We start from the raw sequence: 111,765 nt of genomic DNA on the forward strand, positions 1-111,765 counted from the left end.
AGGACATGGAAACAACCCAAATGTCCATCGACAGATGATTGGATTCGGAAGATGTGGTATATATACACAATGGAATACTACTCAGCCATAAAAAAGAATGACATCATGCCATTTGCAGCAACATGGATGGAACTAGAGAATCTCATACTGAGTGAAATCAGCCAGAAAGACAAAGACAAATACCATATGATATCACTTATAACTGGAATCTAATATCCAGCACAAATGAACATCTCCTCAGAAAAGAAAATCATGGACTTGGAGAAGACTTGTGGCTGCCTGATGGGAGGGGAAGGGAGTGGGAGGGATCGGGAGCTTGGGCTTATCAGACACAACTTAGAATAGATTTACAAGGAGATCCTGCTGAATAGCATTGAGAACTTTGTCTAGATACTCATGTTGCAACAGAACAAAGGGTGGGGAAAAAAATGTAATGTATACATGTAAGGATAACTTGATCCCTTTGCTGTACAGTGGGAAAATAAAAAAAAAATGGATAAGCAATGAGGTTCCACTGTACAGCACAGGGAACCATATCCAGTCTCTTGGGATAGACCATGATGGAAGATAAATATTTGGGGTTTTTTTTATTATTTTTTTTTTCAGGGCAGCACCTGAGGCATATGGAGGTTCCCAGGCTTGGGCTCGAATGGGAGCCACAGCTGCCGGCCTACACCACAGCCACAGCAACACCAGGTCTGAGTCACCTCTGCCACCCACACCACAGCTCACCCCAATGCCGGATCCTTAACCCACTAAGCGAGGCCAGAGATCAAATCTGCAACGTTATGGTTACTAGTCGGATTCATTACCACTGAGCCACTAAGGGAGCTCCCGGAAGAAAGGTAATGTGGGGGTTCCTGCCGTGGCACAGCGGAAATGAATCCGACTAGTAACCATAACGTTGCGGATTTGATCTCTGGCCTCGCTCAGTGGGTTAAGGATCCGGCATTGGGGTGAGCTGTGGTGTGGGTGGCAGAGGTGGCTCAGACCTGGTGTTGCTGTGACTGTGGCGTAGGCTGGCAGCTGTGGCTCTGATTCGACCCCAAGTCTGGGAACCTCCATATGGCCCGGTGTAGCCCCCAAAAGACCAACCCCCCCCAAAACACAAAAAACAAAAAGAACGGTAATGTGTATACATACACACAACAATATATATATGGTTGGGTCACTGTGCTGTACAGCAGAAATTAGCACAACACTATAAATCAGCTATAATAAAAACAATAATTTTGTAATACTTAATACAATTCATAGATAAATTCCAAAAGTCAGTTCCACATATCTCCTCCTTCCTTGTCCTTCTCATTAAACTATTATGACTTGGGACAAAAAATCAAAACCAAACCCCTTACTTTCTTCTAATAACTGAATGCTCAGCATCTTTCAAAATTCCTACTCCAGAAATAAACCATAGGCTCCATTTTGGTCAGGGAATGGAATTCAGTTTGTCTGACTGCATCTTCCACCGCCATCATCAGATGTCGCTATGCATGTGTGCAAATGTGAAGCAACAAACAGAGAAACACTACATCAAAATGGCTTTAATACACCATTTGTATCACTAGATCAATCATCCACTGTTTCACTGAAATTTCCCAAATGATTTTAATGATAATTTTCACAACGGATTTTTAACAACTGCCAGGTTAATTCCATCGTATTAGTGTTTGAAATTGTTTCCTCCAGTTATTAAAAAATTTGCTACACATTTAAATATACAATATATTTTCACAGCAGATTATATCATCTTGCCACTGAAAACAACTAAACTCTTTTCTCTAGTGATTTCCTTTGTGCAAGAATGTAGAATATAGAATATGCTTAAACAGGATCTAAAGAGACAGAAGAAAACCTTCTTTCTCAAAACATATTAAGCCTCATTTTTTAAATTCCAGTTAAAAGGGAAACACAAACCCAAATTTATCTTGAGAGTTACAATGGCAATTAACATAGGCTTATTTCTCTGTGATGTTCTTAATGTGCACAAACCAAAACAGGACATAGCATTAAATGAGAATTTCCAGGTAAAATCCAAAAACAAATCCAAAAGTTAAAATAGACAAAAAGGGGGAAATTCACATACACATGAAAAATATTCCTTTTATTCTGCATCTTAGAGTTTATAGATCTGAACAATAATTTATGAGCTTCTCAGTGACTATTTAATAAAGCTGAAATTTGTAAAGAACATCAGAGAAATAAGATTATAAATTTTCTGATGCATACAAACTGGAATCTGCATCAGCTGTCTTATACAAACTAAGTTTTTGAATTAATTTTCCACAGAATCACTCTGAAACATTTATACAAATCACGTTATTTTAAATAAAAAGTATCAGAGGCATTATGATAGCTATGTACAAAACATATATTTGTTCGCTTTGCTTAATGTTTGAAGTAAAAGTATCTTTGAAACTTTTTTGCTATTATCCAGTATTCGTCCTGCACTATATAATGAGTACAGAAGGAATGCGAGAGCTCTTCTGCTCAGTACATTACAAAATCATGTTCAAATGCTATATACATTTTGCCCAGAAGGATTCGAAAATGCTACTTAATGACTTAAGTCACTGGGCTGACTTTTTTTAGAGTTTTTAAAAAAGATACTCTTTAAAGATATGGCTCATTTAGCAAACAACCCAATTAGCAAACAGACAAACATGTCACTGGAGGATAAACAGATGGCAAAAGAGCCCATGAAAAGATCAGCATCATTATTAATTAAGAAAAGCGAACTAAATCCTCAATGAGAAAGCCATACATTTATCACAGTGGCCAAAGTGAAAAATGAGGATAACATCAATGCTGGTGAGAATGCAGAGAAACTGGATCATTCATATGTTGCTGGTGGGAATGTAAAATGGTACAGCTACTCTAGAAAACAGTTTGGCAGTTTCTTGTAAAGATATGGCTCATTTAAATTGGAAACCTTATTTATTTTCTAAATAATAGAGATATCTCTACAGATATAGCTATTTCATTTCAATAAGCCAAATTTAATGCAAAGTGGAAGGAAAGACATTAGAAATAGAATTAACAGAGAATTTCAGAAACATCTGATTCTGCAGGTTCCTGCCTCTATGGTTTGTATTCCCAAGATCATTCCTGCATCATTCTAGGGACAAGAGTCCCATGGGAATATGGTGACAAAATAGCCAGTGACTCAGAATAGATGCTGATGCCAAAATATTTATAGCTATGAGGATCCAAACCTGGAGAAAAAAAAACCCAACATGATTCTTGATAGTCTATTGACTTTCCTGGGGTTATGCATTTAGGCTAGTTTGAACCAGGTGATCTGGCTTTGGGCACTCAAGATGATGACTCTGGGATCAGATAGGTCCAGGGTGTGTCTAGGGCTTTTAATTTTAATGGAGAAACATGATATAAAATTTCCAAAAGGATTCAGAATCCTCTAGGGGTAGACTCAAACCTTCTAGGCTATCTCTGGGATGATCTAGAATCACTGGAAGTTAAGGAACCTCAGGGTCCAGCTATGTCTCCCCTCAAAGAATTTTAAAATTCTTGCCAAACTCCTGAGCTAGATTATTCATTTATTTATTTATTTTCATTTTTGGCCACCCGGTATATAGAGTTCTCTGGCCAAGGATCAGATGTGAACTGTACTCGAGACCTAAGCCACAGCTGCAGCAATGCTGGATCCTTAACCCACTGTTCCAGGCGGGGGATCAAACTCCCGTCCCAGCACTTCCAGGACGCTGCTGATCCCACAGCAGGATCGCCTAGATTATTTTTAATTTAAGACTGGTCCTTAGAATAATTGCCTAGCAGAAGGGGCTACTTCTGAAGTCTCCTCCCTCTACCCTGAGAGTGTTTGGTGTTGAGATTCAATCTGTTAGCCATATCTGTTAGCCATCTGTGGTCCAAAACACAAAACCTCTGAAGAGAAGGGTTTTGGTTAAACTGTAGTTAACATGTGTGTTTATGGATGTGTATCTTTACACAAACAGATATGCAAATATACAAATATACAAAGAATTTTAAAATAAATAGTGTGAGAATTCTCTGATAACAAAGCTGTCCTTCTAAATCCAGCAAAACCTATTTTACTGCAACAAATATAAGCTGCCCTCTATCAATAAACATAAATAACATCCAGGAAAAAATGTATATCCAAAAAAAGTTGCACTTATATAAACACAAAGTAAAAATTCATCCCATAAATATGAAGGCACAGAGTTAAGTTCTGTGGAGACATGGTTTCTGCTTTCGGGGAACTTCTAGTTTGGTGGAAGCTTGCACAGAGGCAGATATAAGAATGATCAGCTCCTTTGTTCAGAGACGAAAAGGAAACAAAGAAGATCAAATCCAAGATGATCTGCAGGCTGCATTAATCCTATACAGAAGTCATGAACCTGCTCATTAAGACCACAGAGGATGCAGACATGGGGATGGGGGTGAGTAGATAAAAATAACAGAAGATAATTACAACATGAGATTTTTTTTAATCCTCATTAACCAGCAAAGTAGAAACTCTATTTATTTTAAGATACCACCACCACTTCTTTTTGCTAACAACCATTTCCTAAGGTGAAAATGAGGCAGACAGAAAAGGAGTATGACAGACACTCTATATTCATTGAGTCTTTAATTTTCTTCCAACAGCCTGTATCGGTGGTCTCTACTGGGGGCGATTTTACCTCCCAGGGGACATTTGGCAATGTTTGGAGACTTTTTTCCCATGCTGGTTTATTACAGGATATTGAATATAGTTCCCTGTGTTATACAGTAGGTCCTTGTTGTTGGAGACATTTTCGACCACCGTAAGTTGAAGGATGCTAGTGAGCAGAGGTCAGGGATCTGCTAAACATTCTATAACACAGAGTACCTCAAAACAAAGAGTTATCTGTTCTCAAGTGTCAATGACGCTGAGGCTGAGAAACCATGTCATGTCTGGATGTAAAAAAATTTAAAAATCAGGAAGTCCATAGTATAAAATCATTTAGTACCACTTAAGAAGGATTGTGCAGGAAGACTCTCCTCCTTGATAACCTATCTACGGACCTCTTAAAGATACTTGATAGATATACAGTGAGAAAATAAAACATGCTGAGAAATATTAGCACAAAGTTTTTTTAAACTTCAATTATTAGCATACACATGAACAATAAACTTGAAAGACAGGACAATTTTTTGTTTTTTTGCTCAAATGATTTCGATAATCAACCGTTTCTACAACCACAAAGTAAATGTGGTCACATTTCTGATTTAGGTCAAAATTGACAAAAGATTTAATAAACTGTGTTACTTTAAAAAATCCAGAAATATTAAAAATAAAACATTAACTTCTTGACTAACAGAAGAAAATAGCCACTGACTTCTGAGGAGATGCAAAATTCCAGTGAAAGATATTCAAAGTTATTTTCCCACATTAGCTAAAAGATATTTCTCTTTTATTTTGTGGTTTTATGATGGGAAAGAAGAATGTGGAAAAATGAATGAACTAATAAACTTTTAGGTATTAATATTACCATTTAGTATATCCTAATACAACAAGACAGTTATTTCCTATAGAAATTATACCCACTGAGGAGCAGAATCTATAAGAAATAGTAAAACAGAGCAGCTTTCATAGGATTTATTTTATTTTATTTTATTTTTTCTTCCTCCTGTCTTTTTAGGGCCACACCTGTGGCATGTGGAGGTTCCCAGGCTAGGGGTCCAATTGGAGCTGCAGCCGCCAGCCTACGCCAGAGCCACAGCAAGGTCAGATCTGAGCCACGTCTGCGACCTACACCACAGCCCATGGCAATGCCGGATCCTTAACCCACTGAACAAGACCAAAAATTGAACCCACAACCTCATGGTTCCTAGTCGGATTCGTTTCCGCTGAGCTACAATGAGAACTCTGCTTTCATATGATTTAGATAAGAAAGCTTTTAATTGGCCACTAAGCTTTGTAAAAAGGGCATGAAAAACAGAAAGAATGAAAAGAATAAGATATTATCCAAATAAGGTGGTCTGACATCTGACAGTAAACCAAACACCTCCACTTAACAAAAATATTTCCAAATCTAATATCTATTATTTTATCTGTCCCTGAAATGACCATATACGATAGCAACAGCAAAACTCCCTCTAACAGCTAATTACATTATTATTTAACAGCTAGGTCTATAACAGTAGGACTTTATGTGATAAAGCCAGACCAAGAGGGAAATAAATACATTACTGCTGCAAATCTAAAAGATAACTAGCCCACAAGTAGGGCTGGGACAAATAACATGAGAACAGGTTGGGAGGTGGTCAACTTGTCTTAGGACAGTTTCACCCCTGGCCTGAAGCTACTCACGACTCTTACTCCTCGTGTCTTGTTTCCAGGAAGAGGGTCTGAAAATGTAGACCTCTCTGAGCTCCTCTCTGTGGGTCTCTGGCTCAGTAGCCAAGGAGTGGTCACCAGCATGAACACACACTCATTGCCTCCATCAGGTATCCCCTCTGCATGAATCTCAGAGAGAGGAGGAGATTGGACCAAAGTAAGAAAGATACCTGAGGAGTTCCCATCATGGCTCAGTGGAAACAAATCTGACTAGCATCCATAAGGATGCAGGTTCAATCCCTGGCCTCGCTCACATGGTTAAGGATCCAGCGTTGCCATGAGCTATGGTGTAGGTCGCAGACACAGCTTGGATCTGGCGTTGCTGTGGCTGCAGTGTGGGCCGGTGGCTACAGCTCTGATGTGACCCCTTGCCTGGGAACTTCCATGTGTCACAAGAGCAGCCCTAAAAAGCAAAAAGAAAGAAAAAAGAAAAATACCTGGACAAGGAAAATACCCCAGTGAAGGCAATGCTTAAGTCACTGATAATGTTGGGCACTTTCTTCAAATTAAGCTGTCAGTTAGGCACTTAAATAAAAACAAAAGATGTTTACACTAGCATCTCAACAAACAAAAAAGATTTGTTTGTTGACCCCTAGCCTGGGAACTTCCATGTGCCACGGGTGTGGCCCTAAGAAGACCAAAAAAAAAAAAAAAAGCTCAGACTTTGGTTAAACAAGGAAAATTTTTTTGTGTGTGTGTGTGTCTTTTTGCTATTTCTTTGGGTCGCTCCCGCAGCATATGGAGGTGCCACGACAGGAACTCCAACCAGGAAAAATTAAGGCAGCATCCTTAAGCCCAATAAAGGAAAGAAGTGACTACCAAATGGGCCTATTTGAGAAGAGACACTGAGCTCATATTTGGATAGAACATTGAACAAGTATGGCTTTAAATATAAAACATTAATGTTTCAAAATCCCACATTTCCTCAGTTATTCCTTCTTTTTTAGTTATATGCATTTTGAATAGCCCACCTAATTTTAAAGAATTAAGGAAACACTTATCACATAATTTTGGAATAAAACACAAATGGTGCCTGACCTGGAACTATTAACTCAGACAGTAAACAATGTCCCAGTATAAAAAGGAGGAGGACCCGTGACTGTTAAAACAGGATTGGAAATGGCTAAGGTCCTTTGGAATTTGTTACAAAACAGAAGATAAAAAAGTTCTGAGGTATCGTTGCCTTACAATCTTACCAAGGTTTAGCTGTTTTTTAAATGAGGGGTTTTTTGTTTTGTTGTGTTTTCAAAAAAGCAGTGCTTTTTCTCTCAGGTTGCAAAGCTCAGTTTAAATCTGCTCTCAGTCATCGTCGTTATTGTCGTCCCTGAGCTTTGTCTCATCTGTACATCACAGCAACCTGCCATCCGTGGTTTCCATCCTTCCATTAGTGTTATGTCTTGTTATACCAATTCATGGAGCGTTTTACTGCTTTGACCCAGTTTCCCATGCTCATTTCATATTCTTGGCATTTCTTCTGTGGCGTGAAAACAATATCACTTTGCCTCAGTTTCTTTAGTTCCTCCTTGTCAGTCCAAAACCCTACAGATGAAAAAATTTACTCTCAAGTTTTAAAGCAAATAATAAGTCCATAAAGTTTATTTACAAAATCTATATGAACCGGTGCAAAGGTAAACAGTTATGACTTTAAAACAATTCAAAATATATTGTTGCTTCTGAATTTTGTTACATTGACTATCCCTGGGAATAAATACATTAGGTATTTAAAAACCTTTTGGTTTCTACCTATCAGCTTTATGTCTGTGTGCAGGGGCACCAAATCATTTCTAGAACAAGTATATCCTGTCATTTAATTTCATGAATTGCTATTAAGAAAAACCAACCAACCAACCAAGTAACAAATAGTATCTCTTCTTTTTATATAATTTAAAAAAAAAAGGTAAATTAAGATTTTTGTCATGTATCTTAGAGGTAAGAAGCAACTCCCTAGGATATGCATAAAATTCAAAGTTGGGAATTAATGTAATAAATAGTTATTTTTCAAACTATTGCATTTCATACAAGGCTTTTAAATTCCAGTTTGAGGTAATATTGTAGTTCTGGCATATATTATTCTTTACAAAGGGGATCATGTAGGAGTTCCCGTCGTGGCGCAGCAGAAGCGAATCCGACTAGGAACCATGAGGTTGCGGGTTTGATCCCTGGCCTCCCTCAGTGGGTTGGGGATCTGGCATTGCTGTGAGCTGTGGTATAGGTCACAGACCCAGCTCAGATCTGGTGTGGCTATGGCGCAGGCCAGCAGCTGTAGCTCCGATTGGACCCCCAGCCTGGGAACCTCCATAGGCCTTGGGTTTGGGCTTAAAAAGGGGGAAGGGAGGGAATCATGTAATTTGTGGTGAAGAAGAGCAAGAAAACACATTTATTACCGTGATCCTATGATATGCAGTCTGAAATTGTAGCAATGTCTTTTTAATAAACTTAGTACATCTCATCTACTTTGAGGCATTAACATATTTGACAAGTCTTCAAAAAGCACATTTTCTCTTACTAATAAAGCTGACAATTTCTTCTAAAATTTTATGTCAGGTCACATACTTTCTACTTTCAAAGTCAGCATTTTAGACTGACTATATTTAAAAATACTAATTTATAGAAATTATTAAAAGATAAAAATAGTTTTTGATAGTATATTACAATTAGATAAATCTAGTCATGAAAATAAATACCTTCTTAAATTCTTATTTCCAGAATTCATTATCTACACTTAAAAGCATATATACATTTAAAAGTCAGTTTATTAAATATGTATTGAATAGACCCAGTTTCTGAGTGAATTTTGAAAATACAGAGGATTTGCATAGTTTTCAGGTCTCAAATTTCTGAGAGAGAAGCAATCCAATCAGAAATTTCAGATTTTCTGAGAAGGTAAAACCCCTCTCTATAGTTAGTGAAGTGTCTTTGTGTGGAAAAGTTTTGAAATTAAATACAGATATAATGAAGTAGATACAACTCAAGCTACGGTGGCATGTGTAAGAATAACTTGCATGTGTTTGTTATTGAAAGTATATTAAATGTTTAAGAGAATCTGACATATTTAGTTTTATAAGGTGATAAGTGTAGAAGAATTTGATAATCTTACAAACAATATTAGAGTGTGTATGAGCATTTAGCTTACTATAATTTTAAGTTAATCTTTTTTTTTTTTTTCATTTTTGGCCACCCCTCATCATATGGAGTTCCCAGGCCAGGGATTAGATTCTAGCCATAGCTGTGACCTAAGCCACAGCTGAGGCAATGCCAGATCCTTAACCCACTGTCCTGGGCCAGGGATCAAATCTGTGACCCAGCACTCCCAAGACTGCCGATCCTGTTGCGCCACAGCAGGAACTCCAAGTTTAATTTATTCATTTTTCAAGAGTTGTTTAAGTACTTGAAAACATTTTCCTTGTTACAGTTCTAAGTTTGCTCGATTAGGCATGTGTCATTATTAAAAATAAAAGCAGCTATGTTAAAGTTAAAAGAGTTGAAATATACAAAGAAATTTAAATTTGTAAATGGGAAGGATTATTTAAGGGCAAGTTACTGAATGAATCAAACATCAATCAATGAACAAATGAAAGTGATTGCTTCAATTTTATTCAAAGTTAATGGATTTTTAGTAGAATAAAGTTTGTTGCACTTACCGAGATCTGATGCTTTTTGGATCTGTAACATTAATTTGCTAAATAATATCTCAAGAGTAAGATATCCTGTTTTGTACAAATACTCCTCCCTTACATAAGGGAACACACAAAAATACTCCCAGTGTCCCAAGCATCGTGCTGCTTCCTAGGGAGCTAGATAATTGGTCTCCTCACATCCATTCGTTACCCCTCCCAAGTAATGAGTGAAAACATTAATTGCCAAAGTGACCTGTTCAAAAGGAGATCTATCCATGTCCCTCTCCTGCTTCAAATCCTTCAGTGGCTCTCCAATGTATTTAAGATCAGGTCTAGACTCCTCTTCATGAGAGGTCACCACAGCTGGACCTCTCTGTACCTCTCCAGCCTCCCATCCTGCTCCCACCCTCTCAGCACCATAATGGGCCAGCACCTCTACACCAGCTGCATCTCTATCAGACAGCTCAGATCTATGCTCTCCTCACCTGCTTCTCTGCTAATCCCTGCAAAACTGAACTCTGGAGTTCCCGTTATGACTCAGTGGGTTAAGAACTGGACCAGTATCCACGAGGATGTGGGTTCAATCACTGGCCTCACTTATCGGGTTAACGGATCTGGTGCTGCTGTGAGCTGTGGTGTAGGTCGCAGCTGTGTCTGGGAGCTGACATTGCTATGGCTGTGGCACAGGCCAGCAGTGGCAGCTCCAATTTGACCCCTAGCCCGGGAACTTCCATAAACTGTGGATGGGGCTCTAAAAAGAAGGAAAAAACAAAAACAAAAACACCCTGAACTCTATGTTGTGTCCCCTGTGAAAGTCTTGACAGTAATTGGTTGACTTGTCTGACTGCTCCCACTGGAGACTCCCCTAGCAGGGACTATGTCATTTAACTCTACTCCCAGCAGTGACTGTCATGTCGCAGGGACTCAGCAAATGTTCAATAAACAAAATAATGGAGTGACTTCTAACGCTAGAGGGAAGCTTACCTAATCAGAAAGTTTACCCAGAGACTTTCCCTTGCTAAAGATCAGAGCAGCTGAGAATTAATTTTCCTGGCCTCATATTTGTGACTAAAGAAGAGCAGCAAGGATGGAAGAGGAACCAGACCCCCCAAGAGAAGAGGTTCCCAGGAGTACTTTGTGAGCCATATGCATATGTGTATGGAGTGCAATGGACACCAAGGCTTTCTAGACCCTCTCTATAATTTTGTGATTTGGGAGGAGCCATACTATCCGTAAGAAATGGTTTTGCAAGACAGCTCTAGTTTTTATAAAATCCACACATACCAACCGCAAGGCCCGCTAGAGAAGCTGCACCAATGCACGACATATCAACATGAACAGGTCTGTCTATAGTCTCATTGATCAGGTCTGAAGTCATCTGCATGACAAAACTGTTCTTACAAACTCCTCCATCTGCCCTGTGGGGAGCAAGATACTGGAGATAAATTACTGCAACAAAAGCATAACACCATTATTAATTCTTTTTAAAAGAGCCACACATTTTCAAATTTTTAATCGCAAAATTATATCGCTTAGCATTGATTTGAAGATAGAGAACCTTACTAGGTAATTTGTAAACATTTTTCCTTATTCCTGCCATCAAGTTTCCCACCTGCCCTGCTTGTCCTGGGATTAATTCAAAATAGGTCAATTGAACTAATCTAATATAACAATTAATTTGGACATTCCAGCAATGAAAAATTTGATGCTCCCATTTAAATGATAGCCACATACCCAAAAAAGAGACATTAAAGTTTGTTTTTTTTGTTTGTTTTGCTTTTTTTGCCATACCCACAGCATGTGGGAATTCCTGGGCCAGGGATCAAACCCACACCACAGCACTGACAATGCCAGACCCTTAACCTGCTGAGCCACCAGGGAACTCTCAAGAGATAGTAAAGATTTTTATACAATACATGTGGGAGCTAAGATCCTCCCACAAGTGCAATATTAGCTTTCCTTCCTCTCCAAATTCCTATGACCATGAATTTTGTTGCAAAGAAGGTAAGCATACGTTTCTTTTTCAAATCCTGAATAATCATAATGATGAAAACACTAGTAGCATTACTACTTATGTCTAATTTCTAATTTAATCTATTTGAAACAAAGTTTACATACCGGATTTTTGTTATAGGAATATGGATCTCTTTCTGCATCACCTCATATAACTGCTTGTTTCTAGGTAAAAAAAAAAAGATAACTATCGAGAGGCAATTCATATCATAATAGTTCTCTATTTTTGCCAATTTAGAATAATAACTGTGCTTTTATTTATATGATATTTACTTATAAAATATTCAAAAGATATTAAAGAAACACATTATGCTAATTGGAAGTCAATAACAGATGGTCAAATAAACAAGAGGCTCAGGGCTCTATGCTTTTCATCCTGATACAAAAGAAAATGACTAAATTTAATCTATTACCATTCCTGCAAATAAAAATTTAAAGCACATATCCATTCCTAGGTAGCTATTAAGATGATATACCATAAATTGCAATTGAAGGAAATCATGATTTTGTAATCATAGAATATGTTGTTTTAAACATTACAAATGTTCCAGTTTTTCCATTCATGACAGCTTCATTCTTTTTTTTTGTTGTTGTTGTTGTTGTTGTTGCTATTTCTTGGGCCGCTCCCGCGGCATGTGGAGGTTCCCAGGCTAGGAGTTGAATCGGAACTGTAGCCCCCCCCGCCTATGCCAGAGCCACAGCAACATGGGATCCGAGCCGCGTCTGCAACCTACACCACAGCTCACGGCAACGCCGGATCGTTAACCCACTGAGCAAGGGCAGGGACCGAACCCGCAACCTCATGGTTCCTAGTTGGATTCGTTAACCACTGCGCCACGACGGGAACTCCAAACAGCTTCATTCTTAATTTGAATAAGCTACATCTGCCCCATAATAAAAAGACCACCACAGGAAACATGGATAAAGAATAATTTTGATGTATTAATCTTAGAGTATAATAGAAGCAGTATTAGCTAGAATCCTCTTTCATGAATAAGAATACAAAAACTTTGTATTTTTTGGCTGTGCCTGTGGCACATAGAAGTTCCCAGAGCCGTTATAGTAACAACACTGGATCCTTAACTCAGATGCTTAACCCACTGCACCACAGGAGAACTCCAAGAATACAAAAACTTCTGAAGCCCAAATTTTGAATATATTTTTTAAAATTTTTATTTTTTGTCTCTTTAGGGCCGCACCCACAGCATCTGGAAGTTACTAGGCTAGGGGTCGAATTGGAGCTGTAGCCACCAGCCTACGCCACAGACATAGCAATGCAGGATCTGAACCGCATCTGTGACCGACACCACAGCTCATGCCAATGCCATATCCTCAACCCAATGCGTAAGGCCAGGGATCGAACCCACAACCTTGCGGTTCCTAGTCGGATTTGTTAACCACTGAGCCACGAAAGGAACTCCTGAATCTTTTATTCTTTTTTTTTTTTTTTTTTTTTTTTGTCTTTCTGCCATTGCTTGGGCCGCTCCCTCGGCATATGGAGTTCCCAGGCTAGAGGTCGAATTGGAGGTGTAGCCGCCAGCCTACACCAGAACCACAGCAATGCATATCCAAGCTGCGTCTGCAACCTACACCACAGCTCACGGCAAAGCCGGATCCTTAACCCGCTGAGCAAGGCCAGGAATCGAACCAGAAACCTCATGGTTCCTAGTTGGATTCGTTAACCACTGAGCCACGACGGGAACTCCTGAATCTTTTATTCTTAAGAAATTGGCTATTTTAGGAGTTCCCATTGTGGCTCAGTGGCTAACGAACCTGACTGGCATCCATGAGGACTCAGGTTCAATCCCTGGCCTTGCTTGCTGGGTCAAGGATCTGGTGTTGCCGTGAGCTGTGGTGTAGGTCACAGACGTGGCTTGGATCCTGCGTTGCTGTGACTCTGGTGTAGGCCAGCAGCTGTAGCTCAGATTGGACCCCTAGCCTGGGAACCTCCATATGCTGCAGGTGCGACCCTGAAAAAAAAAAGAAAGAAATTGGCTATTTTAAAAATCATTCAGTTTGCAGATATCAAAGCTAAGTGGTACTGGTACATTTAAATATGGGGGAAAAGATGTTAAGGAAATTGGCAATATTAACAGATTACATCATATGCAGTATGAATTAAACTAAAGATATAAATAAAATTAAGAAATTTAAATTTTCCCATAGTAGCACAGTGGAAACGAATCTGACTAGGAACCATGGCGTTGAAGGTTTGATTCCTGGCCTTGATCAGCAGGTTAAGGATCCAGCGTTGCTGTGAGCTGTGGTGTAGGTCACAGATGTGGCTTGGATCTGGCATTGCTATGCCTGTGGTGCAGGCTGGCAGCCATAGCTCCGATTCAACCCCTAGCCTGGGAACCTCCATATGCCACAAGGTGGCCCTAAAAAGCAAAAAAAGAGGAGTTCCCGTTGTGTCGCAGTGGTTAACGAATCCGACTAGGAACCATGAGGTTGTGGGTTCCATCCCTGGCCTTGCTCAGTGGGTTAACGATCCGGCGTTGCCGTGAGCTGTAGGTCGCAGACGCAGCTCGGATCCCGCGTTGCTGTGGCTCTAGTGTAGGCTGGCGTCAACAGCTCCGATTTGATCCCTAGCCTGGGAACTTCCATGAGCCGCGGGAGCAGCCCAACAAATGGCAAGAGACAAACAAACAACAACCAAAAAAAAGGCAAAAAAAGAAAAAGAAAAAAATTTAAAATTAGTTTACTATATATTAATAAAAGGACACAGCAATGCTGGATGGAGATGGGGGAGTTTAGGGCAGATTTTGGTACCTGAAAGCTATTGACTCCAATATTGCTCGTACAAGGTGGTATTTAGTGGTGGAAGGCTTCAAACCCATAAAAGAGGCACATGCGCAGGGGTCATTTAATGGAGCCTAAAGTAAGAGATAGTAAGAATATATTGTTATTGCTCCGAATTATATCTATAGACTTGAAGATATGTTACATATAATAAAAACATAACCACGTTTAGAAAAAATGAATGCTTAGAGATAGTTTTCACATAAACGGTAGCCCCTAAATTATGTTAGCTATGCAAATAATTTTTTTTCTTTTTTCGGCCACTCACGTTATATGGAGTTCCCAGGCCAGAGACTGAATCTGAGCCAGAACTGCAACCTCCACCACAACACCAGATCCTTAACTCACTGCCCCATGCCAGGGACTGAACCCTCGTCCCTGCCACTCCAGAGACACTGTCAATCCCGTTGTGCCACGGCAGGAACTCCTGCAAATAACTTTTTGACAAGATTTAAGCAAAGCTGAGTCACAGATATTGGACTGAGGAGTTGGATTTTCTGTACCCACACCAAGAAAAGGGACTGAAGCCCAGAATAACAGATTAGGAAATGCTTAGCTTTATATATGAAGAAAATGAAAAGCAATGCTAATGTTTCTCCTTTTCTTCAACCGTAAGTATTCACAGTGAAACTGTTTGTTATGTAGGGTGACTTTTTGAGGGTACTAGGTTAGACTTAAGGTAAAAAAAAAAAAAAGCTATAATGCAAAAAAAAATGTGTTTTCAGTGCTGTAACTTACACCCAATATGCTGTCAGACTTTCAAACTAAACTCTTTTTCTTAGCTTAAATAGTGTTATTGCCTAATATCAGAAATGACCCAGCCTAATATCTGTGGGGGTTTTTTTTGACCATGCCCATGGCAAGTGGAAATTCCTGGCCAGGAATCTAACCCACGCCACAGCGGCGACAGCGCTGGATCCTTATTGTACCATGAGCAAATTCCTAACATTTGTCTTTAAAAGGCCGTAATTTTGAGCTGGAATTATGTATTCCTGAGATGAAATTTGTATTCATCTCTGCATGCCCAGAAATGCAAGATGACTCTGGGAGATGAAGATGAAACAAAGGTCCCTTGCCATCTCACAAGAAAACAGTTCCAAAACACCTACATCAAAACGATGGTCCCCTGAAGCAGCTTCTAGCTTCAGGCCCTGACACATCACTTCTTTACCTGGAATACTTTCTACCATGCTTCCTCGCACTTAATCCTACTCCCTTTCTCAACCGTGGTTCAGAAGTTCCTGTCATGTTTCAGCAGTTAGTGAACCTGACTAGTATCCATGAGGATGTGGGTTTGATCCCTGGCCTTGCTGCGGGTGAAGGCTCCAGCGTTGCCGTGACCTGTGCTGTAGGTCACAGATGCAGCTCAGATCTGGCATTGCCATGAGCTGTGGCATAGGCTGGCGGCTATAGCTCTGATTAGACCCCCTAGCCTGGGAATCTCCATATGCTGCGGGTGCAGCCCTAGGAAAGTCAAATAAATAAATAAATTGTGTCTCAGCTTCCTCTGGGGAAATTTCTAATGCCAGAGACTAGATCAGGTCCCTTGGTATTCATGTTTATGGAACCCTGTAACTTCCCATCATATCTTGTGCCATAGTTGACAACCACATATATTTGTGTGACTGTTGAAACTCCATCTTTCCTGCTACACGGTTAGCATCACAGGTGAAACTCTCACATGGTCTCCTGGTGTGTCTCCAGGGTCTAGCAGGGCATCTGGCCCCACAGGGGATTGATATGCATGTGTGGAATCCATGAACAAACAATACTTTTCCTAATGTCTTAACCAAGTTCTACATGACATCTTATCTTTATCACAGCCATGATTTTCCTCCTATTGGGTTCATCTTAATAATTTTTTAAATTTATTAACATCTTTTGGAGATTCACTCAGTAAAAGCTGATTTATACAGTAAAGCTGGGGTCTACACTAAGTGGTCTAATATTGTACAATAAAGATGGGTCAGACTTAGCCAGTTTACTTAGTTACTGGTGGTATAGTTTTTTCTGCATAAAAATTACTTTTTCCAATATAACACCTAAAAGCCTGATATAAATGGCCTGAAATCACTTTACAAAGAGCTATAAACACAATTTACCATTAGTAATAGGCCAATCTGAGTGGTTATAAATTGCATAGAAACCTAAGAATTTCTTTACAGGTTACAAAGTCCCTGCATTTGTTAGTCCAAGTGAGTCTGTCTCTCTTTGGGATGACAAAGTAGGAAAAACATGGCAAGGTCCTTTCAAGGGCCTGGTAGCATCTTGCCAGGGCAGAAAGCCTCCAGCCTCACCTCCAATCTATCACTGCAATCCTATCAAGTAAGCGCCCGGAACCATCAACCAACTAGGAACGGCAGGACTCAGGAAAGTTCTGTTTGACAGCCGGAGCAAAGCCCGCAGATTCCTGCCTGGGGCACAGACGACCTGCCTTAGCAGGTCCTTGTCCCACTGGAATCTCAGCCCAATCTACTGAGGACTTGCAGGATGGTTAATGCCACCTACCTCTTGTCCTTGTCAACCTAGAACTTAAGCCAAGTTCCTCTGGCTCCATTTACTTATTCTAGTTGGCAGAAGAGTTTATTCTATTTATTTATTTAGTTAGTTAGTTATTTGTCTTTTTCGGGCCTAACCTGAGGCATATGGAGGTTCCCAGGCTAGGGATCTAACCAGAGTTGTTGCTGCCAGCCTACACCACAGCTCACAGCAACGCCAGATCCTTAAGCCACTGAGCGAGGCCAGGGATCGAACCTGCAACCTCATGGTTCCTAGTTGGATTTGTTTCCGCTGCACCACGACGGGAATTCCAGAGGAGTTTATTCTATACCATGAAACAGTTGGCAGAGCGGTTAAGAACCTGGACTCTGGAGTCCTAAAACCAGCTCAGCTACTCGCTAGCTCTGTGATGCTGCCCGAGTGATGGCCTAATACTGCACTTCATGTTCCTCAGCTTCAGAATGGGATGATTAGAGTACATTCTACCTTGCTGAGTTATTGAGGATTACATGAGATAATGCATGTTAAGAATTTAGGCAGTGGAAACGAATCTGACTAGGAACCATGAGGTTGCAGGTTTGATCCCTGGCCTCGTTCAGTGGCTTAAGGATCCGGCGTTGCCGTGAGCTGTGGTGTAGGTTACAGGCATGGCTCAGATCTGATGTGGTTGTGGCTGTGGTGTAGGCCGGCAGCTGCAGCTCCCACTTGACCCCTGGCTTGGGAACCTCCATAGGTCTTGGGTGTGACCCTAAAAAGCAAAAAAAAAAAAAGAATTTAGGACAGTGCCTGAATTGACATATTGACATGGCACATACTGACAGGTTAGTTGCGGCTACAATTGCTTTTTTTTTCTTTTTTGGTTGCCCTGCGACCTATGGGGTTCCCAGGCCAGGGATCAGATCCGAGCCACAGTTGTGACCTATGCCACAGGTGCTGCAACACTGAATCCTTTAACGCACTGTGCCGGGCTGGGGATCAAACCTGTGTTCTGGCACTGCAGAGACACTGCTGATCCCATTGCACCACAGCAAAAACTCCCAATTTTTACTTTATTGATATTGTTACCCAAACCCTTCCATGACTACTGACTTTCTTCATAACCCTTTCATTATGCCTTCCTAACATTTCCTTCTACTGCAAATAAACCTTCCTAACCCTTAACCAACTCTGAGGCCTTCACTCCACTTATCTTATGGTTGGTTTCTCTAACAAAGCTGGCTCTGTGCCAGCACATGGCTTTCGTGGCAGGTCCTCAGGCTTCCACACCACCAGGACCAGAAGGACACGGTACTAGCCTTCCATGAACACTCTCGGCCTCTGAACATCTACTGCCAGCACGTGTGTCGCTTCCCGCACATTTGCTTAGGTCCACATCAACACCGTGCTTTATCTCCCTTTACCTGTTTATAGCTCAGATGAGCCAGTCACTACGGAACTAGGGGGGAAATTCACAGTATTTGCTGGCCACAGGGGAAGGGGTTCTCAGGGCTTGAGTCGTGGTCTAAAGCAGGGCCTGTCTCACGTCCTGGTCCCACTGCCGCCACTGCAACTGGTGAGGGGTGAGCATAGCTGACTCAAAGTCTGTTGGAAGCTTGAAAAAACAAGGTGACTGAATCAGTTTGCCTCCTTTCCTCCCCTGGAAATCTGAACTAAGAAACACTTCCGAGGGAACTGACAAGGGAACCAAGGGAAAGAAGGTTGTGTTTATCCCCAAGTTGTGAAAAGGCAGAAAGTATAAGGAAAAGAATGACAATTAAATAGAAGTTATGGGAGTTTCTGTTGTGGCTCAATGGTAATGAACTCGACTAGTATCCAGGAGGATGCAGGTTCAATCCCTGGCCTTGCTCAGTGGGTTAAGGATCTAGCATTGTGGTGAGCTGTGGTGTAGGTCGTAGACATGGCTCTGATCCTACGTTGCTGTGGCTGTGGCGTAGGCCGGTGGCTACAGCTCCGATTCAGCCCCTAGCCTGGGAACTTACATAAGCTGCAAAACAAACAAACAAAAAATAGAAGTTATAACAAAGAAAGGGTATTGAAAGAAGCTGCTAAGAAGAGAAAAGCAAAGCCACAGAGAGGTAGAAACCACAGAGCACACTGAGAACTGTCAAGTCAGTTGCCGACTCCTTTCCAATCCTGGTGTTCAGGAATGTGCGAATAACCAGCTCCTGAGTTTCGGGGAGCAGGTGGGTGTGGTGCTTAAGTAAGCCCTTGCAAACCCAAGAACCTTGCCTGGAGCATGACTCCTCATTCTCTGAAGGCTGCCACTTGGCTCAGGGTCCTATTCATCCTATTGCGGCCAACATCACAGTAACTTTAACATCAAGCAGATGACCACTGATTCTTGCTCCCAAAAGATGCTTTACTTTTTATTTTTTCTTTTAGCTGCACCTATGGCATGTGGAAGCTCCTGGGCCAGGGACTGTACTTGTGCCACAGGAGCAACCCAGGCTGTGCCACTCCAAGGATGCTCTACTTTAGTATCCCCCTCCTCAAACCACACACACTGCTAAACAAAGCCACAATGACCACACCAATTGATGCCACCCCATGGACAGGCCCGATGGATGCGCCAATCTGCTCCCTGAGATGGCTATCCCACTTGTTCCCCCATCCTTGAAGCTCCTCCAGTGCCCCTTTCTCAGGTGATACCCTTGAGAAATTGAGGCTATTAGCAGCCTTCCGTATCCTCCCCCCCCCCCCCATTATCCATGGCTGTAAGATCCTATTTTTTTTTTTTTTTTGCTTTTTAGGGTTGCACCTATGGCGTATGGAGGTTCCCAGGCTAGGGGATGAATCGGAGCTACAGCTGTCAGCATACACCACAGCCACAGCAATGCAGGATCCCAGCCGACTCTGTGACCTACACCACAGCTCACAGCAACACTGGATCCTTAACCCACTGAGCGAGGCCAGGGATCGAACCCGCAACCTCATGGTTCCTAGTCGGGTTCGTTTCTGCTGCGCCATGCTGGGAATTCCAAGAAGATCCTAAGATTAAAGGCAGTATCACAGATACCTGACCCTTCCTTCCATTCTCCTTGCCCGCATTTTCTCTAGTTACTGACACTATTACTATTTTCCCAACAGCTTACTATCAACACACTATTGTTGTTGGAATTAACTTTCAGTTTCTAATGAAGAGTTTCATTTTACCTCAGGAAATAACTGGCCTACAGTCCTCCCCCACCACACCCAACCTCAACATTTTGCAAGGTTGCGGTCATGGCAGGACAGGGACATCCTGTTATCAACAAGAAGTTAAAACCCACATCTATAATCATTTTGTCTGATTTTCTGGGCTTTAGCAGTACTTTGGGTTTTTTAATTGTATATTTTACATTATTTTTACAGGCACATGAGTGGGTGGAAAAGTTAAAGGCAGAATTGCCGAGATAAAGTGACTACGAGGTCCCCCAACACACTCTTCAAAAAGGGAAGAATCCACAGTAACCTAATTAAGCCCTACTTTTGCTGATGACAACTATTCATCGAACTTTCCTCCTTAAACCTCAATTAGACAAATCTTCTCCAAGCTCTGTACTATCATGAGGGCTATCCAGTGGCCTCACATCACCCTGCAGAGGATCCAATGCAATCTCTCTACGGAGTCTATAAACTTTTGGTCTTTTAGGACAAAGTATATAGAAGGAAATTACTATAGATGTTAAAATAATGTTCTTTAATCCATTTGGGAAATACAATATTTTTAGAGATTTAAAACATCCTGATCTAATTCTTTTCTATCAGGTTCTATGTTGTATTTTCCAAACTTTTAAATTTTGGGGTTTTTGTATAACTGATTGCCTGAGTATGGAATGGATTAGAAGGAAGAGAAATTTTTATTCTTGGAAAGAAAAAAAATTTTTTTTTTTTTTTTTTTTTGCTTTTTAGGGCTACAACCATGGGGTATATGAAGGTTCCCAGGCTAGGGGTTGAATCAGAGCTACAGCTGCCGGCCTACACCATAGCTCATAGCACCACCAGATCCTTAACCCACTGATCGAGGCCAGGGATCGAACCTGCAATCTCATGGTCCCTAATCGGATTCATTTCCGCTTTGCCAGGATGGGAACTCCAGAAAGAAAAACATATTTGGAGGAGGATTAAAAGGACTAATTCCCAGAGTTCCTGTCATGGCTCAGTGGTTAACGAATCCGACAAGGAACCATGAGGTTGCCGGTTTGATCCCGGCCTTGTTCAGAGGGTTAAGGATCCGGTGTTGCTGTGAGCTGTGGTGTAGGTCACAGAGTCGGCTGGGATCCTGCATTGCTGTGGCTGTGGTGTAGGCCGGCAGCTGCAGCTCTGATTTGACCCCTAGCCTGGGAACTTCCATATGCTGCAGGAGCGGCCCAAAAAATGGCAAAGACAAAAAAAAAAAAAGGACTAATTCCCCACAAAAGGAATTTTGTTTATAATAATATACCTGAATACAGTTTTTAAAAGTCTTTGTAACAATATGCTAAAATTAAAGGCAGCATCACAGATCTTTTAATTAAATACAAGGTTAAATCTTACAAAATCAGGTGTTTTACTGGGTTCACTCTTTATTGAGGAAAGCAACCAATATTCCACACCATAACAGTTCACCCAAAGAAATTCTGATATTTAAAAGTTAATGAAACTTATAAATAACTGCAAAACATACATAAATACATGTGTTATATAGCTTAACATTACTTCTCTAATTCTCAATGGTACACCTCTTCCAAGTAAAGAATGCCAATTTACTAACATATTTTCCCTATTTGGAAATGGCTATTTTTGGTCATATAAAGTAACCATGGGTCTTATATAAAAGTTCTATAATAAACCTCCCACTTTTTAGTTTTCACAGAGATGAAGTTCTGAGCAGAGGCCAGCTGAATTCACTCTGCCCTCTCGTGGAATTCATGCCCGGTCAAAGCACAGTTTCTCAGCTCTAGAAAGTACATTTCACCTTAGCTCTGTTCAGTGCCCACATTTCAGGTAAAGGAATGGTCGATACATAATTTTAGGTGTGAGGATGAAGAGAGAAATGTTTGTAATTGCTGTTAACTATTTGTTTTTTAAAATACCTGCAATCCACTAAAAGATGGGACAAAATAAACTTCAGAATCTTCCAAACTTCTGGCCATTTTTTCAGTTTCAGCAGCATCTGTGAACAGACCTGGAAAAACAAAAACAAACAAACAACAAAAAAAACCACCTTAACATAAAATGAAGGGCTTGGGGAGGGACAGACAGAATTATGTTATACGACTAGTATTTACCTGCATCAACACTTATTGAGAATATAATGTGAAAGGTCGCTTACCTGTAAAAGGGTCAATACAAAGGCCAGTCTGCTGTAGTGCTACCTGGGTTCTCACACTTCAGCAGTTGACAGCCCATGGCAGGGGCGAGGGAGACAGAAGACCCTCTTAGATGGGCTCTGTATGCAGCAGGACTTGCATTCCTCCTTTAATGATATCTAGGCTGTTTTTACAAATTAATTCTGGAGTTTCCAGTGTGGTTGAGCAGTAATGAACCGGACTAGTATCCATGAGGATATAGGTTCAATCCCTGGCCTCGCTCAGTAGGTTAAATATCTGGCACAGCTGTGCTATATAGGTCACAGATGAGCCTTGGATCCAGCGATGCTGTGGCTGCAGTGTAGGTGGGCAGCTGCAGTTCTTTTTTTTTTTTTTTGTCTTTTTGCCATTTCTAGGGCCGCTCCCGCGGCATGTGGAGGTTCCCAGGCTAGGGGTCGAATCGGAGCTGTAACCCCCCCGCCTACACCAGAGCCACAGCAATGCGGGATTCGAGCCGCGTCTGCAACCTACACCACACCTCACGGCAACACCGGATCGTTAACCCACTGAGCAAGGGCAGGGACCGAACCCGCAACCTCATGGTTCCCAGTCGGATTCGTTAACCACTGCGCCACGACGGGAACTCCAGCTGCAGTTCTGATTTGACCCAAGCCCAGGAACCTCCATATGCCGCAGGCTCTAAAAAGACAGGCCCCCCCCAAAAAAAATCAATTCTATGTAGTTTTTGGCATTAAAATATTCATTCTCCTGAAGATAACACACATTCAAGATTTCTTTTTCCCTTCCTTTTTGGCCACGCCCGCAAAACATACATACAAAAACATACAAATGTTCCTTGGCCAGGGATTGAACCCTTCCCACAGCAGTGACCTGAGCCACAGCAGTGACAATGCCAGGTCTTTAATCTGCTGAGCCACCAGAGAATTCCCTCATTCCAGTTTTCTGATGAAAACCACCTAGAACAACCAAGAGAGTCAACTGAAAAATTATTTCATCTAATGAGTTCAATAAAAAGGCCAGTAACAAATAGATATACTAAAAGTCAATCTTTATAAAACAAACAAGAAAATCAAGATCTAGTTCATTTACTACATTTTCGTACTGAAGTATTTTAATATTTACACAGGAAGAAGCACAAAACCCAAGTGTAGGGCTGGATGAGTTTTCACAGTGTGACTGCGCCCATATCAACTAACACCCAGATCAAAGTTCCTTTGTTCAACATCATGCTTGTGAGATGCCTTCATTCTGCTACAAGCAGTTGTACTCCATTCATTCTCATGCCTGTATGGTACTCCCTTCTCACCATACACAATTCATTCAAGTATTCTTTAGCTGAAATGAGTAGTTTCCGGTTTTTGGCTAATAGGCCACTTTGAACACTTGTGCTCCTTCTTTTTGGTAAATATATGCACACATTTCTGGTTGTTACATACCAGGGGATGGAAATGCTGGTCCTAGGATTTTCCCATTTAGGATTAGCTTAAGCAGATACTACCTAATCATTTTCCAAAGTGGTTTTACCAATTTTAAGGCTCCTGCCAGCAAGATGAGAGCTCCAGCTACTCCATATTCTTGCTAATAATTGATACTGTCTATGGTTCTCATTTTTGTTAATTGGTAGTATTTCACAATGGCTTGATTTTGTATTTCCCTGTTGACTAATGAAGTTGAAATCTTTTTTCATTGGCCGTTTGGATACCTTTGTGTGTGAAGTGACTCCTGAATAAGCATGTGTGATTGACAGCAGAGATCAGATGAAAAAGATCAGGAAGTGGTCATAATAAATATTGCTTGCTTTATACAGTAATAATGAATTTTCTTCCTTCCTTCCTTCCTTTCTTCCTTTCTTTCTTCTTTTTAGGGCTACTCTTGTGACACATGGAAGTTCCTAGGCTAGAGGTCTAATTGGAGCTACACCTGCCGGCCCACACCACAGCCACATCAAGGCCAGATTCAAGACACATCTGCAACCTACACCACAGCTCATGGCAATGCAGGATCCTTGACCCATTGAGCAAGGCCAGGGATCAAATCCTCATCCTCTCGGATACTAGTAGGGTTCATTTCTACTGCGCCACAACAGGAACTCCCTGGTTTTATTTTCTTACATGGTTTGTTATTCTTATAAGGAAGAATTAACTAAAGACAAGAAGTTTAAGGAAAACCCATTTAAGATTAAAGTTAGGAGTTTCTGTGGTGGCTCAGCGGTAACAAACCCGACTAGGATCCATGAGGATGTGGGTTTGATCCCTGGCCTTGCTCCATGGGTTAAGGATCCAGCATCGCTGTGAGCTGTGGTGTAGGTCGCAGATGTGGCTTGGATCTGGCCTTGCTGTGGCTGTGGTGTAGGCTGGCAGCTGTAGCTCTGATTCGACTCTTAGCCTGGGAACTTCCATATGCTGCAGGACAAGGCCCTAAAAAAAAGAAAAAAAAAAAGAAAAGAAAAAGAAAAAGACTCAAGTTAATGAGGATAACTCAATAATAATTAGAAATTCTACTCAAAATGACAGTTATCAGATCCATAAGTTACATTCATTTGTTCAAAATGTCCAGATAAAACGTTAAAATATATCTATCACTTTAAAAACGAATATATCGGAGTTCCCGTCGTGGCGCAGTGGTTAACGAATCCGACTAGGAACCATGAGGTTGCGGGTTCGGTCCCTGCCCTTGCTCAGTGGGTTAACGATCCGGCGTTGCCGTGAGCTGTGGTGTAGGTTGCAGACGCGGCTTGGATCTGGCGTTGCTGTGGCTCTGGCGTAGGCCGGTGGCTACAGCTCCGATTCAACCCCTAGCCTGGGAACCTCCATATGCCGCGGGAGCAGCCCAAGAAATAGCAACAACAACAACAACAACAACAAAAATAAATAAATAAATAAAATAAATAAATAAAAACGAATATATCAAAAAGACAACACAGACTTCCCATTGTGGCTCAGTGGTAACAAACCCAACTAGTATCTGTAAGGATGAGGGTTCAATCCCTGGCCTCGCTCAGTGGGTTAAGGATCTGATGTTGCCATGAGCTGCGGCGTAGGTAGCAGATGCAGTTTGGATTTGGCCTTGATGTGGCTGTGGTGTAGGCCTGCAGCTGCAGCTCTGATTTGATCCCTAGCCTGGGAACTTCCATGTGCTGCAGGTTTGGCCCTAAAAAGACAACACAGTTTTTGAAATCTAAACTTAAAAAAAAAAAAATCATGTCCAAATGTCTAAATTTTTAAATCAGGATGTGGAAAATATATTAGATGGCTGGTCTGAAGAGAGCTTTTGATAAAGAAACAGGACAGGGGAGAATGTAGTTGGTTCACATTCTTTACTGGTTGTTCTGTCCTTATTTGAAGAATTTCTCTAAGTAGTCTTCCACTTAAACTGTTCTCCAATGAGCTTACTGAGGGAAAGTCTGGAGTAAGCAGACTTTACACTTCTCATTCACTCAATGCAACTAAGAATCCTCAGAATTTCTATCTGAGGACACAAAAGAAAGAGCTAGAAGGCCAACCAGTGAACTCTGAGTACCACCAAACCAGCAGTGAGTTTCCTGGTTTTTTTACTTTCTCTGATATCTCCTGAACAGCCCCAAATCTAAAACCTGGGTCAGTACACTGGGTGTAAACATGAGGAGCTTCTGAAGAAGCTCCCTCCTTTTCCTCTGAGGAGTAGGCGTCAGGGGGTCTTTAAGGACAGACGGTGGGGAAATTATCCCATTTTCTTGTTTTTTCAGTGTCTTGACAATCTACCAGAATGAGAGAAAAAACATTGTATCTTCATATTTTTGCAAAAACAAATGGGAAGGATAAACCAAAAACTAATGAAGCGATTATCCACAAGAGATAGGGAGATAGGATGAAGGGGAGGGGAGGGAATTAATTGCTCTGAGGGTACTTCTTTATGAATTTGACTTGGAAGTTACGTTAAAATTCCACACTAACAAAACAATGAAATTCTTGGGTGGTGAAGGGTGCAATCCAACAAACAAACAAAAACCCCACAAAACCAAAAATAAAATCCAAACCAAAACCAAACCGTGGTTTTTAAAAGGATTCAGAGGGGGGAAAAAACTAAAAATGAATGATAACAGGAATAAATGAACCCAATTCTTTTCAAATTAATAAACTCACTGAAGAGAGATGAAAAAGAATTAATCCAAGCAATCTGAATGGTACACTTTGACCATATACCCTTGATATATATATGTATGTGTGATATATATATATGTGTATATATAAATAAAATTCAACAAACAATCTTGAACAAACATTGTTTGTTGTAGTGACATGGGCTTAGTACTCAAACTCTTTGGTATAGGTTTTGTTTTGTCTTTTTGTCTTTTTCTAGGGCTGCACCTGCGGCATATGGAGGTTCCCAGGCTAGGGGTCGAATCAGAGCTGTAGCCACCGGCCTACGCCAGAGCCACAGCAACGCGGGATCTGAGCTGCATCTGCAACCCACACCACAGCTCACGGCAATGCCGGATCCTTAACCCACTGAGCAAGGCCAGGGACCGAACCTGCAACCTCATAGTTCCTAGTCGGATTCATTAACCACTGCATCACGATGGGAACTCCCCTGGTATATGTTTTAAGATTGAGCAAAAGAACATGTAACATTAATGTCATTGGGAGACAGGGTTTTCAATGTGGAAAAGGGGGAGATGAAAATATAGCACAGGACCCTACACACACACACACACACACACACACACACACACACACACACACACACTTCTAGCCCTGATACAAGTGCAATGGCACTCTAGTTATCGTTTTTAAATACCATTTCCCACTAAAAGGAGCCTGGGCTCATTGGGAAAGTGGCAAATTCCAGGGCAGGAATAAGAAATGCACAAGATGAGCTTAAAACATCTTGTGTCAGAAACTAAAAAAGTGCTCAAAAAATAATACAGATATATATATATATATATTTTTTTTTTAATTCACCATTTTATTTTTTGTCTTTTGTCTCTTCAGGGCCGCACCCACGGCACATGGAGGTTCCCAGGCTAGGGGTCGAATGGGAGCTGTAGCCACTGGCCTACACCACAGCCACAGCAACACCAGATCGGAGCCACATCTGCGACTCACACCACAGCTCACGGCAATGCCGGATCCTTAACCCACTGAATGAGGCCAAGGATCGAATCTGCAACCTCATGGTTCCTGGTCAGATTCGTTTCCGCTACGCCAAAACGGGAACTCTAGATGTTTAAGAGACTGAGAGAATCTCTGAGGAGATTCTTACTGGCCAAAACTAACAATCTGAGTAGGAAAACAGATAACTATAAAAATTATAACCTACTGAATAAAATAAGAAACCATGAGTTTATACCAATAATAAAGGAGGAGCTCCCACTGTGGGTGCAACAGGATCAGTGGTATCTCTGGAGTGCTGGGACACAGGTTTGATTCACAGCCCGGCACAGTGGGTTAAAGATCCAGCATTGCCGCAGCTGTGGCTCAGATTTGATTCCTGGCCTGGGAACTCCATGTGCTTCAGGGCAGCCAAAAAAGAAAAATGAATAAATAAAAATAAAGGGGAAGAGAGAGCTCATCCTTATACAGTAGAATGTTAACAATAAACAGAGGTAATGATGGAGTTAGAAAATACCAATTTATGGGAGTTCCTATTGTGGCTCAGTGGTAACAAAACCCATTAGTATCTATGAGGATGTGGGTTCAATCCCTGGCCTCACTCACTGGGTTAAGTACCTGGCATTGCTGCAAACTGTAGTGTAGGTCGCAGATGTGGCTTGGATCCTGTGTTGCTGTGGCTGTGTTGTAGGGCAACAGCGGTAGCTCTGATTTGATCCCTAGCCTGGGAACTTCCATATGCCGCGGGTGCAACCCTAAAATGCACACACACACACACACAAAATTAAAAAGAAAATACCATTTTGCAACCAACAGAATGAAGACTGATCCAGCTATGGATCATCAAGGAATGCTAAATTTAGGGTATGTGGGGAATTTGATGATAAATGGGATGTTTAGCTCATCTCAAAGTATCTCTCCACATACAATTTATTACAAAAGGAAAAATGCTAACTGTACAATGGAGAAATCAGAAAATATCTTATGCACATGAACAAAATTAACAGAACCAAAATAGGACTAAGGGACATCTTGCATCTCTAGGTATGTATTCCCAGAAAGAAACGTTATCACGTGTATAATTTCGGCCTAAACTACATAAACTAGATGAGATACCCAGATTGAGGGGCATTTAATAAAATATCTGGTCCAGAGTTCCTGTCATGGTGCAGTGGAAAAGAATCCAACTAGGAAACATGAAGTTGAGGGTTTGATCCCTGGCCTCACTCAGTGGGTTAAGGATTCAGCATTGCTGTGAGCCGTGCTGTAGGCCGGCAGCTGTGGCTCTGATTTGACCCCTAGCCTGGGAATCTCCATGTGCCACGCTTGTGACCCTAAAAAAAAAAAACAAAACTGGTTTGTATGCTTCAAAAATGTCAATGGCATGAAAAACAAAGAAAAGCTGACAAAATTGTTCCAGATTAAGGGAAATTATACAATAAGCAATCCTAGACTGGATCCTGTATTGGAAAAAAATTGTCATAAAGGACAGGACACCTGATAAAACTGGAATATAGATTTTAAATTTGACCAAAGTATTACACCCAGTATTAAATTTTCTGGAGTTAATAACCATGTTTTAGATATGTAAGAGACTATTCTTGTTCTTAGGAAATACACAGTGAAATACTACAAGGAAAGGAGTATGATGCATGCAACCTACTATTAAAGAGCTCAGAATATTATATGAACATTCATCTATACTATAGCGTAGTGGATGGATAGAAGGATGGATGGATAATCAATAGGTACATATACTCAGTGAAACATATATAAGGTAACAGATATGTTTAAAAGAGATTTAGTTTATCAATTTAACTTTTATTATTATTTCTCAATATTACGATTTGTACACCTTTATCATTTTTGGCTTGGTATGATTCTCTTATCTTTATAAATAAACTGCTCTTCTTGTCTTGACTCTCCTCTTTATTCTCAGAATTCAGACAATTCATCTACCTGTGACTGTCTTAGTTTGTGTCTCTTTTTTTCTAACTTGGTAAAACCATTTTGGTCTGAAAACCCAGGTCTTTCTTCGGCTCAGAAAAGTTTATTTTCAATTATCTCAATTTTTACATTTTCATAATTCTATTTTCACATTATAGAAAAGAGACTACAATTCACATATTTATTTTTCCTTTGATCTTTATCAATCTCTTACCTTTCAATTTTATTTTCCATTTTTTTCTCTTTCTGTTTTTTAAAATTCTTTCCAATTCCTACTTGGGTTTTTGGCACTGTCCATACAGGTTACGTTTTATTAATTTCTTTACATTTTATATATCATGATTTTTGTCCTTTGAAGTCCTTTATGTGTTCCCAACACCAACATTCCCCTGCAGTATCTTCTTTTATCCACTTACTGTTTCATTTTTGTTGTTATTTTAATCTTTTGTTTCTTCCACGACAGCAGTCTCTGTGGAGCCACCTGTTATGGATTATTGAACTTGACCTCCCTCTTTCAAGATGCTGTATGTTCTTTTTTTTTTTTTTTTTTTTTTTTTTTGCCACAGCAGTGACAATACTGGATCCTTAACCCCCCAACCACCAGGGAACTCCATGGGTGCTGGATGTTCTTGAGTACTTCGTGCTCTCTTTCAGTTCGGGGTTGGGAGATTGGCAGGCAGTGAGAGGTAAGGGAGTGAACGTCCTGGGCTCTCAGGTTTCTCAAAGTATGAGAAAGATCAGTTCTCTCCCCTCAGCCTGGAAGAGGAGCAATTCAGACCAATCAGTACTGTTGTCCACTGTTTATCAGGCTGTCTCAGGGATGGGCAGCCCCAGCTCTTTCTTCTCTGCATCAGCAGCTTCAGTCCACAGAGAACATCTGCAGGGACCTCACCAGCCTCTAGCATTTTCACCAATAAGACTCAGCAGGTGCTCTCCCAGACCCTGGGTCTGCCCAGTCTCCTTGAGAACTCAAGGCTTCATCCCTGGCTGAGTTCCACTCCAGCTACAGCCATATTTATCTTACTATGTCATCCCAGCAGGAAGCAAGACCATGAACAAAGATCCTACTCACCAGCAGGAACATGTAACTATTCACCACCACCCAATTAGTTCCTGTATGAGAGAATGTTTACCTCATCTCCTCTAACGATGAGATGCTGTATCTCTCTGGGGAAGATACCCAGAGAGAAGAAATTGGTTTCCTTTATTTCTAGTAAACAAGAGGCTGAGTAATTTCAAATGTATATTGGAAACCTGATGGGGTTTGCCTGGAGCAGGCAGATGTGACATGTAGCAATTAAAAGTGGTACTGCAAGAGAAAAGATGTCCCCTGACCCACATTACTGGAGGACAACCGTCTCAGTTGTGGGAAAAAAAAATAGGACATTCTTTCAATTCCTTAAATAGGTCATGTTCCTCTCCATGTGGGGCCTCCTTCACTGGTCTTTGCTGCTTGGACTGCTCCCTGATCAACAGCCTCTCCCACCAGACCAGCCACTCTTGTTCTTCCTTCAGGGCTCAGATGAAACACAGCTTCCTGAAAGAAGCCTTCCAATTGCCCAGACTAGACAAAGCCTTCCCTTTAGAAGAGATCAATGAGCCTCCTTCTTCTTCTTGGTACTTCACACTAATTTTTTTGTTTTCAGTTATTCATTTAATATAAGTCCTTCCTGCTAGACTGTAACCTCCATGAGGGCTGGGAATGTCTGTCTTTCTCACTGGTGACTGCTAGCGTGTACAGTTCCAAGCTCAGACCCAGCACTCAATTACTTGTTAACTGAATAAAAGCTGGAATATGTGAAAACATTTCTTTTTCTTTTTTGTCTTTTTAGGGGTGCACCTGTGGCACCTGGAAGCCCCCAGGCTAGGGGTCAAATTGGAGCCACAGCTGCTGGCCTACACCACAGCCATAGCAAAGCAGCACCCAAGCCGTGTCTGTGACCTACACCACAGCTCACGGCAATGCCAGATCCTTAAGCCACTGAGCGAGGCCAGGGATTGAACCCGCATCCTTATGAATACTAGTGGAGTTTGTTAACACTGAGCCACAACAGAAACTCCTGTAAAAACATTTCTAAGATTGCGATAGCAGAATAGAACAAAGAGCAAAGGGGAGCAGGAATGGACCAGATTGAAAGGAGAAGAGATGATCCTGTAAGGACTCAGATGGGGCAGTTAACATAGAAGGCTAAGGGGAAAAAAAAGAAAGAGAACTGGCCTGAATGAAAAGGATGAAGAAAACAAATCTGAGAAGCAAGATGAAAGTGGTTCAAGAGAGCTTTTATGCCTGAGCTTGAGCTGTTCAACTCAGTAAAGGGGTGGAAGGAAGCCACCATTAGGAGCAGAACAAACCCAGTATACCACACAGAGACATAAAGGCGTAGATTACACGTCTTCAAAGAAATGACAGGGTTACTCAGGCTCTTACACACTGTGTTTTTCCTGAATATATATTCAGTCATTTTTTCAATACATTCATTAAAGTGAATTCTCAGAACAGAAAAAGAACTTTGCGTTCTATAAAAATTCTCAATTTTTTAATATAAATTTCAGAGAGAGGAGTTCCTCTAGTGGCAAAGAGGAAACGAATCTGACTAGGAACCATAAGGTCGCGGGTTCGATCCCTCGCCTCGCTCAGTGGGTTAAGGATCTGGCATTGCCGTGAGCTGTGGTGTAGGTCGCAGACACGGCTCAGATCTGGCGTTGCTGTGGCTGTGGCGTAGGCTGACAGCAACAGCTGTGATTGGACCCCTAGCCTGGGAACCTCCATATGTCATGGGTTTTGCCCTAAAAAGACAAAAGACAAAAAAAAATTTTTTTTTCAGAGAGATATGTACCAGAAAAGTTTAGTTCTGCCAATGACTGGCATCTTATTATTATTATTATTATTATTATTTTGCTTTTTGCTTTTTATGGCCACAACTACAGCATATGGAGGTTCCCAGCCTAGGGATCTAATCGGAGTTGTAGCTGCCAGCCTACACCACAGCTACAACAACTTGGGATCCAAGCCATGTCTTTGACCTACACCACAGTTCACAACCTACACCACAGCTCACAGCAACGCCGGATCCTTAACCCACTGAGTGAGGCCAGATTTCGAACCTGCAACCTCATGGTTCCTAGTTGGATTTGTCTCCACTGCGCCATAACGGGAACTCCTGCCAATGACTGAAATTTTAAAGTAAATAATTCAACTCTGAATTCTCTCCCTCCAGACAGACCAATGGTTCTGCTTTCTGTCAGAGATGGGACTGGCATTCGGGACTGGCTTGCACCCCAGAAATCACACCACTTTTCTAGGTCAGAGCCTTTTAGTTCCATCTCCTAGAAAATAATTTTTGTCATTTGAGAATCAGAGTGAATGAGCCTCAACCCAACAAAGCAGTGGAAATCATTCCCACTGATAATGTTCACATGATGTTATATGGAACTTAGGAATTGTTTTTTTTTTTTTTTTTAGGGCCACACCCAAGGCATATGGAAGTTCCCAGGCTAGGGTTAAATGAGAGCTATAGCTGCTGGCCTATGCCACAGCCACAGCCACAGCCACAGGCACAGCAATGCTGGATCCTTGACACACTCAGTGAGGCCAGGGATCAAACCTGCATCCTCGTGGATACTAATCAGATTCATTTCCACTGCACCACAACAGGAACTCTCAGGAATTTTTTTTTTTTAATGTGAAATTATTTTGCTTTTCCTTTGCATCTTTTGGGAAGGAAGTTAATAGAAAGTATAACTAAAGGAGAAGAAATACATAACTTATATTTTTCTATTTCTGATAATCTGGAGTTAACTGAAGACACATGTCCAAAAATTAAAAGAAGTACATTTAAAGAATAAGAGATTTTAAGTGATAAAAAGCTTTCAAATAAATATTTTTTGTTTACTAGGTAATCTTAAGCTTATAATGCAGGTGCAGGCTTATACAGAGAGAAAGAAAGGAAGAAATAGATTGGCATTTTCCTCCTAGAGTACATATTTTCTGCCAACGGAATTATCTTTGTCTTTAAACAAATCAGCTTAGTTCAAATCAGCAAAGCAGAAACTCAGGCCCTCTTCACAATTTAATCATTAGAGATAACTATTGTTAATATTTTGGTATATAACATTACATACTGGATGCATCAAATAAGGGTATGTTCATTATTCACAACAGCCAAAAAGTGGAAACAACCCAGACGGCCACTGACTGATGAATACATCAGTGGTACATCCATACAATGGAAAATTATCCCACAATAAAAATAAATAATGATACATGCTACAACACAGATGAACCATGAAAATACTACATACTGAATTATATAAGTCAGTTACAAAAGACCATGTATTGTTTGATTCCATTCATATGAGATGTCCAGAACAGGCAAATCCAGAGAGACAGACAGTAAATCAATGGTAACTTAGGGCTGGGAGCGTGGAACAGGGAGTCAGTTACTCTGTCAGTGAGTATCGGGGTTTCTTTTAGAGAGAACAAAAATGTTCCAAAATTAGACTCTGCTGATAACTGCACAACTCTGTGAAAATACTACAAAATACTTAATTGTATATCTTAAGTAAATGAATTATATGGTGTGTGAATTATATCTCAAAAAGCTGTTTGTTTGTTTTTCTGTCTTTTCGCCATTTCTTGGGCCACTCTTGTGGCATATGGAGGTTCCCAGGCTAGGGGTCGAATCAGAGCTGCAGCCGCCGGCCTCTGCCACAGCCACAGCAACGCGGGATCCGAGCCGCGTCTGCAACCTACACCACAGCTCATGGCAACGCCAGATCCTTAACCCACTGAGCAAGGCCAGGGATCGAACCCGCAACCTCATGGTTCCTAGTTGGATTTGTTAACCAATGAGCCACGAAGGGAACTCCCTCAAAAAGCTTTTTTTTTTTTAAAAAAAAAAGGAAAAAATATTTACAGAGGCAGTTCTGCAACTCCTTCATCCCTTTCTTAATGTATCATAGATAAATATTCCATGTCAGTGAGGCATGCTACCACACTGCTACTTGTGACGATCCATCGTTCCACTATATGGCTGTGCTGACATTTATTTATTTAGTGCTTTATTTTTAGACAAGAATTTATTTCCAACTGCCATATGAAACACCCATTATGTACACACATCTTTGCACACCTGTATGATTATTTTCTTAGAAAACAATGAACAGACCTAAGGGTCAAGGGTTTGTACTCTGAAAAATGACACATATTGCCTAACTGCCGTCCAGAAAGTTCATATTAACTGAAATTAATAGATGCAAACTATTGCCTTTGGAGTGGATAAGCAATGAAATACTTCTGTATAGCACAGGGAACTAATTTGGTCACTTGTGATGGAACATGATAGAGCATAAAGTGAGAAAAAGAATATATACACACACACACACACACACATATATATATATACATACATACATACATATATATATATATGTATGACTGGGTCACTTTGCTGTACAGTAGAAATTGACAGAATACTGTAAATCAACTATAATGGAAAAAATTTAAAATAAAATAAAACTAAATTAAAAAATAAAATACATAACCAACAAGGGAAAAAAAACATTCATTCCAATGGGAAACAAGACACTTTTCTCTATGTTCCAACCCGTGCTGAGAATCATTAATTTAATCAGTCTTGGAGTTCTCTTGTGGCACAGTGGATTAAGGATCTGGCATTGTCACTAAAATGGTAAAGGTTTGATCCCTGGCCTGGGAATTTCCATATGCTATGTGTGTGTCGAAAAAACCAAACACTAAAAGAAAACCCCCCAAACTAACTGATCTCTGACAATGATGGGAGATATCCTTTTTTTTTTTTTTTTTTTGTCTTTTTTCGTCTTTTTGCCATTTCTAGGCCTGCTCCTGTGGCATATGGAGGTTCCCAGGCTAGGAGTCGAATCGGAACTTTAGCCGTCAGCCTACGCCAGAGCCACAGCAACATGGAATCTGAGCCGCATCTGTGACCTACACTACAGCTCACGGCAACACCGGATCCTTAACCCACTGAGCAAGGCCAGGGATGGAACCCGCAACCTCATGGTTCCTAGTCAGATTCATTAACCACTGAACCATGACGGGAACTCCCGAGATACCATTTTTCAAATGTGTATTTCTTTGACCACTAAATCTGAACAACATGTATTAATAGTCATTTGATTTCAGAATACCTATTCTTCTGTCCTTTGTCCATTTTGGGGGTCATCTTTATTAGTTTTTCTAACATATGCTACCAACTGTCCTTACAACTTTGTGTTTTAACTTTGCTACGGCATCTCTCTCCTTACACATTCTAATATTTTACATATTTACTTCTATTATTCTTTTCTTTATGGTATCTGGCTTTAATACCTAGCCTTTTACCATCCCAATGTCATAAAAATAACCTCCTGTATTTTCTTATAGCACATGTCATTTTATTTTCTGTTTCATCTAAATGATCTATTTGTGCCCTGATGATTGGTGATCCTGTGGCATTCTTAAGTCTGGCCTATAAAATCCATTTAGAAGACAACTTACCTAACTTTTGAGCCCACTGTATGGCAGTACCAGTATCTCCTGCATTGCCTTCAGCTAAGCATACAACTTCTTGCCCAATCTTCCACCCAATTAATGGATAAAAGCCTAAAAAACAAATAAACAATATAAGTCACATAATAAACAGTGAATTCATTCAGAGACACCTACAATGGCACAATTTGATTATCTCAGAAAACAGCAACATGGCTCTGATGTCTGATTGCCTGTTCAAATCCCAGCCCTCTCTCATTTACTAGCTGTGGTATTACAAGTTTCTAACCTCTTAGCTCCAGGTTCCATGATTGTAAAATGGTCCACCTCAGAGAGCTCCTATGAGAATAAACTGCGTTAACATATAAAAAAAGAACTTAGTGCAGTGCCTGGCATATAATACAAACCATGAACGTTAGTTGTTATTAGCTATAAGCATATCTATGTCTCTAGAAACACAGAAACTATGGTTTTGTGGGCTGCCCCCTCAGCATATGGATGTTCCCAGGCTAGGGATTGAATTGGAGCTGTACCTGCTGGCCTACACCACAGCCATAGCAACATCAGATCTGAGCCCCATCTGTGCCCTACACCACAGCCCATGGCAATGCTGGATCTTAAACCCATTGTGTGAAGCCAGGGATTGAACCTGCATCCTCATGTATGCTAGTCAGATTCATTTCCACTGAACCTCAATGGAAACTCCAGAAGCAATATTTTAATTGAGAAATTAAAGGTAATTATGAGATTGGTTTTCTAGAGAACTAACCATGCTATTGCATTTATCTGTAGTTTCTAAACAAGGTTTCTAATAGAATCAATGACCAACATTTTCCCAGCTAGGGGAAAAGGAAGTTTAGTGGGGATGAAAGGCAGGAAAAGGAGTTTTTATTTTATTTTTCACTTGGCAATAGACATTTTTTTAAATTTATTTTTATCATGATTTTTATTTTTTCCACTATAGCTGATTTACAGTGTTCTGTCAAATTTCTACTGCACAGCAAGGTGATCCAGTCATACAAACATGTATGTATACATTCTTTTCTCACATTATCATGCTCCATCACAAGTGACCAGACATAGTTCCCAGTGCTACACAGCAGGATCTCATTGCTTATACATTCCAAAGGCAATAGTTTGCATCTACTAACCCCAAATTCCCAGTCCCTCCTACTCCCTCTCCCTTCCTCTTGGTAACCACAAGTCTGTTCTCCATGTCCATGATTTGCTTTTCTGTGGAAAGGTCCATTTGTGTCGTATTTTAGATTCCAGATATAAGTGAAATCATATGGTATTTGCCTTTCTCTTTCTGACTTAGTTCACTTAGTATGAGAGTCTCTAGTTCCATCCATGTTGCTGCAAATGGCATTATTTTATTCTTTTTTTATGGCAGGAAATGGAGTTTAAAATCCACTTCTTAGTAACCACAGTAGGGGACCAGAGCTCAGATTAAGAGGCCCTAGTCCTCCTGGGTACCGTTACCCAATCTAGATTTCTTGGTTTGAACATTCCAGGATATTTTCTGTTAAGAAGAACAAATTCTTCAATTGTCATTAAAGCCCTAAGAGTGAATACATCACTAGTTGAGAAGTACCACCCCCAAAAAATTCACAAAAGGAAGAAATTCTAACACATAAAAGACATTTTAGAGGCCTAGAAAGATGTTTAAACAAATATAACAAGTATTATGGGTAAATATTTGGAGAGCTGACCAAAAATACCCTAATCTTTCTCAATTTATCTATAAAATCTTTCTCATTTTTTAAGGATTTTAATTTAAAGAAAAAAGGGAAACAGGGATTAACTGTCTCTAAGAATAATAATGAAAAATGTTAGAGAATATCCTTAATGTAAAATGGGAGGAGTTCCCTGTTGGTGCAGTGGGTTAAGGACCTGGCCTTGTCCTTAACCCACTGGCCTTGACCTGCTATTGCTCAGGTTTCTGCTGCTGTGGTGCGGGTTCAATTCCTGGCCCCGGAATTTCTGCATGCCATAGACATAGCCAAACATCACTGTCATCATCAAATGGGCAAATACTGTCACAAAAATTAAATATGAAAAGAAGAGATATTTGATTAATAAACTGGATGAATTCTAACTACTTACCCCCTACACTCTGGTGAGGGTTATTTCCAGTATTAATATCCAAAAATGTCCCACTTCCCATGGTTAACTTCACATCTCCTGTCTGGAAGCAGCATTCTCCAAACATGGCTGATTGCTGGTCAGCGACCTGCCAAAAACATTCAAATACCAGAACTTTGGGCCCTTTGCAGTGGTCCAGTTCACTGTATCCCATTGTCTCACTTACTGTACTCTCATGGTTCAACATTTTCTTTCTTTTAAAAAAAAAATCTCTAAAAAGAACAGAGAGCAACAACTATATGATAGGAGTCTCTCTAGGACTAATATTATGTGGATGAATAATGTGTCTTGGGAATTTTTAGCAGACAACCTACTTCATGACTTTTAAGTATCAAAGAATAATCTCAAACAAAAGTCAGAATAAAATTTGGGCAGAAAGAACCAATTAAGATTATTTGTTTTCAATTTGCAAGTGCTTTTGTTCATTAGTCAAAATAACGGACGACACAAATTTCTTTTTATAACAGTGACAGATGTATGCTTTACTATAAGGAGATGAAGGTTAAAACCATACATTTCCCAACCATACATTTCTTGTTAAAAAAATTAAAATGGGAGTTCCTATTGTTGCACAGTGGTTTACGAATCTGACTAGGAACCATGAGGTTGCAGGTTCGATCCCTGGCCTTGCTCAGCGGGTTAAGAACCCAGCGTTGCCATGAGCTGTGGTGAAGGTTGCAGATGTGTCTCAGATCCCGTGTTGCTGTGGCTCTGGTGTAGGCTGGTGGCTACAGCACCATTTAGACCCCTAGCCTGGGAACCGCCATAGGCCGCAGGAGTGGCCCAAAAAATGGCAAAAAGACAAAAAAAAAAAAAGGACCAAAACTCTCCTGAAGAATGCTTTCTCACCGATCTATTCTTCCAGCTATAACTTAATCTCAACCTGAGCCTAACCCAAGTTAAGACTGATCCTCTCCAGAAACCTGTAACTTGGGAATTAAATTCCCCTCCCCTCACTTGATTCTTCCACCTAACATGGTGACTGTTCATCTAGAGACAGATGCTCTAAATCTTCTGTTTAAGCTGCTACAGGAAATTAAAGGCAAAGTCTGAGTTTCTACAATGAAGAAAGAAACCTCAAAACCCAGAAGCAGCTAATTTTTCATTCTTCCACAAATTCTTTATTTCTTCGTTTCCCATCTTTTATTTTATTCAAATTATTTACTGGCTAAGTAGACGCTAACTAAGGATTTTATAAAATATAAATACATTTCTTCTTTACCTTAACTTCTCTATCAGAGTTTATGGTCATATTGTAACAGACGTAAATCAAGCACTGGCCCTATCACTGGTTTTTTGTTGTTTCATTTATTTAATAAATATAAACCATATGCTCCTCAGAACACTACATTTTAAAAAAATTTAACAGTCTTCTGGAAAACACTAAAAAGAAAAGTCAGAGAAGGTTATAAAGTATTTCCATGATAGAATATTGGCTCAGTGGGCCCCTTTCCAGGATATAGAGAGTATTTTATATACACATATTTAGTTCATACTATACAAGGAGAAACCTTCAAGTTTTCTACTTACCAAGGCCACTATTGGTATAGGCACACCAAATATCTCTTCATCCACGGATCCATAATTGTGGCTTCAAATAAAATTGATTAAAAAGTAAGTTATAGCTCTAGAAATACTAATTCTGAAATGCAGCAAATATTTTCAGCATAAGTTAAAAAGTTAAGTAATAAACATAGAAGCACCTCAGTCATGTAATAAAATGCTTTCCCCACAAAGGCACAGTGAATTCAGGGACAATTTTGCTGGCTTCTGAGTCTGATTTTTATTATTACCTCGTATCCCTGACGGGAGGCAGGAGAGAGAGCGGTATGGAAAGCAGGGAGGTAATGAGCTTGCTCCAACACATCTGAGCATAAAAACATGTCATCAGAATCCAAGCGAAATTATACAAAAACTGGTGATTCAAAAAGAGGAGAAAGCAGCTTTACCTCATATGGGTCAAAAAGTCCCGTTGTACTGGCATTTGAAAAGTCCGTGGCAAATTCAGAACCTAAATTTACATTAGAAATGATCTATTTATTATCAGATAGTGTAAATCAACACGTATGCCTCCTTTATAATCTCGGCCTTTGTCGGCCCTCAATTTTGCACCAAACTGTGTACTTCCAGAGCAAAGTCTCCAAAGAAATTTTCCACTTAATCTTTTTGAACTTTTAGAGTTTACAAAGGCATTTTCATATCGTGATTCCCATTGTCAGATCATGATTCCTGGTTTAAAGATGAGGAAAGGGGATCAGGGGAAAATGTGATCACCTATAGCTATGCTATAGGTATAGTTGCAAAATGACACACTGGTATTGAACTCAAGTCTTTTGTGTGTGTGTGTGTTTTCTAGGGCCGCTCCCTCGGCATATGGAGGTTCCCAGGCTAGGGATTGAATCAGAGCTGCAGCTGCTGGCCTACACCACAGGCAAGGCAATGCCAGATAAAAGCCACATCTGTGACCTGTCACAGCTTGCAGCAACGCCAGATACGTAAACCACTGAGCAAGGCCAGGGATCAAACCTGCATCCTCATGGGCACTGTGTCAGGTTCTTAACCCACTGAGCCACAATGGGAACTGCAATCCTCCCTTTTTTCCTGAAGATAAATCATTGCTATCAAATTCCAGTTAGCTGAGACAAATCTATCAAATCATCTTACCTTTTGTAAGTTTATGTAACAACCAGGTATCAACAGTCCCAAAGCAGCAATTTTCTTCTTGAATGGCCTTTTGTACCTTGAAAACACAAAATACAAAATCAACTCAAAAAGGTGAAATTATTAAATGCATGATTTAGTGCCAATCACTAAACACAATATAACCCCATTTTTAATGAAAGTTAATATATACATAGAGAAATAATTTCTAGAATTTATCCCCAAAGTTCTAAGCAATTACTATAGGGTATGAAAGGCTTTAGTTTTACATCAAGCATGCTTCCTTTTGTGATGAAAAAATTAAACAAAACGAAACACAGTATATATGTTTTTTTAGTTTAGTCGCAATATAAAAAGTCTGAAATGGGACGGCATACCACAGCTAAGAGGTCAAATTCAACCCAATGCCTGTTTCTGTATTGCAAGTTTAAAATTTTATAATAGTTAAAAGAAAAAAAAAAAGAATTTATTTGTAACACACGAAAAGTATATGAAATTCAAATTTCTGTTTCCTTAAACAACGTTTCACTGGAACACAACCATGCTCATTTGTTTATACATTATTTACGGCTACAATGGGAGACTAGTGTGACACAATCCTCATGGCCTTCAAAGCCTAAAATATTACTTATCTGGCATGTTACAGAAAGTATTTGCCAAAAGAAAATATCAAAACCAGCTGATAGAGAAATTGAAATGTTTGTAAAGATACTATTAACTTACTGGAAAACAATCCCCAAATCATACTTTATCACATCTCCAACTCATTTGTCCCTTAAGACTAGCATTTCGTGGATACACCCAGCCCAGGACCCTGTGGACATCTTCTATGTAGCCATGATCTCACAGCATCATTACTTCCCTAAGCTCCTTAGAAGCAGGAACTAGATTGTTTTTTTAAAAAATACTTGATAAATAAATGAGGTTTTTAAAAAACAGCAAATGAAGACATTTAAGGATGAATTATATTTTAACAATAGGATTAATAAAACAAAAACAGATGACATGAGTTCCAAAAAAAGAAGTCTTTGGTAGATTATTTGTAGCACGTATTTTGAAAATTCAAGTGTTACACCCCTTAAATATGGTATACGTAAAGTAATATGTTTAGGTTTCACTTCCTTCTTAAATTTAGAAATTGTGATTCTGAAATTTGCTCCAAATTAGATAAAGGTTAATTTGTATTACAGCAAGTAGCAATAATGCCTGCCAGGTCATAAGTTCACTTATTCATTCAAAAAATACTTGAGGAGTTCCCTTTGTGGGTCAGTGGTTAACGAACCTGACTAGTAAAAATGAGGTTGGTGGATTTGATCCCTGCCCTCGCTCAGGGGGTTAAGGATTTGGGGTTGCCGTGAGCTGGGGCGTAGGTCGCAGACAAGACTCAGATCCCATGTTGCTGAGTTATAGGCTGGCAGCTGCAGCTCTGATTCGACCCCTAGCCTGGGAACTTCTATATGCCATGGGTGCAGCCCTGAAAAGCAAAATAAATAAATAAATAAATAAATAAATAAATAAATAAATACTTGAAAGCCAGGCCTTCTGATAGCAGGCCCTTATGAGGCTAGAGGGACACAGAGTAGGTATCAGGGCTTGCTAAGGGAGAAGGACCATTGGCAATCCTCACACTGGGTTAAGACTCCAAATGGCCGTACCCTAGGAGTAAGGGTAAACTAAAAAGATTGGACCTTACAAGAACTCTGACTCAGCTTTGAATCACCTCAAACATTAAATTGGATTGAGATAATCCTGGTACCTAGCAGAGTGGAAGAAAATACATAAATCCTACCTAGAGCAAGATATGTTAAGGCTCTCATAATTTCCACACACAATTTCACAAACTAGCTCATACATATACATACACACAAACAATAAGTGACCAGGTTCATCAACCTCATCAAGTTGTATACATTAAATATGTGCAGCTTTTTGTATGCCAATAATCATACCTCCATAAAGTGGCTTCAAAATCTTTTTTAAAACATGAAGTAACCAGGCATATGAGGAAATGAGAACACTATGGGGGGAAAAAAGGAGAGAGACAGTCCAGAGGGGCTACAGCTACTGCAATTAATAGTCATGGGCTTTTAAAATTTCATGCTAATTATGTAAAGGGGGAGAGAAATTCTAGAGCTAAAAAATTAAGAACTTAATGATGGGTTTTAATAATAACACAGTAGAAACAAGGAAATAATAATAGACTTGGAAGACAGGTTAGAAGAAAACGCCCAGAATAAAGTCCATAGAGATGAAAGAACGAACGGAAAAAATAGGTAAGACAGTGAGAGACAAAAAGGATTTAGTAAGAAGGTCTAACATACATGTAATCAGATTTTCAGAAGGAAAGAAGATAAGGAGAATGGAGCTGAAATTACATTTGAAGATAATGGCTGAGAAATTTTTCAAATCAACAACAGATAACAGGCAATGAATTCAAGACACCCTGCAAACCACAAGTAGGTTGTCACTCCTAGACTATAGGTGCACAAAATGTGTTTGTTATAGTCAACATCCACTTATAACAAAGTCTTATTAGCAAACTAGGAAAAGCAGAGAATTTCCTTAATTTGATAAAGGATATCTAAAGAAAATGTACTACAAATTCATACTAAATAGTGAAATGTTGAAAGCTTTTGTTCCAAGATCAAAAATGGAAAAAAAAAAAAAGGTTTGTAGTCATCCCTTCTAGTCAGTATATCCTGGATGTGCTTGTCAATGCAAAGAAAAAGAAATAAAAGTAACATCATACTTCTATATCATATGTGATTAGGAAATGGCAAATTAAACCAATGAGGTATCATTTTAGACCTAGTATAATATCTAAAGTCCAAAACACTGACATCAAATGTTGGTAAGGATGTGAAGCAACTCCCATTCATTGTTGGTAGGAACACAAAATGGTACAACCACTTTAAAGACAATTTGGCGGTTTTTTACAAAGCTGAACACAGTGTTACCTATATGATCCAGCAATTGCATACCTAAGTATTTACCCAAATGAGTTGAAAATTTATGTTCATACAACAGTTTGCACACACATCTATAGCAGCTCTATTCATAACTGCCAAAAATTGAAAACAAGACAGTCTTCAATAGGTGACTGGAAAAACAAACTGTAATACATCCAGACAATGAAATACTAGTCAGTGATAAAAAGTCAGCTATCAAGCCACAAAAAGACATGGGGAAACCTTTAACGCATATTGTTAAGTGAAAGAAACCAGTCTGGAAAGGCTACTTTCTGTATGATTGCAACTACATGACATTCTGGAAAAGGCAAGACCATAAAGTCAGTTAAAAAATAATAATAAATCAGTGGTTGGTTGCCAGGGATTCAGGGATAAGAGGAGAGGGATAAATAAGTGAAGTGCAGGAGATTTTGAGGTAGTGAAACTACTGTGTATGATACTGTAATTATAGACAGGTTACATTAATAATACTTAATAGTGTGTCAACATTGATTCACCAACTGTAACCAATGTAACCTATTAATGCAAAATGCTAATAACAGGAAAACTGTGTTGGGAATACGGAAACTGCTCAATGTCTCTATAAATCTAAAATTCTTCTAAAATTAAGATGTACCAATTTTTTAATAGAAAAAAGACTTTTTCAGCTTGTCTATATTTTCTTGAGTCAGTTTAGGCATTTTGTGCACTTCCAGGAAATTATCCACTTATCTAAGTTCTCTAATTTGTTGGCATATACTTGTTCATAGTATTGTTTGACAATGCCTTTACTTCTGTGAAGTTGGAATTAATGTTCCTCTTTCATTCATAATTTTAGTTATTTGGGTCTTCTCATTTTCTTCCTCTGTCAGTTTAGCTGATCTTTTCAAACCAATTTTTGGTTTTGCTGATTTTTCAACAGTTTTTCTATTCTCTATTTCATTAATTTTCACTCCAGTCTTTATATTTCTTTCCTTCTACTTGCTTTTTTGTTTGTTTGTTTGGTCTTTTTGTTTTTTTAGGGCCACAACAGTGGCACATGAAGGTTCCTAGGCTAGGGGTCCAATCAGAGCTGTAGCTGCCAACCTACGCCAAGCCTCAGTAATGCCAGATCCGAGCTGTGTCTGCGACCTATATCACAGGTCATGGCAATGCCAGATCCTTAACCCACTGAGTGAAGCTAGGGATCGAACCCGCAACCTCTGGTTCCTAGTCAGATTCATTTCCACTGTGCCACAACGGGAACTCTGTCCTTCTACTTGCTTTGGGTTTAGTTTGCTAATTTTTTTCTTTTCTTTTTGTTCATATTTTCCCTATGTCTTAAGGTAGAGTGTTAGGTTTGTTTTAATGCAGACTCTATATGTATTAACAGTCTTCTAAATTTCCCTGTAAACACTACTCTTGCTACATTACCGTGTTTTCATTTTCATTCATCTCAAAGTATTTTCTAATTTCTCTTGGGATTGCATTGTTTACTTTTCACATATTTGAACTTCCCAAATTTATTTCTGTTATTTATTTGTAATTTCATTCATTTTTAGTCACAGAATTACTTGGTATAATGTTGGTCCTTCCGAATTTCTTGAGGCTTGCATTATGATGTGGCATATCATACATCCTGGAGAAGGTCCCATGGCAATTAAGAAGAATGTATATTCTGTTGTTATTAAAGTTTTATACAAATGTCTATTAAGTATAGTTTCTACTATTGTTCAAGCTTTCTATTTCCTTGTTGATCTTCTGCCTAGCTGTTCTATCCATTATTTGAGGTGGGGTATTGATGTCTACCACTGGTGAATTGTCTATTTTCTCTGTCAGTTCTGTCAGTTTTTGCTTTCTGTATTTTGGAGTACTGTTATTAGGTGCATATATGTTTATAATTGTTAAATATTTCTGATGGACTGACATATTATTATTATAAAATGCTCTTCTTTACCTTTAGTAACACTTTTTTTTGTTTTAAAGTCTAGTTTGTCTGATATTAGCATAGCCACTTAGCTTATGGTTGCTGTTTGCATTTTCCATCCATTTTCTTTTAACTGATTTATATTTTTTGAATCTAAAGTATGACTCCTGTAAGACAGCACATACTTCAATTTTTTTTTTTTTTCATCTGTGCCTGCAGCATGTGGAAGTTCCTGGGCCAGGGACTGAAGCCGAGCCACAGCAGTGACCAGAGCCACTGCAGTGACAATGCTGGATCCTTAATCCACTGCATCCCAAGGGAGCTCCTGATTTTTTTTTTTTTTTTTTTTTTTGTCTTTTTGCTATTTCTTGGGCCGCTCCCGCAGTATATTGAGGTTCCCAGGCTAGGGGTCTAATTGGAGCTGTAGCTGCCAGCCTACGCCAGAGCCACAGCAACTCGGGATCCGAGCCGCGTTCTGCAACCTACACCACAGCTCACAGCAACGTCGTATCGTTAACCCACTGAGCAAGGGCAGGGATCGAACCCGCAACCTCATGGTTCCTAGTCGGATTTGTTAACCACAGCGCCACGACGGGAACTCCCCTGATTTTTTTTTTAATCCAGTCTAGAACCACAATGAAACATCACTACCTACCTATCAAAATGGCTAAAATTAAAAAGACTGAGGAGTTCCCATCATGGTGCAATGGAAACAAATCTGACTAGGAACCATGAGGTTTCGGGTTTGATCCCTGGCCTCACTCAGTGGCTTAAGGATCCGGCGTTGCCATGAGCTGTGGTGTAGGTCACAGACGTGGCTCAGTTCCATTGTTGCTATGGCTGTGGGGTAGGCTGGTGGCTACAGCTTAGATTAGACACCTAGCCTGGGAACCTCCATATGCCATGGGTGCAGCCCTATAAAGACAAAAAAAAAAATTGCTAATATCAATTATGATGGCAAATGAAATTATGAGTTCCCTCATTCATTGATGATAGGTAGGTAAAAGGTCAAAAACTGGGAAAATTTTTGATATTATCCACTTAAGATTAAAAAATATATATATATATATACACACACACATTCATCCCCTAAGAATTCCACTCCCATGTATAGATACAACAGAAATGCATTTATATATCTTTATTCATAATGGCCCCAAACTGGAAATAAATCAAATGGATGTGAACAGAAAGGATAAATGGATAAACTATGGTAAAATCATATTCTGAACACTAAATAGCAATGAAAATATAAGGAGATTAATTTACACAATATGGGTATATTTCACAAATATAATGTTTAAGTAAAAGGAATCAGACACAAAAGAATAGACAGTGCATGATTCCATTTATATATTTATTCCATTTATATGTTCAAAAGTATATATTGCATTTATATCCCATGTATATTCCATTATATACATAAGTTCAATACATATATGTGTATATATATATATATATATATATAAGCTCAAAAATATTCAAGCAAAGAAAGCTAAAGTATAGTGTTTAGGAATAAACACATAAATTGTAAAAGTGGAAAGAAAATATAATATATAGTGCCACAGTGTTCTAGTTTTTGATTCAAGTAGTGTTACACAGATGTTTGCTCCAAAAACTATCACTGAATGGTACATTTTTGTTTTGTTCACATTACTGTATGTGCTATGACTCACAATAAAAAGGTTTAAAAAAATAAATTCAGTAAAGAGTCCTTGTCTTCTATCCCAATGTGGTGGAAACTTAATTTTCCCTCAAATAATCAAATTAATTATTCCTTGAATTTTTTTCATGCCCATAGTCTAGATACAGACACACAGAGACAGATAACAAACACACACAATCTTTCCTTACCTCTGTCAAGTTCTGCAAAATCCAGGCCAATCTCAAAGAAACATGCTGGGTTGTGAAAGTGAACAAACTGGCTGCTAAAAATCGTTTACTTCTAGTGAAAAAGTGCAGCACTCGGCAGGAACTGTGTATGAGCTATTTTTTAAAGAAAGACATTTTAGGAAAATGTGTTTAATCGTGTTTGATGTTTCTATATTCATACCATACACATGCAGACAAATCCAACAGCAAACAATTTATTTAACTATGTATAAAGTGTTCTCACTTTTTGAACATAAAGCAAAGCACCCTGAACAGACAGTCTGCATTCTAACATATGAAACGTGACACATCTACTATGAAATTCTTTAGCAAACACTAAAGGCTCAAGTACTTACAAAAGTCTTTTAAAACTACTTTCTGCATCTTTACCCATTTTTAACTATAGAAGTAAAGGGAGAGAGTCAAGGGAGAAGACTATTTTTCTATTGGAAATACATTTTTTTTTTTTGGCTACTCAAAGAAATTTTATTTTATTTTTTTTCATTATTCAATGAATTTTATTTATAGGTGTACAACAATCATCACAACCAAATTTTATAGCAATTCCATCCCAATCAAGTGAGTGTTAACCCAGAAGGGAAATTTCCCTATATATTATGTGCCTAAGTTTTGGTTGAATGATTTTGTTTAATATTACTTATATTTATTTAATGATCAAAGATGAAGCATGCAAAAATCTTTAACTGAAAAAAAAGGGAGTTCCCGTGGTGGCGCAGTGGTTAACGAATCCGACTAGGAACCATGAGGTTGCGGGTTCGGTCCCTGCCCTTGCTCAGAGGGTTAACAATCCGGCGTTGCAGAGAGCTGTGGTGTAGGTTACAGACGTGGCTCGGATTGCTGTGGCTCTGGCATACGCCAGCAGCTACAGCTCCAATTTGACCCCTAGCCTGGGAACCTCCATATGCTGCGGAGCGGCCCAAGAAATAGCAAAAAGACAAAAAAAAAAAAAAAAAAAAAAAAAGCCTCCACACAGAAAACCAGCATTGTGTTTTAAGGTTTGTACGACATACTAAAAAAAAAAAAAAAAAAAACCCAAAAACAACAATAACAAAAACCCTCATCCTGCTACTTAACTACAAGAATGCAGATGGATAACTGAATTTCTGAAACTGATGTTTTACAGAACATTCATTTATGGAGAATTTACCCACTTGCATTTTTTTCTATTATTTCTACCTTCCCCCAAATAAACTGAAAGATTTTGGCTTATTTATTTAAAATAGAAATAAATTTATTTTTCTTTCATTTTTAGCATAATGCATCAGTCAAGAAATGTGGAGACTCAGGTCTCTCTCCTGTTTTTGAACAATAAGCTTGATTTTAATTTTTTCACTTTTTTTTTCTTTTGGTGAGAATATTTAAGTTCTAATTTCTTGGCAAATTTCAGTTATATGATACAGTATTATCAACTGTAGTCATCATATTACACATTAGATCCCCAGACCTCATTAATCATACAACTGAAAGTTTGCACCCTTTTAACTTCCATCTCATTTGTTCAGTACTCAAACGTTCTGCACTTCTTTATATTTTACATTATTTATTAAATATAAAGCTTTTAAAAAGTACTTAAAGTGACCACATGGAATCCTTGTTTTAATGTGTTATACTAAGAAATGTGTCAAACTGAAATGAGTTCTGTCTCTACAAGCAACTATAGTTTTTGCTACAAAAACTTAGATTTAGGATCCTTGAGGGATCTTTTGTTAAAATGGGGGGAACATACAAAAGTATAAAGAGTTCTAATATTCACACTTTTAGTCAACATATGAACAATGAACCCACTTGTTAATATACTTAACAAATATTTATTGAGTACCTTTTGTGTACCATAGACTGTGCTAGGCCCTGATTAAACAGAGTGAACAATAGAGGCAGAATCCCTACTTTCCTGAAATTTATATTTTAATGTGAAGAAACAGACAAGTAATCAAGTCAACAAATGAGATAATCTAAGATACCAGTAGTAAAATGAACCACTGTTGAATGTAACCAAAGAAGAAAAAAAATCCTAATAATTATACTATGATATAATATTAAGGTATAATGGATGGTTAACATGACCAACACCCCCCCCAACTGTAATGATTAAAAATGCTTCTTGGTTAAAAATCATCCTTTTCAAAACTGGAAAAAATACGTATCTTATAACTCATACATTGCTGGTGGGAAGTACAACCACTCTGGAAAAAAGTTATGGCCGTTTAATAATAATACATGCAATTACTGCATGACCTAGCAATTGTACTCTTGGGATATTTATCTCAGAGAAATGAAAACTTACGTTCACATAAAATTTCATACACAAATGACATGTTTCATTGCAATATGACTGTTTCATGACAGTTTCGTTTGTAACAGCCAAAAACTGGAATTAGCACAGATGTCCTTCAAGAGGTGGTATATCTGTACCACAATACAACTCAGCAATAGAGGGAGGAAATAACTACTGAATAACAACTTGGATTCTCTAGGGAATTAAGTGAAAAAAGCAAATCCCAAAAGGTTTTATGTTGCATGATTCCATGTGTATAACATTTTTGAAATGAGAAAAATTTGTAATATAGGACAGAACAGATTAATGTTGAAAGGAACTAGGGATGGGAGAGGGTGGAGAGACTCACAGGAGAGAAGTGGACGTGGTTATAAAAGAGAAATATGAGGTATCCTTGTAGCAATGGAACTGTTCAGCATCTTGACTTCTATATATATGAAAAAAACTGTATAGAAACTAAACACACACACATAAGTTCAAACAAAAATGTGTATAAGTAAAACTGGGGAAATCTGAAATAAGGCCTTTTTTTAATAGATTTATTAGAATAGGATGCTTGTGAGAGGTGCAAGTGGGCAGACAAGGAAGCTCTGCCTGAAATAAGATCTTGGTTGTAACATTATGCTATAGTTTTGTAAAATGTTATCAACAGGATAAACTGCAAAATGTGTAAGGGATCTCTGTATTATTATTTCTTACAATTGCATGTGAACCAATAATTATCTCAATTTAAATTTCAATTAAGAAATATATGGCTCGAAAGGGGATTAAAAAATGTGTTTGAAGAAATTATGGCTGAAACCTTCCCAAACCTAGGAAACAGACATTTAGGTAAGGAAGCACAGAGGGTCCCAAACAAGATGAACCCAAACAGACCTACAAAAAGACATATTATAATTAAAATAGCAAAAGTTAAAGAGAGAATTCTAAAGGCAAGAGAAAAACAAAGAGTTAATTAAAAGGAACCCTCACAAGGCTATTAGCTTATTTCTCTACAAAAACATTGCAGACCAGAAGTGAATGTCAAGATATAATCAAGATCCTGAAAGAGAAACACCTGCAACCTAGGATACTCTACTCAGCAAGATTATCATTTAGAAGAGAAGGACAGATAAAGAATTTCTCAGACAAGCAAAACCTAAAAGAATATATAAATACTAAACCTGCCCTAAAAGAAATATTGAAAAGTCTTCTGTAATAGAAAAGAAGAATATACAGAAAAGAGAAAAACAGTGTTGGAAAGCAGATCACTTAAATAAGCCAGTACACAAATTTAAAAAAAAAAATGGGTGTGAAAGCAATAATAACTACAATGAACAGAAAAAATGATAAATTTAAGATGTAAAAAAAGGACATCAAAATCATGAAATGTGAAAGAGAGTAAGAAAACATAATTTTTTAAAAGCATGTATTTGAGACTATATAACTACCAGTCTAAAGTAAATAGATATAGTAATGGGTTAATAAACTTGAAAAATAGGCTAACTACAAAACAAAAACATACAATTGATGCACAAAAGGCCAAAAGAAGAAAATGCAAGTATAATACAAAACCATCGAACCACACACACAAAAAAAGAAATGCAAAATCAACTGGAAAACAGGTTTAAAATGGCAATAAATTCCTATTTGTCAATAATTACCTTAAATTTCAGTGGACTAAGTGCTCCAATTAAAAGACATAAAGTGGCAGATTAGATAATAAAATAAGAGCCCACATTAGGCTGCCTACTTTAGGGCAAAGGACACATAAATTGAAAGTGAAGAGATGGAAAAAGATTATTTCATGCAAACCAAAATGACAAGAAAGTGGGGTTAGTAATACTCATACCAGACAAAACAGACTTTTTTTTGGCTGTGCCCAGAGCATGTAGAAGTTACCAATCCAGGGATGGAATGAACCTGAGCTATGGCAGCAATCTGAGCCACAGCAGGGACAATGCCAGATCCTTAACATGCTAGGCCAGACACAAACTCCGAAGAAATAGTGTTTTTATCTTTTTTTTTGGCTGTGGTATACAGTGCTTGATGTGGGATCTCAGTTCACAGAATAAGGACTGAACCAAGCCACAGTGGTGAAAGAACTGAGTCTTAACCACCAGACCACCACGGAACTCCCCAAAATAGACTTTAAAACAAAAGTCATAAAGACGTCATACAACAACAAAAGGATCAATACAAGAAGAGGATATTATATTCGTTAACATATATGCACTCAAAATGGGAACGCCTAAACAAAACAAATACTAACAGCATAAAGGGATAAATTGATGAGAATATAATAATGGTAGGAGACTTTAAAACTCCACTGACACCAATGGACAGATCGTCCAGAAAGAAAATCAATAAGGCAACAGAAATTCTAAGTAACACAACAGAACAATTAGACTTTATTGACATTTTCAGAACATTACATCCCCAAATTTAGAATAAACATTCTTTTCAAGTGTACATGGAACACCTTCTAGGATAGACCACATATCAGGACATAAAACAAGCATTAACATATTTAAGACCCTATAAATTATTTCAAGCATCTTTTCTGACCACAAATGGCATGAAATCAACCACATAAAGAGAAAGGAGAAAAAAAAAAAAAAAAACAATTACATGGAGACCAAACAACATGCTATTAAAAAAACTAATGGATCAACAATGAAATCAAAAAAATTCTGTGAGAAAAATGACAATGAAAACACAACCATATAAAATCCATGAGAAACAGTAAAATCAGTCCTTTGAGGGAAATTCATAGTGATACAGAACTTCAAAAAAAAAAAAAAAAAAAAAAACAAGAAAAATCTCAAATAAACAACCTAACCTACCACCTAAAACAGCTATAAAAAGAAAAAACAAAACCTCAGGAGTTCCCGTCGTGGCGCAGTGGTTAACGAATCCGACTAGGAACCATGAGGTTGCGGGTTCGATCTCTGCCCTTGCTCAGTGGGTTAACGATCCAGAGTTGCCGTGAGCTGTGGTGTAGGTTGCAGACGCGGCTCGGATCCCGCGTTGCTGTGGCTCTGGCGTAGGCCGGTGGCTACAGCTCCGATTCAACCCCTAGCCTGGGAACCTCCATATGCCGCGGGAGCGGCCCAAGAAATAGCAACAACAACAACAACAACAACAACAAAAAAAAAAACTTCAAGTCAGCAGAAAAAGGGAAATAATAAAGATCATAAAGGAAATAAATAAAATAGAGATTAAAGAAACAATAGAGGAGTTCTTGCTGTGGTGCAACAGGATAGGTAGCATCTCTGGAGCACTGGGACACAGGTTTGATCCCTGGCCCAGCACAGTGGGTTAAGGATCTGGCATTGCTGAAACTGCGGCGTAGGTGACAATCACAGCTCAGATATGATCCCTGACTCAGGAACTTCATATGCCATTGGGTGGCCAAAAAAATAAAGAAAAAGAAACAGTAGGAAAAAAAAATCAATAAAACCAAGAGCTGGTCCTTTTATACAGTAAACAAAATCAATTAACTTCAGGCCAGGCTCACTAAAAGAAAAAAGATAGGACCCAAAAAAAAACAAAAATAATAAATGGAAGTGGAGGAGTTCCTGTTGTGGCTCAGCAGGTTAAGAACCCAGCTAGTATCCATGAGTATGTAGGTGTGATCCCTGGCCTCATGCAATGAGTTAAAGATCCAGTGTTGCTGCAAGCTGCAGTGTAGGTCATATATGCTGACTGGATCTGGCGTTGCTGTGGCCATGCCACAGGCCAGCAGCTGAAGCTCTGATTCGACCCCTAGCCTGGGAACTTCCATATGCTGCAAGTGCAGCCCTAAAAAGACAAAAGAAAAAAAGAAAGGTAGAAAGGAAGGGAGAAGAAATGGAAGTGGAAAAGTAGTAACTGATACCATAGAAACACAAAAAAATAATAAGAGAATACTATGAACAAGAATATGCCAACAAAGTGGAAGAAATGCATAAGTTGCTAGAAACATAAAGCCCACCAAAAGTGAATCAGGAAGAAACAGACAATCTGAATAGACCAATCATTAGAAGTGAAATAAAATTTGTAATAAAAACAAACAAACAAGCAAAAACAAAACCTCCCTGCAAATAAAAGTCAAGGACCAGATGGCTTCATTGGGGAATTCTGCTAAGCATACAAAGAACTTATACTGATCCTTCTCAAACTCTTCCAAAAGACTGAAGGGGAAGGAACACTTCCAAAGTCTTTTTATGAAGCCACCATCACCCTGATACCAAAACCAGACAAAGACATTACCAAAAAAGAAAATTACAAAGTTCTCCTGTGGTACAGTGAGTTAAGGATCTGGCATTGTCACTATAGTGGCTTGGATCACTGCTGTGGCACTGGTTCAGTCCCTGGCCTGGGAACTTCCACATGCCATAGACATGACCAAGAAAGAAAAAAGAAAGGAAGTTACATGACAATACTTATAATAAACATAGATGTAAGAAGTCTCAAAAAAATATTAGCAAACTGAACTAAAAAACATGTAAAAAAGATCATACATCACTATCAAGTGGGATTCATCCCATGGTCACAAGGATAGTTCAACATATGGAAATCTATCAATGTGATTGGGAGAAAATATTTGTGCACAATACAACCAACAAGGGCTTAATTTCCAAAATATACAAACAACTCATGCAACTCAATAACAAAAAACAACCCAATCAAAAAAAATTGGTCAGAAGATCTAAATAGACTTTTTTCCAAAGACATACAGATGGCCAATAGGCACATGAAAAGATGCTCAACATCACTAGTTATTAGAGAAATGCAAATCAGAAGTACCATAGGTATCACTTCACATCAGTCAGAAAGGCCATTGTTGAAAAGCCTACAAATAATAAATGCTGGAGAGGGTATGAAGAAAAGGGAACCCTCCTACACTGTTGGTGGGAATGTAAATTGGTGCAGTCACCATGGAAAACAGAATGGAGTTTGCTCAAAAAACTAAAAATAGAGTTGTCAAGTGATCCAGCAATTTCACTCTTGGGCATATATCTGGAGAAAACTCTAATTCAAGAAGATATATGAAGGAGTTCCCTGGTAGCCTAGCAGTTAAGGATTCAGAGTTACTACTGTGGCTTGGGTTTGATCCCTGACCAGGGTGCTTCAGCATGCTTCAGGCATTGCCAAGAAAAAAAAAAAAAGATATATGCATGGCTAGAACTAGAGATTATCATACTAAGTCAGAGAAAGACAAATATCATATGATATCACTTAGACGTAAAATCTAAAATATGATACAAATGAACATATTTATGCAACAGGAGACTCACAGACATAGAAAACAAACTTATGGTTACCAAAGGGAAATTGGGGTAGAGGAGGGATAAATTAGGAGTTTGGGATTAGTAGGTACAAATTACTATATATAAAATAGAGGAGTTCCTGTTGTGGCTCAACAGGTTAAGAACACAACTAGTATCCATGAGGATGCAGGTTCGATCCCTGGCCTCACTCAGTGGGTTAAGGATACAGCACTGCCACAAGCTATGGTGTAGGTCACAGATGTGGCTAGGATACCGCATTGCTGTGGCTGTCGATGTGGTATAGGCTGGCAGCTCCAGCTCTGACTCAACTCCTAACCCAAGAACTTCCATATGCAGCAGGTATAGCCCTAAAAAAAAAAAAAAAAAAAATAGGAGTTCTTTGATGACTCAGAGAGTTAAGGATCCATTGTTGTCACTGCTGTGACTCAGGTCACTGCAGTGACTCAGGTTCAATCCCTGGCCTAGGAATTTCCACATGCTGCAGGTGAGGCCAATAACGTAACATATAATGAAATAAACAACAAGGTCCCACAGTATAGCACAGGGTACTATATTCAATTTCCTGTAATAAACCGTAATAGAAAAGAATATGAAAAATATACATAGGAATTCCCATTGTGGCTCAGTGGTTAATGAATCTGACTAGCATCCATAGGGACACAGGTTTGATCCCTGGCCTTGCTCAGTGGGTTAAGGATCCGGTGTTGCTATGAGCTGTGGTGTAGGTAGCAGACGTGGCTGTGGAAGAGAGGCCCAAACTTACATCTTACACATGTTCAATTTCAAGTAAGTTAAAGGCTTTAAAAGCACAGTTTTATGTTTGAAGTCAATTTTACACCATGACTTGAGATTTTGGGCTTATACTCCAGAAATAAAAGTTTTCATGATCACAATTTATTTTCAAAGGAATAAACGTTTTAAACACCTCACTGACTAACTTCAGGAATATCTGATGCCCTGACCTATTAAAAACTAATATTAAACTATAACACTACACATTATAAATAGTATAATTTCATAATGTGATACCATTGAAAGTTCACATTTCCTTATAACCACTTTCAACTCCCTTCATTACTCTTTCTTGTAAACAACCTCTCAGCGTTCAGCCTCACAAGTTACTAAAGCAGATGCATTTTTATATTATTAAACTGAAAAGTCAAAGAAAATCAATGTGGGTACGACTATGGCAAATTTGGTTCACTCATGCATTGCTGTCATATACTTTAACATATTCGGGTTTGTTTTCATACAAAATGAATGTCTGCAAATACTTATCAAGGAAAACTGATGCTCCAGATACTTCCACATACACCACCTGGTAGGAGCATCCTAGCTGTGAGGCATTAGAAGCATTAAAGTAACCAATAGGCAATACTGATTGTAAGATCAAACAGAACTGTCTCACCCTTTGACTCAGTAATCTCACACTTGGGACTGAGATGCTGCTGCTGCGGGGGGGGTCACCGTCATCACCACCATCGTCATTTGCTTACTATGTGCCAGGCATCATGTTGAGAGACTGCAGCAGTCAGCAAGTTAATGATCTCAGGATCCAGTCTCCACTTGTATAACAAAAGTTCATGACACTCGGACATGGCCTGTATCTTTTCTAGACATAGTCTGTATTTTTTTTCCATGTCTCTAGGAATGGAAATGAATTCGCACTAACTTGTGAACCTCTGGCCCACCCCAAACCTCCTCAGGACTCCCTGGAGTACAGTTGTGAAGTACCTCAATCCTGCACACATGCTTTTGGGTGACTGCTATTAAATTTCACTGGTGTGGGAAGTGTGAGTGTACATTCTGTCTCTAATGTCCTAAAATATCATCAGTAGATTATACAACTAAGCCTACAGCCAAAGGACACTGGCAGGAAAAACAGTAACATCCAAATCACAAAACATGGGAGTTCCTGTTGTGGCTCAGCAGTAACAAACCTGACTAGTATCCATAAGGACATAGGTTCGATCCTTGGCCTTGCTCTGTGGGTTAAGGATCTAGCGTTGCCTTGAGCTGTGGTGTAGGTTGCAGATGTGGCTCGGATCTCAGCTCGAGTTGCTGTGGCTGTGGCATAGACCAGCAGCTGCAGCTCCAATTCAACCCCTAGCCTTGAAGCTTCCACAGGCCGAGGGTTTGGCCCTAAAAAGCACAAAACAAACAAACAAACAAATCACAGAACATAAGAAAAAGATTACCTTCATTAAAAGAGAACTATTCCAAGATTTTACAAGTTCAACAGCTCTTAGGTCTTGCCAACTAATGAAGTTGTGGAAATGTTTTCCTGTTTTCCTAAGAAAGATAAAAACATTAGTTTGAGACCCAGTATAAATCAGAGACTATGTGACTTGATAAATCTTCCACAAGAGAAAACAAAATTAGAGGCCCAATCAAAACCTCAAAGTATGATTTGATTAGATGGGGCTTTCTGAACGACTATTCTCTTCGATTGGATAAACTGAACAACACACTACATAACAATTATGATGTGCTATACAGTATGAAATTTTAGACCATATTCTATCCAGAAAGTATTTTTTGGAAGCTTTATGATGTGTACACTCCCAAAAACAGAACAAAACTCATGAAAAGCATTTAAATTCTTGCTTATATGATTTTAAAAGCAAGATAAGGAAGCTCTTTTTTTTTTTTTTTTGTCTTTTTTTATCCCCCTCACCCCAACCAACGGCATAGGGGTTGAGTCAGAGCAATGCGGGATCTGAGCTGCATCTTGAACCTACACAAAAGCTCACTGCAGAATCCTTAACTCACTGAGCGAGGCAAGGGATGGAACCCACATCCTCAAGGATACTAATTGGGTTGTTGGGTGTATTGTCAATGAGCTACGAGGAGAAAGCTTTTGATTGTACTTACCTTGAAAGACACAACCAGATAAAAACTTCTGTACCTACAAGAGAGCTGAAATGTGTAGCCCGGGCCTGTTGAGACCTCTCAACTTTAGCACTGGTTCAACCACTGGCAACCTACCAGGCTTACCAAAATCGGTCCAAGAAAAAGAAATTCAACAAACTCTGGGTCAATACTACAATAGCAATACAGAACTAAGACAAAAGAGTGCAAACAAATCCTTTTTCCTTTGAGACTCCTGCAAATCAACCACTGCCATCCACTCATCTTCAACATGCAGCTCAGGCTGGCCTTCTGTCCTCCCTCCAGGCTTCCCTCCTGTGTGACTCTGACCACATTCATTTCCAAGACTGTCATTTCCCACCCTTCTTAAGCAATTCTCACCTGAGGTCACATCCTCAACTTTATCACCTGGAAATATTCTACCACTGAAATTCTATCACTTTGCTGTACACCTGAAACACTGTAAATCAATTTGATTTCATTTAAAAAAAAAAAAAAACAGTTAAGGACAGGAAAATGCTTACAGTATAATATAAAAAAAAATCAGGGTAAAAATGACATATATTGCAACCCCAATTTTTTAAAAATAAATAAGGCAAATTAACAAAAAAAAAAAGAGAGAAATCCTAACATTCTAATATATCAGTCGATATACATCTTGCTATTATTTCAGTTCTCTCAGTCTCACTCCCTAAACACCTTCCCTTCAAACATACTGCAAACTTTAACCGCTCAAATATTTCCTTTCCTTACTACCAACCCCTCCTAGGCTTACCTTCCTTACCTTCCTACTAGGGTTACTTACATGGCCTATCACTTTTTTTTTTTTTTTTTTTTGTCTTTTTGTCTTTGTTGTTGTTGTTGCTATTTCTTGGGCCGCTCCCGCGGCATATGGAGGTTCCCAGGCTAGGGGTCGAATTGGAGCTGTAGCCACCGGCCTACGCCAGAGCCACAGCAACGCAGGATCCGATCCGCGTCTGCAATCTACACCACAGCTCACGGCAACGCCGGATCGTTAACCCACTGAGCAAGGGCAGGGACCGAACCCGCAACCTCATGGTTCCTAGTCGGATTCGTTAACCACTGCGCCACAACAGGAACTCCTGGCCTATCACTTTAATAACCTGCCTTCATACACTCTCTATTTCTCGACTCTCTCTTTTTCTCTTTTTGTCTTTTTAGGGTTGCACATGTAGCATATGGAAGTTGCCAGGCTAGGGGTCAAATCAGAGCTGTAGCCATTGGCCTATGCCACAGCCACAGTAATGCAGGATCTGAGCTGAGTCTGCTCAGGGCAACACTGGATCCTTAATCCACTGAGCAAGGCCAGGTTCGAACCCGTGTCCTCCTGGATACTAGTCAGGTTCATTTCCACGAAGCCATGATAGGAACTCCTCTTTCTTTTTTTTTAATCATGATAAAATATACATAACATAAAAGTTACAACTTTAGCATAGCACAGGGAAATTTATTCAACACTGTGTAATAACATATGTGGGAAAGAATCTAAAAAGGAATGGGTACAGGTATATGTATAATTGATTTACTTCGCTGTACGCCTGAAACTAACACAGCTTTGTAAGTAACGATATTCCAATAAAACTTTTTAAAAAGTTACCCATTTAACTATTTTTAAGTGCACAATACAATGGCATTGACGCTGTATAACCATCACCACTATTTCCAAACGCTTGAGCTGTTTCCATTTCTTGCTACTGTGAATAATGCTCTTATAAACACTGTGGTACAAGTTATCTGTTTGAGTCCCTATTTTAAATTCCTTTGGGTATATACTAGGATTAGAATTGCTTGGTCACATGGTAATTCCATGTGTACTTTCTGAGGAACTACTAAACTATTTTCCACAGCAGCTTCATCATTTGACATTCCAGCAACCAGTATATAAGAGTTCCAATTTTTGGGAAGTTCCCGTTGTGGCGCAGTGGTTAATGAATCCGACTAGGAACCATGAGGCTGCGGGTTCCATCCCTGGCCTTGCTCAGTGGGTTAAGGATCCGGCATTGCCATGAGCTGTGGTGTAGGTTGCAGACCTGGCTCGGATCCCGCATTGCTGTGGCTCTGGCAGAGGCTGGCAGCTACAGCTCCGATTCGACCCCTAGCCTGGGAACCTCCATATGCTGCAGGAGCGGCTCAAGAAATGGCAAAAAGACAAAAAAAAAAAAAAAGAGTTCCAATTTTTCCATATCCTTACCAACACTTGTTATTTTCCATTTTAAAAATTATATCCAGGAGTTCCCATCGTGGCTCAGTGGTTAACAAATCCGACTAGGAACCATGAGGTTGTAGGTTCCGTCCCTGGCCTTGCTCAGTGGGTTAAGGATCCGGCATTGCCATGAGCTGTGGTGTAGGTTGCAGACCTGGCTCAGATCCCGCATTGCTGTGGCTCTGGTGTAGGCTGGCAGCTGCAGCTCCGATATGACCCCTAGCCTGGGAACCTCCATATGTTGCGGGGGTGGCCCAAGAAATGTCAAAAAGACAAAAAATAAATAAATAAATAAATAAATAAATAAAAATTATAGCCATATGGGGGTTGCGAAGTGGTATCTCGTGGTTTTAATTTGCATTTGCTCAATGGCTAATGATACTGAGCAGCTTTTCATGTGATTATTGACCATCTGAATATTATTCAAGCCCTTTGCCCACTTACAAGTTGGATTTAGGTTTTGTTGCTGTTGTTGAGCTGTAGGAGGTATTTAAATATTCAAATATGTGATTTGCAAATATTTCCTCTCACTTTGTGAGTTTTAGTTCATTTAAAATGTCCCTTTTTTTTTCTTCTGTCTTTCACCTTTATTAACAGGATCACAGCATTCTCTTACATCATGAACATGGTACTTCTCCCTTTAGTGATCCAAATGGTCACCATTATCATTACTACAAAGCAGAGAAGTGATTCTTCTACTATTGTAGTCCTCAACCTTAAATGAAATCACAAACCGAACATACCAAGACACATACCTTCCATATTACATACATACAGTCAGTTTTTAGAAATCTAATTGCAGACTTAAGGTATCAATGGCTATAAATTTTTTAAGACACATTTTTTTTTTTCTTTTTAGGACCACACCTGCAGCATATGGAAGTTCCCAGGCCAGGGGTCAAATCAAAGATGCAGCTGCCAACCTATGCCACAGCACAGGATCCATGTCACATCTGCAACCTACACTATAGCTCATGGCAACACTGGACCCTTAACCCACTGAGCCATGATAGGAAATCCCTTAAGACATTTTTAAAATGCAATTTACACAGCATGTAAAAATAATTTCAACATGACTTTATTATTTTGGATTACATTTAGGGCAATTTTCAGTTTCTACTCTGGAGAGTTCCAATAGTTAAGAAAAGTAAAGGAGTTTTCGTGGTTCAATGGGTTAAGAACCCAACACAGTGTCCATGAGGATGGGGGTTTGATCACTGGTCTTGCTCAGTGGGTTAAGGATCTGGCATTGCTGCAAGCTGTGGTGTAGGCTGGCAACTGCAGTTCCAATTCAACCCCTACCCTGGGAACTTCCATGTTCTACAGGTGTGGCCCTAAAAAAAAAAAAAAAAAAAAAAGTAGCAAAAGCTGCAGTATTTGATCTTATAATCAAAGGCCACACAGTTAAATGCACAATTAAGTTCTCAGGGTGCCCCTACCAGATGGTACATAGGGTAAAGATTTGTAAAACTTTTTCTCCTTTGAAAATAACTATGATAACTCTACAAAACTGACTTCTTTATCCTCAGGGATTGCCAATTCTTCCTAGCTTAAGGCTGGAGCTGTCAGTTTGTGACTTTTCCAAACTACTTTTGCAAAGTGTGTATTCCTTGTTGTGTGTGGTCACTGAAGTTTCTGAAACTTCTATTATGCTTTCCCCGTGATTGGCTAGTGATCTGACTAGTGATTTTCTAAAATGTGTGGCCCTCCCCAAATCCAAAAAGGTATTGGCCCTTTAAATCTTCCAATGGACACTGCCTGAGGAAATCACTGAAGCTGAGAGAGCCAAAATCTAGGTAAATATCTATGTCGGTTCTGTGGGGTATTGCCAAATCCACCAAAGTATATAAGCCCATGTTTTTGTAGGCAAGGCTCCCACAACCTGCCCTGGCACCAGCCCTCACTCCTGCAATGCAGGCTGCTTTCCCTAAAGGAGCAGCAGGGCTGGTGGCCAGTTCATACATACCCACTCTTACCTAAGAACAGTAACCTCTCCCTTCATCCAGCAGTCCCCTACTTGTTATAAGGACCAATCATATTCCAGAGTTCTGAAAGAGCTATTCCAATCTCTCCAAATCAACGGTTGTTTTGGTGGAGGGATCGACCCCCTACAGTGTCTTACTCCTTGACTTTCAAGTTAACTACGTTTTCAATCCCTAAACTGGGATCAATCTGACTTTCTTCTGGGTTCCCTTTCAATGTCAAAACCATTGAGAAGAGCTGGAGGAAAGTCACCTAGCGATGTGAATGTGTGCCAATCCATAACTATGAGATACAAGCTTGTCTGCTGTCTCAAAGTCACCTGAAATGATGAAACTCTTTCTCTTGTCCCTAATTAGTTTCCACTCCATTCTCCACAAATAACACATCTGAATTCTCACCAGACTTCTCAAGCCCTAGGTTACCACTGGCCTCCTGTTTGTCAAAGGAAGTAAGGACACAGGGAATGATCTTCCTCAACTCCTCACTCTTCCACCAGCTATACCTACAGCCATCACGCATCTCTCTCTTGGTTCAAAAGAAAAGCTTTCTCTTTCCAGGTCTAAGGCTGGCATCTCTACCTGTAATTCTCTTTATCCATGACTTTCTGTCTCTTTTATCACCTCATTTCACAAGCATTCCTTCAACTATCTTTTTTTTTTTATTTTTTGCCTTTTGTCTTTTTAGGGCCGCACTCACAGCATATGGAGGTTCCCAGGCTAGGGGTCCAATCGGAGCTATAGCTGCCGGCCTATGCCACAGCCACAGCAACATCAGATCCAAGCTTCCTCTGTGACCTACACCACCACAGCTCACAGCAATGCCAGATCCTTAACCCGCTGAGGGAGGCCAGGGATCGAATCTGCAACCTCATGGTTCCTAGTTAGATTCATTTCCGCTGCACCACATTGGGAACTCCCAGCTGTCTTCTTTAAACATGCTTAAATCTCCTGATCTTTGAAGCAGAACTAAAAGCAAATCTCTTGACCCAGGATGCCTTCCCATACAGCTAAGCCCTCTCAATGTTTCCTCATCACCTCTCATTTCTCAACTAAATGCAATTCAAATGCAATTTGTTTATTTATTACAGCTGCATCTGTGGCATATGGAAGTTCCCAGGCCAGTTGAATAGCTGTAGCTGTGGTCTACATCACAGCTGTGGCAATGCCAGATCCTTAATCCACTGAGCAAGATCAGGGATTAAACCTGCATCTTCAGACATCATCAGGTCCTTAACCCACTGAACCACAATGGAAACTCCTCAAATCAATCCCAATTCCCAATCAATCATGAAAATCACATTCACTATAGTCACCCATGTATTTCTAATTTCCAGATTTATAAGATCCTTTCAATGTGGCTTGACCCTTCTGCAATATTGGCACCACATAATCATGTCCTCCTTACTAGAAATGCCACTTTCCTAGATTTCCATGATATCACTGTACTGTTTCTCCTCCTGTCTCTCTATGCAGGTCTTCTGGATTTATTCTGCAAATTGTTCTTCCTTTGACTGCCAGTTATATGCTAGTGTTTACTGAGGGTTGTGTCCATGGTCCCCTTCTCTTTTCAACTAGCTGCTCTCTCTGAAAAAATTTGACCCCCACCCATAAGGGCAGTCACCAAGGACCTTCAATGATCCTCATCTCTAGGGCCAGCCCCTAACTTAAGTTCCATCCTCTCATAAATAAATAGCTGCTTTCCTCATATCTCCCAAGATTGCCCACACCACCTCAAATGAACACATCTATCCAAACCTGCTGCTCCTCTTCCTCCAGTGTGTCACATCTGAGCTAAGGGTATCCTTCAGCTGCTTCAGCCAAAAACTGAGGGAGAAGGAGTCATCCTACATCCTCAAAGGGTTCCCTTAAAATCCCTGCAGCTTACACTCTAATGGGGGGGGTATAATAAGTGAGTTAATAAAAATACCATTTCATACAATGATTATGCTACGAAAACACCAGCATAGAGTAACCAGAGGTGAGGTGTCTTTTTGATATGAGATCAGAGATCTGAATGAGCAGAAACCTTCAAAGAGACTTCCCACATTGCTGTGGCCGTGGTGTTGGCCAGCAGCTGCAGCTCCAGTTTGACCCCTAGCCTGGCGTTGGCCAGCAGCTGCAGCTCCAGTTTGACCCCTAGCCTGGGAACTTCCATGTGCTGCAGGTGTGGGGCTAAAAAAGAGAGAGAGAGAGACTTCCCAGTCTCAGCCTCATTCCCCTCCAATCCACTATCCATGCTGCTTCAAGAATACCCTTTCTAGGAGTTCCTGCTGTGGCACAAAAGGATTGGTGGTGTCTCTTCAGCACTGGGACGCAGGTTCCATCCCTGGCCCCAGCACAGTGGGTTAAAGGATCCAGCACATCTGTAGCTGCTGCATAGGTTACAACTGCGGCTTGGATCTACTCCCTGGCCTGGGAACTCTATATGCCTCAGGGAAACAAACAAACAAACAAAAAACCAAAACCAAAAAAAAAAAAAAAAAAAGAATACTCTTTCTAAAATACAAGTTTGGTTACATTACTCTCCTGCTGAACTGTTTCTGATAGTTTCCCAACGCTTATAAGGGGCAAACTGTTTACTACAATCAACAGCCTTCTCTGGTCTGGAACCCTGGCTTCCTCTCTAGGTTCATCTCAATCAAAGCCTCATGTACCTAATATGTTGCAGGTACTCTTCTAGGTGTGAAGGCCCCGGTGAGAATGGGGGCATGAAAGTCCTGACATTCACAGAACTTCTAACTTCGATGGGAGAGATGGAATAAAAAAATGGGCAAATAGGTAAATAAAAATTTTCAATAGTGATGAGCACTTTGAAGGAAATAAAATGGTAACGTTATGGGTAAAGGCAATGGTCAGGGAAGGTCCCTTAAGTGAGGTCTGCATAATGAGAAAGGTTAAGATCTTGAGAAAGAGAGCTCCAGGCAGGGCAAGTTGCAGGTACAAAGCCCGAAGGTAGGAACCAGGGGAGAGTGTTCCAGAAACAGGCAGCAGGCTGGTGTGGTTGCACCATAGAGATAGGAGCAGGCTGGTCAGAGATGAGGTCAGAGTCAGGAAAAGAGTCAGAATACTTGGGCGTGGTGCCTTCCGGATGCCACTTGCTTGAATTCCAGATTCCTTTAGATGCTTCAGACACACCACACTCCTGCACCTCTGCCAGTGATTTGCTCTTCCCATGTAGGGAACTCCTCCTCATCCTTTAAAACCTGGTTCATGTGCCTCTGTGAGACCTTCCCTGACCCCCACATCTAGGCTATTCAGTCTCCCCCTCTGGTTCCCTCATGACCAGATATAAAGCAGTTCCGCAGGCCCAGCCATTCACTATCTATCATTACATCTGTTTCTACTATTAGCCTGAGAGCCTCCTGAGGGGACAGTGAGCTTCCTTTCAGGTTCTCACCACATGCTCAGCTCCCAAGAGATAGCTGATCAATGAATAAATGCTGCTCTGCCAGTGAGGACCATCAGATTGTGATTGGCAGAAATGAAATCTATTGATATATGATTCTTTGGAACCAGAGTTCTCGTCGTGGCTCAGCAGAAACAAATCTGACTAGGAACCATGAGGTTGCAGGTTCGATCCCTGGTCTCGCTCAGTGGGTTAAGAATCCGGCGCTGCCATGAGCTGTGGTGTAGATCGCAAAGTGCAGCTCGGATCTGGTGTGGCTGTGGCATAGGCCAGCGGCTATGACCCCTAGCCTGGGGACCTCCACATGCTGCGGGTACAGCCCTAAAAAGACCAAAAAAAAAAGATTCTTTGGAACCATTCTATGACAGTATCTACTTACACACTAAAATTTCATTTTTTTTCCTCACTGATTCATCAAATATTTATATAGCAATTCTTGCCAGAAGCTGGGGACATAGCTGCAAGTAGACACTGCAACTTTGTCCCTACGAATATATTTTCTATCGGGGGTCGAACAAATAATTCATTACTCAGTTGCTTACTTACAAACGGAGTAAGTCCTATGAAAGAGAAATAAGAGGGGCCATGAGTATTTGAACAGGAAGACCCTGCCTAGTCTGGGAGGAGGGGAAAGCCTTTGAAAAGTGACAGTGGAACCTGAGTTCTGAAGGATAAGCACGGACAAACAAGGAGGGTGAACATTCCCAACAAAACGTATTTATGTTCAAAGATGCTGATCTCAAGTAATAGCACATGTTCCAACATTCAATTAGCAGTGATTTAGATTTGCTTTATTTCTGTCAACAATAAAAGGAGACAATTATACTTCAACGAAAAATTAAAAAAAAAAACAATAGAAGGAGAAATGGAGGAAAAACATGAGTGGCAAATTTTACAAATGAATTGTCTTAGACCTCCCTAACACCCTATACCATCCTGTGGCTTTTTTTTTTTTGGTTTGGGGGAGCCGTAGCATGTAGCAGCTGGATGTGGGATCTCAGATCCCAGACCAGGGATCGAGCCCAGGCCGCAGCAGTGAAAGTGCTGAGTGCTAACACCTAAGACCACAAGGGAATTTCCTCCTATGGCTCTTAATATATTGTGTATCATGTATAATCAGCAAGAATCATTAACACAAGGTTCAGGTACTACAATAAAAGATATATTTGGTGCTTAGGGAACACAGGATGCCTTAGATATCTGTATTAAGAGACTGTAAATTTTTGGAGGGCTGCTATTCTGATTCATCTTTATATTCACTTCAGCCACCAGCACAGCGCCTTACTTGCCTTACTAGTGACGAGCCTGCAAACACTTACAGTGTGAATCCCGGTTCTCTGACTCATAGCTTATGTTACTAATTGGCACACACCCTGTGATCTGAGATTAGCTGGCAGAAGCCTCCCTGAGAGGCACAGCGAGAAAAGAAAGAAAACAACTCATGATTTTTTAGAACAAAAGGAATTGAAAACAACCAAAATGGAGAGGTCATTTAGAGCTATTTTAGAACACAGGATAACCACACCACTGATTAAATACATTAAAAAAAATTTTTTTAACCTGAACAATATAAAGAAAACTCAAGGACTGAGAAAATAAAAACTGAGTTTTCTGGCATCTTAAGGGTGGGGGAGAATGAGGAGAAAAACACAAAGTTCCAAGGTTTAGACTTCCTGACAGCAACTGTGAGGAACATAACATTTCTAAGGCTTTGACAACAGAATGCACCACAGACACAGGAGGAAAAAAACAATGAGCTGGAAAGAGGCTGGGAGTAGACTGGACAATAGGGTGTTTCCACAGGGTCCAATCTGTCTCTCATTTTCTCTCACGAATGAGCAAGAAGTACTTCCTGCTGGCTCAGAGATGTGCGCACATCTGTGATTTTTTTCTCAGCTGTTTGTTAGGGAGCCTGTAGAATGTGCCAGCATTATCCACCGCAGTGGCTCACTGGGAACCAGGGAGCAGAATACAACTCCATTGTTTTAAGGTCAAAGATGCATGAGGCCTGTGTGTCTGGTTTATTTTTGAAAACTATCCAGTATTTCAGTTCCCTCAAAGTTTTCTAAACTCAAGAAAGAATACAGACATCTCAAAAAAGGACAACAAAGGAGAAAACTCACAGTTGTTTTAGGAAAAAAAAAATCCAACCTCTACAACAACAGCAATACAAATCTGACTCTTCTATTTCTCCTCTTTTAAGGTCTGATCCTACTGCCACACAGACACACAATACTATGACCTTTCTGCTATGAATGACCTTGTATGCAGGTTCTGATGAAAGCATTCTCTGTGGCCAATGACCTGATCTCCAAATGCAACCAAACATGAAATTTCCAATTAGTCTTTCCCTGGAGATACTCTCCTGGCCCTACTTCCATACCATCCACCTCCCAGATCTGCCTTGGTCCTATTTTGCCAGCATTTTGCATTCTAGGGGGGAGGAGGGGGAAGGGGAGGAAGGGGAGAAACTCTCTGTCCAAATCCTCTGCCTTCCTCTCTTCTATCCATTTAATCTCTACCAGAGGATACAACCGTCATCAGTTCTCAACTGGGAGTTACCTGCTCCTCAGGACACATTTGGCAATGTCTGAAGACATTTTTGGTTGTGAAACTGGGGGAGTGAGATGTTACTGGTAACTAGTGAGGTCAGGGATGCTACTAAACACCCTACTGTGCCCAGGACAGCCCCTAAGAACAAAGTATTACCTGGCCCCAAATGTCAAGAGTGCCACTGTTTAGAAACCCTGAATCTCCTCGGATGACTTTAACTCATTTATTCCTTCATCTGATTAATGTACTACCTAAGGCTTGCTGGGAGTTCCCTTCGTGGCTCAGTGGTTAAGGAACCCAACCAGGATCCATGAGGATGCAGGTTCAATCCCCGGCCTTGTTCAGTGGTTTAAGGATGCAGTGTTACTGTGAGCTATGGTGTAGATCATGGATGTGGCTCAGATCCCAAGTTGCTGTGGCTGTGGTGTAGGCCAGAAGCTGTAGCTCCGATTCAACCCCTGGCCCAGGAATCTCCATATGCTGTGGGTGTGGCCCTAAAAAAAAAAAAAAAAAAAAGAACTTGCTGTGCTCAAGACCCTGGGCAGGGAGTTGGAGGGAGGCACAGGGGGACTGCAGATGCAGGCATCAACATGAGATGCATTATGCCCTGAAAGAAAGAGTACCAATCTGGAGGAAAGGAGCCTCAGTCTAAACCAGACCAATCTTCTAACCACTTTTGGGTTATCTCCACATTCGCAAGTCTCAAACCAAACATTCTACCCACTCTCATCACCAAGTAACTCAGCCCTCCTCTTAACATTCTCTACAATTTCTATCACCTCTTCCTAAACATCAAAATTATTTTTAATATCCTTATTGACCCAATGATTTTTTAATAGCATGTTTTCAGTCTCCACTTGTTTGATTTCTAGTTTTATACCACTATAATCAGAAAAGATGCTGGATATAATTTCAATCTTCTTTTTTTTTTTTTGCTTTTTAGGGCCTCACCTGTGGCATATGGAGGTTCCCAGGCTCTGGGTCGAATCGGAGCTACATCTGCCAGCCTATACTACAGCCACAGCAACTCAGGATCCGAGCCGCGTCTGTGACCTACACCACAGCTCACAGCAACACCAGATCCTTAACCCACTGAGCAAGGCCAGGGATCAAACCTGCATCCTCATGGATGCTAGTCAGATTCATTAACCACTTAGCCATGATGGGAACTCCTCAATCTTCTTAAAATTGATTGAAACTTGCTCTGTGGCTTATCATATGATCTATCCTGTGCACTTGAGAAGAATGGATATTCTGCTGGACTGGGATGGAATGTTCTACAGATATCTATTAAGTCAGTCTGGTCTAATATGTTATTTAACGCCAATGTTTCCATATTGATTTTGTCTGGGTGATCTATTCATTAATGTGCTTGGGGTGTTAAAGTTCTAATATTATTGTATTATTGTCAGTTTCTCCCTTTATATCTGTTAATATTTACTGTATATATTTAGGTGCTCCTGTATTGGATGCATATATATTTACAAGTCTAACATCCCTTTTTTGGATTTACCCATTTATCATTATATAATCAATGTCCTTCTTTTTCTTTTATTATAGATTTTGGTTTAAAGTCTATTTTGTCTGATATGAGTACTGCTACTCCAGCTTTTTGTTTCTATTGGCATAAAACATCTTTTTTTTTTTTTTTTTTTTGTCTTTTTGCCTTTTCTGGGGCCGCTCCCACAGCATATGGAGGTTCCCAGGCTAGGGGTCGAATTGGAGCTGTAGCTGCCGGCCTGCACCAGACCAACAGGATCCAACGCGGGATCCGAGCTGCGTCTGCGACCTACACCACAGCTCATGGCAACGCCGGATCCTTAACCCACTGAGCGAGGGCAGGGACCGAACCCACAACCTCATGGTTCCTGGTGGGATTTTTTAACCACTGCGCCACGACGGGAACTCCAATCTTTGTATTTTTAGGGCTGTACCTGCAGCATATGGAAGTTCCCAGGCTATGGGTCAAACTGAAGCTGCAGCTGTAGCAATGTTGGGTCTGGGCTGCATCCACAACCTACGCCACAGCTTGCAGAAATGCCAGATCCTTAACTCGCTGAGCAAGGCCAGGGATCAAACCCTTGTCCTCATGGGTACTACTCAGGTTCTTAACTCTCTGAGCGACAATGGGAACTCCTGAAATATCTTTTTTAATCCCTTCACTTTCAATGTGTGTATCTTTAGCACTGAAGTGAGTCTTGTAGGTAGCATATAGACGGTCTTGTTGTTTTTATCCAATCAGCTACTCTATGTCTTTTGATTGGAGCATTTAATCTATTTACATTAAAAGTGATGATTAATAGGTCTGTACTTATTGCTTGGGAGTTCCTGTTGTGGCTCAGCAGAAACAAATCTGACTAGTATCCATGAGGATGCCAGTTTGATCCCTGGCCTTGTTCAGTGGGTCGAGGATCCAGCACTGCCATGAGCTGTGGTGCAGGTCGCAGATTCAGCTCAGATCCCAGCTTGGATCCTGTGTTGCCATGGCTGTGGCACAGACTAGCAGCTGTAGCTCTGATTCAACTCCTAGCCTGGGAACTTCCGTATGTTGCAGGTGTGGCCCTAAAAAAAAGTGAAAAAATATATATGTATGTACTTATTGCCATTTTGTTACTAGTTTTTTGGCTGCTTTTGTAGTTGTTTTTTCTTCTCATTTTAATCTCTTCCCTTGTGGTTTGACAATTTTAAAAAATACTATGTTTGGATTCCTTTCTCTTTGTTTTTTGTGCATCTATTGTAGGTTTTTTATTTGTGTTTACCATGAGGCTCATACATATCAATCTGTAAATATATCCACTTGTTTTAGAATAATAGTCATTATAAGTTCCAACACATTCTTAAAACTCTACTTTTTTTACTATCCTCTCAACTTTTTGTTTTGCTGTCATATTTTACACCTTTATGAGTATCCCCTGTTTATTACAGTTGTAGTTGATTTTACAATTTTTGTCTTTAACCTTAATACTAACTTATTTAAGTGGTTGATCGACTGCCTTTCCTATATATTTACATTTATCAGATCTTTTCCTTTAAATATTTTCTCTTCTTTTCTTTTTTTTGTGGGCTGCACCTGTGGCATATGGAAGTTCCCAGAGTAGGAGTCAAATCGGAGCTACAGCTGACAGCCTACACCAAAGCCACAACACAGGATCTACGCCATGTTTGCAACCTACACCACAGCTCATGGCAATGCTAGATCCTTAACCCACTGAGCAAGGCCAGGGATTGAACCTGCATCCTCATGGATACTAGATGGGTTCATAACCCGCTGAGCTGCAATGAAAACTCCCAATATGTTCTTATTTCTTGTTATAGCCCTTTCTTTTTCACTTAAGGAAGACCTTTAACATTTCTTATAAGGCCAGTTTGGTAGTAAAGAATTCTTTCAGTTTTTGCTGGTCTGGGAAACTCTTTGTTTCTCCTTCAATTCTGAAGGAGTAGAGTATCCTACCGTAAGTTTTTCCCTTACAGCACTTTAAATATATCATGCCACTCCCTTTTGGCCTTTAGAGTTTCTACTGAAAAAAATCAGCTGGTAACCTTACAGGTGTTCCCTTGTATGTGACTCTTTTTCTCTTGCTGCCTTTAGAATTCTCTCTTGCACTTTTACCATTTTAATTATAATATGTCTTCAGGTGGGTCTCTTTGGGTTCATCTTGTTTGGGACTCTGTGTGCTTCCTGGACTTGGGAATCTGTTTCCTTTTTCAGTTTAGGGAAGTTTTCAGCCATAATTTCATCAAGTATGTTTTCTACCCCTTTCTCTCTCTTTTCTCCTTCTGGGACCCCTTTAATGTGAATGTTAGCATTCTTTTTTTTAGGGCTACACCCATGACATATGGAAGTTCCCAGGCTAGGGGTCAAATTGGAGCTGCAGCCACAGCAATGCCAGACCTAAGCCACATCTGCAACATACACCGCAGCTCACAGCAACACCAGATCCTTAACACACTCATCTGGGCCAGGGATTAAACCCATGTCCTCATGGATACTAGTCAGGTTTGTTACTGCTGAGCCACAATGGGAATTCCGAATGTTAGCATTCCTGATGATTTCCCACAAATTCCTTAAATTGTCTTCAATTTTTTTTTTTTTTTTTTTTTTTTTTGCCATTTTGATTGGGTGATTTCCACTATTTTGTCTTCCAGGTCACTTATGAATTCTTCTATATTACTTAATCTTCTATTAATTCCTTCTAGTAAATTTTAGTTTCAATTATTGTGTTCTTCTGCTCTGATTCTTTTTTTATATTTTCTAGTTCTTTGTTGAAGTTCTCACTGTGCTCCTATATTCTTTTCCTGAGTTCAGTGAGCATTTTTATTCCTATTAAACTCTTCAATCAGGTAAATAACTTATCTTCATTTTATTAGGTTTTTTTCCTGGGATTTCATCTTATTCTTTCATTTGGAACATATTCCTCTGTCTTCTCATTTTGTTTGAATTTCTCTTTTTGTCCCTATGAAATCAGGTTAAACAGTTACCTATCTTGGTCTTAAAGGTATACTTTTGAGTGGGAGCATTCCTATGCAGTCTGCATGTGCCCAGTGGCTTTGGTGGGAGAGCTAAATCTGAAGTGAGCATTAATCATATCTTGTCTCAGGTGTGCTGGTAGCTGCCACCTTGATGGGATATATGACTAAAGAAGGAGGGGTTAGGGCTGGAGCTAGGAGTAAGCTGGGGCTTTTTCCAGGCTCAGGACAGGGCCAGAGCCAAAGAGGCTGGAGCTGCAGATCTAAGCTAATGCCACTTCTCCCCAGTGTGATGGCAATATCCACTTTGGTCAGAGGCAGGACTGGAGCCTATTGGGCTTAAGCTGCAAATCTTGAGCTAATTCAGCTTCACCCTGGTGCAAGTTTGCAGCTTGTTTAGAAGCAGTACTGGAACAGAAGCCCAGTGTGGGCTGAGGGGCAGTCCTGGTAGGCCAGCCAGAACATGAGATATTTTCAATCTGCTGCTTTTGCACTATAACTGAGAGCAGGCAAGTCTGTGTGTACTCTTCAAGAGAGGAGTCCTGGTTTCTACAGCTTTCTGCTAAACCCTGTTGGTTTTCAAACTAGCCAAGAAAGCTTGTTTTCCCAATGTTGAACCCCAGGGCTAAGGTACCCAAAATTGGACTCAATTCCCTTGTTTCTCAGGAAAGCCACCCCAGCCTATGATATCCCCCTCCTCTTCTGGGTTACCCACTAGGGTTACAGGTCCTGATTAGATTGCTCCTCCTCCCCTCCTACCAGAAACAATATGTTCTCTCTTTAATAACCTTGGTTGTAGAAGAGCCATTCTGCTAGCCCTCAGGTTGTTCTAAGAAGGAGCTGCTCTATATAACTACAACTCTAGTTTTGATGCATTTGTGGAGAGAGGTGAGCTCAGAGTCTTCCTATTCCACTTCTTGATCCCACCCAATCAAATACTGGAAATATTGGAAAATTTCAACTTCTTCCTTTTGCCTAACACTGAATTTTAAGTCCAAGCTCTTTGAATTCACCATTGTTATATTTCTTAGACTTATCCCTACCTCTACATTCTTCACTTTCTTCCCCACTACCCTAAGCTCAAGATGCCCTTTGGAGTGCAAGGCTTGGTAACAAAAAAACATTTTACACTGTTTATGCTGTTATTCTCTTTAATACAAAAAAAACACATGTTGAAGGCAATATGGGAGTAATAGAAAGAGCATATTCTTTGGGATCAAAAAGATAATTTGGAATCTTGGCTCTATTTATTAACTGAATGGCTTTGAATAAGACATAACAACCAAATAACAGGATTGTTTGTAAGGATATCAGAACCTGAAGGAGGTATCACAAGAATCCACTACATAGTAGTCATTATGTTATTATAACTGTGTTTAATCCATACATAACTCATACACTCTAGGTACCTAAATACTAAATTTGGAGTAGACTAAAAATATAAAACATAATTATAGTCTTGTGTTTCTAAAATGGGCCAGGTTTGGAGCTCCCATCATGGCTCAGTGGTAATGAACCCAACTACTATCCATGAGGACAAGGGTTCAATTCCTGGCCTTGCTCACTGGGTTAAGGATCTGGCATTGCTGTGAGCTGTGGTGTAGGTCACAGACGCAGCTTGGATCCCATGTTGCTGTGGCTGTGGTGTAGGCCACAGCTACAGCTCTAATTCGACCCCTAGTTTGGGTACTTCCATATGCCATGGGTGCAGCCCTAAGATGACAAAATAAATAAAATAAAATGGGCCAGGTTTTCCTGGATCTTTTTAGCTATAAGCTAGTTTTTTAGATCTTCAATCCATGCTTATTTGAAAAACTAACTCACATAAACAAGGAAATGGAGAATTTCAATGACAACAACAGTCTTTTTATTACTACTATTTAAGCCAAGGCTAGATGACAAGCAGGGAGCATATTTAATAAGCCAGAAACTAGGCCAACTTTCATCTCTCTTAACCAAGCAAAATTGTTCTAAATTCATATATTTAAAACTCTCCAAACAGGTTTCACTGCAATGGGTTCAGTGTGGTATGAACCCAACAATAGTCCTTAGCACACAATGTACTTACTTGTCCCACGTAAGAAAGGTTCCTCTCTGTGTTGAAATGCCAAGACCGACAATTTGATTCATCTCTATTCCTGCAGCTGAAAATAAAGATGGATAAAACACATGTAACTGCCTGAGGTTTTGTTTTACAATATTAGAATATGGAAAATAAATTGTTCAATATAATATTTAAGAAAAACAACTGGGTTTAGCATTGCATTTTAATAACACAAATGGAACTAATCAATAAAGCATTACTAGAATGATTCTGTAGTATTTATTTTACTTAAAGGGGAAAAAGATCATATTCTAATAATAATAAAATGACCTTTTTGCTTTAAAAGTTAGGAAAAAAACAAACACTACTTTAAGTCAGTCAGGTTGTATTTTCTTCTTGACAATTAAAAAAAATTGGGTCTTAATTTAAGCAATGATCCGTGGTAAGAGAAGCTGGTTGATGGCAACAAGAGAAAGTCCTCAGGGAAAGTAGTATAAACACTAAAGCATAGATCTTATTTTCCTCACAGATGCCAGGTTGCAAAGAAAAACATGGATTTTGGAAGGTCCAAGTTTCTTAAAATATTTAGCAACTTGGGTATTTTTGTGACATTCTTTTTACAAGAGCAATTTATCCACTGAGCAAATGAGAAATTACTACAGTTAGAGCACCAAGGAAGACACATTAGCCCCTGCACCATATTCTTTTCAATAAACAGTTAACCTGAACCTGATCATGAGGAAAGAGACAACCGCCAAATGCAGGAGAGTCTGTTAAACGGGTCTATACCTTTGAAAACTGTCAGTGTCATGAAGAAACTGCTCTAGATTAAAGGAGACGAAACAGGAGTTCCCATTGTGGCACAGCGGAAATGAATCTGAGGTTGTGGTTCAATCCATGGCCTCACTCGGTGTTGCTGTGGCTCTGGCGTAGGCCAGCAGCTGTAGCTCTGATTAGACCCCTAGCCAGGGAACTTCCATAGGCCACACGTGCGGCCCTAAAAAGCAAAAAGAATAAATAAATAAAAATAAAGGAGGCTAAACAGACCGATTGCCAAATGCAATGCCTCATCCTCGGATTCTGGACTGAAAAGTTATTCAAGATTGAGATAAGAGGGGAATATTGAGGACCTACTGTTACTTTTCCTGAGTGATAACTGCATTGTGTTTATGTATAAGAATTCCCCTTTTCTCTGGAGGTAATGCTGAAGTATTTAGGGAAAACAGGTTATTACATCACAACCAACTCTCACATCAATCAGCCAAAAAGATTAAAAGTTTGCAGAGGATGGTAAAGTAAATATCGCAAAAAATGCATGAATCTAGGAGAACATATATAAGTATTCAGTGCAGTATTCTTTCAACATTTTTTAAACAGGTTTTGAAATACTTCAAACCAGAAAAGTGAGAAGGAGAAGCAATTCAGTCATAAAAATGGGAGTTCCCGTCAAGGCTCAGTGGTTAACAAATCTGACTAGCATCCGTGAGGACTTGGGTTTGATCCCTGGCCTCGCACAGTGGGTTAAGAATCCTGCCTTGCTGTGGCTGTGGCTTAGGCCAGCAGCTTCAGCTCTGGTTCGACCCCTAGCTTGGGAAACTCCATATGCTGTGGATGTGTCCCTAAAAAGCAAAAAAAGCAAAAAAAAAAAGAGTCATAAAAATGAAGTAAAAGATCTTTTCGAATGTACATTTACGAGTCATCTTTCATCGTGTTCTTAGAGAAGGTTTGCGCTCAAAACGTTCTTTAAGAGCTAAGCTTTAGACCATGACTGTTTTCCTCTTTAATTTACTTTAATAAATCAAATTACCTTTGACAGATTCTTTTATTACAGCAACAAATTGAAGCCAGAGAACATCAGGATCAATTTCAACCCAGCCAGTTTGAGGATAAAGACTTTCTACCTGTTTAGGAAAAAAAGAAGATTTAGTGAAATCAACATTAGATCAAGTCAGTAGCATCTGGGTCTTACGGTTTTACTAATTAAAATAATTAAAAGCGGAGTTCCCGTCGTGGCGCATGGTTAACGAATCCGACTAGGAACCATGAGGTTGCGGGTTCGGTCCCTGCCCTTGCTCAGTGGGTTAACAATCCGGCGTTGCCGTGAGCTGTGGTGTAGGCCGCAGACCCGGCTCGGATCCCACGTTGCTGTGGCTCTGGCGTAGGCCGGAGGCTACAGCTCCGATCTGACCCCTAGCCTGGGAACCTCCATATGCCGTGGGAGCAGCCCAAGAAATAGCAAAAAGACAAAAAAAAAAAAAAAAAAAAAAAAAAAATTAAAAGCATGATTTTATTTACTATCTAATTCATTTTTATTGTTAGGATGGAAAAAATACATATACGAAATAAAAAGGAATACACCAAAATAACAATTTTCTATAGTTAATGCGTTGCAAAGATTTTAGCTTTATCTTTATTAGGTTTTTTTTTTAGGGGGTGCACCCATCGCCATAGCATATGGAGGTTCCCAGACTAGGGGTGGAATTGGAGCTGCAGCTTCTGGCCTATACCACAGCTCGCAGCAACACCAGATCCTTAACCCACTGAGCGCGGCCAAGGATCAAACCCGCGTCCCTCATAATAGTGGTCTGATTCGTTTCTGCTGAGCCACAACAGTAACTCCTATCAGTTTTTTGGTTTTTTGGTTTTTGGTTTTTTGGTTTTTGGTTTTGTTTTGCTTTCTGTCTTTCTGGCTGTGCCCGTGACATAGTGAAGTTCCTGGGCTAGGGATCAAACCTGTGCTACAGCAGCGAGCCAAGCCATAGCAGTTGACAATGCTGGAGCCTGAAACCACTGAGCCACCAGGGAACTACTATTTAATCTGTATCTTTTTTTTCCAAGCTTATTTTCCAAGTTTTCTATAAGGAGGATGTGTTGGTTTTGTAATAAGAAAAGGTAAAACCAAAAAAAACCCCCAAAATTATCAAAGTACTGAGTTTCAGTTCAGATTATGATGAAGTAAGCACACTCCAGCCTGTTTCTCCCACTGAATGCTGATATAAAACCTAGAGAGAGGATTTTTCCTGTGGCATAGCAGGTTAAGGATCCAGCAATGTCACTACAGCGGCTCAGGTAACCACTGCTGTGGCACAGGTAAGATCCCTAGCCCAGGAACTTCCACAACCAAGGGCAAGGAAAAAAACAAAAAACAAACAAAAAAAACCCTGGCAAGAATGCATGGACTAGGAGTTCCCATCATGGTGCAACGAAATGAATCCAACTAGGAACCATGAGGTTGCAGGTTTGATCCCTGGCCTTGCTCAGTGGGTTAAGGATCTGGCATTGCCGTGACCTGTGGTATAGGTCGCAGATGCGGCTCAGATCCCGAATAGTTGTGACTGTAGTGTAGGCTGGCAGCTGTAGCTCGTTTCACCCTTAGCCTGGGAACCTCCATATCTCCATATGCCATATGTTGCAAAGCAAAAAAAAAAAAAAAAAAAAAAAGAATGCATGGACTAGCTATTTATGGACTCTGAAAAGTATATGGTGGCAGGCAGACAGGGGAAGAAGGTAAGAATTAAAACACCATTGAACTGGTCTTGTGTCCTATTTTTTTCTGGTATGCCTTGGCCTGGATGCAAGACAGCCTGAAAACCAGAAGTGGGTACCAGGGTGCAGTGGAAACTCCAAGAGTTTTCAGTGACACTCAGCAGGAATGGGAGAAATCCTCATTTTTCTTTTTAATCCCCCTTTGCTTCCATACTTTTACATTCAGGCCATCCCCAAGTGGTGCCTGCAGCAGCCACCACAAGCATCTAAAACACTGAGGGAAGTAAAACTTCCTCTCTAATCAGAGAAGCTGTGGGCACCAGAGGGTAAGTGAATCCCCAATGGCTTTCTTCTCTCGGATGCTTCTGATGCCCAGCCCCAGAGAAGCACAAAGGCAGTGCCCAGCAGAATGGAGGAATGAAAGCTCCAGCTTCTGGCAAGAGGACCCAAATGGCGAGGTCCAGGGAGCTGAAAAGTACCAAGAAGATCTGAGAGAGGGAAGAGCTCAGGAAAGCTACTCCAGAAAGTTGTGGATGAAATCCTAGGCTCACCTCCAAGCTGCAGCATATATGTGAAAATAGTCCTAAAAACCACAGCAAAGACATTAAGAGCAGAACTAAGGAACGGACACCACCCAGGTCCCAGACTGCCCTCTAGGTGGCATATACTACACGAGGCAGAACTAAACAGGAGGGCTAAGACCTCTTTTTTATTTTTTGAATGGCCACACCTGTGGCATATGGAGATTCTCAGGCTAGGGGTCGAATTGGAGCCGCAGCTGCTGGCCTACGCCACAGCCACAGCAACATGGGATCCTTAACCCACTAAGTGAGGCCAGGGATTGAACCTGCAGCCTCAAAGACATTATGTCCGATTCTTAACCCACTGAGCCACAATAGGAACTCCACGGCCAAGATCTTGAAAACAGAACTAACATTGAAACCAAGGTGCACAGAAAACTGGTCAGCATTTGCAGTGTGAACACAATTGTATTAATTGCCTGCTAAAAGACAAATATCAACCTTCATCATAGACGTTACACAAGACCCCAAATCTTGTAAGGTGACACTCAAAATGTTCAGGATACAATCCAAAGTTACAGGGTATATGAAGAAGCAAAAAAAATCTCAGCTCACACAGGAAAACATAGAGACACCATCATTATTCTAACACAGATATCTGATAAAGACTTTAAAGTAGCTATTACCAAAATGCTCCAAGAAGTAAGGGCGAATTCTTTTGCAACAAATGCAAAGACAAAGTCTCAGCAAAGAAATAAAAGGCATAAAGAAAAATGAAATGACAATTTCAGAATTTAAAAATACATTAGGGTAGTGGGGGAAATGGAAATATGCTGGTCAAAGGAAACAAACTTTCAGCTATAAGGTGACTAAGTTCTGGAGACATAATACACAGCATGGTGACTATAGCTAATAATAAGCTTTCGTACACCTGAAATTTGCTAAGAGAGTAGTTCTCAAGTTTTCTCAACACGCACATGCACAAACAAATGGTAACCATGTGAGGTGATGAGTATATTAATTAGCTTGATTGTGGTAATCATTTCACAATATATATCAAACCATGAATTTGTACACCTTACATATATACAATTTTTATTGGTCAATCAACCTCAACAAAGCTGGAAAAAAATCAATTAAAAAGGAAAAACACAGTAATAATTAAATTAAAAAATACACTGGAGGAGTTCCCGTCGTGGTTAACAAATCCGACTAGAAACCATGAGGTTGCAGGTTCAGTCCCTGCCCTTGCTCAGTGGGTTAACGATCTGGCGTTGCCGTGAGCTGTGGTGTAGGTTGCAGACACGGCTCGGATCCTGCGTTGCTGTGGCTCTGGCATAGGCCGGTGGCTATGGCTCCAATTCGACCCCTAGCCTGGGAAACCTCCACATGCCGCAGGGGCGGCCCAAGAAATAGCAAAATGACCAAAAAAAAAAAAAAAAAAAAAAAAATACACTGGAGAGGCTCAACAGTAGAATGCAGATAACAGAAGAAAGTCAACAAGCTTGAAAACAGATCAATAGAAATGATCTAATCTGAACAATAGAAATAAAAAATATTGGAAAAAATGAATAAAGCCTCAGGGATCTCAGATAAGAGTAAGTGGTCTAATATTTATGTCATCAGAGGCCCCAAAGGAAAAAAGAAAGAGTTCAGTGCAGAAAAAAAATTACTTCAGGGAAGTAATAGTGCTAAAAATTCCCGAGTTCAGTTAAAGATTTAAAATCTACATATTCAAAGAGTTTAGAAAACTCCTAACAGGATAAGTCCAAAGCATTACACACCCAAATAATCATAATTAAAATGCTGAAAACCTAAAACGAAACAAAACAAAACTGAAAGCAACCAGACACATTACACACACAATCAAAGCCAATGACTGTGGCTTTCTCATGTGAACCATGAAGGCCTGAAGGAAGTGGCTCAACATTTTTACAGAGTGCTAAAGGATCTTTCATCCACAATTCTATATCAAAATCCTAGGACTTTTTGTAGATATAGATATGACGACTCTAAAATTTATATGGAAAGGCAAAAGAACTAAAATTGCCAAAGCAATGTTGAAAAAGAATAAAAATTGTTGGATTTCTCGCTGTGGCACAACGGGATTGGCAACGTCTCAGGAGCACTGGGACACAGGTTCGACGCCCTACACAGTGGGTTAAGGATCTGGTGTTGCCACAGCTGCAGCATGGGTCTCAACTGTGGCTCAGATCTGATCCCTGGCTCAGGAGCCCCATATGCCATGGTGTGGCCCAAGACAAAAAGAGAAAAGAATAAAAATTAGAGGAACCACACTATGCAATTGAAAGACTTACTATTAAGCCATGGCATGGCTTAGCATATTGAAACGCTATCATCATAAAAATAGACAAATAATATGATATCACTTATATGTGGAACCCAAAACATGGCACAAGTGAACCTATCTACAAAACAGAAACAGATTCACAAACATGGAGAACAGACTTGTGACTGCCAAGGGAAAGGGGGAAGGGAGTGGATGGACTGGGAATCTGGGGTTAGTAGGTACAAACTATTACATTTAGAATGGATAAGCAATGAGGTCCTACAGTATAGCACAGGGAACTATATCCAATCTCTTGGGATAGACCGTGATGTAAGATAATATAAGAAAAGGAATGTGTGTGTGTGTGTGTGTGTGTGTGTGTGTGTATGTATATATGACTGGGTCACCTTGCTGTATAGCAGGAATTGGCACAACACTGTAAATCAACTATACTTTAATAAAAAAATAAAAATTTAAAAAATAGACAAATGGATCAATGGAACAGAAGAAAATCCAGGGAAAAAAACCTCACACAAATATAGCTGACTGATTTTCGACAAATATACAAGGTGATTCAATGGAGAAAAGAGTGCTTTTCCAGAGTGCCCTGGTTGCTCAGCAGGTTAAGGATCCAGCGTTGTCACTGCTGCAGATCTGGTTACTGCCATGGCAGGGGTTTGATCCCTGGCCCAGGGACTTCTGCATATTACAAGCACAGCCAAAAAACAAAAAACAAAACAAAACAAAAAACAAAAAGCTTTTTCAACAAAGTTGAAATAATCAGACATCCATATACAAAAAAACTAACCTCAACTTCAACTTCACCCCTTACAAAAAAGATTAAGTCAAAATGGATCATAGACCTAAATGTAAAACATGTAACTATAAAAAGGATTAGAAAAAAACCAGAGCAGAAAATCTTTGTGAATTGGGTTAGGTGAAGAGATCTTAGACATGACATCAAAAGTATAATTCACGAAACAAAAAATTTGATAAATTGGACTTCATCAAAATTAAAAATGTCTGCTCTGCAAAAGCTACTGTTAAAAAAGTAAAAGACAGGAGTTCCCTGTGGCCAGCAGGTTAAAGATCTGGCATTGTCACTGGAGCAGCTTAGGTCACTGCTGTGGTGCAGGTTCAGTCCCTGGCCCAGGGAATTCCACATGTTCAGCAAAAAAAAAAAAAAAAAGAAAGAAAAGACAAGGCCCAGACTTGTTGAGAATATCTGTAAATCACATATTCAACACAAGAATATATCTAAAAATCTCAAAACTCAACAGTAAGAAAAAAAACAATTAAAAAATGGCCCAAAGTTGGGAGTTCCCGTCGTGGTACAGCGGAAACGAATCCAGATAGGAACCATAAGCTCCGTTCAGTGGGTTAAGGATCCGGTGTTGCCAAGAGCTGTGGCGTAGCTTGTAGATGGGGCTCAGATCTGGTGTTGCTGTGGCTCTGACATAGGCCGGCAGCCGTAGCTCCAATTTGACTCTTAGCATGGGAATCTCCATATGTGGCGGGTGCAGCCCTAAAAAGCAAAAAAAAAAAAAAAAAAAAAAACAAAAACAACAACAACAACAAAAAAAAACCCAAAGTCTTCAACAGCCACTTCATCAAAGAAGATATACAGATAGAAAATATGTACATGGAAATATTCAACATCATTAGCCACTAGGGAAACGCAAATCAAAACCACCATGAGATATCAAAAAATCCATCAGAGTACCTAAAATAAAAAATACTGACAATACCAGTGTTGGTGAAGAACAAATGGAATTCATATACATTGCTGGTGGGAATGCAAAATGTGGTAGTCACTCCAGAAACGTTTGGCAATTTCTGAAGTTAAAACATTCACTTACCAAATGACCCAACAATCCTACTCCTAGGTATTTATCCCAGAGAAATGACAAACATTCACATTAAAATCTGTACACCAGGAGTTCCTGTCGTGACTCAGTGGTTAATAAACCCAACTAGTATCCATGAGGATGCATGTTTGATCCGTAGCCTCGCCCGTGGGTTAAGGATCCAGCAGTGCCGTGACCTATGGTGTAGGTCGCAGACACAGCTCGGATCCCACACTGCTGTGGCTGTGGTGTGGGCTGGCGGCTACAGCTCTGATTAGACCCCTAGCCTGGGAACTTCCACATGTCATGGGTGCACCCCTACAAAGACAAAAGACAAAAAAAAAATCTGTACACTAATGTTTATAGCAGCTCTATTTTAAATCACCAGAAACTGGAAACAATGGAAATGTACTTCAATAAAATGAATGTGGTACATCCATGTAATGGATTACTACTCAGAAATAAAAAGGAATGAACACAATACAGATAAATCTCAAAGGCATTATGCTGAAAAAAGCCTGTCTCCAGAGGCTACTTACTGTATAGGTCTACTAGTGTGACATTCTCAATTAGACAAAAAACTACAGTTGTAGAAAATAGATCAGTGGTTTTCAGAGATCAGGTGTAGGAGAAGAGTCTCACTACAAAGGGCTAGCTGGCATAAAGGAGTTTTTTGGGGTTACTTCTCACACAACTTTTTCACCAAAAAAGTCAACTTTACTGTGTGCTAATTCAAAAAATAAAATAAAAAGAAGCTATGGCTTCAGGTTAAAATGATGACTTGAACACAAGCATTTTATCTCCAATTCCTCTCAAGACTTCATTAAAATACAAACATCCCTGGTGGCTCAGTGGGTTAAGGATCTGGCATTGTCACTGGTATGCTCTGGGTCACTGCTGTGGCACAGGTTCTCTCTCTGGGCCTGGAACTTCTGCATGCCGTGAGTGCAACCAAAAATAAAAACAAAATTAAAAATACAAACATTTAAGATTCTTGGGTACAATCCGGACAACTAGTGGCATCTCAGTAGGCTAGGATGCCAGATGAGGATGAACAGAGGATTGGTTCAAAATCTTTATAAAGCTCTCCAATTCCCCTCGTCCATCCCATCCACTGCCCCTAACAGGGCAGAAGGTAAGAGATTTACTCTCTGGAGAGTTGAACAGCAGAAGTTCTTTAGTGGCAAATACCAAATAGAGGTAAGACAACGTACTGAAAATATGAACAGACAAAAAGAAAAGGAACTATGAGAAAACTGACAATGTGGGGAACATGAGGGAGACATGGGGATGGTATGAAGAAGGAGTCGGTTATTCACCAGTGAGCTCATTAGAAATAAAGAGATTTGTCAAAATCTATTCCCTTCTCTCAAATATTTCTGTTCTTTCCACGCAGGACTTTCATGACCACAGACTGTAATGGCTCAACCACAATAAACACTTCCTCATCCCCAGCCCCCCAAACTCAGTGTGGCCAGCATTGTGTCAAGTCTGCAAACCAGATTTGGCAGGGTCACTTCCTCCCATTCCACTATCCCAGACAACTCACCCTCCTCAAACATGTCACAACAGTTTGGAAGGCCAAACTGAAATCAGATCAAGAATATAATCAAGGCTAAGAAACAAATATGTTTTGTTGATTAAAAACAAAAGACAACAACCAAATTTTTTTAAGAATGTACCAAGGGTACACAGTATTGGAGAGCCCACCGTTTTCTTTGGAGTGTCCTTTCTGTCCTGTTCTTCCAATAAGGATGTTATTATCTTTCAGTTACTCACAATGGCATGATGTTCCAATGGGAAACATGATGAACTTTCTTCATTTTGAAAAAGTAAAAATATTAAATATTCACACATGGGATTTCCAACTCTGAATATTACTCTACCTCATAACATCACTATTTAAGAGTCCAGGAGTTCTCCATGTGGCGCAATGGGATCTTGGGAGCACTGGGACACAGGTTCAACCCCCAACCTGGCATAGAAGGTTAAGGATCTGGCGTTACCACAGCTGAGGCTTAGGTTGCAACTGCAGCTCAGATCTGATCCCTAGCCTGGAAACTCCATATGCACAAGGCAGCCAAAAAAGAAAAAAGAAAAATTTATGGAGTTCCCCTCGTGGGGCAGCAGAAACGAATCTGATTAGGAACGATGAGGTTGCGGGTTTGATCCCTAGCCTCGCTCAGTGGGTTAAGGATCCGGCGTTGCCATGGGCTGTGGTGTAGGTCACAGACGCAGCTCAGATCCCATGTTGCTGTGGCTGTGGTATAGACCAGCGGCTACAGCTCTAATTAGACCCCTAGCCTGGGAACCTCCATATGCCATGGGAGCAGCCCTAGAAAAGGCAGAAATAAAAAATAATAATAATAAAAAATATAACATAGAAAAAGACTAAAAATGTCTTTGCTATTAAAGAATGTCACAATAGGGAGTTCCCATCATGGCTCAGCAGAAACAAATCTGACTGGCATCCATGAGGACCCATGTTTAATTTCTGGCCTCACTGAGTGGGTTAAGGATCCAGCATTGCCATGAGCTGTGGTGTAGGTCACAGACACAGCTCCAAACTCGTGTTGCTGTGGCTGTGGTGTAGGCCAGAAGCTATAGCTCCAATTCAAACCCTTGCCTGGAAATCTCCATATGCTATAGGTGCGGCCCTAAAAAAATAAAAAGACAAAAAAAAGTCATAATAGGAGTCCCCCTTGTGGCTCAGCAGGGTAACGAACCTGACTAGTATCCATAAGGATTCCAGTTCGATCCCTGGCCTCGCTCAGGGGGTTAAGGATCCCGTGTTGCCATGAGCTGTGGTTAGGTTGCAAACACGGTTGGGATCCTGCATTGCTATGGCTGTGGTACAAGCTGGCAGCTCAGCTCTGATTCAACCCCTAGCTTGGGAACCTCCATATGCCAAGGGTGGAGCATTAAAAAGAGAAAAAAAAAATGTCATAATACATAGCAGAAATTGGAACATTGTAAATCAACTATACTTTAATAAAAAAATAAATATTTTAAAAATGTCATACTTTTAAAATTGAGGTCTTCTGATAGGCCTAGTTAGTAGCCTTCTATGAAGGTTTCTGTTTGTGATTTCAACTTTTTTTTTTTTGGTCTTTCTGCCATTTCTAGGGCCACTCCCGTGGCATATGGAAGTTCCTAGGCTAGGGGTCCAATTGGAGCTGTAGCTACCGGCCTACGCCACAGCCACAGCAACTAGAGATCTGAGCTGCATCTGCAACCTACACCACAGCTCACAGCAACGTCGGATCCTTAACTCACTAAGCAAGGCCAGGGATGGAACCTGCAACCTCATGGTTCCTAGTCGGATTCGTTAACCACTGAGCCACGACGGGAACTCCTGTGATTTCAACTTTAACCAAAAGACCAACACGGCCTCTTTTGTTCTTGTCTCTAAAGTGTGATCTCTTCAGGGTTTTTTTGCTGTTACTGTTTTTGTCTTTTGTCTTCTTAGGACCATACCCAAGACATATGGAGCTTCCCAGGCTACGGATCAAATCAGAGCTGTAGCTGTAGCTGCAGCCTACACCACAGCCACAGCAACTTGGGATTCAAGCCGTGTTTTCGACCTACATCACAGCTCATGGCATCAATGGATCCTTAACCCACTGAGCGGGGCCAGGGATCAAACCCGAATCCTCATGGATACTAGTCAAATTCGTTAACCACTGAGTCACAACTGGAAATTCAGGTGGCTTTTTTTTTCAATCTTTTCTTTTTCAATTTTTTTTTTTAACGGCCACACCAGCAGCACATGAACGTCCCCAGACTAGGGGTCAAATCGGAGCTGCAGCTGCCAGCCTACACCTCAGCCATTGCAACAACAGATCCAAGCCTTGTCTGCAAGCTGCATCACAGCTCATGGCAATGCCAGATCCTTAACCCACTGAGGCCAGTGATAGAACCCGTGACTTCATGGATACTAGTCGGGTTTGTTACCACTGAGCCACAGTGGGAACTCCCTTTGTTAAAAACCTTTTTTGAAGATATTTATTTGGTGCTATCAATCAAATCCTGTACTAAGAGGTCTGGCTTTCTATTACATATTCTTTCCAACATAATATTAGCAGAGGTGTGATTTTTTTTTTTTTTTTTTTTTGTGGCCGAACCTGCAATATATGGAAGGGGCCAGGGGTTGAATGAGAAGTGGAGCTGCAGACCTGCACCACAGTCACAGCAACGTCAGATCCAAGCCACATCTGCAACCCACAACACAACTTGTAGGAACAGCAAGCAGATCCTTAAGCCACTAAGCAAGGCCAGGAATTGAAACTGCATGCTCATGGACTCTATGTCAGATTGGGTTCATAACCCACTAAGCCCCAATGGAAACTCCAAGAGGTATGATTTTTCACTTGAAAAAATAAAAACAAGTTCTTTGTCTAATCCATAGAGTCCCATGGAGCAAAATGAATATCTAATACTTTGATTAGATGCAATTAAATTATTTATACCTATGAAGTAATAAGCCAGGTAATAGGAAACAATGTAGGCCGAGACCCTTTTTCCCAAAGAACTCAAGTTATTTGAAGTAAAGGAGCAGTTGTTGTTTGTTTTTGTATTTTTTTTTTCTGATTTCTAATTATTGTGGACCAACAATTTTTAAGGCACAACGGAAACACTTTTCTAGGGAAAAAAAATGACAAAATAAAATCCCAAATATTTTATTATTAAGGTCAACAGACATAAAATTATACTGCCAAGCTGCTACACGAGTTTCTAAATTTTAGTTTCTCTATCTCAACCCCAGCACCCTAGGAACCACACTTTAAGAAGCACTGCTTGTCAATTCCTATCACAGTTTGAGAGGCACTGCTGTCAACTACTTAAGATACAGAGCTTCAGCCCTCAAGGGCAGGGATTTTCTGTATTTTCATTTACTCACATATCCTTCCAGACACCTCCACAGTTCAGCCTGAGCAAACCACTCTAGTCTCCTGCTACTCACAGCAATCTTGATTTACCTTTGAAATCCTTACCTAATTTCTTGAAAGAAAGAAGAAAAAAATAGAATGATTCCCCCAAACTATACAGCAACTATGAAACTTTGTTTTCTTCTAACAAATTTCTTCTAACAGAAATTCTGTATCCAAATACTGATTCCAAATACTCCAACTCCTTAAAAAAGCAAAAAACAAACAAACAAACAAACAAAAAAACTCTGCCTAAACACAAAAGTACTTTGTGTCCAGAATTATAAGGGAGACTTGTGAAAAGTATCACCGTGTTCTGATAAAGACTCAAAAAGATAAGGAGCACATAGTTTCTAAGGACAGAGTCTGCCTTTTGTCTCTCCTTTCAGGTGGGGGTAGGGGTGAGTGGGCAGTACTCACCCTTTCCTGCACAGGTGGACGCAGAAAGGACCAGGGAGCTGCTCTAGTCCCAGCTCCCTGTCCCGGTTCTGACACCAGCATGAGGAAGTCCTCAACACGAGCGCTCAAAGAACTGTTTTGACTGGACCTGCTCCTGGGCAACTGCTAAGGCAGAAAACCGCTTCTAAAGGGGGTGGGAAGAAGGGTGGGAATCCAGCAAAAGGGGAGCTCTGTGCTGCTGGGAATGGGTTAGGTAATAGCTCCTGCTCGCCCTAACACTGCTAATATAAAAAGAAGTTGGTATTGGACAGAAGAGTAAATAACTTCCCGTATCCATGGAAATGAGCTGCTCAGCACTTTGGGAAACAGTTAATAATGGCAAATGAAGAACGGACATAAAGTCAAATCCCATCAAGATCTGAAAATTTTAAATGTAAATAAAGACAGTGTTGGAGGTCTACCAAGGAAGTGCAGGAAAAACCAAGCAAATCACAAAGTACCCTCTGGCTAGATATGCGCAGTCCGCCCTACCCTGCCCAGCCCCGGGAGTCACCGCATTCTCACCCAGGTAAGGCCAGAGGGGCGAATCCCCAGGTGAGAGGAAGCTAGTGAGCGGCCCCGGGTGACAAAGCGGGCCCCTAGGGTCCTCAGCCGGGACAGGAAAGGCGCACGGGTTTCAGTCTGACCCAGGAGGGAATGCGGTGACCTGGCCGATCCCGGCGCCCCGATCAAGACCAAGGGCCGGCGGTGCTGCAGGTGGCGGCCTCCAGGCCGGATGAGGCGGTCCCGCCCTCTCTGCGCCCACGATCGGATCCCGGGCGTCTTGCGCGACGCTGACCCGCAGCCCCGACGCCCGCTCCCCAGTCACCTTCTGCGCGCTGGAACCGCAGATCCGCGCCGCGCGGTCATAGACGTGGCAGCGAATCACCGAGCTGCCCACGTCCAGCCCCAGTACGAAGCCTGCGCGCCGCCCGTCCGGCGCGCTCTGCTCCTGGCGTTCCTGCTCTGCAACGGTGGACAGCTCGGACATCCCGACCCGAACGCCTCTCTACCGCAGCCGCCAGCCGAGCAGGCTAGTTCCAAACACTCGCACCGCAGGAGCGGAGCGCGCCCAACCGGGCCACCGCCCCCGGCCCGCCCCGCCCCCTCCGCGAGCTCCGGGAGCGGCCCCGCCCCTGCCGAGGGCCCCGCCCCGACGCCGTGACGTCACGGCTGCGCAGGGCCCCTTCGCTGGAGCGCGCGCGGGCCGAGTGGCCGCCTGGGGGCGTAGAGGCGAGTGTGTTTTCGGTGGGACTTTGGAGCCCCAGCTCACGCACGTGGCCCAGTTCTCCAAACACCCGCCGCTCTCGGCGTTTCCCGGCCGGTAATTTTCATGATTTCCCTCCTCATGCCGAGCATCATGCAGGAAGTGCCTGCGTTTCTTTTGTTTGTTTTTGCTTTTTATGGCCACTACTGCGGGCATATGGAGGTTCCCAGGCTGTAGGTCAAATGGTAGCTGTAGCTGCCCGCCCAGGCCACAGCAACGCAGGCTCCGGCAGGATCGGAGCCGCGCCTGCGACCTACATCACAGCTCACCGCAAGTCCGGATCCTTAACCCACTGAGTCAGGCCAGGGATTGAACCTCTGTCCTCATGGATGCTAGTCAGATTGGTTAACCACTGAGCCGCTAGGGGAACTTCGCCTGCTATTCTTTTAACTCTTAAAAGGAAATACAAAATTGGGCCAAAGGTATTTATTAATAAACTGTGAGTTTCCCAAGACTTCTCCCCAGAAAACCTGGTCAGATACACACAATACTTCTCAATAAATACTTGCTAAATGAAATAACACTCAACCAGTGAGACCTTTCGCAGCCCTCTGGTCGGAGGAAGGAGCACAGCGCAAGGCATCTGTTTTTACCGTCAAACTCCACCCCAACGATTGCTTTTTCAAGAATCTGAAAGCCCCTTTACCTTTCCTGCCTCAAAAGCATGAGATCTTCCCCTCAGAGGGCAGGAAGGACGCATGTGGTAATTTTGAGTTTCCTTCCGTTTTGATCACCAGCTTTGAATCCAAGGGGATTTTTGAGGGGTGGTCCAGCTCCAAGTCCTTATCTGTGGGGAGTGGGGAGGTGTCAAGACCTGTTCCAGCCACCACTCCACCTCCAGCCCCCCAAAAACCCAGTACCTGAAAATATTCATTACCTTTTTGTAAAATTATGAAAGTAATATGGATATGCGTTTTTTGTGAAAAAGTTCAACAGTGAAGAGTGGTATACTGGAGTTCCTGTTGTAGCGTAGGCGAAATGAATCCGACTAGTAACCATGAGGTTTGGGGTTGGATCCCTGCCTTGGCTCAGTGGGTTAAGGATCCAGCATTTGCCGTGAGCTGTGGTATAGGCCACAGTCACGGCTAGGATCCTGACTTGCTGTGGCTGTGGTGAAGGCCAGCAATTGTAGCTCCGATTCAACCCCTAGCCTGGGAACCTCCATATGCAGCCCTAAAAATAAATGAAATAAAATAATAAAATAAAATAAATAGTGGTATACTGATTAATAAGTAAAGGATATTCCTTTTGAACCAAATTGTTCTTTTGACAAAACTGTCTGTTAACCAACTCCCTTTCAGCGAATTTGACCAAATTGGGTTCTTTTGTTATGTTACTTGAAGCTTGGAGCAAGTACCTGAAAGAGTATGGGGTGGGAGTGGAGGGTTGTTTGGTTTGGGTTTTGAGCTTTGCACTCTGTCTCTGTCCATTTGTCCCATTTGGCCCCAGGACTGTTCACCAGTGGTGACTGTTTGGCTGAGTCATATGTACTCTGTATTATGTTAATACCCTGTATCATAATTTGAAATGAATGACTAATGGGTCATCTACAGGCCAGAGTTCTCCAGAGAAAGAGAACCAATGGGATAGAGATTGAGAAAAAGATTGAGATTTATTTTAAGAAACTGCCTCACATGCTTATGAAGGTTGTCAAGAGGTAGGGCAGGCTGGAAGTCTAGAAATTCAGAGCTGATGTTACAGTCTTGAGTCTAATCTCCGCAGGGCAGTGGGCTGGAAACTCAGGCAGGGTTCCTATATTGCAATCTTAAGGAGAATTCTTCTTTGCAAAACCTCAATCTTTGCCCTTAAGGCCTTTAACTGATTGGATGAGGCCCATTAACATCATGAAATGTCGTTTGCTTTACTCAAGGTCTCGATTTAAAATCACAGAGTTCCCTGGTGACTCAGAGATTTAAAGACCTGCCATTGTCACTGCAGTGGCTCAGGAAGCTCCTGTGGCATGTATTGGATCCATGGCCTGGGAACTTGCACATGCCACGGGGACAGCCAAAAAGAAAAAGAAAAAAAATGTTAATCATATCTTTCAAGTGTTTCATAGCAACCTCTAGACTTGACTAAACAACTGGGCACCCACACTGTGTATCCACTAGCCTAGCCAAATTGATACATAAAATTAACCATCACACACCCCCTTCCACAAGAGAGAAAGCGGTTTTCTCCATGATATCAATAATTATCATATTTCTCAAAGTGCTAATTCTTTGGGCTTCTTGGAACCCTGCACTTACTTCCTTTGTGATTTTTTTTTTTTTTTTTTTTTTTTTTTTGCTTTTTAGGGCCACATCTGCGGCATATGGAGGTTCCCAGGCTGGGGTCTAATCAGAGCTGCAGCTGCCAGCCTAGGCTACAGCCACAGCCACACCAGATCTGAGCCACAGCTGCAACCTACACCACAGCTCACAGCAACACCAGATCCTTAACCCACTGAGCAAGGCCAGAGATCGAACCCACAGCCTCATGGTTCCTAGTTGGATACGTTTCCACTGCACCATGACAGGAACTCCCTCCTTTGTGATTCTTTTAAACATTCAAATCAATTATCTTTTTTTCTTTTTCCTTTTTTTAGGGCCGAACCTGCGGCATATGGAAGTTCCCAGGCTAAAGATCAAATCAGAATTGTAGCTGCCGGCCTACATCATAGCCATAGCAACTGGGAATAGGAGCCACGTCTGGGACCTGCATCATAGCTCACAGCAACACCAGACCCCCGACCCACTGAGAGGGGCCAGAGATCCAACCTGCACCCTCATGGATACTAGTCATATTCGTTTCCTCTGTGTCACAACGGGAACTCCCAAATCAATTATCTTGAGTATTAGCAAAGGATCATGGAATGTGAAAACAGGGAGTTTGGCAACCACTTAGTCTAATGTTTCTTAATCTGTTTAATTTTGAAAAAATTTGAGACCTGATAAATGCTATCTTCCTGAGAAGATGATTATATACACAAAACTTAGCATTAATTTCAGGTGGGATAAACTAAACATGACGATTTCAGATTAAAAATCCAGAATGAGTTCCCAAACCTGGACATACTGTTGAGGAGAGAGGCTCTGGGAGGGAAAAAGGGATACTGTGTTTCCCCCATGTTCAGTGTTCTCTGCCAGCACCTCTCATCCAGCTGTGCCTACAGGGCCCAGGGCTCAGAGACCCTTTGTTGATGGGTCCCTTCATGGTTCTTTTTATTTTTATTAAAGTAGAGTTGGTTTACAGTGTTGTGTCTACTTCTTCTGTACAGCATAGTGACCCAGTCATATACATATTTATGAAGAATATATATATTCTTTTTTTCATACTATCTTCCATCATGTTCTAACTGAGACCTAATTAAACTCAAAAGCTGGAGTTCCCATCATGGCTCAGTGGTTAACAAACCCGACTGGCATCCATGAGGACGAGGGTTCGATCCCTGGCCTCCCTCAATGGATTAAGGATCCAGTGTTGCCATGAGTGTGGTGTAGGTCGAAGATGCGGCTCGGATCCCCCATTGCTATGGCTGTGACATGGGCCAGCAGCTATAGCTCCAATCGGACCCCTAACCCAGGAACCTCCACATGCCTCCGATGTGACCCTAAAAAAAATAAACTCAAAAGCTTTTGCACAGCAAAGGAATATATTTTTAAAAAGGTAAAGATGGAGTTCCCAACGTGGTGTAGTGGCTAATGAATCCGACTAGGAACCATGAGGTTGCAGGTTCCATCCCTGGCCTTGCACAGTGGCTCAAGGATCCAGCATTGCTGTGAGCTGTGGTGTAGGTCACAGATGCAGCTTGGATCTGGCATTGCTGTGGCTGTTGCATAGGCCAGCAGCTACAGCTCTGATTCGACCCCTAGCCTGGGAACCTCCGTACGCTATGGGAGTGACCCTAGAAAAGGCAAAAAGACAGGAAAAAAAAAAAAAAAAAAGGTAAAGACAACCCATAGAATGGCAGAAAAACCTTTGCAAACAATAAAACCGACAAGGTTTTCCAAAACATGCAAACAACCCACACAACATACACACACAAGAACAAACAACCCACTCGGAAAATGGGTACAAGACCTGAATAGACATTTCTCCAAAGAAGATATACAGAGAGCCAATACGCACATGAAAAGACATTCATTGTTCTTGATTCAAAGCCCTCTGCTGCTCTGAGCTCTGTCATGGGATGGCCTTGGGCTGCATCTGGCTCCCCCAACTGCTTTTTCTCACATCTGGGGCTTGACCGCAGAGGTGGCCAGTGAAACTTTCTCCCAGGCTCCTTTCCCACCACTCTCACTCCTTGCGCTTTCTACCTTGACAGCAGGCCCAGAATTACAACTTGTACCAGCCTCCCACACTCTTGAGAAACTTGGATGCAGCTACTCTGGGCTGAATCAGAAAGCACGTGAGGCCATGATGCCCTATGACTCCCTAAGGGGAAATGGAGGGTGCATCGAGGCTGAGCCCAGGGACCTCCATGGATACCCTCCTGTCTCCAAGGAAATTAGTCACTGTCCTTTCCTCCTCGGGCGTCTCACTCTCCCTATTTGCCCTGCACCAAGGAGTTTCTCAAAACACAGGACTTTTCAATGTTAAAACCAGAATAGTCCTCCTCGCTCCGGAGAGGCTCTTGGGGTCCGCAGATGACTTCCTCTGGGATGCTGACTACTTCTTGTCTAGGTATCAGCCACTGCTTTGAGACAGAAATGGGGCCTTAGTCTTCCTTTTTCCTCCAAGACTCACAGAGTGACTGCTGAATGACAAAACGAACAAACATATTAATGACTATGTGCAAGTCCTTATCAGACCTTGCCTTCTGCCTGACGTGGCCACAAGACACAGAGGGCAGTGAGCCTGTCCTAACACCTGCACTACTCTGGGCAGACTGTCACCTGACCACCCACGTAGACCTTCTGATGTGGAAGGGAGGCCTGGCTTGTGCTGCCTGCCCCGAGCCTGGTGTCAGGAACACCCAGACTGAGCCCCGCTGTTAAACCCATTCACTCCTCAAAGCGGTCACACTGGAAAGAAGGAGAACCCAGAAATGCAAATTCTTGGGTCTAAGGTCCATCAAGATCTGAAAATAAAAAAGGAACTTAGGTCAGAGCAGAACCAAGGGGAAAACTGGAAATTGAAATTGAATAACTATACCATAAAACCCAGATTAGAGGAAGTTAATTTTTTTCTTTTTCTTTCTTTCTTTTTTTTTTTTTTTTTTGGTCTTTTTAGGGCCACACCCTTGGCAGTGACCTGTCTAGACCCTCAGGGGGCCCTGGCAGAAAGGGTGGCCTCTTCATGGCTGGGCTACTGGGAGTCTCAGGCTACCATCTAATCTAAGGGAAATCTAAGGGAGCCACACCAGCCACACCTGCCACACCTGCGCAGGTACCTGCCCATCCCCGTGCCCTTCTGAGGCATCCAGTGTCAGAAACATGAGCTGGCTTATTCCTCCATGACTTAAATTCTCCCCTCCTGAAGTGGATTAAGTGACAGGAAATCTTTTTGTTCACTCACCTGTCTATATACGTTGCGGGGGGAAAAGGAGGTTTATGTGGCCCAGGTTTCTGAACACCCAGAGACTGGAAAGTTCTAAAGAGAGGCCACTGCTTAAGAGGAGCATTCTACCTCTCCTCCTCATCCCAATCATCCTGTTTGACTCATGGTCAGAAGCCTTTTATTCAACTGGAGGTGTTATAAAATCTCAGATGAATGAGTTCTATGAGTTAAGATTTAAACTGTATTGGAAATGGCTGAAAACACTTTTTGAATCATGGATACAAATAAAACTTTGTTTTTTGAGGAAAAGCTTAGAATTTTTGTAAAAGGCAATTTTAAATCCAAAATAAAGAACGGTGCTGTGGAAGAAAATGTGGAAAAGAAGTTGTTACTAGATTCAAGGCGAGCTTTCAAAAATAAAGATTTCAGAGTTCCTGCTGTGACGCAGTGGGTTGAGGATATGGTGTTGCTGTAGCTGGGGCTCAGATTCGATCCCTGGCCCAGGAACTTCTATATGCCTCCACTTTGTACCCCCCCACACACACCAAAAAAAGATATCTATCCCATTCTTTTGGTTAAGGATAAGCCAAAATAAAAAAGGAAACCCTTCCCTTCATATTTCTTAGCTCTGTTGGCATTATTTTCTTCCAAGATTTCCACAAGATTCTTTTTTTTTGAAGTCATATTTATTGAGATGTGCAATTCTATGAATTTTGACAAACATATGCAGCCATGTAACCAGTACCACCACATTGATAAAATATCTCCATCACCCTAAAAAGTCTCTTTTGCTCACAGTACTCTGAATCCTTTACTATGAGTGTAAGATGAAGTCATCTGCATACATAACTCAGAATTCTTGAATTTAGAAAATTAATCTGTCATTTTGTTATTTATTTATTTATTTTGTCTTTTTAGGGCCATACCTAAGGCACATGGAAGTTTCCAGGCTAGGGGTCGAATCAGAGCTGCAGCTGCCAGCCTACACCACAGCCACAGCATCGCAGGATCTGAGCTGTGTCTGGGACCTATACCACACTCACCGCAATGCTAGATCCTTAACCCACTGAGCAAGGCCAGGCATCGAACCTGCATCCTCACGTATACTAGTTGGATTCATTACTATTGAGCCACAATGGGACCTCCAATCTCAACCATTTTATTTTATTTTATTTTAGTCTTTTTAGGGCCACACCTGTGGCATATGGAGGTTCCTAGGCTAGGGGTAGAATCAGAGCTGTAGCTGCTGGGCCTATGCCACAGTCACACCAATGTCAGATCTGAGCAGCATCTGCAACCTACAGCTCATAGCAATGCCAGTTCCTTAACCCACTGAGTGAAGCCAGGGATCGAACCTGCATCCTCATGGATGCTAGTCAGATTCTGCTGGGCCAGGAGGGGAACTCATTTTCTAGGGCTGCTCCCGAGGCATATGGAGGTTCCCAGGCTAGGGGTCTAATCAGAGCTGTAGCTGCCGGCCTACGCCGGAGCCACAGCAACTCGGGATCCAAGCCACGCCTGCAACCTACACCACAGCTCACGGCAACGCCAGATCCTTAACCCACTGAGCAAAGCCAGGGATCGAACCCACAACTGTATGGTTCCTAGTCGGATTCGTTAACCACTGAGCCACGACGGGAACTCCTGAATCTCGGTCATTTTAGATGCGACTCATCCCAAAAAAGAAGTTGCCAGTTCCAAACTGACTATAAATGAACTCACTTCTGGTGACACATGGACCAGATAAGTAAACCTAGGGATTTTAACCAAATGACATTCTTTTTTTTTTTTTTTTTTTTGCCATTTCTAGGACCGCTCCCACGGCATATGGAGGTTCCCAGGCTAGGGGTCTAGTCGGAGCTGTAGACACTGGCCTACGCCAGGGCCACAGCAACTTGGGATCCAAGCCATGTCTGCAACCTACACCACAGCTCGTGGCAGCGCTGGATCCTTAACCCATTGAGTGAGGCCAGGGATCAAACCCACAACCTCATGGTTCCTAGTCGGATTCACTAACCACTGAACCATAATGGGAACTCCCCAAAAGACATTCTTATGTAAAGTTTAGTGTAATAACTTGACAGTACCTGGTTCATTTATATGACTTAAGTAAATTCAAACTATTATATAGGAATGTTCCCAGTGAGAATATTCAGTAGACGTGTTTACACATTATCCTGTCAAGGAAGAGCCTTCTTTTGAAATATAGTTACTACACACAGTATTTCACAAATTGTAGCTCTAGTCATTATGCTTTAATAGAAAATATGTTCTATATAAAGGAAGTAAATCTCTGAACAAAGTCTAATTAATTCAGAACACAAAGTAGAAATAAAGAACCATAAATAGTAAACAGTAGATTTTAAGTAAACTGAAAAAGAATTACACTGCGCTCTCATTCTTTGCAGTAGTTTGGTTCTATAACGTTATGTCCAGCACTGAATTAGCAAATACTGAACTATTTCTCCTGGAGAAAATATAAGGCTATGTCCCTGCAGCTTCTGGTCACATTTCCAACGACTGATCAATAAATAACCTTGTTCTGTGTCTGTTTCTGTTTAAAGACATCAGCTTAATATATATTATTGATTCATTAACATTGAACTTACAGCTGACAGCATTATAATTTATGTCTGAATGAAGCTTATCTAACACATGTATTCTCTCTGCAGAGCACATCATATCCTTCCTGGGCTTTGGCACACTTCGGAGAATTTCATACTATACTTGGGGTCACTTTACACACAAAATCACCAATAAAATATTAAGCATGTGAAAAATGGCACTATATAGACAGTGGAAAGGACATCTGTCTACTATATAAAGGCTGAATTGGAAGGCAGAGTGTCATCTTATTTGAGCTCAGCTGGGAATGTGCACATCTCTCTGTCTCTAAGTGTCTCTGTATTTTTTTTCTTTGCCTCATTGTGCAGTGGCTTGATGTGGGATCTCAGTTGCCAGACCAGGGACTGAACCCAATCCGCAGCAGTAAAAGCATCAAAATCCTAACCAGTAGACCACCAGAGAACTCCTATCTCTCTGTACTTAGATTTAGCAAGATGTTTATTAATGTAATTTCCTAGCATTGCTTTTCATCTCTCATTCAATTTCCATCTTTCTAGGTTAGTCTCCTTTTTCTTTGATTATACCAGTTAATATTTCTTTCAGTTAGAATCCCTGAGTAATAAACTTTAAGTTGTTGAATACCTGAAAAAATATATTTTTAGAATACTTTTTTTTTTTTTTTTAAGGGCTACACCTTCAGCATATGGAAATTCCCAGGCTAGGAGTCAAATCTGAGCTGCAGCTGCTGGCCTACATTGAATCCACAGCAATGCCATATCCTTAACCCACTGAATGAAGCTAAGGATCAAACCCGAATCCTCATGGATACTAGTTGTGTTAGTTACTGCTGAGCCACAATGGGAACACCCAAGAATACTTTTGGGGTTTTTTAATTTATTTTTGCTTTTGAGGGCCATGCCAGAAGCATATGGAAGTTCTCAGGGTAGGGGTTGAATTGGAGCGACAACTGCTGGCCTACACCACAGCCACAGCAACACAGGATCTGAGCCTCGTCTGCCATCTACACCACAGCTTATGGCAACGCCAGATCCCCAACCCACTGAGCAAGGCCAGGGACTGACCCCGCATCCTCATGGATACTAGTTGGATTCATTTCCGGCCTACGCTACAGCCACAGCAACTCGGGATCCAAGCAGCTTCTGTGACCTATACCACAGCTCATAGCAACACCTTGACCCACTGAGCAAGGCCTGGGACCCTCCATAAGCCTCGGGGGTGGCCCTGAAAAGACAAAAGACAAAAAAAAAAAAAAAAAAAAAAGGATCTGGCATTGTAATTGCAGTTGTTTGGGTCACTGCTGTGGTATGGGTTCTATCCCTGGCCCACATTGCTGTGGACATGGCCCAAAATGAAAAAAAAAGATAGCACAAAGAATTCCGATATACTCTTTACCCAATTTCCCAAACATAAACTTTTTTTTTTTTTTTGTCTTTTTGCTATTTCTTGGGCCGCTCCCGTGGCATATGGAGGTTCCCAGGCTAGGGGTCCAATGGGAGCTGTAGCCACCGGCCTACACCAGAGCCAGAGCAACACCAGATCCAAGCCGAGTCTGCGACCTACACCACAGCTCATGGCAACGCCAGATCCTTAACCCACTGAGCAAGGGCAGGGACCGAACCCACAACCTCATGCTTCCTAGTCGGATTCGTTAACCACTGCGCCACGACGGGAACTCCCAAACATAAACATTTTATCACATTTAATTCACCTTTTCCTATTTATCTATTTACCCACGTTTTTTTCTGAACCATCTGAAAGTAAGCTGCAGACATGAGACCCATTTTCTCCTAAAACTTCCTAAAAACAAAAATACTCTCTTAACACAATCACACAGAATACTATGTGCTAATTTAGAGTTTTTATTCAGATTTCACCAATTGTCACAACTGTCCCTTACAGAAAAATAAAATCCCAGCTTGTATGTTGCATTCAGGGCCCTGGGATTTTTTTTGTTTGTTTGCTATTTCTTTGGGTTTGGTTTTTGTTTGTTTGTTTGTTTTTGTCTCCCTTTCTCTTGGGGCCATTGCTCAGTCTTTATCTTTAGTGACATTGACATTTTTGAGAAAAGTACAGATCGATCATTTTGTAGAATGTCCATTTTGAATTTGATATTTCCTCAAAATTACATTCAGGTTACACTTTTGGCCGGAACAGCACAGAAGCAAGATAATCTTCTCAGTAGGGCTGGGACTTGGGTAAGGCAAAGGAGGTACCCAGGGCATAAAATTTAAGGAGATACTTGACCTCAACTTCATACAAGTACAGGGTCAGCCCTAGACGCCTGGCTTCCTTCACCTTAGTCCTGCCTCTCAGTACATCATCTTAGAAGGTATGTGGCATCTACTAGTTCAGTATGATGTCTGTTGGTCACTTGATTAAGGTAGTGTCAGCCAGATTTCTTCACTGTGCAGATTCTATAATTCCTTTGGTAATTAGTAAACGTCTTGTAGGGAGATACTTTGAGACTATGTAAATATCTTGTCACTCTTCAAACTTACACTCAATTTTAAAAATTTATTTATGTATTTATTTACTTATTTATTTATTCATTTTTCTTTTTTGGCCACCCTGCAGCATATGTAATTCCTAGGCCAGGGATCAGATCCCAACCACAGATGAGACTGAAGCTACACCTGCAGCAACACTGGATCCTTAACACACTATGCCAGGCTGGAGATTAAACCTGCGTCCAAGTGCTCTGAAGACACCACCGATCCCCTTTCACCACAGTGGGAACTCCCAAACTTACACTCAATTTTAGCATCCATTGAGATTCCTGCCTTACTCAATTATTAAGATGGTTGCCAAATGGTGATTTTTTTTCCCCATCATTCTTCCTACACTTATTGATTCATTGATTGACATTTTTATAACACAACAATTTGCATTCATCAAGCAACCTAAATATGTCACTGCAAACTTCCTCTCCCAGATTCAGTCCCCAAATGTCAAATGAAAGAAGTATGGGAGTTCCCGTCATGGCGCAGCAGTAATGAATCTGAATAGGAACCACGAGGTTGTGGGTTCTATCCCTGGCCTCGCTCAGTGGGTTAAGGATCCGGCATTGCCGTGAGCTGTGGTATAGGTCGAAGACACAGCTTGGATCTGGCATTGCTATGGCTGTGGTGTAGGCCCGCAGCTATAGCTCTAATTCAGACCCTAGCTGGGAACCTCCATATTCCACGGGTGTGACCCTAAAGAGACAAAAAAAAAAAAAAAAAAAAAAAAAGGCGTTCCTGTTGTGGTGCAGCAGAAACAAATCTGACTAGGAACCATGAGGTTGCAGGTTCGATCCCTGGCCTCGCTCAGTGGCTTAAGGATCTGGTGTCGCCATGAGCTGTGGTGTAGGTTGCAGACATGGCTTGGATCTGATGTGGCTGTGGCAGCCGCAGCTCTGATTCAACCCCTAGCCTGGGAACTCTATATGCCTCAATGTGCATGTGGCCCTAAAAAGCAAAAAAAAAAAAAAAAAAAAAGAGAGAAAGTAGTATGGACTGCAGTCTTCTATATAAGAGGAGTCCATTTTTTGCCTTGCCTCTCATCTCTAAGGCAGTTCCCCTGATAAATTTTCCCTAAGACCAGGGAATTTTTTGTAAAGAGATTTTGCATTTTCTTTGTTTATGTGTTTTTTGTCCACTTATTTAGTACTTGAAAAAAGCCTACGGGACAGCTTTGGCTTATTTTTCCACATTGAGAAACTGTGGTTCCTAACTGGGTTGAATTCCATTAGTATTCACTAAGAGTTTTTGTGTGTTCCCTAACTTTTGGGTATTTGCAATTTGGTATATAGGTGAAAAGTTAAGTTCCTAAATTGGTCATGTTGGCTATGATTTTTTCCTGGTTATGCTACAGTTGGCTGATGTTATGCCAAAAAAACTGCCTAGAATTATAGTGGCAAAGACCTCTTTTTAATTAATTCTAATAGTATTAAGTGTTTGCTTTTCTAACTATAGTTTGATGAGCTTTTGCCCACATTTGAAATATTAGTTTTGGTGGATTAAGAAGGTTTAATTGAGGAGACTCGTCATTTCTCCATTGTATTTAACATCTACGGTTACAAGCATAAGGTTTTTGTCACCTGTTCTGATAATAGGATTATAAGATTTGAATTTCAGTTAAATTTAATGCCTCCTAATCAGGATATCCAGTTCTTTTCTGAAAACTAGAATAATGTCATCTGAAAAGTTGATCCTTTTATGTAAACAATGCACACATTTTAACTGTTTTTATTTAAAGTTTTTTTTTATTATAGTTATTTTACAGTGCTGTGTCAGTTTCTGCGGTACAGCACAGTGGCCTAGTCATACATACACATACATTCTTTTTCTCATACTATCTTCCACCATGGTCTATCCCAAGAGACTGCATATATTTCCCTGTGTTGTACAGTAGGACCTCATTGCTTTTTCATTCTGAATGCAATAGCTTGCATCTACCAATCCCAAACCCCTGGTCCATCCTACTTCCTACCCACCTCCCCTTTAGCAACCACAAGTCTGTTCTCCATATCCATGAGTCTGTTTCTGTTTTGTAGATAGGATCATTTTGCCACATTTTATTTTATTTGTTTATTTTGTTTTTTATGGCCGCACCTGTGGCATATGGAAGTTCCCAGGCTAGAGGCTGAATCCGAGCTGCAGCTGTCAGCCTACATCATAGCCACAGCAACTCAGGATCTGAGCCTCATCTGCGACCAGCACCACAGGTCAAGGCAAAGCTGGATCTTTAACCCACTGAGCCACAACGGGAGCCCCCATTTTTCTATGACCGTTCTAGCGGATGTGAAGTGGTATCAGTTCGACAATTCCTCAAAATGATACATACCACTGAGCCATGCTACTTCCAGGAATATACCCTAAAGAATTGAAAATAGATGTTCCAATAAAAATATACACACAAATGTTTATAGCAGCACTATTCATAGCTGCCAAAGATTGGAAACAGTTCAATGTCCATTCTACGGGTGCAGGAATAGACAAAATATGGTATATCCAGACAATAGACTAGTGTTCCACCATAGCAAGGAATCAAGTAGTGACACATGCTGCCATATGGATGAGCCTTGAAAACACAAGTGAAAGAAGCCTGACACAAAGGGCCACTGTACTAGAATATTTCACAAGTGCTGTCTTGACCCAATTTGAAGTCATGGTGAAAATTCTCATTTCCCCTTTGTGGGCAGTTTGCTAGGTCTCCACCCCATCTACTTCCCTATGGGGCTCTGACACTCCTGTGGTATATGCACACATTCTCAACTGCCAGGGGTCCCCAGACAACAAAGAGGGGTGGCCTCTTCTTCCTTAGAATTATTCAAAGTCCCCAATTCCTAGGAAGCCCACCAAACCTAGCTACTACCACTCTGCTTGTCATACATCAATCAGCTGCTTCCTACAGCTCCAGCTGTTGCTACCCTGTCCCCAGGGGAAACTCCTGCGTTGTCCTGCGAGAAAGCTTTCTCTCATTTGGAGCCGTAAGTAGCAAAATGTTCTACCTTTCACTTTCCCAGCGTGCCTTTGTGCTGTGTCCTGTCATCCGAAGAATCTATCATCATACCTGATATCTTAAGAATCATAGAATAGCCACATATTGTATTATTCCATTTATGTGAAATATTCAGAATGGGAAAACCATAGAGAAGAAAAATCAGATTTGTGGCTGCCAGGGGCCAGAAGGAAGGACAAAGGGGAGTGACAAGTGGGCGTGTTCCATTTGGGTTGGTGAAAAATTTCTGCAGTTAGATACAGTGATGGTTGCACATCATCCATCTACTTAATACCACTATGTCATACACCTTAAAAGTGCTAAAATGGCAAATTTTCTTATGTGTATTTTACTGCAATTTTTAAAAAACTACAAGACAAAAATAACATAAAATGGAGCCTAAGGAAAAAAAGGAGAGACTGCATGTACATATTTTAAAGTATGTCAGTTTCCTGTGAGTGCAAGAAAACAAAGTCTTGCCTTCTCTAACAGAGGGTACTTTTTTCCTAGAAATAAACTGACTTTAATGCATTTATTGAAGAATAAATAATACTCTAATGCCAACAGAACAGCTAATATTAAAGATAAATAAGACAGATGTTGGTGGACATGTGGGATAAACCTAATTCTCACCCACTGATGGTGGACAGGTAAGATGGTACAACTACTTCGAAAAAACCCTGGGAGTTCTCTTCCTGGCTCAGCAGTTAATGAACCCAACTAGGATCCATGAGGATTCGGGTTTGATCCTTGGCCTTGCTCAGTGGTTTGAGGCTCCAACGTTGCCATGAGCTGTGGTGTATATTGCAGACGGGACTCAGATTCTGTGTGGCTGTGGCTGTGGTGTAGGCTGGTGGCTGTAGCTCTGATTCACCCCCTAGCCTGGGAGCCTCCATATGCCCCGGGTCTGGCCCTAAAATAGCAGAAACAAAACAAAACAAAAAACAACCTGATAGCTTCTTATGTAACTAAACATATGCCTATCCTATGACCCACAAATTCCATTCCTAGGTATTTACCCAAGATAAATGAAAACAAATGTCCACAAAAAGACTTGTACAAAGAACATTCACAGCAGCTTTATTCATAAGAGCCTGAAATGGAAACAGCTCAACTGTTTGGCAGATGGAGAATCAATCCCAAGCTATGTTCTTCACACAGTGGTCTACTATTCAGGAAAAAAGAGAAGCGAACTATTGATACAACATGAATGAATCCTAAAACATTATACTGAGTAAAAGAAACCTTGCATAAAGAGTATATACTGAATGTTGAATCCTTATGTTTTACACCTGAAACTCATACATAGTTGTAAGTCAACTATATTCAATTTTTTTATAAAAGAGCACTTTTTTGGTGACAAAATTTCAGAACAATGGTCGCCTAAGGGCAGATGGGGGTAGGGCTTTATTGGGAGAGAGTGTGAGGGAATTTCCTGTGTGTGATGTTTTCTGTTCTGTGTCTTGTTAGTGATTTAGTTTGCACATGTGTTAATATTTGCTGGACCTCACGATCCACTTAAGAACTGTGCTTTCACTTTATTTAAATCTTACCTTTAAAGAAACAAAAGGAAACTATAAAAATATTGAATTCTAGTTAGTGATATACATGCTGGAGTCTTTTGGGGGGATGTATGCTAATGTCTGCAACTTGCTTTGAAATGTGTAAAAAACGAGATGATTGGTAAATGGGAACTGAGATGAATAAATGCATAGGTTAAGTAAGAATAGTAAAATATGAATGGTAGAATTTAGGTGGTATATATATGGATGTTCACTGAAGCACTTTTTTTACCTTTTATGTGTGTTTGGAAATTGTTTATAATAAGATATAGGGAGAAATAATAAAATACACATCATCAAACTCACCCTTAATGTTTGGAGTCTTAAAATGCAGCAAGGAAATAAGACATATTTTTTGAAAACAGGCCAAGTACCCCAAATTCTAAGAACTGTTTTTTTTGGTCTAAAAATCACCACAAGCAGCCACAAAGCTTCTTTGTCCGACTTGACTGTGCTGACTTTTGACAGCTGGGCCAAAATGTTTGTAGCCAAAGGCATACAAGCTTCTTAGTATCAATTACTAAGCTTAAATGGCCAATTACACTGTGAACTGATGAAACCCTCTAATTTGCTGGAATGGATTCTTTATTGCTTGAGAGTAGCCACTCTGCAACTTTGACAGCCCTAACCGCAGGAATTTACCCAGAACACAGATTGGGATTTGAACCCACCGTTTTAAATAAGAATTACTCACCCTGTGTCTGGATTCACGAAGGTCCAGGTTCCTTATGCCTCCGCGCTGGAATTCAGCGAGAGACAAAGTGATAGGCAAGAAAGAGATTTATTAAGATAAAATGCTTGCGAGAGATGCCAGCGGGCAGGCATGGAAGCTTCTGCCTGAGGAGCTGCTGGAGCCTTTTATCATCCAAGGGTCGTGGGGGTTGGAAGGGCCCACCTCTTCCTTTCTGGGAGTAGTAGCTCCTCCCTAGTATCTAGGAGGGTGTGTATTCAAATCAGCTGAAGGGTGGTCCTCAAACTCCTGCCCTTGGGCTGACTCTGAAAGCAGGCCTCATCCCAATCCCCACCCAACGACCTGAGGCAATTCTCGCACCTCCACTAGTCCAGCAAGCCTGCCTTGTGCTGATGGCTTTCTTGAACCTACAGTGGTCTCCCCACATACCCCAGGTTTCCCTCTTTATCTGTGATCTCCAACTGGGACTTCTAAAACCACCTGTGCCTCCTCCAACCATCTGTGCCTCCTCCATCCCTATCAACATCAGTCTCAATCTCCTTCCCAGCCAATATTCACCTGTGGTCCTTTGTAGCCTCCTGGTTTTCCCTCTTCCTTCCTTTCACCCTTTGTTGCTGTTACCTTCCTTAAGGAAGAGCACAAGGGAGTTCCTGCTGTGGCTCATCGGAAACAAATCTGAACTGAATCCATGAGGATGCAGGTTCGATCCCTGGCCTAGCTCAATAGGTTAAGGATCCGGCGTTGCCGTGAGCTGTGGTGTAGGTCACAGATGTGGCTCGGATTCTGAGTTTCTGGGGTTGTAGTGCAGGCTGGCAGCTGCAGCTCCCATTCGACCCCTAGCCTGGGAACTTCCATATGCTGCAGGTGTGGACCTAAAAGAAAGAAAAAAAAAAGAGCACAAATCACTGAATAGATAGATGTACTCACTATGCAGTAATGTTATCCAGTAGAAGATGAACAACTCATGGTACGTAAGGGAGAGATTATGGGAATAGAAATGTGGAAATCCTAGACCTGGCTTTGCTGCTACATAGGTGTGTGACCTTGGGCAAGTCACTTAACCTCCCTGAGCCTCATTTTATTAATCTCTACAATGAGAGGAGGCAGGTGGAGAGGTTCTTCAAGGTATGTTCCAGCCCTAAAAATCAACTGCCAAACTTAATTTCTAAATAATGTTTCTCAAAATTGTAATGTTTCTCTTGTTGGCCTTGACTGATTTTATTTTACTAGTTTTTGTTTTGTTTTTGGTCTTTTTGCCTTTTCTAGGGCCGCTTCCCAAGGCATATGGAGGTTCCCAGGCTAGGGGTCTAATCGGAGCTGTAGCCACCAGCCTATGCCAGAGCCACAGCAACGGTGGATCCTTAACCCACTGAGCAAGGCCAGGGATCGAACCCGCAACCTCATGGTTCCTAGTCGGATTTGTTAACCACTGCGCCAGGACGGGAACTCCTATTTTACTAGTTCTTATCCTTATCAAGGTTAAGCATGTATTCTGTAGTTTATAGAGTCCATGCTCAAGAAGGCTTATTATGAAACAGCAGTCCATCCATCCCCGCACTTGTCCCTCCTCAGAAGCACCTAAATGTTTTTTCCTTTTGAAACTGTAGAAGAGTTGAAAGAACAGCATTCAGTATTCATACCTGAATTGTCCTTAGGTAAAGGGCTATTGTTGACGGCTGACCACATTCCCCCATCTTTTTCTATGCTTCCTTTATACCAGACCATGTGAAAGTGGGAAGCAGACATCTCACCCCTAATACTTCAGTGTGTGTCTTCTGAGATTACAACCATCTCCCACCTCACTGTGGCATCATTGCCATACCTGAGAAAACGGACACTAATTCAATAACATCACCTGTATTCGAAATGTCCATTGTTCCATAAAGGGCCGTGTGTTACTTTTCCCTAACCTAGATCCTGTGAACATTGTACCTGACTATTAAGTTTTCTTGAATCTCTCCCAAGCCCTGCTGCCTCCAACCTTCCTTTGAAGAGAACAGGCTAGTTAGCTGACCTGGATTTATGCCATAACCCCCCACCCCCAGCCCACCCCACGTTTCCCTCTACCAGAGTTAGGACAAGCACTTTTGGCAGGAATTCCACATTGGAGATGTTGTGTCCTCCCTGGGCCTCACCTAAAAAATGTCAGTCCTTCTTGGAGTTCTCGTTGTGGCAGAGTGGAAAGAATCCAAATAGTATCCATGAGCACATGGGTTCCATCCCTGGCCTTGCTCAGAGGGTTAAGGATCTGGCATTGCCATGAGCTGCAATGTAGGTTACACACAAGATTCGGATCTTGTGTTGCTGTGGCTGTGGCATAGGCTTGCAGCTATAGCTCCGATTTGACCTCTAGCCTGGGAACTTCCATATGCCAAGGGTGTGGCTTTAAAAAGACCAAAAAAAGAAAAAAAAAGAAGAATGTCAGTCCTTCCCTACTGCTCTTGGCAACTATGGCCACTCTTGACTACTTGCTTAAAGGACTGACCTCCAAGTCACCACATTATGAAGGTACATTCTTCTGATTGTACTTAATAAGTAATTCTTGGAGTACTTTTTTTGAGACTGCGAGACCATCCAATTTAGGATTTTTTCTTTCTTTCTTTTTTTTTTTTTTTTGCTTTTTTAGGGCCACACTCATGGCATATGGAGATTCCCAGGCTAGGGGGTCCTAATTTAGGATTTTTAATTTCTGAATCATTCTTTTTTTTTCAGCCATGCCCCTGGAATGCGGAAGTTCCTGGCCCAGGTACTGAACCTGCACCACAGCAGTAACCCAAGCTGCTGCAGTGACCATGCCAGATCCTTAACCTACTGTGCCACAAGAGAATTTCCAATTTCTGAATCATTCTTGAGGTAGAGGTTTCATGAGTCAAATTTTCCACTTATGGACTATGAGATGATAATGACGGCTATGATAATAACAACAAAAAAGGGTGTTAAGGGCTGAGAAAGATGTGATTTTTTTTTGTTTTGTTTAATTCCTTTCCTGTTTTATTTCATTTTATTATAAGCAATCACATTAAATCTTTGTATATTTTCTCCCTTTAGTGACAATATATTGTTTTATCAGTTTTGGGCATGGTCTACTGACCTTCACCATGGAAGAGCATACACGCATTTCCATCTGCCACCATCACCACTTATGTGCACCCTTTCCATCCACCTAGTACAGTTATAACAGGACTCTGTTTAGATCACTCTTTGGCTTCCATTATTCTAACCATATGAAAACCCACAGTTGACCCAGGATATCAATACCATGCTTTATCTTTTCTGCTTACCTTTCCATATTCATTCTTCACCCTTTTCCATTCTGCTGTGTCTTGAGAGGCTGATCTGCATGGACTCTATCAAATGGCTTCCTTGCCCCATGGTTCCTCATTGGGTTTGACCCATAGAAAGCACTAGCTGGACAGTGGAGGGAGAAACAACGAGGTCATAGTATTGTTTGCTAGCTCCCACCTTACTAGGTTGCCATGGGTTAACTCTGTTCTACAAAAGGCCTCAGCTCTTGTCTGGCAATACACGCTATATGAGAGTCTCTTTGGAGTCAACCGATGACATGTACTTTTTGCTCTTTTTGTCCTGGAGTAGTAACAATTCTTAACGTTGTTATTAATCTTTTCAGTTTTCCTTTTCCTTTTTTTTTTTTTTTTGGTCTTTTTGGGGCTGTACCTGCAGCATATGGAAGTTCCTGGGCTGGGGTCAAATCAGAGCTGCAGCTGCCAGCCTATGCCACAGCCACAGCAATACCAGATCCAACCAGATCCGCAACCGATGCTGCAGTTTGTGGCAGCGCCCCACTGAGCAAGTTTCAGGGATTGAACCCACATGCTCATGGACACTAGTTGGATTCTTTTTTTTTTTAATTATTATTTTTTCTTTTTAGGGCTGTACCCACAGCATATGGAAGTTCCCAGGCTAGGGGTTGAATTAGAGGTACAGCAGCCAGCCTACACCACAGCCACAGCAACACCAGATCCGAGCTGCATCTATGACCTACACCACAGCTCATGGCAATGCCAGATCTCCGACCCACTGAGCGAGGCCAGAAATTGAATTTGCATCCTCATGGATACTAGTTGGATTCATTTCCCCTGTGCCACAACAGGAACTCCTCTTTTTTAGTTTTCTTAAGTCTACCTACATCTTTACAAATTTTTGTGTCTTTATTAAGGTCTCTTGAATTATGTTATCTATAATAATTTATAAACAAATTTTTGTTAGCTATGTTATATAGAAAATTATTAAAATTTTTTTTAAACTTTTAAAGTTAAAATTTTTGGGCCTTGGCATTAAGTGGCTTGATGTGGGAATCTTAGTTCCTCAATCAGGGATTGAACCTAGGCCACAGCAGTGAAAATGCTGTGTCCTAATCACTAGATTACCAGGGAACTCTCAGTGTTATCTATTTTCTGCTGGGCATATATTTTGATTATCTTCCTTTCCTGCAAAACTTTTTTATTTTCTCTGGAGTTAATATTTGATCTAATTTTTCTATTTTCCCATGAAGTTATTATTAATTCAACTCAAATACCTTTTATAATTTTCTAAAGCTCCCCTTAAGATGTTCAGAAACATCAAGAATTTTCTTTTTCATTTTCTTAAAGCCATCTTTTCTGGAGCTCTCTAAATTTTTTCAGTTTAACCCCTAGACCTGATGGATAGCTTTAAATTGGGATCTCTCTTTGCTATCATTGAGGAAATTACCTTTTGTGAATTGTAACTTCTCTTTGCATTGGATTTAAATCTTCAATCTTACATTCTCACCTTGTTTGTGCATAGCCTCTAGTAGTTTCCTGAGAAAGGACACGTAAAAGTTAAATTATTTGAGAATTTTATGTTAGAAAATATATTATATCCCAACATCTTATTGGTACTTTGGCTGGGTATAGAATTCTATGGTATAAATTATTTACTTTCAGTATTTTGAAGACATTGTTCCACTATTCTCTAGCTTCTGGCATTGTCTTTGAGAAGTCTGAAGTCATTATTATTCCTAAACCTTTGCATGTGAATCTTTTTTTCTTGAAAGCATTTAAGAGCTTCTGATCTTCAGTCCTAAAGTACTATGATAATGGACCCTAGAATATATTCATTCATTGCTGGGTACTTGAGGGAAATTTCAATCTAAGCTGGTTGCCGAGATTAAATGGAAGAGAAATCAGGAAATTACTAATTAATGAGCATGAAGTTTTAGTTAAGTTTTACATGAATTCAGTTAAGATGAATAAGTACTAGAGATGTGCTGTACACTGTTGCATCTATAGTCAACAATATTGTGTTGTACACTTAAAATCTTATGAAGGGGGTAGATTTCATGTTGTGTTCTTACCACAATAAAAGATTAAAATGCCTTTTTCACAATCTTGTGGTGAGAATTAAATGCAGAATGCTATAAAGCACTTGGTCTGCAAACAGTATTTACTATTGTTGTTCTTGTGGACTGGGGTCTGGAAGCAGGAAAAAGAGAGGACCATGGCAATAGATTAAGTTCGAGAAGAAGAAAACCTGCGAAAAGGTAACAACCATGAGGATGGAGAGTTGAGAGGGCAGGTATAGGAGATGACACTGCACCATGAGAACTGTGTGTGGGGGCGAAAAAAAGGAGGAATCAAAGAGGATTCATGTGATTGTGACCTCTATTATTTATTAGTAATAAGTGTAGAAATATCACATTATGATATTTCAACCCAAAATGATGACTTCCTTAGTGGCATTAAAGAAGTGTCATTCAGAAGTTATCATCTGATCACTCCAGAGATACTGGTTAACACTCCACTGGTGTTTGATTAAGCTAATGAGGTGGGCGAAGTGGTTTGTGCGTGTTGAATTCAGGAAGCATTTATCTAGAAATGGTGGACTACAGCCTAAAAAAGAAAAGCGAAGATCACAAAAGCCGTGTTAATAATTTGCCTCATAGTTTATGCTGCAATCTGTGCTGACCCTGGGGTTTTAGTTCCTGGGTTCCTTGCTATGAACACCTGCATTTTTGTGATACTGCTAATTTGAGCTTTGCATTGCATTCTCAAGCCCCCTGACGAGGACTCTTGGACATCATTCTGTAATGGTTGTTTTCTTTCCAAAGGGGAATTGATGAAATCAATGAACTGAGACTAATATCTATTGTTCTTAAGCAAGCATCTGTATGATCATTCCCAGGAAGAGAAAAATATATTTTGCAGCAAAGGAAGAGAGCAAAATTCCCTGTCAAAAGTTCCTCTTTGCTTGGAAATCACATCAGCTTACTTTAAATGTTCTGAGTAAAGAAGAGAAGAAGAAAACTGCCCTTGGGGACCTGAATGAGGCAGGAGCTTTGTGTGCTAAATACACAGTCACCTCTATGTGAAGGGAATAAAGTCTATATGCTAGCTGAGTCCTGGCTTCTTATCTCCCTTCTTTGGATTTTTCCCTGGAAGCCTGGGTTTCCTGATAGTGCCCAGAACA

The 111,765-nt window shown here is 40.7% G+C and overlaps 1 protein-coding gene across 4 annotated transcripts; it reads right to left on the reverse strand.

Moving 5' to 3' along the window:
• Nucleotides 1,530–89,382, reverse strand: GK5 (glycerol kinase 5 (putative)). 4 transcript variants are annotated; one of them, XM_003483257.4, is made up of 16 exons: nucleotides 89,080–89,382; nucleotides 76,548–76,641; nucleotides 74,765–74,840; nucleotides 57,392–57,485; nucleotides 47,625–47,756; nucleotides 40,920–40,995; nucleotides 40,205–40,266; nucleotides 40,049–40,122; nucleotides 39,786–39,846; nucleotides 38,217–38,343; nucleotides 36,120–36,224; nucleotides 22,329–22,420; nucleotides 14,746–14,849; nucleotides 12,079–12,138; nucleotides 11,245–11,378; nucleotides 1,530–7,882 (listed from the first exon to the last, which is right to left on the reverse strand). In XM_003483257.4, the coding sequence occupies exons 1-16, from the start codon at nucleotides 89,239–89,241 to the stop codon at nucleotides 7,734–7,736; spliced, it is 1,602 nt and encodes a 533-aa protein (XP_003483305.2). In that variant the 5' UTR covers nucleotides 89,242–89,382; the 3' UTR covers nucleotides 1,530–7,733. The 4 variants fall into 4 exon arrangements, with proteins under 4 accessions (XP_003483305.2, XP_020925229.1, XP_020925226.1 ...); XM_021069570.1 differs by having other exon boundaries at nucleotides 88,776–89,096; XM_021069567.1 differs by lacking the exon at nucleotides 89,080–89,382 and adding an exon at nucleotides 88,233–88,743.

Source organism: Sus scrofa, chromosome 13 (genome assembly GCF_000003025.6).
Source record: "Sus scrofa isolate TJ Tabasco breed Duroc chromosome 13, Sscrofa11.1, whole genome shotgun sequence".
Taxonomy (NCBI): domain Eukaryota; kingdom Metazoa; phylum Chordata; class Mammalia; order Artiodactyla; family Suidae; genus Sus; species Sus scrofa.

Coding starts and splice junctions, on each gene's coding strand:
- GK5 (XM_003483257.4), bottom strand. CDS start 89,241: ATGTCCGAGCTGTCCACCGTTGCAGAGCAGGAACGCCAGGAGCAGAGC. Junction 74,841..76,547: donor AATAAAAGAATCTGTCAAAG/GTAATTTGATTT, acceptor CTTTATTTTCAG/CTGCAGGAATAGAGATGAAT. Junction 39,847..40,048: donor CCTCCCGTCAGGGATACGAG/GTAATAATAAAA, acceptor TTTTATTTGAAG/CCACAATTATGGATCCGTGG.